This window comes from Colius striatus, chromosome 1, assembly GCF_028858725.1.
Source record: "Colius striatus isolate bColStr4 chromosome 1, bColStr4.1.hap1, whole genome shotgun sequence".
Taxonomy (NCBI): domain Eukaryota; kingdom Metazoa; phylum Chordata; class Aves; order Coliiformes; family Coliidae; genus Colius; species Colius striatus.
Window position 1 is genome coordinate 154,440,409 of NC_084759.1, and position 108,357 is coordinate 154,548,765.

General features: G+C 48.6%; 7 protein-coding genes across 24 annotated transcripts; 3 read left to right on the forward strand and 4 right to left on the reverse strand.

Moving 5' to 3' along the window:
• Positions 1 to 2,097: 2,097 nt before the first annotated feature.
• Positions 2,098 to 9,869, reverse strand: PHF5A (PHD finger protein 5A). Of its 4 annotated transcripts, none has more exons than XM_062013329.1 (5): positions 9,545 to 9,611; positions 7,410 to 7,433; positions 6,394 to 6,511; positions 5,860 to 6,026; positions 2,098 to 2,803 (listed from the first exon to the last, which is right to left on the reverse strand). In XM_062013329.1, the coding sequence occupies exons 3-5, from the start codon at positions 6,434 to 6,436 to the stop codon at positions 2,714 to 2,716; spliced, it is 300 nt and encodes a 99-aa protein (XP_061869313.1). In that variant the 5' UTR covers positions 6,437 to 6,511; positions 7,410 to 7,433; positions 9,545 to 9,611; the 3' UTR covers positions 2,098 to 2,713. The 4 variants fall into 4 exon arrangements, with proteins under 4 accessions (XP_061869313.1, XP_061869320.1, XP_061869330.1 ...); XM_062013336.1 differs by lacking the exon at positions 9,545 to 9,611 and adding an exon at positions 8,893 to 9,331; XM_062013346.1 differs by lacking the exon at positions 9,545 to 9,611 and adding an exon at positions 8,890 to 9,331.
• A 51-nt stretch (positions 9,870 to 9,920) lies between these two features.
• ACO2 (aconitase 2) lies at positions 9,921 to 32,617 on the forward strand. The gene is made up of 18 exons (XM_062013249.1): positions 9,921 to 9,987; positions 16,534 to 16,676; positions 17,748 to 18,006; positions 19,863 to 19,955; positions 21,886 to 22,044; positions 22,442 to 22,592; positions 23,804 to 23,908; positions 24,172 to 24,263; positions 24,548 to 24,653; positions 25,726 to 25,883; positions 27,179 to 27,252; positions 27,933 to 28,044; positions 28,250 to 28,372; positions 28,574 to 28,729; positions 29,870 to 30,061; positions 31,144 to 31,276; positions 31,591 to 31,712; positions 32,114 to 32,617. The coding sequence occupies exons 1-18, from the start codon at positions 9,952 to 9,954 to the stop codon at positions 32,255 to 32,257; spliced, it is 2,358 nt and encodes a 785-aa protein (XP_061869233.1). The 5' UTR covers positions 9,921 to 9,951; the 3' UTR covers positions 32,258 to 32,617.
• Positions 31,087 to 41,448, reverse strand: POLR3H (RNA polymerase III subunit H). 9 transcript variants are annotated; one of them, XR_009820251.1, is made up of 8 exons: positions 40,844 to 41,448; positions 39,441 to 39,537; positions 37,786 to 37,872; positions 36,672 to 36,736; positions 35,866 to 36,078; positions 34,134 to 34,646; positions 31,518 to 31,890; positions 31,087 to 31,299 (listed from the first exon to the last, which is right to left on the reverse strand). XR_009820251.1 is itself a non-coding variant. In XM_062013306.1 (7 exons), exons 2-7 carry the CDS (start codon positions 40,550 to 40,552, stop codon positions 34,593 to 34,595), a joined length of 534 nt encoding a protein of 177 aa, XP_061869290.1. In that variant the 5' UTR covers positions 40,553 to 40,650; positions 40,844 to 40,931; the 3' UTR covers positions 33,748 to 34,592. The 9 variants fall into 9 exon arrangements, 7 of the variants coding, with proteins under 7 accessions (XP_061869290.1, XP_010202778.1, XP_061869243.1 ...); XR_009820252.1 differs by lacking the exon at positions 31,518 to 31,890 and having other exon boundaries at positions 31,092 to 31,299; XM_062013306.1 differs by lacking the exons at positions 31,087 to 31,299; positions 31,518 to 31,890 and adding an exon at positions 40,535 to 40,650 and having other exon boundaries at positions 33,748 to 34,646; positions 40,844 to 40,931.
• CSDC2 (cold shock domain containing C2) lies at positions 41,177 to 56,527 on the forward strand. The gene is given in 8 exon segments (XM_062015074.1): positions 41,177 to 41,218; positions 47,529 to 47,767; positions 48,230 to 48,288; positions 48,410 to 48,504; positions 48,507 to 48,548; positions 54,539 to 54,804; positions 56,003 to 56,125; positions 56,365 to 56,527. Coding segments are annotated over 8 exon segments (1,029 nt in total).
• Positions 56,528 to 59,025: 2,498 nt separating this feature from the next.
• On the reverse strand, positions 59,026 to 72,122 carry PMM1 (phosphomannomutase 1). 3 transcript variants are annotated; one of them, XM_062020017.1, is made up of 9 exons: positions 72,036 to 72,122; positions 71,817 to 71,934; positions 70,866 to 70,942; positions 70,576 to 70,667; positions 66,381 to 66,480; positions 65,860 to 66,000; positions 65,420 to 65,495; positions 63,321 to 63,436; positions 59,026 to 62,126 (listed from the first exon to the last, which is right to left on the reverse strand). In XM_062020017.1, the coding sequence occupies exons 1-9, from the start codon at positions 72,108 to 72,110 to the stop codon at positions 62,004 to 62,006; spliced, it is 918 nt and encodes a 305-aa protein (XP_061876001.1). In that variant the 5' UTR covers positions 72,111 to 72,122; the 3' UTR covers positions 59,026 to 62,003. The 3 variants fall into 3 exon arrangements, with proteins under 3 accessions (XP_061876001.1, XP_061844790.1, XP_061845511.1); XM_061988806.1 differs by lacking the exon at positions 65,860 to 66,000; XM_061989527.1 differs by lacking the exon at positions 59,026 to 62,126 and having other exon boundaries at positions 63,347 to 63,436; positions 65,843 to 66,000.
• A 3,385-nt stretch (positions 72,123 to 75,507) lies between these two features.
• Positions 75,508 to 92,767, reverse strand: DESI1 (desumoylating isopeptidase 1). Of its 2 annotated transcripts, XM_062013366.1 has the most exons (7): positions 92,414 to 92,502; positions 91,348 to 91,787; positions 82,648 to 82,669; positions 81,672 to 81,741; positions 80,905 to 81,014; positions 79,786 to 79,908; positions 75,508 to 78,637 (listed from the first exon to the last, which is right to left on the reverse strand). In XM_062013366.1, exons 2-7 carry the CDS (start codon positions 91,388 to 91,390, stop codon positions 78,544 to 78,546), a joined length of 462 nt encoding a protein of 153 aa, XP_061869350.1. In that variant the 5' UTR covers positions 91,391 to 91,787; positions 92,414 to 92,502; the 3' UTR covers positions 75,508 to 78,543. The 2 variants fall into 2 exon arrangements, with proteins under 2 accessions (XP_061869350.1, XP_061869359.1); XM_062013375.1 differs by lacking the exon at positions 91,348 to 91,787 and having other exon boundaries at positions 92,414 to 92,767.
• Positions 92,768 to 93,052: 285 nt separating this feature from the next.
• On the forward strand, positions 93,053 to 107,289 carry XRCC6 (X-ray repair cross complementing 6). Of its 4 annotated transcripts, none has more exons than XM_061990699.1 (12): positions 93,053 to 93,212; positions 93,664 to 93,773; positions 94,257 to 94,395; positions 96,964 to 97,218; positions 98,145 to 98,328; positions 99,637 to 99,823; positions 101,397 to 101,565; positions 102,700 to 102,861; positions 103,847 to 103,976; positions 105,002 to 105,102; positions 106,026 to 106,139; positions 106,814 to 107,289. In XM_061990699.1, exons 1-12 carry the CDS (start codon positions 93,119 to 93,121, stop codon positions 107,008 to 107,010), a joined length of 1,842 nt encoding a protein of 613 aa, XP_061846683.1. In that variant the 5' UTR covers positions 93,053 to 93,118; the 3' UTR covers positions 107,011 to 107,289. The 4 variants fall into 4 exon arrangements, with proteins under 4 accessions (XP_061846683.1, XP_061847499.1, XP_061849187.1 ...); XM_061991515.1 differs by having other exon boundaries at positions 93,667 to 93,773; XM_061992358.1 differs by lacking the exon at positions 93,053 to 93,212 and adding an exon at positions 93,237 to 93,298.
• Positions 107,290 to 108,357: the final 1,068 nt, after the last annotated feature.

Here is a 108,357-nt window from a genome sequence, read left to right on the forward strand (position 1 = left end):
GTAATGCCAGGAAGATACATTTAGCTCTGTGCAATTAGGATTTGCAGGCAGCACACTCGGGGTTCAGCTGCCACAGAGAGGCAGCCCTCCCTCTCTTTGTCCCTCTCACCCTTCATTGCAGTTGTCATGCAAGTGCTTCACAACTGGCAGCCAGGGAGCCCCTGAATCAGGCAGCTTAAGTCTCCAAGGTCTGATGACACCATTCCAGAGCTCAGCAGGCACATCTTCTCACCCCCTCTACCACAGGGAAACTTGCCCTTGGAGCATGTGTTCTGGTCGCCAGTACTGCCAGGAAATCTCCCTCTACTAGACAAGTACTTTAAAATCTATTTAGGTAAGAAATATCATGGAGGGGCCCTGCCTGGGTTTCATTTGTTGCTGAACAGAAATCATTACCAGGCAAACAAGGCTGAGTTTTTCTGGGCTACCCAACTGTATCCATTACTCTTGTCTGAATTAGCAGCTTCAGGGCAACGTCCCGTCTGTGCTCTGAAAGTACCAGAATGTCAGCAGTGGCGCTGAACTGATCTGAGCCCCAGCAGCATTTGGCATTCTCCCCAGAGCCCTCTGAGCAAACAAGGCAAAGGGGGAAAAGCCCGTCCCTCCCTCTCTCCACCTGCCCAGTGACTCAGAACAGCCAGAAACGGCAGCTTAACTCTACTTGCTGCCAGAACGCAGACCGATGTACCCATCAGTCAGAGCGAGGGCAGCACGGGTGCCAAGAAAGTAAGTACACTCAGCCCTTTCTGGAGGTCGGGGCAGGGATGGGGACACTCCTATCTCTGTGGCCTGGTTGATCCTACTCAATGGTGAGGAACGTGGGCTGCTCTAAAATTAGATCTTCTTAGGGGTCCCTGCACCAGGGGCAATAACTCAGACAAAAGAAATAATTCAAACTTCATTTCCTTCTACTCTCAATGATCAACTTTTGTTGTCTTAGAAACAAACAAACAAAACGTATACACCTTCTGCATTCCTAGTGTGATACTTTGGACAGCCTGACTGAAAGTGAGCGATGAATTCTGGTTCCAAGTACAAAAAAATCTGCATGTCACGCTTTGCTTTTAAAGAAATACAGAATTTAACACGGCTGATAATGGCTCTGACATGGGCATCCCAGTCAGGAACAAGAGGCAGCTGCTTATTCAGCTAGAATTCATTTGAGTGGGTTTGCTGGAACCAAAGAAACCGGTTTGCTCCGAACATCTCGGCAAATGGGATCCACGTTAGTAAAAATTAACCAGAAGCTGTGCAAGGGAACCATGGTGCAGGGGAGAAGACATACAGATACTCTCAGGACTACAAAGAGCTTGGAAGAGAAACCTGAGAGAATTAATAGCTGGGGGGAGGAGAGGGAGGAGCAGCTGAGATAGCTGTAGGACCAGTCATAGCTAGAACCAGCTGCAGCAGGAGGAAGTGACTTTGAAGGGAAGTAAGATTACAACTTGTCTGCTTGTTTTCACTCTTATCTGGGACACCTATATGTCTGGAACAGGTTGAAGAGGGATTTAAGCCAGAGAGGAGTTAAGAGGAATCAATATGAGCCTCAGGGGGAAAAACAGAAATCCTGGAGGGGGTACAGATAAGGCTCTGCACCCCAAGAGAAGAGAATCCCTTTAGGGCAGCACACTCGGTACAGACTGCTTCTGGCCTGTACTGTGACTGGACAAACAAGCAGGCTCTGTTTTTCAGCAGGCCTGTGGCTGATGGCTGACAACACAATAGTTGGTTTCCAGTTACAGCAGGGGAGGCTTTAACTTATTCACAAGAACAGGAGAGCGAGTCAAATAGCTTAGTAGGTTTTAGAAAGGGATTGGATGTTTGCAGGGTGAAACAACACCCGCAGCCACATTAACCAGGGTAAGGGTTACAAGCTCAGCGATCCTCCCTCTACGGGACAAAATGATCAGTGGTTGGGATCACGGGCAGACAAAAGCGATAGCCGTTCCCTGTAGCTCCTTGCAGCAAGGTCACATGGCCATAGGCAGACACTGTCAGAAACCAGATAACGCATTGTGCAGCTCTAGCTGGGCTAATCCCACGTGTCCCCGGAAAGCTCCAGAGGGGCTATGCACAGAACAAACCAGAGAGGAATCCTTGTTATACAAAAAAACCCCAAAAGAAGCTTTATTGGTATGCATCCTACAGAAATGGTTACAAGAAAAGGCCTTGGATTAATCTGTCAAAGAAAACAGGGAACAGCTGTGCTCTCCCTAGGACGGCATGGGCTACAAGCAGGTTCCTTACTAAACAGGGCAGTGTGGAAATATACTGGAAGAAGGGAGAGAGGGGAGCGCACACAAGAGACTGGCACTCTGTTCCTCGATAATAAAGCGTGAGGCAGTTCTAAATCTTTGAGAGGAGGCCTGGTAAGAACAACTGCAAGGTGTTTCCCCACAAAAGGAATGCCATTTGCTTTCTACTGAGCTGGTCTCCTCCATAAGTAAATACTTGCCCATCAGGGCTTTTATAGGGAGCTGGGGCAGCTACTAGCAGAGGTTCTCAAAACGCAAGAGACAGTAATCCTTATTTGCTCTGCCTGGTTGTCAGTTCTGATCAAGTTTCAGTCCCTGCTCCAACCCCAGTTACACTACTGAATTTGTACTACTTTAGGAAAAAATAATGAACCAGTTTTTCAATAATAGTAAAGTCCAGAGATGTTCCAAGACCCTCTTGCCAACCCAACTGGAGGTGTAGCCACGTACAGATAGGATCACCTCTTCTTGAAGCCATACTTTTTCCTTTCGTAGAAGAGATCTGTCTTGGAACTGCCCAGGTTGACAATCTTGGGGCAACCATCTCTCTGTAAGAAGAGAAGAAGATTTAAGTTAGAAGATGGGCAAACAGACTAATATAATCACTTCCATAGTTCTAGTAGGTTCTCAGTTCCCATGCTCCTCACCCCATTCTCAACACGCATTTCGAACAGCCGTGCAGACAAACTGCCCCCTAATTCTGGTGACTACTAGCAAAAGTGGAAGAGTGAAGAGGAGGGATGCCTTCTTTTTAACACTAAGGCACTCTCTTCCTCAGGGTGAAGATGGAAACCAGCTTGTATAACATCAGCAATTTAATGAAAAAGATGCTCGGTGCCTCAAGACTGGATTCCTTCTAAATTAGAATACGGAGGATTTATGGGGTTGAGAAGAATTACCTTTCCTCTCCTTAGCCAAAAAGAATCTTATTGCTCTAGATGTCACCAAGCTATTCTCATGTTTTAGAGACCCCTCTCAGCTGTGACAGCAAAACTGTATCTCAGATTTCCTGCATCCTGGATTGATTACTGTAGAGGTTGTATGGTCATCTTGGGAGAGGACAGCTGTCTACAGCAGCTATAAGGATAATTTCTTGTACCTGAATTCCAGTAGACAGTGAGAAAAAAGCTACAAGAAAAGCAAGAAGGTGAGCAGGGGAGACTCACTTCAGAGGTGTGGTTCCAAAGACAAATGAGCGACCCATCTCTTGGCACCACAGAGCATTTGTCTGCAGGCCACCTAAGCCCAGCATCTGTGTAACTCTAGAGGGCAAAATGTTGTGTCTGGCAACAGCAGCTGTGAGCAGCCCAGCAGCCGGCAGAGGAACACATGTCCTTGGCTGTTGTGTAAGCACGAGCGGATTAGATTTAGGAAGCCTCTGGGCAGATGTCAGCTGCCGTAGAAACTGCACCCAAGCTGCCCCAACTGATACCTTGCTTCCATGCAGGAGATACAAGCCAGTGGTGAGGGCCTGCATGGTAGAAATAAAGGAGGGGATGTGTGGGGTGTGGTGGAAATCACCTCTCCCCATACACCTGCCACAAACAACCCATTTCCAGCTACCATCTCCTTACTTGATTTAGAATCTCAGTAGCAAGACTCTTCCGAGCCTTGCCTCCCACGAGCCAGGGAGTCTGTGACAACCTTGACAGCGTTATTGCAGGGCTCTGTTCATTCTTCCACCTCCTTCTAAGGAGGCAGCACATGAGCACACTCCTGTCCCCAAGGAAAGATTACTTTTTTACAACCTGGGTGACAAGGCAGGATTTTGGCCCTTACCCACAAACCGAGGTGGGTCAATACCTCATTCCTCCATCCCCCTGAACAAAGGAAACAAGAGTAACCAGGCCTTTTGCCTCAAGCCCAATGGCATTCCACCTCTTTTCTCTGCCTTACTGTTTCCTTTCTTGCTTCACTATCTTTTTCCAGTCTTTCTCTGAGGATGATGGAAATGCAGTGACTGAAATGCTGGTGTTAAGAGCTTCAGGTATAGAGCTCTGTCCATCTGCTTTTATTACTCACAGCAGCAGCAGCAGCTACCAGACAGGCAGCACACTCAACTTTTCTTGTTCTACCCACCTGTGCCACCACTTTTCAATCCTGCAAGTCAACCATGTCAGATCTGCTGTTTCAGATCTGCAACTTCACATCTGCAATAATCCCTAACCTTTGAGTTTTCTGGTACAGAGCAGCTGCTTTCACCTGCAGCAGCCTCCACCCAGCTGTCAAAATGCATCAGTTCTGAATTGCCATTCTCCTGCTCCTCCAGCTCTTAAGTTTTCGACAATCCTCCCTTTCAGAGCAGCTGGCTATTTCACACCTGAACCAGACATAATAAGCTACAGGTGAGCTTAGGTTATGAAAAACACTTATGGGGAATTGATATGAATTGGTAAAAATAAACCCAAGCCTATTTTACTTGTGCCTTATTAAGCCAGGTGTCTTGGTTCCAAAGGCAAGAGAACAAAACTACTGTTTCTCACAGCATTTCTGAAGTAGGAGGCAACACCCCCATCCCAGCACTTGCATCCATATTTAGATGCTAAGAAAGATTATGGTCCTGTCAGTCTAATGACTAAATTCAGACAAGGACCTGCCCCTGTCCTGAATTTAGCTGCAGGCCTCTAGAGAAAACGTAGGTACTGCAGAGAATTAAACCTGCAGCTCGCTCAGCTGAACATGTTCCTCCAAATCCAGCTGAACCATCCTCTCAGCGTGTTGTCCACCATCATTAGTGTGTGCTGGAGCTGGCAAAGCACCAAAACCCAAACATCCTTTAACAGATACTCTCACAGCTATCACATCCATATTCTGGGGACACTGCAACTGTAAGCATCACATTCTTGCTCTTTCTTAAGGTTTTTCTACTACCACTTCCTTTTCAGTTCTTCTCATGCTGCGCTCATCACATTGGTGCCTCACAGGTGCCTTGTTTCACACCACAGCAGCTATCTTTCAGCACAAGATTATAAAAAATGATTATAGCATTGACCACAGAAAAAGAGATGTCTATAAACAGGACATTCCAGAAAAGAATTAAAAAGGAAAATCTTATCCCACTAAAACGGTACAAGAAATTTTAAACTTGTGAAACAAAATCAGTAGTGGAGACGCTAGATATTTAGGGCTACCTTTTGTTGTAATCCAAAGGGAAACACAGGTCTTCAGTATCATTCATGACTTTGGTCAGTGCCTGATAATGGACTTCTAGTGAGGAGCTGCTCCTGTCGCTGCCCATGCTGTGTCTGGAATATCTCTGACCCTGATAAAACCTCATCTGAGAGCTCTTGTAAAGATAATGACTTCAGGTGACAACCTGCAGCACGTGCAGGAAGCAAACAGTGAGCGTGCAGTGCAAAGAGGTCAAAGATCCTTTGGGACAAAGAGAGTTACAATACCTCAAAATACTATGATACTTCAAAATGCTTTGGAACTGCCAATAAGGAAAGAAAAATGCCAGGTAACGAAAACCAGTGCCAATGTTGGTAGTGGAACCCAAGCGTCTCACGTCCCAACAGCACTTTCAGTAGCTCTATGCACCTTAAAAATAAACATGGCTACTAGATAAAAACATAATCAGTTTGACAGGAGACTCGATACATACATCTTTTTCCTGGATGGTACACTCCTTGCAGTAGTAGGCATCAGATACTCCTGGGCCCCCACAGATGACGCAGCGCCCTTGGTAGGAGCCGTAGTTACACTCGTCACAGATGCGCACAAGAGTGCAGGGCCGCACGTAGGAGTCACAGATCACACACTTGCCATCACCTGCAAGTACAGCAGAAGCCTTTGGTTGCAGAATGTCCTTCTCTCTCCCCTCACCTCCAAGACAAAAAGCTTCCTAGTAAAAAAATTTGCCTGTACGCTCAATAGAGTTGAACTGCAGAAATTTAACTTGCAGGCACAGGGTTCGAGTTAGTATTTGCACACAGATTTGGGAGGAACAAGGGCCAGTAGCCTACAATATTGGAGTTCTTTTAGTTATTCATGCATCTGCAATCAGAGAAGAAACTCAAAGTCACTTCTGTGATTAGCCAATGCCTGCTTAGATCATTGCATCGCTTTTACTATGGAACTTCTCCTGAATTTTTCACTTGTGAAAAAAATGCTGGACTGAGAGGACTAGTGTCCTTACCTACACAGAGACAGCAGTGTAAGCTTCTCCCACGGTGCCACATCAACAAAAGTCTGGAGTTACTATCCTCACAGAGATGAGATAAGAGATTATACTTGTGGTCCCTTTAATCCTTCATCTGTGAGAAGGCCAAAGAAAGGGCAAACTGGCATAAACAGCCATTTCACAAAAGTCGCTCTTGCTCTATCACAAGGAACTGCGTGAAATTCAAGAACTCATATCATACAGGCAAGCAGCCCTCAGATGCCATGGACAGTCTCTGCTATGCTGGACCTCTTCCAAAACACTGACCTAGGGATGAAAGGCTTCCTATCCTATTACCAGTTCCCAAAGCTTCTAATCCTGACTCCCACTAACCTGCTCTTAAATCTCCAGCATGACAATCCCTCAACTACTACCAATGGGAAACTGTTTCACTGCTGGGAGCTCTTGAAAACAATCTCATCCCTTCAGACTGTGCTACTTCATTTTAATACGATTTTTTTGAGTCGGAAACTAGTCATCCTGTTTGTTCTGTTCCCCTACAAGCATCTAATGACAGATCATACTCTTTCTTGCCTTCTACATTTGAGTAGTGGCATTTGATTCTGTCGGTTTTTTCTGCTCTAACTCTCGATCTTCTTCCCCTGCCTTCCATTTCTTACTTTCCTAGACGCTGAAGGGAATCTTTCTCAAGGTGTGAAGCAGTTGGATTCTAAAAATACTTTTTTTTTTTTCCCTGCTTTCAAATGGTCAGGCTGATCATTTTGTATTACAGATTATAAGGAAGTAGCCAGGAGGTCAGTGTAGCCTCCGTGCTGAAAATGCTGGCAGCATATACTCTAGAACAGTATGTGTTTGTGTGGCGATCTAGTCGAGCATGTCACTTTGCACGTATTCATTAATTTACACCTGCAACTGTTCCCATCTCAGAGAGCAACACCAAATTCGTGGTTAAAGCAAAACCAGAATCCAAACTCTGTGCTCCAAACACAACACCATGTTCTCAAGCAATTACATGTAGCAGCTATACTTACATTTTTCACAGAGTCTTCCGATTGCTGTGAGAAGAAAAAGAAGAAAAAAAATTACTTGAGGCAGAAGGAGGAGAAAAAAATACAAGTAGCTACAAGCTTGAAAGCCAAATAATGATCCTCTGCATTCAGCAGTCTTTAAAAAAATCCTGAAGCTAAACCATAGAAACAGTTTGAGCATAAATCCATATATATTTATGATAAACAATATACAACCTCCTGGAAACATTTACCAAGATCAAAGTTCAGATGGACTGTGAACATGCAATGTCACCCAGTGACAGAAAGAAAACATACATTCATTACTCCATTTCAAACACGGCCAATATACCTGACTGAAGGAAATCCCACACATCACATTTGGCATAGCGTTGCCACTCGTTTTAACGAGGGGAAAGAAAGAAATGAAATCAATTGTTGACTTGATTTAAGGCTGCCCAAATACCTTCTGAACTTCAGAACATTAAAGTAGTTAAATGTATCTGCGAATTCCTGTCACTCGTCTAGGAAACTCACAACAATGATGTTGCTGATTTGGGTAAACACCATAAAGTTCTAAAGACCAAATGTCCCCATTCACAAAGACTAAATCGTGATTCAGTTAAGTTTGAGGAACAAAGGATCCATCAGTCTGGAAATTAGTTTTCAACACAGACAGACTATTAGCTGCATTAAAAAGAAGTTTCTAAAAGTTTTCTTCTTTTTAGAAGTTTCCTGCAGACAGTGCATCTGTATATTTTATTTACAGTTCTTTCAGGAAATTGTATGTTACTATTTGCTTTTCCAATGACTGGAAAAAATCTGGAAGAGACTGCTTGACTTCTTGTCTTGTATAAGACGTTTCAGGTTTAGCAGGATGAATTCTGACCCAAATGACATGAGTAAAGCTCAATATCCGAATACAGATATAACCTGGACAGATTTACTCTTGCAGCCAGAAAGATGCTCCCAGTGGTGACTGAAGCCTTCATCTGGTTGTACTGCTTCAGTCAGCGTAAGAGGAATAAAGTACATTAAAATAGTATTTTTCTAATTGCAGCCATCAGCTTCATTTGCCTTTCCCCTGAGCTGAGGAAGAATCATTGGGCTGAGGCTACTTGTACGAGGTTCAACAAGGCCAAGTGCTGAGGCCTGCACCTAGGCCACACCAACCCCATGCAACGCTACAGGCCTGGGGATGAGTAGCTGTAGGAAAGTCTGGAGGAAAAGGACCAGGAGGTGTTGGGTCAACAGCCATCTGAATATGAGCCAGCAGCGTGCTCAGGTAGCCAAGCCTTCTGTACTTGGCACTGGTGAAGCTCCATCTCCAATACTGTGGTCAGTTTTGGGCCCCTCACTACATTGAGGGTGCTGGAGTGTGCCTAGAGACAGGCAATGAAGCTGGTGAAGGGTCTGGAGAACAAATCTCACAAGGAGTGGCTGAGGAAGCTGGGAATGTTTAGCCTGGAAGAGACTCACAGGAGACATGGCTGCTCTCTACAACTACCTGAATGGAGGTTGTGGCAAGGTGTGAGTCGGTCTCTTCTCCCAAGTAACAAATGACAGGACAAGACGCAATAGGTTCAAGTTGCTCCAGGGGAAGAACTTTTACACCAAGAGTGTTGTTAGACACTGTAACGGGCTGCCCAGGGAGGTGGTGGAGTCCCCATCCCTGGAGATATTGCAAAGCCGTGTAGGGACACGATTTAGTGGTGGGCTTGGCAATGTGAGGTGAGTGGTTGGACTCGATGTTGTTAAAGGCGTTTTCCAACAGAAGCGATTCTACGGCTCTAAAGCAGCTGCGGTTACGCAGACGTCAATGCCGTTCAGCGCTTCTGGCAGAGGCCAAGGAGCACTTTGCCCGTCAGGCCGGGCCCACGGGGTAAGCAGGGTAGGGTTAGGCCCAGGGGCCTTCCTTAGGGAGCCTTGTCTCCCAGCGCAGGGGAACAACCTGCAACGTCAACGCGGAATCAAACCGTGAGGGAGGAGCGCGGCGGGCCCCCCTCCCCCCCTTCCCTCCGCTCCCCGCCCGGCCTAGCGGCCACGCGCGCCCCTAACGGCCGCGAATGGCCCGCGCGCGCGCCTCCCCCTCGCCGCGCCGCGGGCAGAGGGCGCGGGGAGCGGGGCGGGGGCGCGGCACGGAGCGCTCCGGGACTCACCGACGCCCGCCTGCTTGCGGCAGAAGATGAGATCCGGGTGATGCTTGGCCATGGTGAAGCGACACCCGCCTAGACCCGCCGCTGCCCCGCGCGCTCACCACCGACCACGGTCCTGCCAGGGGTGAGGTGCGTCTGTCAAAAGCACAGCCCCGAACGCAAAGAGCTGGAGGGCGACCGCGGGGAGGCGTGGCCGAAAAAAATCCTCTCTGTGGAACCACTCCAGCCTTAGCCTTCCCCCTCCCAGGAGAAAGGCGCGTCGCTGCCAGCGCTCCTCTTCTCGGTGAGTGTACCTCCCTGCCAGGACCCGCGCGGCCCCGCCCCGAGGGCGCCCCCGCCTGCGCGCCGGAGCTGTTAAAGGCGCCGCGTGACGCCATCGGGTCGCGACTGCATCTTTGTCAGTGAACAAAATGGCGCCGTACTGTGTCCTGGCGGCTCGGCTGCGGGTGAGCGGCGCGGCGCGGGCGGGCGGCTCGGCGTCGGGACGGGCCTCGGACGGGGCGGGAGGGAGGGAGGAAGGGAGCCGCGGTGGGGTCGGAGTCGTTATCCGCCGTGCGGGAGGGCAGCCGCAACCTCCGGTCCGCTCCGTCCCCGCCTCCGCCTGTAGGTCAGCGTGTCCCCGGCGCGGCGCGGCGCGGCGCAGCGCTCGTTTCCATGGCGATGTCAGGGAGGCCGCGGCGGTAGCGGGGCTGCCGCCCGGGCCCCGGGGAAGGGTGTGTGCCGCCACCGGGCCCGGCCGGCCCTCAAGGTGAGCGCAAGGTGAACGGGACGGCGGAGACGCGGCCTCCCCTGCCCTGGCGCCGCCGCTGGGCCTGAGGGCGCGGGCCCTAACGGCCGCGGAAAAAGCCCTTCCCGAGGGGCTGGATTTTTTTCTCCCACTGTTTTTGTCTTCAGCGTCTCTCCCTTGCAGCAGCTCAAGGTGGCACCTCGTTGTGTGAGGGAGTGCAAAGGCTACCTTTTGGCTACTTTACTTCAAAAATCCCGCTTTTAACATAAAGAGGCACCTGAGTGGAAAAGATACCGGTGTCTATACATAAGCAAAACCTCGGAAGAGTGGAAAAGCAGTATGGACAGGCACATAAACTTCCTTTTTATACAATTCTTTTTTTCTCATGGCAATAATGGTAATTCTCGTGATCCTGCTTATCATGACCTCTAAAGATCACATCTGCCTGTAACATGAGCTCACCACAGAGATTCTCATACTCAAGACGTTGCTGTGTTTAATGTGTACTTAATTAATAAAGACTTTGTGATCTTTTAAAGCATGGAAAGCAGATATCAGGATGCACTTTGCTTTTTTTTAGGGCTACTAACAGGGATAAGGAAGCATGTACTCCCCACAATAAAGCATGTGATGGAGTCATGCAGTGTAACTTCTCAGTTTGCCATTTGTGACCTTGGCCAGTGTGTTCCTTTTTCTTAGGGAGCCAAAGGAAGAACTTGGCTTCTGGTGTCCTCAAAGTACTTTGTGACGTTCAATTCCCAGTTTGTATTACTACTTGACTTTAGAGATAGGTGTTTTAGTAAGGTTAGCGTTTTCTAATTTAAGCAAAAGTTACAGAGTAGCACCATTTCAATTAGCTTGGTATATTATTTCTTGGTTGTTAAAAAATTACTAATTTGTACTTTGAACGGAAATGACCACTCATAAAATGAAGGCATATCCTTTGTCACGATAACAAATTGGTTCTCCTTTTATACTGTGTCAGCACATGAGAACAATCATTTACTAAGGTGAATATTGTGCAGTGTAAAAGAAAGGCTGTGTACAGTGAATATGGGGAATTCACGAGGCTGTTTGCTATTACCAGGCTGAGAGTACACGTTTGTTTGTTTTCCCCCCTGTGAAGGACTAAATCTGTAATGGTAATCAGATGTACTTCTAGATGATATCTTTAGGAGGCGAATTTTCTTGGCCATGTGTAGCAGCCTAGAGATTAGTGAGAATCACCTTGGCCAATCACTGTGCCAGTGCCAGTGTTGACCATGGCACATGCTATTGACATGGATTCTCTTGATCGCCTGCCCTAGAACTGTTTTGGAATTGGATCTGCATAGGAAGCTTACTTCCGAGGAAAGACTGTGGGACCTGGGGCTGTTTAGTCTGAAGAAGAGGAGACTGAGGGGAGATCTCATTAACATTTACCAATATCTAAAGGGTGGGTGTCAGGAGGTTGGGATATCCCTTTTTTTGATGGTATCTAACAACAGGACAAGGGGTAATGGGATGAAGCTGGAACACAAAAAGTTCCATTTAAACATAAGAAAAAACTCTTTCACTGTTGAGGTGAGGGAGCCCTGGCACAGGCTGCCCAGGGAGGGTGTGGAGTCTCCTTCCTTGGAGGTCTTCAAAACCTTCCTCGACATGTTCCTATGTGACCTGATCTAGGTGAACCTGCTTTAGCAGAGGACTGGACTGGATGATCTCTAAAGGTCCCTTCCAACCCCTACCATTCTATGATTCTATGAAATAAATAGGACTTAGCCTGGTTTGGGCTGACTGGACTATTTAAAGTATGTTTGTTCTAATAGCCTCAAAGAATCTAGAGCTTCTTCTCACCTGAGAGATACTTTTAGTAGCATCTCATTTCTTGAGCCACGTTGGCTGAGGATTGGCAGAAAGAGTAGTACTGTAAGACTCAAAACTAACTGAAGTAATTGTTGAAAGCCTAGTAGGTAAGTACTGAAATTATGTATGGGAAGCTTTGTGTACACTGGCAGAAAGCAGAGTTAAGCAGAGCTAAACTGATCTTCAGAACTCTAATTTTGGTTGCTCTTTGGAAGTGGATCTAAACATTAGACTATATTTACAATTTGATTATACCACACTGCTTTGGTGGGGTTTTTTCAGGCTGAATCATGGTAAATGTTAGAAACTTGGCCAGTGTTCTATGTCAGGGAGGATGAGGAAAGATGGTATTTTGGGTTTCAGCTAGGATTTCTAGGATTGATTTGCAAGATAGGAGTGAGTGTGGCACAGTTGCTACTCTTTTCAACATGAGCTTTTGCTTACTGGACTTATCTATCACATCAGCTGCCAAAATGTAAGTTAGTTTCTGAATTAGGGCTCTCCTTGCATCTGGACCATTCACTATAGGCAAGACAGCTAGCTTTTCAAGATAAGCTTTTAAAATCTGTAAAGATAAGTGTTGACTTCTTTATAGAGATTCAAATGTAATGACTCATTTAATAGGCTGGCTTTTTGGTGTTTTTTAAGGATGTTTTTTATCTCCCAAGATATGGATAGGCTTAGGAGTTCTGTTATGATTATTGCCATTACTTTTACTGAAAGCTAAATAAGAGCACTTAGGTGCTGGGATAACAGTCAGTGCCAGAGGAGAGGAGATGAGTTGGCAGCTGTTTGCTGGGTGGTCAGTCTGGAAATGAACAATTCCTAGATAAAAGGGAAAATGTATAGATTGCTGGCTGCTTGCTTCCCTTGACTGTTGGTCTTAAGGTACTTCACACTACCCAGTGAAAAACCACAGAAGCCCCCTAAACCACTTTCTATTTTAGGGCAGAGGGAGTGAGAGGGAATGAAGCTGGAAACTGGTAAATTGGTGGCTTTTCCTTATCTTTGTAGCTCCGCCAGTCCGTTGCTGGGGATGCTGTGGAAAAAGGACAGGCACAGAGAATCAACAAGCATGATGAGCGGTCTATTGTAGATGAGGAGAGATCAGACTTTTTGACCCAGCCCATGTTCACTGGTGCTCATTATTGATGATAGATCCTGAGGCTTGCTGGGCACCACCACATTGAATCAAGTGAATTCCTGACAGAGTATAGGTGTGGGATGAGATTTAGGTCAGAGTAAAATGAAGATGCCACTTTTTAAACAGACATGTTTAAAGATCTTATGTAGACAAAAAATATTCTCCTGAAACTAGTTGGCCCAGGTGATTATTTTTCCCCAGTCTTACTGGCCATCACAGAAACAGACCTTCAGTTTTCCAGACTCCTCTTGCTGATCTGTATGTCCAGACTCAAACAGGCTTCCTTCTAGTTCTGGTAGGTGTGGTCAAGCAGGAGTCAACTACTTTGTGTTGCTACTTCTGAAATTATCAAGTGAATATTTGTATAGTATTTGAATAAATCATAGAATGCTTTGGAAGGGACCTTAACAATAATGGGCAGGGGCACCTTCGACTAGACTATGTTACTCAAAGCCCCAGCCAACATGACCTTCAACACTTGCAGTGATGGAGCACCCACCACCTCTCTGGCAACCTGTTCTTGTGCCTCACCACCCTCACAGTAAATGTATTAAACATCGCTTTTCATCGAGCCATTTCATGAAGTAGAAAGATGCAGACACACGTGTGTTCAAATGGAAATGTTTTATTCTGAATTTTACTGGAGAAGTTTCTTTGTGCCTTTCCTTGAAGAGCTCTGCTTCAGATTTTTATCCTGATCAGCTTTAGTCTCAGGCAAGGATAGAATGCTATAAAGCCTCTGCCATTACTTCACTTTTCAAATCTGTTCTTCTGTACACTGAATTAGGGTGAAATTCAGCTGTCAGTTTACTGGGTGGTTAGGAGGAACTCTGTTAATCAATTGTGTTACAAGGTTAGTTGGAGGAAGAGGAGTAAGAAGGAATTACAGCATTAAACCAGAATATCTTTCCTGCTCTGGGAAAGAGATTATTTTTTCCATCAACATTGATGAAATCTCTCAGTGATTTTTTTTTCCAGCCACTCCAGCAGCTGTAGACTTTCACAAGATGACAGATAAGCATTTCCCCAGAACAATTAATGCTGTGGAAATGTCTTTACGTCACAAGATATCCATCCTTTAAAAAAAAAAAGACAGAACAAAGCAAACACATGGCTACTAGGTGAAGAGCAGCTTATGTATGTTAAACAATGAGAAGCTGGGTGGTGTTTGGTTTGGTTGGGTTGGTTCTTTTGCTGGTGGAAGAAGGAAAGACCTCAATGACACCTGTGATACGTTCTGGAAGTTCTGATCTTGAAGCGTAGGACAATTAAATCTGATGACTGGATTTCATTTGCACTCCTGGAGGAGGAGTGCCCTCTTTTGTACTGCTATGTTCACTTACTTCAGATATTCTTTAACAAAAGTGATGTGCAATTGCTGTGGGTTTGCACTGCTCCTACAAAAGCTGCATCTCTCATAGCACAGGATTGTTTGGCAAACTACACCCTTATTGCTGTCGTGCTGGCGCTCTTGATCTCACCTAGATTTCCTGAACCTTTTCATAGAATGGAATTGAATTTCATAGAGTGGTAGGCATTGGAAGGGACCTTTAGAGATCATCTAGTCCAACCCCCCAATATAACATACTCACAAATGTTATCAAGAAGCCAATAAACAAAGAGATTTGGATAAAAATTAGTGGCGTCTTCATCGTGAGTATTTCAGGCAGTGTTTTCAATGCTGTAACGAGAGAACTGGAAAAATATTCACAAGGGAAAATTAGAACTCACTAGCATTTAAACCAGTGGTTAGGTGCTGTGATTGTGTTCTGCACAAAGAATATTTTCTGATTTACATTCATACATATACAGGGATATTTGGTGTAACGCTGCTGTGTTTATTAACCTGTGCTTATCCCAACCTTGTAACACAGAAGTAGAGGATGAATAGAGATAACAGGATTAAGATTGAAGTGTAATGGTGGAGGAGGAACTGAACTCTTGTCTCCAGTCTCTTTGCAGACATTTAGTGCCAATGGCCAAGACTTTCAAAGGGTGCAAGAAATGCGTGTGCTGAATTCTTGAGAGTTTTTATGAAGGTGCCCTCTGACTCAGTTTTCAAAGCTGCGTGGGAGCCTTTTAACCCTGGGCACTGACCTGTTTCCTTCAGGTCAGATGCTGTAAAGGTGCCTTGCCATAGTCTGCCCTTCTTCCATGTTGTAAGGAACTGTTTCACTATGGAGACTGCCAAGTGAAATTAGGGCTCTTTTCCAGGGCATTTTATGCTGGTGTGTTCAGCTCACAGTATAGTTCATCTGTCTTGCTGTTAATTCACCTGTAGGGCAAGTATAAGGCTTTTCTTGGAGGAAAGGTGAGGATGCCTTTGTGAGACTGAAGATAAATAGAATGTGGATCTTCTCTGCCTGGCTGGTGAAAATGATGTGCTTGTTCCACATTTTGCCTCTCTCCTGCTCTGCATTACATCGTTGACTAGGCACATGCCTCTAAGTCACTCTAGCTAGCACTGAAACAGCTCACCTTATCTGGAAATATGATCAGCTTTGTAAGGGTTTACAGGGACCTTGTGTAGGGGACTTAAGTGTGCCATGGTGGAACAGTCTGGTAGCTACTCTGTCCTATGCTGTGAATCTGCCAGTCCTTCAATGTGAATCATAGAATCATTACAGGTGGAAAAGATCTTTAAGATTGTGTCCAAGCACTCGGCTCACACTGCCAAGCCCATCCCCGAACCATGACCCTCAGCACCTCATCTATGTGTCTTTCAAACATCTCCAGGGATGGGGACTCCACCACCTCCCTGGGCAGCCTGTTCCAGTGACTAACCACTCTCCCAGAGAAAAAGTTCTTCCTAAATCTTTAATATAAACCTCCCCGGCGCAACTTGAGCCCATTTCCTCTTGTGCTAGATACAAACTCATAGTCAGTGAGCAAATGCAGACCTAGGGTTAGCTTGCTTTGGAAACTGTGTACACTTTCTACACTGTGGCTGTAATATGTCAGAAGTATAGCAGACAGGTGGTAGCTTAAGAATTCTTTCAGCATTGCCTGGAAGCAAATTTCTCACTGAAAGCGTAAGGCATCTGGTGCTATAAGTGGAAATGTAAAATAATTTGGTAAATGCTACCCATTGTGGGTAAGCTGTTGTCTCATTGTATGACATCAAATGTTTGTTGGGTGCCTTTTGAAACCTTTTCAAGTTTTCTGTTCCTCAGCCTGTAAAACTGCAGGAATAAGTACTGAAAAACAATTGGTTTATTGATATGTTATAGGAATTCACCCTGCAAGGTTCCAGTGCTAATACTCTCCTTTTTCCAGCATGCCTTGAATAGTGGGATACGACGCTACCATGTTGCTCCTGCCCTGTGCCAGCGGGCCAAGGTGGCCATGAGCCACTTTGAGCCTAATGAACACATCAATTATGAAAAGCTGGAGAAGAACATCAACATTGTCCGTAAGAGGTAAGAGTGGAGGAGGGGTCAGTGTGCAGAATTTGGGTCTGCAGTGATAGCAGAGGAGGAAAAAAATATCGTGGGGCTCTGGAATAGAGAATATTCACTAGAGAGAGCAGCTATGAGCAGTGGCAGCCCCAAATGTAGTGAAACATGAGCTTTAGTGTCCCCAGGTAGTGGTGGGGCACAGTGGGAAGAGTTGAAGGTTACAATGAAGCGCTGCAACATGTAGAGAACCAGGCCAGTGCAGAGGAGGTGCTAGGAAGGGCTCTGTCCTCTTTGTGTAATGCCCTCTTTGAGGAGACTTCATATTGGCCCTGGCTCCTTCCCGAGGAAGCAGCGCGTGGGCAGTGGTCATTACAGCCTAATGCTCCTTTGCACTGTGTTTCAGCAGTAAATGTTCTCCTGTGTTCCACTGTAGGCGGTAGGCATGGGAAGGAGGGCTAGGAATTCGTGGCATATGTAAACACAGTGACCTTAATCTGCTGATAGAGGCTTGAGTGCCTGCTAAATTGTCGTTCCTGCTCCACTTACCTCAGCAGTGGTTTGTATGACGTGCCCTTCAGTCTTTACCTCCTTTGTTAAATGCGGTAGCTCTTATTTCAAGTTATTTTATCTACTTATTTATTTCTCTGAAGCTCTCACCACAGACTTAAATAGGTTCCTCAGCTGATACATCTCCAGGATGAAAGGTTTGAGGTCATGAAACTCCGCTTAGTTGCACTCGCTGTGGGATCTGGTATTTGTGAATTGAGTCTGACCTCTGTCTCACCTCCACATTTGCCGTCCTGAGATATGACTCAAGAAATGAGCAGAGTTGATGTTTCTTCTGCTGTATAGGAAGATGTTAAAAGAAAGCATAAAATTACATCAATCCATGTACTTTTGAACTTTCTGGACTGAGCCCTCACTTTAGCCAGCAACTAGTTAGTGTTCTAGTGCTATAAGAAGACTGTGCAGTTTTCTGTGTGTTAATGGGTTTTAGCAGCCTGAATAATACAGGGAAGCATTCGATTACACCCTTAAAAGAGCAAATGTTGAAGTGCCACAAGATGCAGATCCTAAAATTCTCCTCCCCAGGCTTGACCGTCCCCTGACCTTGTCTGAGAAGATTGTCTACGGACACCTGGATGACCCAGCAAAGCAGGAGATCGAGCGGGGCAAGACCTACCTGCGCTTACGGCCAGACCGCGTGGCCATGCAGGACGCCACCGCTCAGATGGCCATGCTGCAGTTCATCAGCAGCGGGCTGCCAAAAGTGGCTGTGCCTTCCACCATCCACTGTGATCACCTCATCGAAGCCCAGGCTGGTGGTGAAAAGGATCTTCGAAGAGCCAAGGTTGCTATTGCAGAGACTTGCATTCTGTCTGTTTGAATTCTAGCCGAAGGGAGATTCTGTGGAATCATAGAATCATTTTGGTTGGAAAAGACCTTTAAGATCATTGAGTCCAACCTTTCCAACTGCCAAGCCCACCACTAAACCATGTCCCTCAGCACCTCATCTATGCATCTTTTAAATATCTCCAAGTGTGCATGTGCAGCTTTAAGGGCTGGTGAGGGCTGCTGTATATCTGTGTAGATGCATGGAGGTTGTTTGGTTTTATTTGGGAATTTCGGAGTAGTACTTGTTGAACTGCTGGTTCACTGCCTTATTTAAATATCCCACTTGCTGTTTTACTGCTTATTCCTCTGTAGAGGCTTCTGTTAAATACAAACATATTCACCTCTATGCTACATACCACCATACACCTGCCAAGGACAGACAATGCTCTTAGCTTAGCAGGGAGCTGGGGCACATCTTATTATTCCGAGTGAAGCTAGCCTAAGTCCACTGTCTGAGCCAGGAGGAATTGTTGCCAAAATCTAACAAACAATAAACAGTTTGTGGGGACTCAGATGCAATTTAAAATTTTTAATCCATACCTATTCTCAGAAACTCCTCATGTTGAAGTAACTGCTTCTGGCTTCATCTTTCAGGCCACAGTAAAGCAACTTATACCACTCAAGGGTGAATTTGAGGAGTTTTTGCTCTGCTTGTCTCAGTCTTGAGTTGTTGTGCCCAAGTTGTGCCATTAAGAATTTGGGACTTACTAAATAAGACAGTTTCTTTTCTTCCCTTTACCTCCTGTCTTCCCAATGTTCCTGCATTTGATCTCTGTAATGCAATTATATTTGCTGCAGATCTGAGCCGAGTCCCTCCTTTACCATCCGCTCTGAGCAGAGCAAGTAAAGGTCCTGCCTTCTTCTGACTGTGTTCTGCTGCTGCTGCCAGTTGGCACACAATGAATGCTGGCAGGCTAGAGGGTGGTTTGGATCTGCTCCTGGCACATCAGAGTGCTTTACTGGGGGAGGGATGCACAAACAGAGCAAAGTGACCCAACTCTCAGTGGAAAATGAGGCTTAAAGAACTGCTCCTTCCTCATGGGAAACTTCAGCAAATGTGTGCTGAGACAGTTCTTCCATTATCTCCAGTTTCCCCTTTCTTCTGAAGCATAGCTGCATGAGAACAGTCTTTAAGAAACTCCTCCTTGTGCTTATCTTATCTACCCTGCCACTCCTCTGCCAAGAACTATCAGGAGGTAACAGTGTCTAACCCTGTGATAGTTCTGTGGCAACCTCTGTTATTCTCATGAGCGGGTTTTTGCAGGGTGACCTCCACCAATAGTGACAGTGCAGCAAGAAAGGCAGCATTGTGTGAGTCTTAACCAGGGGACTTGGTAGAACGAGAAAGGACACACAGGAACTCCCCTGGCAGTCAGCAGCTTCCTAGTGAAATACCTGTAAAGCATAAGGAGTGGTTGGTATAGAAGGAAGGAGGAGGTAGAAGAAGAGAGGCAAACAGGTTAAAAAAACCCAACTGAGAATAAAAGAAATGAGCAGAGCAATTTTAAATGCCTTATTGACAGAGCTCTCCTTTAATTGTGCTGTTTCCTTTGTGCTGTTTGCAACTGGAAACATAAGAAGACGTTTTAGGAGAGCTACCAGTAAGATGAAATTAAACAGCCTGTTACAACTGACTGGCAAAGTCTCGATCCTTTTTGATTTTGAGAGTGATGCACACCTCCCTCTAGCTGCTACAAAACTCTGGAGCAAACTAGACAGGCATGGGAGGGAAAGGAATGTGTTTGAATCAGCTGTTGATGCATGGAAGATCAAAATGTGCTCCTAATGCTCTGCATTTCCCTATGTGAACAGGACATAAACCAGGAGGTGTACAACTTTCTAGCAACAGCCGGGGCTAAGTATGGAGTGGGATTCTGGAAACCTGGGTCAGGAATCATTCACCAGGTAAAGTGTGTGGTGTGTGTGTTTGCAGTCTTTGAATGTGCAGTGTCTATTTTACATTATGGTGAGGGAAGGCTTAATTGCAAACCCTTAGGGAGTTGCTTAGGGAAACAACTTGCTTTCCCTGAGGCGGCTGAGGTTTCTTCCTTGCTCTGTCTCAGTTATCTTGTCAACAGTGGGGTTTTTTTTAATAGGTTATTTTGGTCTAACTGTAACCTGATGCTTGGTTAGGTGGTGCCAACAGCATGCCATGTGAATCACAGAGGCTTGAAATATCTTATCTGCTTGTAGCCTGGCTCCTCTTCGTATGATTGAGGCAGTAAGGTGGTGCCATAAGGCTGGCTATATAGGACTAATGTGAATTGCTCTTGGTGATAAAGCAGCTTTGAGAATATACTTTATTTAGGGTTATTTTGTATGCATTTGGTTCCATAAAAACCAGGAGAGTATATGAGGACTTCAAACAGAGCAGCTTACTTGAGGCACTCAAATTGCAACACATAACAAGTTGCTGTGTGAACTGAATAAATGGCAAAACAGTTTCCAAGGATGAGATTGTCTTGTTATAGCACTTGCACCTTCAAAGAATCTGACTGTCCCAAGATAACTTACCACCTATTGAGTCTTTTTGGTTTTTAAAACCAACTCCTCTGGCAGGACCTCCCTAGCTTGCTCTTGGCTGATTTGCTTTGTGCCTCCAGTAGACATTTTTCATTGTTCTCTGAGTCACAGGTGGGAAAAACTGAAGTGCAGCACAAAGCAAAAGAAGCAGAGAGGAGAATGGATGACTGATAAGCATCCTGTTAGCAGGGAACTTTTGAGCAGGTTCAGTCATGAGCTCTCTGCTATGTTTTCTTAGCTGCAAAATGAGTTACTAAGGTTACTTTAACTTGATGTGACGCAACAGAGAAATGAAAGAACAACTGAACTCTCTGAAAGGTTATGGGAGTACCCCAGGTCCTTTGTGCTCTGAAGCCACTTGTAACATCTGTCATGTGGCAATACAGCTCCTTGATGTGGTTACCAGCTTTCTTGGGGCTGAGTTTCTCTGGCTGGAGAAAGTTGGTCATGTGGTATAGCTTCACAGTCCAACTCTGGCAAAGTGAGGCCTTGATAAGTGAACCTTCTCACGAAAGCATATTAATGTGAGCTGGAAGCATTAGGAGTAGAGCCTTGGCCTTAATAAAGGGCCACCTTGTTTCTGTGCAGGCTGTGCTGTGATGTGCACACTGAGAGTCCTGTTCTCCCTAGAAAGGCTGTCCATAATGTTGTTATGACAGATGTGTAGTGAGAGGCTCATTAGCTTTAGCTCTCTAGTGTGTCACCACCATAAAAAACTCATCATTTTTCATTAAACAACTGCTTTATGGGTGTGTTAATAGTTGAAGAGTCTTGTGTGGAACCAATAGGGACAGTAAGGGAAGGACAGCTTCTTGGTGTATTTGTGAGGGATTCTTCTGATTAGGTTTTGGCTGGCAGCAGGGATTGGAGGAGCCAGTTGGTGGTGTTCTGTGGGAGCATAAAGACAATGAAAGGTCTCACTAGCATTAGGTAGATAAACTGGCTTGCTTGGAAGTTGATTAAGGGTGTAGAGACTAAGGAACAGACTCAGCTGTAACAAAGGTGACACTTTAGCAAAAGCCTAAACTGGTAGGAAGTCTTCCAGTGGAGTCTTCCACTGAAAAAATTGAGATTGCTTTCTAAATTTTCTTGCTATCCTGGGATAGCAGGGATCCTGGGGCTGAGACTTGGTACCTTGTTCTGTCGTTACATCCTGAAACAGAAGTGAATTTCCCATCCAAAATCAGTTACTTTCTTGCTACTGAAATCTGCCAACACAAACTGATCTAAATTCTTATTCTTGTCTTCCCTTGCTGTCTTCCCCCTCTTTTCCCAACAAACAAGCAAGCAAAGAATCCATTTTTATTTTCAGATCATTCTGGAGAACTACTCCTACCCTGGGGTTATGCTGATCGGCACAGATTCACACACCCCCAACGGAGGCGGCTTGGGAGGAATCTGTATTGGTGTGGGGGGAGCTGATGCTGTAGATGTCATGGCAGGAATCCCTTGGGAGCTCAAATGCCCAAAGGTAGGAGCAAAAGGAATACTAATCCTTGACGTGAAGGGTGAGATGTTAAGATATGTGGGAAATGTTGATTTCCAGGTATTATGTATATAAGGCACTATGTGCCCTTACAGACTTGTTTGTAGTCACACACTGGCTTAAACAACCGCTCTAGGATTTGGTTTTGGCTTTGAGTTTCCATTTCCAGCCTTATTATTCAGGGACTGAGGGCGATAGGTGAGTGTTGGTGTCCTTTCAGCTGGCCCTATCAGTGGTTCCAGCCCTGGTGCACATGTTTTGATGCTTCAGGATTCTCTCCTTTTTGGTACTGCACCCACACAGGTTCTGAGGAATTGTTTTGGCTGCTGAAAGGAAACAGTGACAAGTGTTTTATTTTATTTTTTCCGTTAATGTTGCTCAGGTTATTGGTGTAAAACTGACTGGCAAGCTTTCAGGCTGGAGTTCTCCCAAAGATGTGATCCTGAAAGTGGCTGGCATCCTCACTGTCAAGGGTGGAACAGGAGCCATCATCGAATACCACGGGCCTGGTGTGGATTCAATCTCTTGCACTGGTAAGACAGCGCAAATCTCTTATCTGAGTTGTCTGTGTAGGCTGGGAAGGGAATGAGGCAAGAAGCACTAAATGTTCTCAGCCTGGCCAGGTGATTTGTGTGCAGCAAACTGGGAGAGTGGGTGCGAGTGGTGTAACACGATAACCCTTTCTCAGGGAGTGATCTCTCTCCATTAAACCTTCTTGTGCCTTTGAGAGCACTGAATGGTTAATTGTGAAGAATCCTGTCAGATGGTGTGTCAGGGTAAGATTTAGAGTGGAGGTATTCTAGTGTATGCTTAGAGGGTGGAGATGTCAGAGATAAAGGATGGCATTTTTATTTCAGCCTAAAATAGGCTGTGAATAGAGGAAAGAAACAAGTTGAAAGGGGTACATGTGTGACAGCTGCTAAAGAAGCAGCTTTTTAGCAAAGCAGGGCAGAGGAGAGACCAAAAAACAGTAGTTTGTAATGTGCAGTCTTAAAATACCCAACTGTGAGTCTTGGGTGCTGAATTTGAACCAGCAAAAACTGCAGTTGTCTGTAAGGATGCTAGTTAGGACTGAATTAGGAGAATCATCTCCTTTTGTCTTGAACTGCAGCTTTCAAGCTGGGCTTCTCTCTCAATTTGTATGGCTTGGCTACAACTTGGAATGTTTTATAAACTGAGAGTGATTTGAGAGTTTTCTTCTGTGAAATCTGAGGAACTTGACCTGTGATACCTGCTTCTAGCTCGTTAAATTTAAAGCAGCAGCTTCTACAGCTTCTTCACTGTGTCTTTGAAAGGCATGGGTGGTCCCAGTACCATGAGTGAAGGAGGATTTCTATGATACCCCGTCACTGGAAGCTTTTAATTCAACTCAAATTTCTGGCTCGTGCAGTAAAGATGAGTAAGGTGGTAGGGAGAGGCAGGACACTCATTGCAGGTAGCAGAGACACTGGTCAGTGCTCAGTGCAGACAGGGAGCTCTCTGTCATCCCTCCCAGTATCTGCTGTTCCTTTCAGCTCTCTCCTTGCAGAAAAGTCTGGTCACAGGCACCGTATCGCTAGGAAACGTTAGGGGCTGAGCCAACCATTGCACAGTGTGTCCTCCCTGCCCTGGAATTAGGTTTCTGTGCCTAATGCCCTGATCTGCCTTGGCTCTGCTGTCTTTTCCATAGGCTAACTTTTAAAGAACTGAACGGCCTTGGACTTTCTCACTCACCCCGTGGTCTCTTCTCTTGCTCCTTATCTAGGGATGGCAACGATCTGTAACATGGGAGCTGAAATCGGAGCCACCACGTCAGTCTTCCCTTACAACTCACGGATGAAGAAATACTTGGGCAAGACTGGGAGAGCTGGTAAGAGGATTTGGGGGGTCTGAAGTGGGTAGAAGTGTGGGTTCAAGTGAAAGTGTGTTCTGGGAATAGCATCCTTCTGCAGTAGCGTCTGATGTGAATTCTGACCTTGCATGGTCCCGTAGATCATCTGGTACCAGTGGAGAGTCTGTAGATGAAGTGCCTAGGGAAGTAGACAGTGGATCCTCTGTGTTTAGCCCTTCCAAGCTTCTTCTTTTCCCTCATCTTTGCTGTGCTTTTCAGATCTCCCTTCTTTCTTGTTCCAGACATAGCTGCGCTGGCGGATGAATTCCAGCAACACTTGGTGCCGGATTCTGGTTGTCAATACGACCAAGTGATAGAAGTCAACCTCAGTGAGGTAAGGCTTCCTTCTCACTTGCTACCTTGGGTGTTGTGATGTGACTCTGATTTGTGTGAGCATTGGCCAAGCTGAGAGTTTGATGTGACACCCCTAGTGCTGTGCTAGAACATGTAACAAACACTCAGGTCTGCTTCACTGACAGCTCCTGCTCTGGTGTTCCTGTAGGAGAATCCTATTTAACAGCTTCCAGATAAGAGCTATGAAAGGAATTGATTTGCTGCTGTGTTTTGGGGATTTTTCTTGGCTACTGTAATTTCTGACTTTGTCACTCTTTCTTAAAGCTGAAACCACATATCAATGGACCTTTCACTCCAGACCTGGCACACCCTGTGTCAGATATTGGTGCTGTGGCAGAAAAGGAGGGCTGGCCTGTTGACATCAGAGTTGGTGGGTAGCATTTACTCTTTCCTCTGCCTTCATCTTTGTGCCATGAATGTTGCTATCTTGGGATAAGCAGTTGGTCACATAGCTTGGGAGCTCATCCTTTAACCTACTGCCCTCTGTCCTTTGCCTTTGCAGCAGTGTCATCTCTTCATGGCCATGTGAATGGACTGGAAAGAGTAGTGGCCACCTGGGCCAGGTGTGTGAGATGAGATCTGGGCTAGTTGGAGGGGTTTTTATCTTGAGGCAGACGAGGTTTTTGGTTTGGTTTTTGTACTCCTTGGGAACTTTTGAATGATTGGGTTGACAGGAATGTTAGCTGTGGAAGAGTACCTTTGTTAAATGTCTGTTGTATGGATCTGTCTGTTACAAAAGTCTGTCAGGAGCATAATTGTCAGTCCTCTCAACAGCTGGCTACTGAGCTCCCAGGACATAGTAAAGATAGTACTTGATGCCCCAAAAAGCAGGCTTGGGTATTCATATTTATGGGACGCAAACCTCTTGGCTGTCTTCTCGAGTGTTCCCCCAGTGTAAATGCATTGTAAAGGCCACATCCCAGGTGGGAAATGGATTATTTGATAGTGTTACAAACAGGATCAAGAGCAGCTCTAACCAAAAGAGAATGTTTTACTATTTAGCACCAGAATGCTGTCAGGGTGGCACAGCATGTCTTTGTGTGGTCTTCATACTGTAACAAAGGACACTTTCTGTTCTTCATTTCCTCCATTTCTTGCCATCTTGATTTGAAACCTCTTCTGGTTTGATGGAACAATACCTCTCTGTGGTCATTTACTTAACCAAAGTGCAAACAGGTGGCACTTGTAAACCAACAGCCAGGTTACCAGGTAGCATGTTCTAACTGTGCAGCCTCCAAAGCTGGACAAGGGGTTGCTTGTGGCCGCAGTGTATTGCTGGGAGGCTTGGCAGTGTTAGTACCTGAAACCATTTCAGATCCCTTGTGAGCATAAAAGGTGATTGTCCCTTGTTGGGGTTTTTTTTTTGCTGAGAGGTGGGTCAGGGAGAAGCCTCCTAGAAGCAGGGCTGTGGTAACCACCTCCCTGTTTATGAACCACCACAGGCTTGATTGGCAGCTGCACCAACTCCAGCTATGAGGACATGGGACGCTCAGCAGCAGTGGCAAAGCAGGCCCTAGCGCATGGATTGAAGTGCAAGTCGAAGTTCACAATCACGCCAGGCTCGGAGCAGATCCGCGCCACCATCGAGAGAGACGGTTATGTGAGTATGGCTGCTCTTTACACTTCCAAACACTTCAGTGTTAAACTCTCTTCCAGAGAGAGTACTTGGGACTTAGGAAGTGACTAGAGGAAACCTCTTTGTCTTTACTTATTACGAGAGGTGCAGTTACTGATGTAGTAACCAGCCCTGTGTCACCATTCCTGTGAGTCCTGCCATCATCTTGACAGTATTTTGACCTGATGTCTTTACTCCCTGGGTGTGTAAGAATGGAATTAGAACTGGACAGAGCTGAGACAGTTATCAGGAACTGAGGTCTTGAGGAGATAAATGTGCGTAGCAAGGGATGCTTTAGCCTTCTGGGATTCTGTGGATGGCCATGGCTGACAAAGGGCTAGTATCCACCTGCAATCCAGTTTGTTCCTTTAAGTACAGGTTAGGATGTGAGCAAGCCCTTTGGTGGTGATTCCAATTTTAGACTAAACTTAAGGCAAAACTTATATTTGATTTAAAATGAGTGTTTCTGTAGATGAACCATCATTTACTTTCTCTCATTTTCTGTGCAGAAAATGGTGTTTTAATTAGTTCTAATATATAGTAAATGTCAGAATCATAGAATCATTTTAGTTTGAAAAGACCTTTAAGATCATTAAGTCCAACCACTCACCTCACACTGCCAAGCCCATCACTCAACCGTGTCCATCAGCACCTCAGCTATGCATCTTAAATATCTCCAGGGGTGGTGACTGTACCACCTCCCTGGGCAGCCCATTCCAGTGTCCATAACTCTCTCAGTGAAAAAGTTTTCCCTAAGAACTATGACAGTTCCTAAGACAATTAGGTGCTGTACAGCATGAGGACCAAGTCTTTCCATGTGGGTATGTCCCACCAGTGCTTAATGCCTCCTCCAGCCAAGGCCACGGTTGCACCTGTCCTTAACAGCCACCCTCATAACTGAGTCATTGGCTGAACGGGCTGAGCAGGGGCACACACTGTTACCAGTTCTCTCCTTACACAGACAAGTGTGTAGGATGTTAATCAAGCCAGATACTGCCCTTCAGCCAAATATCTGCAAGGAGCTGGGTTGCTCACTTTGAAGTAGGCAGAGAATGGGAACAGTGTGGCAAGTCATCCTGTGCTCTTCCCCAGTGTTCACTGGAATCAATCCTCATGTATTTATAACAGTGACTCAAAACTTGCAAGTGAAACAAGGAGGGGAATTTTCTCAATGTTGGTGCTTTCTGTTAGAAAACAGGTGTCTTCTTCCCCTTGAAAAAGCAACCCCAGAAACTTATTCCAGGCTTTCGAGCAGTAACAAAGTTGTTCTCTGCCCCCAGGCACAAGTCCTGCGTGATGTTGGAGGGCTGGTTCTTGCCAATGCGTGTGGGCCGTGCATTGGCCAGTGGGACAGGTAAAGTGAAAGATGGACCTCGCTCTAGATTTGTGTCTCTTATTTCTAAAAGTACTCTGTGAAGCCAAATTTGATTGTCGATAGAACACACTAGGAATTCAAAATCAGTGCTTAAAACCCCATTGGCTGTAGCTGTCTGATCTGCACTGGAGGAGGAGAAAAGAAAAGCTGCAGGTTTACATCGAGCCTTCAGATGAATGAAGCTGCAGAGTGGCCACAAGCCACACCCAGAGGCATCTTATAGTGGGCAGACAACTAGGGAGAGAGACTTGTTACCTGGGAGAGGGTGGGCTTGGAGTTTATACAGCCTTTTTAAAATAGGAACAGTGACTGGGTTCCACTTCAGTCACTGGAGTGGCAGGGAGGAAGATTCCCATGGAAGGGACGGGAGACACATTCTCTTGTGGCCTTGTTGTTGCTAATGGAGGGAAGCCCAAAGTGTACTTAGCTGATTATTGTTTAGACAGCTCAGCACTACACAACATGGGCTGTCAGAACTACTCCAGGAAGCAGAGTCTGACTTGGTTTTGCACTGTCCTTGGTTTTGAATCTGTGCTTAAGGGAGGGAAACATGGTCAGGCACCGCTTTGTGTTTGCCACCAAAACCAAGCTGGGGGATTTTAGCAGTGAAACATCCCCAAGCTGTTTGGATTTGATGAGCACGTTTGCTTCTTTCACAGGAAGGACATTAAGAAAGGAGAGAAAAACACAATAGTTACATCCTACAACCGGAATTTCACAGGTCGCAATGACGCCAACCCAGAGACTCACGCATTTGTGACCTCCCCAGAGGTAAGAAACAGCCAGAGGGGAGACATGCAGTAGCTCTGGATGTCTTGGGAGCAAATTCCTCTGCCCACAGAAGGGACCCAGTGCAGCCTGGTGTGTAGCTTGGCTGCTGGGTTAGGTCTAGGACTTTCAAATGAAGAGCTAGGGGGTAGAATATGCCTTTTAAATTTGCTTTTTATTTGATTATCCTTTGATTTTTATCTTTCAGATTGTCACAGCCTTGTCCATTGCTGGCACACTGAAATTTAACCCTGAGACAGATTACCTGACAGGAGCAGATGGGAAGAAGTTTAAACTAGAAGCACCTGATGCAGATGAGCTGCCCAAGCTGGTAACTGCTCAGTTTGGAGCTGGAGGGAGGGAAGGAAAGTCCCCCACTAGTAGTGTTTTACTTGTAGTTGGGGAACTGTCATGCACTGACCTCTGCCTTAGTGTTAAAGCTGGAACGAGAGCAGTTGCCTGTTATTGATTTGGTCTCTTTTTGTGCTGTTGGGGGTGGCTGAGACTGATGATTTTCCATTCTTTTTGGCAGGAGTTTGACCCAGGCCAGGACACCTATCAGTACCCTCCCAAGGATGGCAGTGGGCAGCATGTGGACGTGAGCCCCACCAGCCAGCGCCTCCAGCTTCTTGAGCCCTTTGATAAGTGGGATGGCAAGGACCTAGAAGACATGCTGATCCTTATCAAGGTCAGGAGCCCAGTGGGGGAACACCAGCTATGCCAAGGACTGTTCAAGGGGTTTGCACATCACTTGCTAGAAGCTGTGGATGTGCTTTTAAGCTATCTTGGTTCCCTCCCCTACAACCACATTGTTATGGAGAGTGAGGCAAGTGTCTTCCTTCCTCCCAGGTGTTTCCTTCTGAGACTTCTTTCTGTTATGAGTAAGAGACTTTTCTCCTTTGGGCTAGTGGTTAGCCAGTACCATGAAAAATACATCTTGTTATACCATGTAATGCAGTCCTATGCATGTGATGCAATATGCAGAATTTGTCCCAGTTCTAACCTCCAGCAGAAAGGTGAATGGGTTATTTAATTAGTGTCTCTAATGACTATGACTGTTCCAAGCAGCATTTTGTCTGAAATGAGGCCGTCAGGAACTTCTCATCCATCAGGATGTGTGTTCTCTTCCCATTTTACAGAAGGAGAAATTACTTCACAGGAGTTAAACACTGCATTTCAGTCTCTTAATGAAGACATGGGTTTCTCCTCACTGCCTGTGGTGAACTAACAGGATGAAAGGTTCAGTTAACACAGCAAAGGATTCTGAAATGCAGCCCCTTAGGAACTGACCTTCAGGGACATAACGGATTCTCAGTGGCAGAGAACTTCAGGTGCTCCCAAGGGCCGTACTGAGCTGTTCTTGAGTTTTTGACAGAGGTGATTCCTTTGCAAGCACTTTGGGACTTAAAAGCTGGAAGGCCATTATCTCTGCATTGGAATTCTGTTCTGACAAGCTGAGAAGGCTTATGTGCAGATTGGAAACTTGGAGGAACCACTTGGCATCTTGCAGAGCTCCCCCAGCAGGGAGGCTCAGCTGTAGCAAGAGAGGCTTGATTGTTTTTTGTAACCGAAGAACCTGCTGCTGAGGGAAGAGAGGACCCAGCAGGAGGTGTCATAACCAAGCTCATTTTTGCAATTTGGAGCAGGGGTGTTGTGCCTAACCAACACATGCAGAGTGACCGTTGTCTTCTGCCTTGATTATGTACCAGATGCAGTTCTCTTGGGTTTGTGCCCTTAAGATGTGAGGATCCTTCAGAATAACAAGTGTTGGGGAAGAGTCAAGTCACTGATCCATCCTAAGATGTTCTTCTTTTCTACTACCCTTTAGGTAAAAGGGAAATGCACCACTGACCATATTTCTGCAGCTGGACCGTGGCTCAAATTCCGTGGCCATCTGGACAACATCTCCAACAACCTGCTCATCGGTGCCATCAACGTTGAAAACGGCAAAGCCAACTCTGTGAGGAATGCACTAACCCAGGAGTTTGGGCCAGTCCCAGACACAGCCCGTTACTACAAGGTGAGGCTTTCCCCTGACACATCTATTTTAAGAGGATGTTTGCACTTGGGGCAGTCTGTGCCCAGACTGAGGATCTCACCCTCCTGCTCTCAAGTAACAGCAGCTGTGAGTTCATTCAGCATTGAGGCTTTTTCTTGGGACTTAATCTAACGATGTCAGTTCCTGTAGGAGATTCTCCCTACGTGCTATGGGGAAGAGGGAGGAGGATCATCTTGTGAAATCATAAACGAAGGGGGAAGAACTGCTTTAGGCACTGCACACCTTACAAGGCACGGGTGTCATCAGGCTGCAACTAGATCTCTCCTGGAGCATTTCACTTGTAACTAGTTTAATGTTTAAATAAATTCTACTCTTGTCCCATTTAAAAATTGGCTTAGAACCTCAAAAGATGCCCTTTCAACCTCGTGGACAGCTTGGCAGTGGTCTCACATTGCTTCTTCCAATAGAGAGAAGTTAAGATTTTTGCATTGCTTCCAGAAGTAGAGCTGGTGAGAATGCTGCTCTGGCACAGGACCAGGGAAGGAAAGGTGGCAGCAAGGGTCCCAAGGACAATCCTCTTCAGCCCTCCTTAGTCAATCACAGAATGGCAGGGGCTGGAAGAGACCTCTAGAGATCATCCAGTCCAACCCCCCTGCTAAAGCAGGTTCACCTCAATTAGGTCACACAGGAACACCTCCAGGCGGGTCTGGAAACCTCCACACCCTCCCTGGGCTGCCTGGGCCAGGGCTCCCTCACCTGAACAGCAAAGCAGCTTTTTCTTGGGTTCAAGTGGAACTTTTTGTGTTCCAGCTTGTGCCCGTTACCCCATGTCCTGTCACTGGACATTACAGAAGAAAGTGTCACCCACCCTTTAGGTACTTTTAAGTGTTGATGAGGTCCCCCTTAGAGAGGGATGGCAGTGCCTAACTGCTGTAAAGCACTTGATTCCTTGATGTCTGTCCTTCCTCAGAACCAAAGGAAGCATCTTGGGGGAAGGTGTCATAGTACAGCAATATCAGTAAGACAGCACTGAAATTAGGTATTTATTGTTAATTCCCCACTTGAGCTGCTGCAGAAATAGAAGTCTGTTTCTTTTGTCACAGAAAATGGGTGTCAAATGGGCAGTTATTGGAGATGAGAACTACGGCGAGGGATCAAGCCGGGAGCACGCAGCATTGGAACCACGTCACTTGGGGGGCAGGGTCATCATCACCAAGAGTTTTGCCAGGATCCACGGTGAGTCGGGTTACCCCTGCAACCTGTGTAAACAGGATGTCTTTGGTTTGGGTGGAAGCAGCGTGCACCTTGCCCCAGGGCTCAACACCTACGGGGAAGGAACCCTATCTGGAGCCCTATCTGCTGACTGACAGGTCCCATGGTCCCTTGCCAGGAATCCTGTTACTCAAGGAAATCCTGTTACGTATCTTTCCATACAGCCCAAGCAGCAGATATACTGATTTTGCTACAAAGATAGTACCTGTTGCTGGAAAGCACTCCTGGTCCCCTGCAGTGTGGTGTTACAAGTGTGCTTGGTGCTTTGCTCTCTGCAGAAACCAACCTGAAGAAGCAAGGGCTACTGCCCCTGACTTTTGCTGATCCAGCAGACTACAACAAGATTCATCCCGTGGACAAGCTGAGCATCGTGGGGCTGGCAGACTTCGCGCCCGGGAAGGTAACGCTCCGGGTGTCTGTCCTCGATTGGCCTCGCGGGGGCGGGGACGTGCCGCTGCGCTGCTCGCCACCGGCACGGGGCTGTGTGCTGCGGTCCCACAGCCAGACCAGGGCTTGGCAGCAGTGGGCCGGGGGGCTCGGGAGCAAGTCAGAACCAGGTGGGGTTATTCTGTCCAGTCCTGAGAAAACATTCCAACAACTGAATTCCTGGACTCGTTGCCTTCAGCACGAGTGCTACCTAGAAGGAACCTCACTCATGCTTCTATGTTAAGCTCCCTCCTGAGCTAGAACTTTTTCAAGCCTTTAAAAACATGTAGGAATTTTCCTGTGGGAAGCTTCAGTTAACTTTCTTCCTTGAAACAGAAGAGGTGGGGGGAAATAAAAACTGTCTTCCTCCTTTAGCCTCTGAAATGCATCATCAAGCACCCCAATGGAAGCCAAGAAACAATCATGCTGAACCACACCTTCAACGAGTCGCAGATAGAGTGGTTCCAGGCTGGCAGTGCCCTCAACAGAATGAAGGAGCTGCAGCAGAAATCAAGCTAAGTGCACACCGTGTCCCCGGGGCACTGGACTCGATTCAGCTTTGGCATTGTCATGAAAGTGCAATTCCATGCCTACCCTTGGAATAAATGTCTGATCAAATGTAACCATAGCTTCCTTTTTGTTATGGTACTTCCTCTTCACCAACACTATGAAAAGGGAGTCCAGCTAGGCTTACTTTTGTCTTTTAAATTCCCCAGCTTCCCTTTTTGTATTATGGCTCGATTTCAGTTGTCCCACAGTTATTTATATTTGGAAATAACCGGCTAAGCTGGGTTTGTCTGCTCAGCTGGTTGTTTTCTGCCCTTTCACATTACTGATGGCTACAAACTTCAAATGAAAATAAAGAATGTTACCATCTCTTTTGCCATGTCTTATTGCATTCATAATCTTGCTCTTCAGCCCCTGCTTCCTCGTGTCACTATTGCTGGGAGGGTGGGAAAGAACTTGGTGATATAAGATGGTAACTGCCCAGCTCTTGTTCAGGAAAGTGTTGCAAAAACACATGTAAAAAACCACCATGGTAAAAAAAATACCCCCTCACAGTCACCTTGCACCATCTATCCCTTGATCTTAACCTACTGCAGGCCACGCTCACAACTATCCCTATATTTCCAACTACATTGCTGTCTGGGGCAACAGTGTGGCTGCTGCAGCAAGGAGAAGCTCGCCAGGAGCCAAGGGATTTACTGCCTGATGCTCAAAGCATATACACTTGTTTCCTCAAGCACAGCTTGCCTTTCCCCCACCAAGAGACGGATGGTAGAGGCATATCTCATGTGAGCAGCACGCAGGGCCACGCAGCTGCTGCGCTCCTGCAAGCTCTGAGTCAGTGAAATGGGAGCTGAGCACAATAGCTGCCTCGAGGTACTGGGGCAGGTTTTTTCCTCCCCTCCCCAGGTACAACCCCAGAACAGTCAGTGGGGAAGCATCTCTGGCTTCACCCAAATTTCCACCCATATGAAGAGCTGGGGCTGTTCTGCAAACCGTCTCCCCCACAGCAAGGTGATGTGTGTGGCAGCAGTACTGCTCCCTAAGCCAACTGGCTGAACAGAGAGCCTCCAGTTACTCTGTCAACCTAAAGATTTCCTGACTCTCTTTTAATTAGGCACTGCACCAGGAATAGCAGTTCAGAATTAAGGGGTTCTAAGGGCACTGCAGGAGGGTGCTGGTGACTCAGGCTTTGTTTTCCCAGTTGGAGGTGAAGCAGACGCACTCTCCCAGGGAATGACAGCCCCCTCCTGCCAAACGTGGCTGGCTTAGTAATTATGTGCAACATCACGCTGTTGGCAATGGGCCCTGCATCGATTTTACTCACTGTTTTGTTCCCCCCTTTCACTGCTGTCAGGGAAGGGTGATGGCAATTGTGTGTTATTGGCTGTTAGAGCAAAGTGTCGGTCTCAATGCTGTCTGCCTTGAAATCCAAGTACCTAAACTGCAGGAGGCAACATTTTCCTGCCTGCTAGGCAGGCAACTAATAGTTTCCTCACAAATTGTACAGGAAGGCAGGCTGTGTGTTTATTCCATTTCTGGTACTGACACACCCCCAGAAACAAGCACTGAGCTCGCTCAATGTAGCCTTGGTCCGTTTCAGTTCATAATTATGTATCTTCAGTCATACCTCCCGCAAAGCTGAGCTCCCTCTACATAAATACAGCCCACCCAAGAAAGAACCTCTGTTCAGCACAATAAGCAGTCTGTAGCTTTCCACAGCAGTCATCTCCACAGAGCCTCAGTGGCTTTTGGGTAAACTCCTGTCATTCCAGTTCTCTTTGGCTGACTTCATCCCTGGGTTAAGTTCCCATTCTTAGCAGAACATCACCACCACCTCCCCTGCCCTCCCAGCAGCAGCGTTTTCCACGTCTCCAGAGTACCACACCTCTATTAACTCCTGTCTTTTGCTGGTTTTCCTCCATTTCCCATCAAAAGAAGGGCAGGTTTCTGCTCCTCTGAGATCAAGCTCTCAGCCTAAGGAAGCAATACATCTTGACAGGCGTTCTCTTCTGCTTTCACTCACTGAAGTCAACTCCCTTCTTAATCCAGGCAAGTGAAGACCTCCCCAGTTTTTCCTCCAGGGCAGGAGACCAAAGCTCCAGCTGAGTTTGTTGCTGCTGTGCTCAAGGCTTTTTGTGCCTGTAAATTCACTTCTACAGATCAGCGAAGACATTTCTTGAAAGCAACTGTCTCACTCTGGCAGGTTGGAAGCTGAAGGGGAAAACAGAGACTGGCAGGTCTAGCTTCTCATTCAGCTTCAGAGGAGCAACGAGCACCAGCGGGATCCCATTATCCCCCAAACATCCACCGGAAAGACTTTGTGCGGAGCGGGCTCCGATGGCAGCTAACTGTTTGTCCACCACGACAGGAGGCCTAAGCCTGGCTCGCTGATTGATCCCTGTCCACAGAGAGAAAAAGAGAGTGTGCAATTGTAAACTGCATGGACAATACAGGAGTAAATGCATAAAAATCTCTCCCCTCTGAGTCATGGATTAGGTGCTCGCTACTTTTTTCCTATCAAGCCTGCCCAAGCACTTGCCCAGACTCTTAAACCTTGTCTATGCTACACCAAACGTTTAACGCTAGAAACTGAAGCACTTGCCCGTTCCACTTCTTGACTGTCCCAACACACTCCAGCTGTGAGGAAACAGTTTTGACCGGTTTAGATCCATCTTTCTCTTGGTGGTGTACTCAGGTGGGTCTGTCACCAAAACACTGCCTGGGAAAGGTTGTGTAAGCCTTGAGGCGGTCCTCTCACTTCTCTGCTCCTTGTACGCTCACTCCTACCTTTAAATTTGCCTCTCAAAGGCAAACTCCACCAGCCACCACAAAAGCCTTCAGCTGAAAACACAGCAAACACAGAGTGACCACAAGAACAATCCTGTTTCTCCCCTTTTCCACTCCTTTCATTTTGTGACTGTCTTGGCTTCAGGGTCAACTTAAATCACAGAATCTTAAGGGTTGGAAGGGACTTTAAAAGATCATCTAGTCCAACCCTGCTGCCAGAGTAGGACCACCTAGAGTAGGTCACACAGGAACTCGTCAGGTGGGTTTTGAATGTCTCCAGAGGAGACTCCACAACCCATCCGGGCAGCCTGTGCCAGTGCTCCATAACCCTCACAGTGAAGTTTTTCCTTGTGTTTCTTTGGAACCTCTTATGCTCCAGCTTCCACCCATTGCCCCTTGTCCTGTCATTGGACATCTCTGAGAACAGCCTGGCTCCATCCTCCTGACACCCACCCTTTACATATTTGTAAACATTAACGAGGTCACCCCTCAGTCTCCTCTAAGCTATGAGCCCCAGCTCCCTCAGCCTTTCATCGGAAAGGAGATGCTCCACTCCATCATCTTTGTGGCCTTGCACTGAACTCTGTCCAGCAGCTCCCTGTCCTTCCTGAACTGAGAGGCCCAGAATTGCACACAATATTCCAGATGCACTCTCAGGAGGGCAGAGTAGAGGGGGAGGAGAACCTCTCTTGACCTACTAACACATCCCTTCTAATACACCCCAGGATGCCATTGGCCTTCTTGCCACCAGTTCCTCAGGAAGAGGCTGCTGCTTTAGACAGAAGAACCTGCAAGGTTCGCGCAGCTGTATGAATTATGCACACAGTTACCACAAGGGTGTAGGGAGCCTCTTTCTTCTGGCCTTCTTCTGGGGCACTGGAAGTGGAAGCCTCCGCAGAGCTCGGACCCGTCGGCGACGTATCGACAAATGTCTCATCCACAACTCGGAAGCGGATCTCCTCCCCAATGTCCATGTAAAGGTCGTGGGCCCCTTCTTCTGTCTCATATTCCCACACCCACACCTGCTCTGCCTCATCGCTGGCCATGCCAAGGGTTAAGGATTGCGAACAGCTCTATTCTGCCCGACGGAGCGCAAGAACAGACTCAGTTCAGAGCCCTTTCACGATCACTTCTCAAACAGCAACACGCTGTCCTGAGTCGTTGCCTGCGCAGCCCAGGACCCTCACCTTGTTGCTGATTTTCCTGCATCAAGGTGCATGCTGCTGGGAAGGGCTGGGGTTATCCTCACCCCCTCCAAAAAAAACCCCCCAGACCAACCCCCTCAAACCCAAGAAGACCTCACCTACCACAAGTAAGCACATTAGACACACCGTGTGTCCAGACATGGTGTGGTGAAACTGGCATTCCCTCTTCAGCAGCAGCCAAGACTAGAGGCAGGGATTACAATGTGGTGGCTTGAGGGCTACTGCCATTCATTTCTGCCAGCGGGCACAATGGTCCTGCAAAACCTGCTGAGCCCGAGGGCCTGTCTGGCTGTGATAACAGTCTGGGGGACTCGCGGCTTAGCTTCTGCCGCCCAGCACCTTCATTGTTGCAGCAGTGAATGCCCGTCGGGCCAGCACTGCACAATCCTTTGAAATGAAGTAGTGAAGTTATCAAAGGTGACCAAAGGATACAACTTAGCTGGCTGCTGGAGGGATTCTGGTGGGATGACAATATCGTCAAAGAATCCAATCGAAACTGTGGAGAAGAGAGTCTGATGAAGACCGAAGCGATTCTTTGCGGATGACGTACCGCGGCGATTCCTGAAACATGTGGCTGGGCTCATCCTCCTTCCTCTTTCAGGAAGGACGTCCCACACCACGCAGGACTCGCTCTTTGCACCACAACACACCATTTCAGTTGGCAGCAAAGCACCCACCCCCCTGAAAGCACACACAGCAACAGAGGGCACAGTCTTCGTGCCCAGTGGGAAAGGAAAAGGCTGTTTGGAGCGGGATTGGAAATGAAAGCGTTCCAAGGAATGAGTCAGATGCTATAGAGGTCTGTGACAGAAAAGAGCTTAGAAATCACAGATGTACCGTGTTAAATAAAGGCCACAATAACGTTAGCGCAGCCCTCACTTCCCCCCCACCCTCCTGAGCTTTCATGAGGTTGAAATTTATCAGAGAGCGGACACAGAAGTATAGAATCATAGAATGGCAGGGTTGGAAAGGACCTTTAGAGATCATCTAGTCCAACTAAATTCAGCAAGAAATGAACCCAAGACAATCTTCTTGTCCTAATTTAACAGCTGAGCAGAGGAGCTCGCTTGCATGGAAGACAAGAAAGGATAGCAACTCATCAATTATGAATTGTACCGTCTCTGACAGTACTTTGTGCTCACAAAGACACGTCCCTGCCGTGTTTTCAGCTGCAGGAAGCGAGCGTCAGTTTGCACAGAACCACTGAGAAGATCCATCACCACGAGCTGATGCTACCACTTTAAAAACAAAAACCCAACAAACCAACCACCAAGCTCTGTTAAGTGAGGCGAGAAAATGAATCCAGCCTATGCTCCAGATGGGCTTTTGCCTGTTCTTCTTGAGTACGCACACCAACGACAGAAGGGAAGGGGAGTGCAAACAAAGCTGCTAAAGGTAGAGGAAGCTGCCAGGCTCCAAGTGCCAACCCCCCTGAGGTGGGAGCAGTGCGAGGGGCCGGTGGGTCTCTCGTCAGCCCCACGGTACGTTAGAGGGCCCCAGAGCAATGCTGCTCACGTGTCCCCAACACCAGGAGCTGCAGGTTACCGTGAACGCCGTCCTGACTGCAGCTCTTGATCTGTCCAATCAGAATCTCATCCAGGAAGGGGTGGAAGACCACGTACCGGAAATGCACTTCAAAGCAAACAGATCATTCGTGTTACAGCCATGTGGGTGAACTGTGCTCCTTCCACGGGGTGGCAGCCATTAAACCAGAAACACACATCCCATATGCCCTCTAACACTCTCACCCTGTCCTCAACAGGCACAGATTAGATAGAAAAACAAGTAAAAGAGCTCTGACTCCTGATTGGTTTGTACTAATTTTGACAGCAGTTATCAGCAGCGTCCTGTTCTCTGCTCTTCAGGCTTGCAAGAGTTTAAGAACACGGAGCAGGGCCTCTGCTTAAGGCACGACATGAGCGCTCCACCAAGGCCAAGAATCCCAGTGAAATGATACTCTCTCGTAATACCAGTGCTCCTTTTATCTTTGTCAGCAAGGGCATATCTTCTCTGAATGAGATATTTGATATCAAATACTATGAGAGTAAATAAGATTCTCTCACATAACTGGATTTTTCACCCAGACTAAATAAAACGTCGCATTTATAAGAATGCTACACTAAGACCATCTTAGCCAAACAATGCTTATGAGGAACTGAAGATCATTGTAGCTGTCCACACTCAGTGCCTCCCCTCTTGTACGTAAAAACCAGGCAGCACGTTAAAGAGAGAGTTACTACCAGACACAACAGGATGTATCAAAAGTGCTACCCCAGATTCTGGAAGCAGACTTTCAACCAAGCTCAGAGAGAATATATTCCCTTGTTTCAGTTCAAGGAGCAATGCAAAGTTAGGAAGCTGAATGGAGATTAAAGCAAGCAGAAAGGCCAGCCATCCTCCTTCCATATTAGAGAAGCTTTTATTCACAGGGAGCAAGTTCTACTAGAGTTAAAACTGAGCCAAGGGGAGCTGCATACAGTCAGTCCAATTCCCTTCCAACAGGAAACATTTGATTTGCTCAAGCAACACTTCCACATTGGAAACTGAAACTAGAAAAATGCATCATTTTCCAGCTGAAACAAACTTGTTTAAACTTTAAAAAGAAGAAATTTGCTTTTATGCATTTAATTCCAGTTCTCACTCAGACTGATGTGCCAAAAGGCAAAATAAAATCAGTCATTTCTTAGCCACTAGAAATGTAGACTGAACCAGATCTGTCCAAGTCTCAAACAAAAATGTAGCAAAACTTCCAGCTAGGAAAACACCATCAAATGCTGCGCATGTGTTCTACCTACAATTATGTTCCAACCTTCTAACTAGGGAAGATAAGCTTCAATAAGAGAAAAGAAATACTAGAGGAACACAGAACAATGAATGCAACTTCTTTTCCACCTGCAGATTTCCAACCACTTTAAGTTAACCCCTTCCTTCCCCCACAGCTATGGCTCTAATTGCAGAGCAGAGCTGGACTGCTGGAGAAGGCAAACAGGATTGGCTATTTGAAGCTGTATTTGTACTTAAAAAAATGCAAAGAAAAGAAGCTTTTGCCATGTTCCTTTTGCCTTCCTAACAGGATCAGAATGAAGGCTAGGAACTTCAGGAAGTTCCTTTAAATTTACTTTCCCTAACAAGTGAACTCACTTTACATTTCCAGGTCACTAATCTTCTGCAAAACTACGTAAGTGAGGACAAGCATATACCTTTGGTATGTGATGCGCCATCTCCGGGGAAGATGTAGGAATCTTCCAGCTTTGTGATATCATACAGACAGATGCAGAGGCCAACGTTGTATACAACCTGCTCAAAGGAAAAAAAAAATCCAACCTCAAAATCTTAAAAAGCAATAAACTGAGCAACCAATCGGGCAAACCATCACAGAATCTTAAGGGTTGGAAGGGACCTCGAAAGATCATCTAGTCCAACTCCCCTGCCAGAGCAGGGCCACCTAGAGTAGGTCACACGGGAACTGGTCCAGGTGGGTTTTGAATGTCCATTTATACAATAAGTACAGCCCTTCAAAAGAAGGCAACAGAAGGGTGCCAAGATGAGAGGAAGGCTGTTTTGGTACACTCCCTTCAACAGTCCCAGCTCTAACCAGGGGCTCCCCTGTAATGCAGCCTAACTTATTCAAGTACTATAGGACCATGTGTTTTCATGGGCACTGGAACGAGAACTGCTACAAACAGAAACCTTTGGGTGAAGGAACTTGACTTGATAGCAAACAGTTGCTCTTATTGTTCAGCAGCCTCACAGTTTGTCCAAAGGCTAAACATACTTTTCACTAGAGTTACCCTCTCAGAAGCTTCTGGGCTTGCCTTAAATAATATTAGCTGTTGGGAGAGATGGGGATAACTTGTTTCTCTGCTAGTTCTACTTCACAGCCTACAAAAACTGAGGCATTAGTGGATGAGCCAAGAATTTTGCTCTTCATAATCTGTCTGCACAGTCTGCTGTTCACAGCCCTCCATCACTTCAGATTTGCTCTGTTGAGCTCCCTTCACATTCACAAGCTGCATTTTGAGTCTTGCATCTGCTTTGTGCTGAAAGCTTTATGCTAATCAGAGTCCCAGGGGCTGCACAGGGAAACTGACCTTCTGCTCTACCACAGAACAGTTTTTTTTATACTCTGCACCAAAGATCAACTTCTTACTGTCACACTGTATTTCAAGTAAAAAAGAAAACACACCATAGACCAAGTCAGTTATTAACCCTTTCATCTCTCTTCCAGTACTGCTGTTCTACATTAATTTACATCATCTTTTTTAAAGCTCTCCCACTGGGTGAATTAGTCTACCTGTTTTTCAGACTGCATTTTAGATTGGTACTCCACATGCAAAGCAGCAGTCACTCTCACTCCTCTTCCACGCTTCTCTGCCCCATCTGCTGTCTCAGCATCTTCCTGTTACAGCACTAGCCATAAGAAAAAAAAGTCCTCTTTGAGGTGGTATGTAGCTCTTTGGTTTACTGGATATTCCAGTGAAGGCTGAGGATGGCCTTCACATGTAAGCAACTCTGATCTCTCACCTGCACGTCTCATTAGGAACAAATAAAAGGAAGAAGTGTTATGATGCCAGAACCAACCTACACGTGACCCACGCTTTACCTTATTGGCCAACTTCTTGTTTAGCTCTTCAGCAATGGACTCGTTCAGTTTCCTTTCAAACTGCCAGGGAGGAATTCTTACTGTGTCAGTCATCTCTACTAGGACAAACATGGTGGCGGGGAGCGCCTCTGACGAGAGCGAGAAGACACCGACCGCCTCAGGAACCGCAGCACCGCAAAGACAACCAACACTCTCCCCAGTCCAGCCCCCGCAATTACTGACGCGGGACAGGCCCGGGAAACCGCTGCAGCGTCTGGCACGGAGCAGCACCGCGGCTATCCCCACACGATGGGGCCGGGGGAGGTTGGGAGGGGGCCCGGAGGCGGCCGCGCAATGGCCGCTGAGGTGGGGAGGGAGACGGCGGGGGCGGGATGGGTAAGAGCGGAGAGGAAGGAGCGGGGGCTGAAGGGGGCCGTTCGGAGACTGTGCAGCAGCAGCAGCAGCAGCAGCAGCAGCAGCAGCAGCAGCAGCAGCAGCAGCAGCCGCCCGAGCAGGTGGGAGCCCGGTGGGACAGGGCGGGTGGGCCCCGCGGCGGTGCCGGTGCCCCCTCACCCACCTGCCGCCACGCGGGGCCCCGCCGCGCGCACCGCCGCCGCCTCACGGCTCTTCCGGCGGAGCGGCCAATGACGTTCGGCGGGAGGGCGGGCCCAAGGCGCTGATTGGCGGGGGGGCGGGCACTGTGGCGCCGGGCGGGGCGGGGCGGGGCGCCTCGCGCCGTGGCGGCCATCTTGCCCGCGTGAGGGCGGGACTCAGCTCTGGTCCATTTCCGTCAGTATAAAGGTGGAAAGGTCTGCAGGGCTGTGCGCTGTTGTCTGCATACACCGCCGAGAGGCGGGTGTTTTCCCGGGTTACGGTTCCTGCGCTGCAGGTGTTCTTTCACCTGAAACGATGCTCCATTGCAGTCGCTGTTATTTCATTTACAGAGTCGTAGGATGACAGAATCACATCATAGTGCGGGTTGGAAAGGACTGCTACAGATTATCCAGTCAACTTTCCCCCACTAAGGCAGGTTCCCCTACATCAGGTCACACAGGAACGTGTCCACATGGATCTGGAAACCCCCAGAGCAGGAGACTCCACACCCTCCCTGGGCAGCCTGTGCCAGGGCTCCCTCACCTGAACAGCAAAGGGGCTTTTCCTTATGTTCAAGTGGAACTTTTTGTGTTCCAGCTTATGTCCATTACCCCTTGTCCTGTCACTGGACACAACAGAAAAAAAAGTGTTGCCCCATCCTCTTGACGTCCACCCTTTAGGTACTTGTAAGCATTAGTGAGGTCCTCCCTCAGTCTTCTCTTACCCAGATGAAATAGCCCCAGATCCCACAGCCTTTGCTCATAAGGAAGATGCTCCAGTCCCCTGATCATCTTGGTGGCCCTGCGCTGGGCTCTCTCCAGCAGTTCCCTGTCCCTCTTCAGCTGGGGAGCCCAGAACTGGACACAGGACTCCAGATGAGGCCTCAGCAGGGCAGAGTAGAGGCAGGAGAGAACCTCCCTCGACTTTATCATTTCCAGAAGCTTCAATCCCAACAGAGAGGACATGGTCAAAGTTTGCCACCAAGACCCAGTACTTCACTTGTTTCCCCACATATACAGCAAAACTGCAGGAGTTTATATCTCTCTTACACCTGGAAGGTATTCCTCCCAGTGGTGACCACCCAATACTTAGATCAAGCTTCTTATCAGCACCAAATTAGCATTGCTTAGAGCTGGAATAATTTATTCTGGAGAGAGCCCAGCATAGGGCCACCAAGATGATCAGGGAACCGGAGCATCTCTCTTATGAGGAAAGGCTGCGGGAACTGGGTAACTGTTCAGCCTGGAGGAGACTGAGGGGGGACCTCACTAATGCTTACAAGTACCTAAAGAGTGGATGTCAGGAGGATGGGGCAACACTTTTTTCTGTTGTGTCCAGCGACAGGACAAGGGGTAATGGACATAAGCTGGAACACAAAAAGTTCAACTTGAACATAAGGAAAATCTCCTTTGGTGTTCAGGTGAGGGAGCCCTGGCACAGGCTGCCCAAGGACGTCTCCTGCTCTGGAGGTTTCCAGATCCACGTGGACACGTTCCTGTGTGACCTGATCTAGGCTGATCTTTAGAGGATGATCTTTAGAGGTCGCTTCCAAACCTTACATTTCTATGAATCTACAATGCTATGAAAAAAAAGAAATCCCCATGGCAGGATTTCGCAGGCCTCGTTGCATGCTGCAGTGAGGCAAGCAGTGTGAGAGATGGTAGAAAACACAGGGGTGTACTAATGCCTGAAATTTCTGGGGGAAAAAAAAATGAAAGGAGGTTATTTGAAGTGTGTTTAAAAAAAGATTCGCCAGGAAAACCAAACGTCTCCAGTGACAGTCAAAACTGCACTGTCAGCATAATGGCTTTGATGCAAAGGCTGAGTATGTCATCCCTCACACCCCCAGCAGCGTGTAGTGGGACAATAATGAGTGTTTTAGATAAGAAATCATAAAGTGTTGAGCTGTCTTGGAATGGGAGGGAGAAAATGAGGTTGAAAATACTGTGGTTAGGGCTCATTAAGAAGGTAGCTGTCTTGGCCAGGGAGTTTCTGATCTCTTTGCAATTTCTCCCGTTTCACCAGGATCTGTCTGGTTGTATTTTGTTGTCTGGGACACGTCCAGCCTGCACGTGTTTGGCACGTCTGTGTTAAACGGGTGGCCCAGTGACGGGTTTTTTTCTCCTAACACCTGAGAAAAGCAGCATTTTTCTTGGAGCAGCATCTACTGTCTCAGCAAGGGGAGCTCTGCTGCCAACACAGCAGAGACACTGCTCTATCAGAACACCTCAACCCAAATCCACAGTGTTTCTTGCTCTTCTCGTCCTACTTCAGGGAGCCTTACAAAGGCTGCTTTCTCCTGCGCTAATCTCGGCGCGGCACAGTTCTGCTGGCACACGTGCCGCATCCCTTGCTGATCTGTCCTGGCCTCACACAGGCCTGGCAGGGAGAAGAGGTTTGACCTTTAGCTGGAGAACAGGTTTTGCAGGGTATCTGTAGCTACTTTTTCAGAAGAGAGACTAGTTCCTGACCCTGTCTCTCTTCTGATGCCCCGGGGAAGAAATAGCCTTAGTGTCACACGAGGAGATAGAGGTGGTTGATGTTATGTAACTATGCTTCTGTATTACAGTATTTAAGAACTGTGAGGTTAAATAGGGACAGAGGTTGAGAGGAATAGTAGGCTGAATATCTGGGATAAAGTGGGAGATGGAGAAAAGTGAATTTGGACAGGGTCACGTTTCCATTTCTACCCCATCCTTGGGCTAACATTTTTCACGCTTCCGATAGCCGTGTCCCACTGGGGGCTGTTGGGTTCACAACACAAAGCAGCTGCATCTCCCTTCAGCCTGATCATAGAATCACAGAATGGTAGGGGTTGGAAGGGACCTTTAGAGATCATCCAGTCTAACCCCTCTGCCAAAGCAGGTGCACCTAGATCAGGTCACATAGGAACACGTCCAGGAGGATCTTGAAGACCTCTGAGGAAGGAGACTCCACACCCTCCCCGGGCAGCCTGTGCCAGGGCTCCCTCACCTCAACAGTGAAAGAGTTTTGTCTTACATTTAAATGTAACTTTTTGTGTTCCAGCTTCATCCCATTGCCTCTCTCTCTCTCCTGTATCAGCTCTACAACCACCAGAAAGGGCTGGAGGCTGTGGATGACGGGATTCCTCTTCCCTACACAGATACGTGTTTTGCTGAAACTTGCAGGTACTTTGATACTTCTCTGGGGAAACTGATATGAAATGTGTGGAGAGAAAGCTGGCAATGGCAGTGTTGCATGAGCTTCATTGCCTTAGATACCAGGTTACAAACACCACCAGAGCTGAGCCTGCTGGCAGCTTCTCAGCCTCCACCAGTCAACATCACAAGCTGTGGGGAACAATTTCCAGTCTCACCCTCTGCAGGTAACCCCCCTGATCCCAAGCAGCACGTGCCTGGGCCTTTGTACACCTGATGGATGTTGCCCTGTTACCACCTAGGATTTCTCCCTGGAGGAGTTCTGTATTTCCTAAGCATGGTCTCCCACGTTAGAACATAAACGAAAGCCAAACTTCGCCCTGTGAAACAGAAGCATTGTCTCACCTCAGCTGCCGATGACATTCAGAGTTACACGATATTTAATGCTGCAGCTAAGATATCTTGATGCTGGAGATTGTATGAACAGCCTCATTTTGCTGAGTGGTCTCTTTTTTTTGGTCCCAATAGTACTGACATGATGAATACCCAACAAGTCCACAGCGCCTGTGCACACCTTTTCATACGTAACCATAAAGTCTCGAGGGTCTCTCTCTCAGTAGTATCAGGCATCTCCCAGCGTTTGAAGGACATAGTTCTCAGTTGCTGGTTTCTTTTTCTGAAGCTTCAGCTGCTGGAATCCAGGGATTACACAAAGGTCTTTCTGTCAATCCCAGATGTTCCCCATTCTCACAGTTGTACAGGAAAGCTGAGGAATACTGTTTGGAGTTACCTGAAGGCTCAGAAGACAAGGGGAAAATGTACCCCCATATTATTTTACTGAGCATCTCCCCTGCCCTCACGTCCCCGTGGCTGCTGGGAACTTTGGGGGAAGTGAGTGGCAATTTGCATCTAGGCTGTTTTGGCCCTCCTTTGATTGACTCCAAAGGAATTGTGTATCGTCTCACGTACAAAGTCCTCCACGCTCCTGCCTTTGCTTCCGTCTTTGCAGGCATCTCTGACACCCCTTACTCCCACTCCCTGTCTGATCAAAGCTTCCCCTCTTTTCCTTTTATCATTTTTGTGTGCTTTATACTCTCTGCCTCCTCTGCTGCAGCGCATGCCCACAGCTACCTTCCAATTAAACATTCCTCAGATTCCCTGTGTCTTGTCTTTTCTGCCAGGAGCCTTTGGTGACTACATGGGAGAGTCGGGTTCTGACGCTCGTCTCCTCTCTTCACTTTATATAAACATGTGCAGCTGGGCACATGGCTCACCCTGGTGTGCCACAAAGCAGGTGGGGAAGTACAGGTATTTGTGATATTCAACGTGGAAATGTTAAACATCTGTACATCTGTGCCACACATCCCCAGCACTCTTCTGGCCTCCAGCTGCTTCCAGCTCAGGACCCTCCTGGTCTGGATGTGTAGAGCTGTTTCCCAGGAGAGGATGCGCTGCCTCAGGAGAAACTGATAGCTGGTTGGGTTTCTCCTTCCCTGCTTTTGCAAGGTTTTGAAGGGTGAACTGGGGAGAGGAGCCCTGTGGTGTCTCAGGGGGTAAATGGGCCTCCTTTTTTTGTCGTGGAACGCTGCTTGAAAAGCCACAAGCGGAGTGTGATGGGCAATGGCAGAACGTACCGGCACTTGGGATTTGGGTCTTTCTTGGTGGTCTTACCATGTGCTGGTCTCTTCTGTGTATGGAGCCTTTTTCTGCTCTGTAAGTTCACTGACAGGAGACATACAACTGTTTTGAGACCAAATCCTTCTGCCAAAGCCCCTGGGACGGCCACAGATCAACAACCAGCTACCTGGAAGGACAGATACAGCCAGCCAGAGCAGTCATGACCCCGTCTCCTGACTCTGTGCCATGCCTCATGGCTTCCCACACAACTCATACTCCCCTCTGTGGCTGGTGGAACAGATCTGGTTGGCATCGTCATGTTCAGACACCGAGAAAATAAAGGAGCCACAGAAAGAGTCGTGTTTAAGAAATCAAAACCAACCCTGCATCACAAAACACCTGTGATGGCTCCTTGCAGCACTGCTGACACTGTTCCACGCTTGTTCAGGCTTCTTATACATGTTATTCAAGGATCACAAAGACCCGTGTGGTGAGGTGCTGGTGCAATCCACCCTTCTGCTCCAAAATGAGGCTGATAATCAGCTAAATTCCTCCAAAGGATGTTCTTAAAAACCTCCAGTGATGGGGACTCCGGCGCTTCCCCAGGCAATCTACTTGAGTAATTAACTGTCTGTTCTGGTAGAAAGTGTTTCCTAATGCCTAGCATCAATCTTGCTCCTTGCCATTTAAACCCCATTACTCCTCACCCCTCTCCCCAGTGGACACAGCAAATGGATGGTCCCTGTCCTCGTCTCATCGCCCTGCACCTCCCAGAGAGAAACTCTCAGGCTGGTTGACAGTGTTGCCTCTACCTGCAGGGATGGGTCTGCTGAGCACGGCCACGCCAGCCACAGGCCAAACTGGAAACATCCTTTGGGGTCAGGGGGTTGATGTGATGCACTGCTAGAAGTGAGACCCTTAGAAAGCATTTTGGCTTGCAGTGGCTCCGAGTCTGGAGCAGGGTGGAGGGATGGATTTGTGGCACGCATCCCCTGGCCTCTTCCACTCTGCTGGGGGTGGCTGCAGCACTTGTGGGTGCAGGGGGGCCACAGGCTCATGCAGGCAGGGAGAGTGGCTGCAATGGTACCAGCAGGACTCGGGGTGACCAGGGAGAGGTTTGATCCATTGTGAGGGGTGAGGAGAACCACCGCCCCCTTGGGTGCTTTCTCACCCACCATTCTCCATCTCACTATTGCCCAGCCGTGCCACCGCTGCACGTCACTTTGCGTAACCAGAGCGATGCAGCTCCCCTAGGGCCGACCCTCGGCCTCTCCAGCCGGCCCTGTACAGCTTTGCTCCTTTAAGCCTGGCTCAGAAATGACCAGAAACTGATCCCTCCCACCTGCCCGCTCCCCCTGGCCTGGCCCTGACGTCAGGGGAAGGCGTGCGGATGCGTGTGTGTGTGCGAGGCGCACATCATACACACATCAGATAGCGCAGATCCCTCGGCAGGCAGCCGGCAGGCAGCCAGCCAGCCGGAGAGAAGAAAAAAAAGCCTCGAGCCGGGCTGCGGGCGAGCCCGCTGCTCCTCCCGAGGCTGCCGAGGAGCCTCGGCCCCGCCGGGCACCGATGCGCTGCGGAGCGCGGCTGCAGGGAGCCCGTCGCTGCTGAGGAGGTAAGGGGAGGCACAATGGCCATCAGCTTGCCAGGGCTATTGTAGCTGTAGGGTAAACTTCACGCACAGCCTTTTTTTTTTTTCCCCCCCTTTCAAACCTGCTCCTTTTCTTTATCTTTGGCTTTTGTTGGCAGAGAGGTGCAAAGGTGAAGAGCGGTTTCTCCCCCACCCACTCCCACCCCTTCCCGCCCGGTCCGGTTGTTCCCCATCAGCCTCAGGAACAATAACTCCTCTGGGGGTGAGGGTGGCGGGATTGCACGCCTGCTTTGGCTGGAGGGCACATAGCCGGAGGCTTTGCCAGGGAGGGCTGAGGTCAGCTGGGACCCCGCTCTCCCATTGCCAGGTGAGAGGGAGGCGGTTTGTAAAAAATCCGTCTCCTTAAGGAGCTTTAAAGCGGGCTGACAATGATGGAGGCTGGAATTGGGGGTTCTTTGGGACTGGCTGCACTATTCATTCCTGCAGATGGCAAGTTAGATCCACAAAGGAGGAAGGAAGGACACAGCTGAGGACGTTTGTGCCAGGTCTTTAAGCAGACACTATTCTAATTAAAAGAAACCCCCTTTCACACACACACAACAAAACAACCATATCTCACAAACTTGGCATTTGGGAGTGACGATTATGCATAGATATGTCTAAAAGGTAAATCAAGCCTCCATGATGGCTTCTCCCTTTGCTTCCCCTTTGCATCTGGCAGCCTGCTCGCTCTTCCCCATGGTTTCCCCAAGAACTGGGCAGCCTGGCACCGACTAAGGGAGCTTTTTATAATCAATCCGTAAAGGTGACATTCATATTTTAGCGCTAAGCAGCCAGTATCGTAGGCGACACTATCTCAGCAAAGATCCCTGGAGTTGTGAGCGTGATTGGCTTAGGTGGGGAGGGCACGCTGTCAGTCTGTGTTCTCCCCCCCCCAAAAAAAAAAGCTCCTGGTTTATTTTTCCTATAGTAATTTGTCTCAGCAGAGGGGGTTTTAAACATGCAGGGTCGGCAAGGAAATTGCTTTGCTTGGTGTTTAACTCTTAACAGCACGATCTGGTAACCAAAATAAGGGGGGTGGGCTGGAAGGCTTTCATTAGCATCGGACAGAGACGGCATTTATAACAACCTGCCAGACGCCGAGGCCGTGAGCCTCCTCTGAGGAAGGGAGGGAGGATGGAGAAGCGAAGGGAGGGGATGGAGAAGCGTAGCCCAGCGAGCGCTGCGGTGGCCCTGCTCGTGGTAACCCCTGCCTGGAGCCATCCCAGTTCCCCAGCTGGTCCCTGCCCTTCACAGCAGCCCCCCCGCCCCGGGAGGTGCCGATTCGGGATCTCTGCTGGTTTCCTCATTGTTGAAGGGTCTCTCAGCACGTGAATGAGCCAAGCAGCCGAAAAAAGGGATTTTTGTTCTCGCATGGAGCTCTGGGGACACATGCTCCCGCGTCTGGAGGGGTGTAGCTCTGCTCTGCTCCAGCCTGTGTCTAGACAGGCTGGGTCTGGGGGGGCATCAGCCTCCCCGAGGATGGCAGCTGGCCAGAACATCGCTTTCCCTGTTCCGTGGGGTGAGGAGATGTCTGCCAGCAGCCGGCTGCCGAGACAGGGCTGTCTTTTTGACACACAGAGACCTTTTTGCTACTAAAGGTGCGGGGAGGTAAACCTGCCTCCTAAACTGTGGCTGCCGGCAGACGTGAGGGACGGAGAAAATGCGATGGCAAGCGGCAGGGAAGAGCCCGTGCGGGAGCTCGCTGGGAAAGGCAGCAGAGGGGAAAATAAGCCGCAGCTCCTGTGCTGAGGTGGGGGAGCGGAGGCAGGCGGGAGAGCCGAGCGTGGCGGCACACAGCACCCGAGCCAGGGGGGTCGCAAAGGGATGCGGGTGCAATGAAAGGAAACGGCCTGGCCCGTAAAGGCAACGGCCGGTCACGGCCGAAGGGTCACGGCCGGGGAAGGAGCACGATGGAGAGGCCACCCGTCTGTCCAGCCCTCCGTGCGTCAGTCCAGCCGGCCTGGGCAGCCCGGGGCTGGGGGCAGACGGGAAGGAGCACAAAGGAGCGCGGCCCGTGCGGGAGGGCTGGTTTGCGGAGGGTGATTAAGCCAATTAAATGTGTATTCCCCCTCCCGGCCGCGCGTGAGGGGCTTCTCTGCGCCGCCGCTAATGAACGGGGAGTGGCAGGCAGAGGTTTGGTGCTTCTTCAAAAGGCTCCTTCCCCTCTTCTGGGGAACCTTGGAAGGCTGTTTAGTTAAACAAGGTCACAGCCAGCACCCAAGCCGGTGCGTTTGGCTTTCAAGAGAGGGAGAGAGACAGTGATTTCATTTGATAAACCGCAGACCTTTCAGTCGCTGGTGATGAACTGCGTACTTGGATCTCGAGATAAAAGCCCATGTGTCTACTGCCTGTCTGCCTTAATTGGCCTGGGCTTCCAGCGCCCGCTCGTGCTCCTGACTGTCAGCTTGGCTTGGAAGCCTGCCCTCCAAAAAATGTAAAAGCAAAGCTGGCTGCCACTGCTGGAGGAAACTCACCAGAGAGCTCAGGGGTTTCAGTCTGAGGCAGTTTCTTTGGAGAAGGAGGAAGAGGGATGGGGTGGGGGTGTATTTTGAGAAGAGCATCCTTCCAGGGTGTGCTGCGCTCTGTGCTGCTTAAACACATCTTTGGCTCTGAGGACTGTCACCCTGGGGGAACCCCTCAGAGCAAAGCCACAGAGGGGAGACAGGGAGGAAGGAGGTGAAAGTCCAGCAGCGGCAGCAGAGAGGAGGTTACACTGGAGAGGCTTCCCGTGCCCCGCGGCAGAGCTGGGCTGCTGCAGCCTGTGCTCACCTCCTCAAGTGACCCGGATTTCATGCCTACACCATATACGTGTGTGGGGTGGGCACGGCGTCGTGAGTAGTGTCGGCCAGGCCAAGAGAGATGCAGGGTGGGGAGAGATGCTCTCAGCCACAGCAGAGGTTGTTGTGACCCCTGACAAGGGAGGAGAAGGGGGTAAATGCTTCCCATGCCCCAGGTGCCCTCTTTGTCACTTGCTGGCACTGCAGGGCTGGAGAAGGGCCTGGGGACAGATGGGTTGAAGCACAAGGAGGGAAGGAGAGGGACGGGAGAGGGTCTCCCTGCTCTCCCTTTGGGCTGGGAGGTGAGGACATGCTTGTATCTCCCTTCTTCTCTCAGCCCGCTTGTGCCATGAATGTAATTTCCTCGGTGCCTTTGTTTGCTGCAGGGATTTAGATGAGGTGGGAGGCAGGATACCCACCCTGGAGCCCCTTGTGGTGCCAAAGCTCCCACTCAGCCTCAGCTTCACCAACCCTGGCGAAATGAGGTGTTCAGCCGTGGGGCCCCAAGGCTGACCCACAGATCTGGGGTGCTCGAGGCAGGTGCTGGAGAGGGGCAGGGCGCTGCTGGCTGTGGGAGCCAGCCTCGGCATAGCTGCAAGGTGGGAGCCTGCTCCAGCCCTGGCTCCAAGCAGGGGTTAGGTGCAATGCCTCAGTTAGAGCAAGCTGCTCAGGGATGTGTCCAGTGGGGGTTACACACCCTTGAAGATGGGAACCATAGAATCATAGAGTCATTTTGGTTGGAAAAGATCATTGAGTCCAACCACTAATCTCACACTGCCAAGCCTACCACTGAACCATGTCCCTCAGCACCTCAGCTATGTGCCTTTTAAATATCTCCAGGGACAGAGACTCCATTGCCTCCCTGAGCAGCCTGTACCAGTGTTTAACAACCCTCTTGATGAAAATGCCCTGTCCCTGCGCTCACCCTGCGACATCCCTGTGGCACAGCCAGAGCCTCCCAGAGTACCTGCTGGTGATCACACTCAGCTTGTTCTCCTGTGTGAGGCAAGCTCAACTTCAGGGAGCAAATGGCAGCCCCACAGGGGCATCCACCGCTACTGCCCTTGGTGCTTAGGAGCAGACTGTCTGCCTTCTCTCCCCAGTGATGCTCAGCATGCTCCTGCCCCCCACCCCCCACTGCTCATTCCCTGAACCAAGGAGCCTTCCAGGGCACCCCAGCCTGGCCTGGTCCCACAGACAAACGTGGGACAGACCCACATTCAGTTGCCACTTCATCTGCCCGTGCCATTTTGTCCCTGCAAGGCTCCCCCCTCCCCCTTTTCCCCATCTTGTTTTTCTTTTGCCTCTGGGAAACTTCAGTTTTTCTGGGCCCTTGTGGACCCTCCGCAGGAGGAAGCTCTTTTTCTTGGCTCCAAACAACTCCCTCAGCATACTAATAGTTTGCTCCAAGCATCATTATTCAGTTTAAATACCCTCCATTGTCCCTAATCTGTTGGGGGAAACCAAAAGGCCTCGTCAGCGAAAGCGTGCAGGGAGGAGGCCGTGCCGAAGCCATTTTCATGGTGGTGGCTCTGTGATGCGGCACAGAACTAAGGGGCTGCTTCCCTCAAACCATCCTGGTCCTGTCTGGCCCTGACACCTCCTGGGAAGCCACCGGATCCTGTAGTGATGCTCAGGGGACCACACTGCTTTTTGCTCCAAAGCAGCCAGGCTGATAACAGGGAGAGTGGTTGGACGAGGCGGGATTGGAGCAGAGAAGCAGCTCAGTAGTTGCCTCAGCTTTTGAGTGTCCTGCTTGGGTGTTCCCTGAGCCTCTCGGAGCTCCTCAGACGTGGGGGGAAGGAGGTGGTGAGTCCGAGCCTGGGAATGGGAGGAGACACTGAGCCAGAGCAGGCAGAGCCCTGGCAGGGGAAGCAAGCAGAGGCGGGCAGGGGGAAGAGGAGTCGTCTGGTCCCTCCCTGAAACTTCAACTGCTCTAAAAATCTTTCCCCGTGTCCTTGGTGGCTGCTAATTTCGGAGCGGAGGTGACCCCCTTTCTCACATCCCCCCAGGGCCTCTGCTTCTCAAGGAGCTGCAGATGAGTCAGAAAGCAAATCGAATATTCTCCGGGTTTCCTGGCATGTGGATGTGTTGTCCCAAAAGATGCTGCACTCGCCAGGGGGGTGGGAACTGCTGGAAGGGCTGGTGGGGAAGGAGACTGTAACTCCATGCAATGACCGAGATCCTCAGCTCTGAGCGATGGGGAAGCCCCAGAGCCTGAGGGGTGATGGAGCTGGGTGAGCCCCTCCCACCACCAGCACCCTCAAAAAGCAGTGCCCCCAGGTAGCTGCTGGCATGGGGCACCCCGAGACAGAGGCACCCAGCATCAGATGCACTGCTTGATGGGGAGAGAAATTGGCAGACGAAAGGCTTTCTAAGCAAGCAGCTGTGGTGCTGGTCACATACCAGAGCATCTTCCTGGAAGGCTTAAAAATGCACAGCCCCACCCCCCTATTTCATTCTGGGTTGGTTTAACGAGGACAGCATAGTCTTGCACATCCCCCAGCAGCCAAAGGCTGTGAGTTTCTGCCCCTTGGGGCTTTAACTCCTTGCAAACTGCGTGATGCCAACCAAAAACTGAAGCCCAATGACTGATGATGTGGGGGTGATGAGGCACTGGAACAGCTTACCCAGAGAGGTTGTGGATGCCCCATCCCTGGAAATGTTCAAGACTAGGTGGGACGGGACTTGGAACAATGTGGTCTGGTGGAAGATGTCCCTGCCTATGGCTGGAGCGTGGGGACTGGATGATCTTTAAGGTCCCTTCCAACTTCCAACCCAAACCATTCTATGATTCTGTGACCACAGCAGCAGGAGCCTGTGCTTGTGTCACAGCTCATCTGAGGTGCCCATGTGTGCTGCTGGTGGTCTGCAAATAGCTTCCTTGTGTTCCCTCCTCTAGGGACATGCCCAGGTAGGCATTGAGTTGCTGTCTGGGACTGAGGTTGGGTCTTAAATCCCAAAGTGGTGAGTAAACCTCCATCATCGAGGAGACTTCAGGCCCCTGACCTCATTGTACCTATCGTCTCAGCCCTTTTCCTTCACTCTTTTGGCAGAAATCTCTTGCTGGTGGTTAATCTCAGAGGCCAGAGCTGGGGGCTCAGGAGCACTGGCACTGTGTAGGCATTTGTCCTGGTTTTGGCAGAGACAGAGTTAATTTTCTTCCTAGGAGCTGGTACAGGGCTGTGTTTTGGGTTTAGTGTAACAATAATGTTGATAATACATTGGTGTTCTAGCAGATGCTCAGGAGGCTTCTAAGTGAAGGGCTTTTCAGTTTCCCCTGCTCTGCCAGCAAGGGGGTGCACAAGAGGCTGGGAGGGAGCACGGCCAGGACAGCTGAGCTGAACCAGCCACAGGGCTACTCCATACCACAGACTGTCATACCCAGTCTATAAACTGGGGGGAGCTGGTGGGGCAGATCACTGCTCAGGCATCGGTCAGTGGGTGGTGAGCGACTGACATTGGGCAGCACCTGGTTTGCTGTTATAGGTGGGTTTTTTCCTCTCCCTTTTTGATATGTTTATTTTCATTACTACGATTCTGTATTTTATTACTCTTGCTGTTTCCATTATTGTATTTTTATTTCGGTTTCAGTGTTAGGCTGCTCTTACAGCCTCAACCCACAGGTCTGACCTTTTATTCCCTCCTCTCCTGCCCATCCCACTGCCGGGGAGTGGAGCAAGCGAGCAGCTGCACAGTGCTCAGTTGCCTACTGGGGTTAGACCACCACAGCATCCTTCCTGCAACAGTCCCTGCCCGTGGCAGCCCGTGCTCAGCTGCTCCTTTTTCCTGGGAGTGCTTCTTAGTGCTTTTGTCTCTCACATGTGGGACAATCCTGGGGGTTGGTGCCCAGTACCAAAGGCCAGCGCCATGCTGCCTGCTCCCATGGACGCAGGGTCCGTGGTTCCTGACAACAAACTCTCCCTGACAAACGCTGCCCCGGGGGGCCTCTGACTGCCCCCCATTCTCTCCCCAGGTCGCAGGCAGCAGACCCACGCGCCCAGCCACCCTTTCTCCTGCCTCCCGCCCGCCTGCTCCCAAAACGGAGGATCCGGCCGGTCCCGCCATGTCGTCGGACCCCAGTGCCCCGCCGGCGGTGCCGCCCCTGCACTCCCCCAAGTCGCCGGTGTGGCCCACCTTCCCCTTCCAGCGGGAGGGCAGCCGCATATGGGAGCGGGGCAACCTCCTGCTGCGGGACTTGCCCAGCCCCCTCCCCACCAAGAGGACCAGGACCTACTCAGCGTAAGTAGCCGGCACGCGGTGAGCAGGTTCCACACCGCCTGGCTGAGCCAAGCAGTGGCTCTGGCCACTGGCAGCACCTGCAGAACCTTTCGCATCTGGTGCCCATCGTCATCACGGTGCCTGGCAGTGCTGCGGCCACTTGGCTGGGGTGCCACGGGTGGGTGAATCACAGAATGGCAGGGGTTGGAAGGGAGCTCTAGAGATCATCCAGTCCCCTGCTAAAGCAGGTTCACCTCAATCAGGTCTCACAGGAACATGTACAGGCGGGTTTGGAAACATCCAGAGCAGGAGTCTCCACACCCTCCCTCGGCAGCCTGGGCCACGGCTCCCTCACCTGAACACCAAAGGAGTTTTCCCTTATGTTTAAGTGGAATTTTTTGTGTTCCAGCTTATGTCCATTACCCCTTGTCCTGTCGCTTAACACTACAGAAAAAGTGTTGCCCCATCCTCCTGACATCCACCCTTTAGGTATCCTTTAGGTAAGTATTAATGAGATCCCCCCTCAGTCTCCTCCAGGTTGAACATCCCCAGTTCCCACAGCCTTTCCTCATAAGGAAGATGTTCCAGTCTCCTGATGATCTTGGTAGCCCTGCGCTGGGCTCTCTCCAGCAATTCCCTGTCTCTCTTGAAATGGACACAGGACTCCAGATGAGGCCTCAGCAGGGCACAGCAGATTGGGAGCAGAACGTCTCTTGACCTGCTGGACACACTCTACTTAATACACCCCAGGATGCCATTGGCCTCCTTGGCCACGAGGGCACATTGCTGGCTCATGGTTAGCTTATTATCAATCAGGACTCCCAGGTGTCTCTCTGCAGAGCTGCTCTCCAGCAGGTCAATCCCCAGCCTGTACCGGTGCATGGGGTTGTACCTCCTCAGATGCAGGGCTCTGCACTTGTTGAACCGCATGAGGTTCCTCTCTGCCCAACTCTCAAGCCGGTCGAGATCCCGCTGAATGGCAGCACAGCCCTCCTGTGAATCAGCCAGTCCTCCCAGTTTGGTGTCATCAGCGAACTTGCTGAGGGTACACTCTGTCCCCTCATCCAGGTTGTTGGTGAAGATGTTGAATTAGACTGGGCCCTGTGTGCCAAGTGCACTCCCAGGGAACACCATGTTTTTGTAGTGAGCCTCTCCCCATGCTGCTTCCTCCGGGCGAGTGCCGCTGGTGAGAGGTTGTCCCGTCCCTTTCTTCCCGCAGGACAGCGCGTGCCTCCGCTGGCCCCATCTTCAAGGGCGTCTGCAAGCAGTTCTCGCGCTCCCAGGGCCACGGGTTCATCACCCCTGAGAATGGCACAGAGGACATTTTCGTCCACGTGTCTGAGTAAGTGCTGGGACGCCCTGGGGGAGCCGTGCCATCAGTGTGGGGCTGGAGGCCCATGGGCTGCGGCAGGGATGTCTGTGTGGGGTGAGGATGTGGCCCTGCATGTCCTCTCCCCCACATCTTTGGTGGGCTTTCTTTTCCAAGGCGCAGCTCGTGGGTCGGTTGGTTGCCTTCCTCAGTGCCGGGTGGTCCCAGCTGTTGGCCACAGCCCCGCCAACCTCTCCTTTCCTCTCCCGCAGCATCGAGGGGGAGTACGTCCCGGTGGAGGGGGATGAGGTGACGTACAAGGTCTGCCCCATCCCTCCCAAGAACCAGAAGTTCCAGGCGGTGGAGGTGGTCCTCACCAACCTGGCGCCCCACACGAAGCACGAGACGTGGTCTGGCCAGATCATCGGTTCCTAGGCAGCCGGGGGGGGCCGCCGGCTGCTCGGCCCCACGCAGCGGGCCTGCCCGGCCACTCGAGGAGGCGGCCGGGGCGGCGGCGGGGCCGGGGCTGCCCCCAAACACGCAGGCGTTCGCGTTCGGTGTCTTTTATAAGGTTATGGTTTCCTTTCTCTGTGTGTGTTTGTAAGTGTCTGTTGAGGGGGACAGAGCCCTCCCCTGCTGGCCCTCACCCTCAGCTGTAGGGGCAGCACTGAGCCCTATGTCCCTGTCCTCGCCCCCAAGTCCATGGGGAGGAGGGGAACCAGTCCTGCCCCCCATCCCTTTGGCTACCTGAGGCTGAAGAGCAGGAGGGGGCCATGGGGGAAGGCTGGGAGCACTCGACACATCCTCCTGAACCCTGCTCCGGCACGATGGGCACCCTGCCTGGTCCCATGCTGTGGGGCATGCCGTGGGGCTTGGGGTGAAAGGGAGTGGCATGGGGCTGCCTATCACTGTGCAGGGACTGGGTGGTGAGACCCATCCCCATCACTGGCAGCTCACAGCACCCACCTGAGCCACATCCCTCTATCAAGACATCTCAGGTCAGCAGTGCCACGGGGAGGCGAGTGGCTCACAGGAAGAAAAACTGTCGTCGTAAGGGGCAGACAGCTGCTGGCAGGGCACGGTGCTGTGCCCAGGGGGCTGTGCCTAGGCTGGACAGCTGATGCACTTTTCTTGGCTCGGTGCTGACATGGTTTTGGGGAGATGGCTGCCTTCTCCTCCTCTTCCTCCTCTCGTTCCCCCAACCCTCTGGGGACTCCCCCTTTCTCACGTGCGCGCGCGTGCGTGTGTGTGTGTGTGCGTGTGCACGTCCATAGCTTGCAAGGGAGCTGAGGGGTGTGAGCAGCCTTGGCCGTGGGGCGAGAGCAGCCACCTCCTCCCCAGCCCCTCGCTGTAGGCAGGGTCTTGTTACAAAGCACAAATTTTGGTTTTGGTCTTTTCTGCCATAGCCTGGCCAGGAGGGCTCCTGCAGCCCCAGGGAGGGATGGGGACAGCACACACAGGGCTGGGCCTGAGCTGACCCCAGGGAAATGGTGCCTGCACTGATGCCCTGGAGGTTATCAGCATCTTAAAAGGGATTTTTTGGAAGCAGGGTAAGAAGCCCCCCCCCACCAGGACGGGCAACAGCAGCCAACTCCCTTGGCAGGAGCCACCAGCATTGCCAATCCTCAGCGCTGACGGAGAGCAGCGTTTCCACCTTTCTTGCTGCCGTTGCTGCAGTGAGGACAGGGGGCTGCCATAAGCAGGAGAAGGGGTAGGGAGGACAAAGCTGTGACTCTGGGGGTTTGGGAGGACCACCACACACTGCCCCATCCCAGGCTGGCGTGGGGACTGCCCTGGGACCCCACAGCCCATCTCACTGCCAACCCAAAGTCTGGCTCCGCAGGGGCTATGACGACGTCGGCTCGGGCCCCGGGCATCCCTGGGACTCATGCTCAGTTTGGCCAAGGCAAACTTTGTTTGATTTTTTTTTTTTGTTCTCCTCTCTCTATCTCTCTTTTTTTGGAAATAAACTAAACTCCCTAGACTTGTTGGTGTTTTTACAACTCCAGTGTGGTTCCCACCTGTCTGACTATGTGTCGACCTTTGTAACATTGGCAATAAACCATTAAAAGTGACTTTCCCATGAGCTCTGCCTGTCTCGGCTCCTTGTCTCTGTGTGGGGCTGTCACAGTGGGGACACTTGGGATTTAGCCAGAGGGCAGGACAGGCTCACCCACCTCATAGAATCATAGAATGGCAGGGGTTGGAAGGGACCTTTAGAGATCATCTAGTCCAGGCCTCTGCTAAAGCAGGTTCACCTAAATCAGGTCGCATAGGAACGTGTTGAGGTGGGTTTTGAAGACCTCCAAGGAAGGTGCCTCCACACCCTCCCTGGGCAGCCTGTGCCGGGGCTCCCTCACCTCAACAGTGAAAGAGTTTTTTCTTATGTTTAAATGGAACTTATTGTGTTCCAGCTTCATCCCATTACCCCTTGTCCTGTTGCTAGATGCCATCGAAAAAAGTGATGCCCCAACCTCCTGACACCCATCATTTAGATACTTATAAATATTAATGAGATTCCCCCCTCAGTCTCCTCAAGACTAAACAACCCCAGTTCCTGCAGCCTTTTCTCAAAGAAGATGTCCCCTGATCATCTTGGTGGCCCCGTGCTGGACTCTCCAGAAGTTCTCTGTCCGTCTTGAGCTGGGGAGCCCAGAACTGGACACAGGACTCCAGATGAGGCTTCCCACAGCCTGTCCCAGACTGCTCCAGCTTTGCCTGGGGGTAGCAGCCCCTGAGCCTGAGCTGGGAGGCTGCTGCCCACCACGAGCAGGAGCCCCCACTGCTGTGGGGGTGGCTGCCTGCGTTCCACCGCAGCTGAGCCCGGCACAAAGCCCACACTGCCTCCAGCCGCTGCGTGTCACAGCTTCAATAGGATTGATTTTATTTTATTGTTTTAAATAGACACATATATGTATTTAAATATATCTCTTATTTAACAGTTGGCCTGGGGCAGACGGCAGCCGCCCGCCTCACCGAGCCATGGAGCCACACGGCCCCAGCGTGAGGCCCGCCATGGCCGCTCACTCACACTCTCCCACCAGACGAGAAGCAGGGTGCCAGAGAGGGGTCAGGGACAGGTACACACTGTTCCTTACCTGTAAGGCTCCCACCCCAGTGCTGTGCCTCAGCCCTGCCCACAAAACCACCACGCAGGTTGCCAGTGGCCCTGCTTGAACCGCGGGGCAGGACCAGCTGACCTGGTCTCATTGGCCTCGACCATCCTGGGCCTGTGATACTCCGGGGTTGCCCCAGTTACTTCTGCTGTCATCCTCCATCTCCTCAGCATTCTAACAGGACAGAGTCTCCTGGTGTGAGGTGCCCTCAGTTAGCCCAAGCTTGGTGTAAGACAGGCAGGACGGGGAAGGTTCCTGAACTTGACCTTACCCATGCACAGGTGAGCTCTTGAGCACAGAAAGCAACACCTGGTGCCTCACAGGTCATCCCTGCTACAGTGCTGCCCTTCCCACAACTGCCCTCACACCGAGCAAGGGACGTGCTGCCATCAGGGGCAGCCTTGGACAGAGCCTGCCCTTCCCTTCAACTATGCAAAGCAGCTCAGTCCCCAAGGCCACCACACTGTCTCGTGCCTTCAGGGACAGGCCCTGCCCTTCACCCACCACCAAGCTCTGCAGATCCTGCTGACTTTGAATGGACTTATTGAAAAATAAACCTCCAAAACCAAAACATAGCCTGATCCACAGTGAAACAGAGATGGAAGGACCACAAAACACACAATTCCTCCCGTCAAGGTTGCAGTGGAGGGCCAAAACCTGTGGCCCGTGAAAAGGACACTCTGCATTCAGGCTTCCCTGACAGGTCCTCGTTTCCCATGCAGAAATGTTGTCTGGGTAGACAGAGGAATCTGTGCACTTGTTGGGGATTTCTCAGTGCTGGGCAGACCACTGAGCTCATGCAAATGTGATGCATTGCAGACCTAATGTGTTGTAAAGTTAAGAGGTACAGTCAGGTGGAGGAGACGCTGCAATACTCCTGTGCGTGCAGTATGGCAGTGGGGCCAAGGTTCACCCAGGATTCTGCCTGTGGCAATGTGAGAGCTCTGCCCTGGGTCTAAAAGCACCAACATATCTCACCTGAAGAACTTGTCCCCTTGATCAAGTGGCAGAAGCCATCTGAGAAACTTCTCTTTGCAGTCTAGCTGCTAGGTGGGAGATGAAGAGCAATGGTGAGGAAAGCGGGAAAGGGGAAAAAAAAAGGGGAGAGAAAACAGACAAGAAAGAGATGGGGCAGTCCTATGCCAGCAGGGATGTTCCACTTGGAACACGAGGAAATACTTCCTTCCTGTGAGGATGAGGGAGCCCTGGCAACGGCTGCTTAGAGAGGTTGTGGAGTCTCCTGCTCTGGAGGTTTCCAAAACCCACCTGGACTCATTTCTATGTCACCTGATCGAGGGGAACCTGCTTTAGCAGGGGGCTGGACTGGATGATCTACCATTCTGTGATTCTGTGATGTGCTGAGAAAGGCTCCCAAGGAGTAATATGGGGAGGTTTTGAAGGAACATCTGGGACCCTCCAAGGTCTACAAACACCAGTCGTGTGCCTGGGGAGCTATAAGCAGGACATCTTATCCCTGAACTCCTCTTGAGCATCAAGTTGTGACTAGTATCACTCACGTGGTCTCATACCCCAGCACAGTGGCCAGGATTTAGGGGGCAATGTGAGGGAAGAGGTCAAGGGAGAAAGGAGAGATGTGGTTTGCAACCCACAAAGACCCAGAAGAGAGAAGCAGGAGGATACGTCAGCTGCACTGGAGAACTTGTGTCCCTGAAGGTGACCAGGTAAACCAAGCATGTGGGACGAGGTGGGGTGGAAAAACAAGCTTGGAGGCCACTGCTGAGTGTGGACCTCCACTGGCACTAGAACCTAGGTCCAGCCTGCGTTGGCCCTCCCTGAAAATGTCTCTGGCAGGAGGATGGAAAGCTGAGCACTGAGAAAGAAGCGGGGCTCAGTCCGTTGCAAGTGCCCTGTGGGAGGTTTTGCACTGGCACATCTGTGATGCCTAATGGACAGCTGACGGGGAAGACTGTTGGGAAGCCTTCTGCCTCCAAGTGATCTGCAGGGCACTCTGCAGAGACCAGGCACCCGGAGTCCTCCAGCCATGCCAGGCAAGGTCTGACTTGACAACCTCTGTAGAGCACAGAAAATAAACTCAAGGTAGCCATGCTGGGTTCTGTTTTTTTTGTAAGCTGAAGAAAGTTTCTCCATGTGCCTGAGCAAAGCTCAGAGCAGGAGCAGAGTAATTTCAAAGCTGTAGTTGCCGGGCCACCTGTAGGGACTGTTGTGGCATGGCACTGAGGTGAAGGACACGGGATCCTCTCTGTTTGGATGCACAACGCCACAATGAGCCGGGGCCACAGCTACTCCTCTCTCCCACGGGCCTGTAGCGAAGGGCCTTGCTGGTCCCTCACTTCACAGCAACTCTGGGGAGAGTGCCTGGGGCCTAAGCAGCCCCATCCTCCCCAGCCAAGGTGCGAGGGGCGGAGAAAGGTGAGATGCATCTTCCCTCATGCAGAAGCGTTAAGAGAAACAGAGGGAAAAAGGAGAGGGGAGGAGAGGGAGTGCAGGACGGACACGCACACACTCTCACGACTGGCCTTTTCCAATGCTTCCTGACCAAGAAAGCATCTGCAGCGCCTCCCACCACAGCCTCAACTGACAAGAAAGAAGTTTTTCTGGATGTGAGGAGGCTCTGGTTTGACAAGCCCCAGCCATAGCTAGGGGAGTGTCAAGGAGCCTGCACACCCACCCGCCTTCACGCGCTACATCCCCACCAGCTGTGGCAAGTGGCTTTGTTTGGGTCTACCCTGAGCTGATTCCTCAAACGAAGGTGCTTTTTTTTTCTGTCAGGGGGGAGAGGTTGGGGCCAGGGCAGGGCTGTGTGGCTGTGGCAATCAGCACTCGTTGGCTCGCTCGGGGAAGAAGATTTCACGGCAGCGCTGGACCGTGTCCTGTGGGGACTGCACGCTGTGTCCCACCGTGCGCGGGTCGTCGTAGATTTCATAGTCGTTCCCTCCCTGCAGGGGGAGAGAAAAGAGGGGAAAATCTCTTTAGTGCAGTCTTGCCACAGCATCCTTGTTCATGAATCCGCATCTTGCTCGGTCTGTGAGGAGCTGGACTAGGAGCCAGCAGCAGGGCAGGTGGGGACCTGCCAGGATGGGGCTGCCAGGGCTTTGCTGGACCAAGGAGGCACAAGAGGTTGGGCTAGGAGCCCTGCTCCCTCTTGCCTCCTTTCTTCTGAGGCAGGAGAGGAGCACAGAAAGGATCATAAGAATCATAGAATGGTAGGAGTTGGAAGGGACCTTTAGAGATCATCTAGTCCAATCCCCATGCAGAAGCAGGCTCACCTAGATCAGGTCACAAAGTAACGTGTCTAGGTGGGTCTTGAAGACCTCCACGGAAGGAGACTCCACACCCTCCCTGGGCAGCCTGTGCCAGGGCTCCCTCACCTCAACAGTGAAATAGTTTTTCCTATGCTTAAGTGGAACTTTTTGTGTTCCAGCTTCATCCCATTACCCCCTGTCCTGTTGCTACACACCATGGAAAAAAAGAGATGCCCCAACCTCCTGACACCCACCCTTTAGATACTTGTAAACATTAATGAGACCCTGCCCTCAGTCTCCTCTTTTCTAGACTAAACATCCCCAGGATGGGGAAGGTCCCAGACCAGCTAAGCTTATCCAGGAACCTGTGGGGTTAACCCCTGCCCTGCCTGTGGAGGGGCTAGCAGAAGGTGGAACAGGCACATCTGGGGAGCAGAGGTTACCATCATATGAAAAGAGTTGAGTGGATGGCCAAGCTGGTCTACAGCAGCAAGGAAGCATCGTTCTCCACCATTGTAAAGGGAAAAGTGAAGCCATTCCTGCTGTTGGAAAGCCCCCTCCTAAGTGCCAGGAGCTCATGTTTTGCATCCTGCAGCTTGCAGGGGTGGCTGCCCCCTTCCTGAGGGTGCCTTCTTGGGGGTGGGAGAGGAAAGCGATGCTGAGGTGGATCATATTGAATCCAAGGCGATTCCTCCATGAGTCTGCCACCATCATGAACCCAGCACAACCCCGCACGGGAGCCTCTCTCCCCTCCTCGCACAGCTACAGGCCCCCGGTGGCTGTTGGCAGGACGGAGGCCGCAGGGCCCACGCGTGGCTGGAGCAGCTCCACTCAGGACAGAAAGCAGCCAAGTGTGAGGTGGGGCAAGCAGGGTGTGCTGCTACTCACAGGGGTTGTCTCGTTCCCAAAGAAGTGGATGGTGTCAAATCTCTCGTCGTCGAGCACGTTGAGGCAGTAGCGCTTGTCCCAGCCCTCCGGGAAGACGTCAAAGCTGATCATGCCACCTGCCAGCAGAAGGGAGGGCAGTAGGTGGGAGCTGGCAGGGTGTTCCCCACACCCTGGGGTGGGCAGGAGGAGTGGGAGAATTCCCCTCCAGCCCAAAGAGCAGCCTGGCCCCAGCTCTGCCTCGGTGAGGCATGTGGCTCCATGGGCCGGGCATGGAGGAAGGAACCCATGGGCTGCAGGGGTGGGAGATGCATCTGTTGGGGGAGGTTTGGAGTCACGCCTTGCAGACTGCATCAGTGTCTTCTGTGTCCTAGCAGGGCCCTGAGGAGGTTCTGCACACTGACCAAGGACCAAGGACCCTGCCATGGAGCTCCCACAAACCCATCGACCTAATCAGGACACAGTCCTGGCCTGTCACCTCTCAAATGTGGGATGTCGACCTCTGGGGGGGCACCAAAGCAATAGGGGAGAACGTACAGAGTTGAGGGAGCTTTCCCACTAAGGGTTAATCCAGAGTGTACCCCAGCACTGCCAAGCTTTTTGGAGGTGCATGGAGGCAGCCCTTTGCCCATCCTCCTGAGCTGCCCTGCTGGAGGCACAGGCTGCAGAGCCAGTCCCTTGTGCTGTAACTGACACAGGCAACATGCTCCTTGCAGAACGAAGCCAGTAACTATGGGCCTCGCTTGAAGACCACAAGAATGGGAATTTGGGCTGGAACGTGCCTCTCCCTGTCAGATCAGGTCTCTGCTCCTCTTGGTCTCAATGGGGCCTCCCTGCTTCTCCAGGTGATGCAGTGGGCCTCCAGCAACCCTGGAGTTTTGCACTCTCTTTCTTCACAAATTATAACCCCAGCTCTCTTAGGAAGGGGGTGAGCAGATGAGTACCCTCAGGGGTTGGTCCTTGCTGCAGGAGAAGCACTGCTCCCTTGGGCTGCTCAATCATGTACGTCCTGATGCCACGCTCCTCTCCTCCCTGGCTGGCTGAGAAGGCTGTTGGTTTGGGATCCCCAAACCAACTCTCCTCAGAGCCTAAGCAGCCGAGGATGGAGCCTGTGTGTCCAGCTCGGAGAGAGGATTCAGTCCCAGACAGGATGTCCAGGACAGGGCACCATGATAAGGATAGGAGCACAGGGGTGGGGATGCCCTCAGGCTCATAGCAGGAGCCAGCATCACAGCAGGAGCTAAATTTGAGTGTCTTCACTAAAATCCTTTCTGCTTTTGCCTTCAAAGCCATTTACTTGTGAAAAGTGCTTCATTTTGCTGTGTTCTGGTTTTTCAGAGGTGCCCCACACACACCCACTGCTCTGCTTCAGCCCCACCACTCACACTCTCTCATTTTCCTCCCTGTCCTGGGCAGATCCCCAGGATTGCTCAAGCCCTTCCTTTGGTTCCTTGCCATCAGTAAGCTCCAACCCAAGAAGCGGCCCAGCAGAAGGCCATGGCATGGAGCTGCAAACTCCCAGTTTCTCAGCAGCTCTTCCTCCAGGAAGAAGAAATTCTCCCTTGTAGCCAACGCTCCCAACAAATCCCAAGAACTGAGACAACACATGAAGCTCCTGTCTCCCTTACACCAGGGTATTCCCAGAGAGGACTGCATGTGCCTGGAGCTCTGCTGGCCACCTCACTGCTGATGCCTGAGCCAGGACAGACCTCCTTGGCAGGGGTGTACTCCACAGAGATAACTGGGATTATGACAGGGATAATGCCATGGGACCTGCCTGTCTGGCTGATTCTCAGGGAGGCAAATCTGCAGTGTGGCCTTATCCTCTGATGTCCCTCTGCCACAAATTAACGTGATGCCTCTGTGGTAACTCTCCAGGTCTAGAGGCTCCTTGTGTGGGGTCTCTGGGCCTCCAGAGGGAACAGCTACAATTCCTGCTCCCCTTGATGCCTCTGTGGCAACTCTCCAAGTCTAGAGGCTCCTTGTATGGGGTCTCCGGGCCTCCAGAGGGAACAGCTACGATTCCTGCTCCCCTTCCCTTGATTTTATGGGAAACATGATGAAGGGGCCAAGGCAAAGCCAGGGAAGGCCCCTCTGCTCACCTCGAGAGAAGCGCAGGCCCTTGCCAGCAAACTCCCTCTGCAAGGCTGCCACAAACTTCTCCCGGATCCGCTCTTTCTGTGGGGGAGAAGGAGGAAAGGCAAGGCAAGAGGGTTTGAATAGTTACATGTTGATGGCCTACGAGAATCCACTGTCATCTGACCGCTGGGAAACTCTGGTTTGTTGTCCTGCTCCTTTCCCACCTGCCCCCAGCCCCAGCACAACACCCTTTAGCCAGCTTTCACCAATCCTGCCTAGCAACTGTGTAGAAAGCCACCAGCTCAGGGAGGCTCCTGGGAAAAGCAGATCCCAGCCCTTCCTTGGTAATTAAACCCAACTGCTTCGAATTCCCAGAAGCACAGTTCATAACCCAAACCCTCCAGCTTGGCTTAAAAAGTCTTGCAAAGCCTGGAAAAATCTCTCACCTCCAGGACTCCCCCACCTGAGGCAGAAACTGCTGTGGGCATGGGCCGAGCAGTCCAGAGATCTGCCCAGCAGATGCACCGTGGCCCTTCCAATCTGGAAGGCTCCCATTAGTTCCAGCTCCTGGGGCTGGGAGAGGGAAGACAGCTGCTGGGCCAGCCTGGAGGGATGGCGCAACCGGAGAAGTTTAGGTCTCTCTGAGGTTTTCAGTGCAATTCTACCTGTGGTTACTGTAAACGAGGAGACACCCTGTTAAATAAGTGCCTTATTCCCCGAGGCTCCCCTACAAGGGATCCTGCTGGCCAACCCCACTGCACTGGTGGTCCCCAATGAAGTCAAACGCTTCCATTCCTCTGTGTCTCTCCTTGGGTTTTCTGACCCCTGGTCCTGCCTCCACCTCACTGCACGTGTTGGCCTGGAACACAGCTTGGAGCTGGGCTTTGTTCTCCATGGGAAGCAGGGGGAAGTAGGTGAGCCCCAAGATGTATGGTGGTACAAAACCAGGAGAGGGGAGGGCTCGCCCAAGCCTGGCCCATGTACCTTGTCCAGCTCGGAGAACTCGATGCGCTCCTCTGGGGTGCAGCTCCGGCCGATGGGAGAGATGTTCAGCATCCCGTTGCGAAACTCAATGAAGGTTCCTCTGTGTGTGGGAGAGGGCACAAAGTTACTGGGGCAAGAGGAGAAGTACAGACCCTCCCAGGGCTGCTCAGTGAGGCATGCAAGAGGAGAGAAGAGGGAGGCATGTAGGAGGAGAGAAGCCATGGCCACTCATGGGCGCTTCATACCAGGCAGAGACCAGGCATCAACAGTTCTGCTTGAGGCCTCCAAGAGGCCCATAGTTTTATAATAGGAGACTGTAACATCAGAGGAACAAACAGTTCCTGTGTGCCTGGGGCACAGGCTGGAGGCAAAGAGCTTAGGTGAGGTGACAGGCAATGCCTTCTAATCATACAATTGTTTTGGTTGGAAAAGACCTTTAAGATCATCAAGTCCAACCACTCATCTCACACTGCCAAGCCCATCACTAAACCATGTCCCTCAGCAATGCATCTTTTAAATATCTCCAGGGGTGGTGACTCCACCACCTCCCTGGGCAGCCCATTCCAGTGTTTAACAAACCTCTAGGTTAAAAAATTCTTCCCAATCCCCAATCTAAATCTCCCCTGGTGCAACTTGAGCCCATTTCCTCTTGTTCTGTCGCTTGTAACTTGGGAGAAGAGACTGACCCCCACCCTTTCAGGTAGTTGTAGAGAGTGATCGTGTCTCCCCTCAGCCTCCTTTTCTCCAGGCTAAACACCCTGCCATTCCCTCAGCTGTTCCTCATTAGACTTGTGCTCCAGAATCTTGCCCAGCTTCATTGTTTTAACATCTGCAAGGACAGCTATTGCCTGGACTAGACCAATTGCTTGGTGAGACTGTGGCATCTCCACCCTTGGAGGCTTTTAAGAGGTGTCCTCTGTGGTGGGTTGGGAGAAGCAGGCAGTGCCTTGGGGCAGTGGGATGGAGCAGGTCAGTGACTTCATGGAGGACAGGCGAGGTACCTGAGGACTGGAGAAAGGCCAGTGTCACTCCAGTCTTCAAGAAGGGCAGGAAGGACAACCTGGGAAACTACAGGCCGGTCAGCCTCACCTTCATCCCCGCAAAGGTGATGGAACAACTCATCTTGAATGTCATCACCAAACATATGAAGGAAAAGGTGGTTATCAGGGGGAGTCAACATGGATTCACCAAGGGGAAATCCTGTTTGACCTACATGATGGCTTTCTATGAGGCCGAACTGGCTGTCTAGATGAGAGAAGGGCAGAGGGTGTCATCTACCTTGACTTCAGCAAGGCTTTTGACACTGTCTCCCATAACATCCTCATCAGAAAGCTCAGGCAGTGTGGCTTGGATGAGTGGACAGTGAGGTGGATCAAGAGCTGGCTGAATGACAGAGACCAGAGGGTGGTGATCAATGGCACAGAGTCGAGTTGGAGGCCTGTGGTAAGTGGAGTTCCACAGGGATGGGTTCTGGGGCCAGTCATGTTCAACACCTTCATCAACCACCTGGATGAGGGGACAGAGTGTACCCTCAGCAAGTTGGCTGATGACACCAAACTGGGAGGACTGGCTGATTCACAGGAGGGCTGTGCTGCCATTCAGCAGGATCTCGACTGGTTTGAGAGCTGGGCAGAGAGGAACCTCATGAGGTTCCACAAGGGCAAGTGCAGAGTCCTGAATCTGGGGAGGAACAACCCCACACACCAGCACAGGCTGGGGACTGACCTGCTGGAGAACAGCTCTGCAGAGAAAGACCTGGTTGATAATAAACTGAACATGAGCCAGCAATGTGCCCTCGTGGCCAAGAAGGCCAATGGCATCCCAGGGTGCATCAAGAAGAGTGTGGCCAGCACGTAAAGGGACGTTCTGCTCCCCCTCTACTCTGCCTGGATGAGGCCTCATCTGGAGTCCTGTGTCCAGTTCTGGGCTCCTCAGCTCAAGAGGGACAGGGAACTGCTGGAGAGAGTCCAGCGCAGGGCCACCAAGATGATCAGGGGACTGGAACATATGAGGAAAAGCTGCAGGACCTGGGGTTGTTTAGTCTGGAGAAGAGGAGACTGAGGGGGAATCTCATTAATATTTACAATTTATTACAATTAATATTAATATTTACAATTATCTAAATGGTGGGTGTCAGGAGGCTGAGGCATCACTTTTTTTCTAAGGTATCTAGCAACAGGACAAGGGGTGATGGAAAGAAGCTGGAACACACAAAGTTCCATTTAAACATCAGGAAAAACTCTTTCACTGTTGAGGTGAGGGAGCCCTGGCACAGGCTGCCCAGGGAGGGTGTGGAGTCTCCTTCCTTGGAGGTTTTCAAAACCCACCTGGATGCGTTTCTGTGTGACCTGATCTAGGTGGATCTGCTTCTGCAGAGGGGTTGAACTGGATGATCTCTAAAGGTCCCTTCCAACCCTACCACTCTGTGATTCTATGACCTGCTGCTGATGTCTGTTGGCAGGCTGATGAGCAATCAGAGCCTCCTCATGGGACATAAATTGGGTAGGAAAAACAGGACTTTTGCATCTCCCGTTTATCCCCTGCACCTTTGACTGCAACTCTTATCTCAGCTTGCACAGACAGGACCCAGTCCCTGCTCACCACCCTCACCTTGCACTGGGGCCTGCACTACTCTGTCGCTTCCTTGTCGGGCTAGTTCAAAGCACTAAGCTCCCTTCTCTTCTCTTTGCCATAAACCCAGCCAGTCCTGTTTGCTTATCACCTCAGAGTAGCTCCCTGAGGGGTCAGCACTGGCAGGGTAGAAACAAGAGGGGATGGCAGCACTGTCAATTTGAAAGCAGGCTGAAACTCTTGTTGAAACCTGTCTGGAGCAGGGAGATCTCCTTCCCCTTCCAGCTGAGGAGCCAGCCCTGACCTCACTAACCCTCTGATGTTCCTCCCAGCCCTGCTTGCTGTTTCTCTGTGATAAAGCACTTACAATTATGAATCTGGGGGAAAACTCTCCACCTCCTGTCTTGTAACACAGGGAAGAAGATCATGGGGAATGGACATGTGGTCAGCCCTGCCTGCAGCCTGGAAGTAGCATCTCTGCAGCACCAAGGGTTTGCTGGCTCATAACTCACTTGGAATCTGTGGGTTAAAGTGCTTGCTTTGCTAGAAATCCTATAAACCTAAATAGACAGAGGCACTTGAGAGATGAAACTTCACCAGGTGTTGGGCAACCAGACAGCAATGAGGCAACCAAATAGCTTTGAGGGTTCTGGGTCCCAGCCCACACTTTCAGGGCAAGTTCAGCCAGTGGTCCTGTCACAAGAAGCCACCCCGGCCCCCCTCACCGGTCCTCGTGTTGCATCACGTCAGGCAACTACCCTGGATCACAGTTTAGCAACTTTCAACACAACCAGACTGCTCACCTGCTTGGATTCAGGGTACAAACGAGGGCCCTGACACAAGGGGAGAGCAGGAACCAGGTAGCTGGGGTGAGGGGAGGGCCGAGCCGCTGCCCTCACAGCACCACTGCCTCACGTCAGCTTCAAGCGTTTGTCAATCTGAGGCTGCCTCTCAAAAGAGATCCTTCCTGCTCTTCCCTTCCACCTTTTCCCTCTCTCTCCTTTTTGTGTTAGCAGGGCAAGCTGATCCAACGGGAAACTATCCTTTTCCTTCCTGGCAGTGGCCTGGCCTTCCTTCAGAAGCGTGCCAACCCCACTCCCCGTGCGGCTGCTGGGGCTCGTGGTGGGGCACAGACAGGACCATGTGGCCAGGGACAGAGCAGGGCCAGCCCTGTCAACAGTGGCACAAGTAACACTGGGTTATGAGAAAGAGTGAGGCTGTGTGTGCTCAGGCTCTGCACCTCCCCATCTTAAGAGCCATTGTTTGCCTCTTTGGAAATTCATACGACCAGTGATGCCTGATGCCCTGACCAGTAACAAACTGGTACCATTGTCCCAAATGAGATGCATGCAGTGGCTGTATCCTGCTTCCCAGGAAAGAAAATCTGAGAGGCAAAAGAGCTGGCATTAAGCTAAAAAAATGGTACAGACTCTCCCAAACAAAGACCTTCCCACCATGCCCAGCTCAGTGTGACAGTGACCCTACACAGGGCCTCTAGATGCTACGATAAAATCTGAAGCAAGACAAGCTCAGCAGCTCAGCTGTTCCATCAGAGAGCTCTGGAACCCAGAGCTCTCTAGAAATCAGTGCTACGACTACCATTTGCTCAGGTTTGGGCTATTACCGTTTCTTGGGCAGCTTCAGCAGCGCCATGTAGTTGAGACAGAAGTTGATTAGATCCTGCAGCAGCTCTTCCCCCAAATGGTCCTGAATGGCCTGCAAGAGGAGATGGAGGAGTGAGGAAGAAGCTGGACCTCCTGAGAAACCCACCTGAGAACATGACCTGGAGGAGTGGGACATTTAGATCTAGTACTTGGGGAGAGAGGCTGCCATCTGTGCTGGTCCCCACAGCGTGCAGGGCACAGGGGATGGGGAGGGAAGCAGAGCCATGGCTCCAAGGGTACCTGGACCTACCTGCTTGGAGACCAGCTGCCCATTCTTGTATTGCACTGTGCCGTTCTCAGCAAAGACATAGTCAAACTTATCGATGACTGAGGCGGGGAGGAAACAGAAAAGGAGACATGAGTGATGCCTGAGACAAGGGGCCAAAAGGACTGGGCTGAGGACTGCGTGAGCCACCCTCCCAGTTCCTTAGTACTAGTACTGTGCTTTCCACATCTCCCACGCTCTGCAAAGGGCCACGGGCCCCCGCTCGCTCCCTGCAAAGCGGGCAATGAGATTATCTCCTGCTCACAGGTGGGGAGCTGACGCACGCGGCGGGGGGGAAACGACCTGACTGGGGTCACGGGCTCAATCAGCGGCAGGACAAAGATAAAAGCTCCAAAATGCCAGGCTTCCAACCACGTGGCGTGCTCCTCTGTGCTCTCCTCTCCCCTCCCCACTTGCCTGGGTGCTGGGGCCACGCAGTTACTGGTTATCTAACTCCAGCCCCTGCTGCCACCCGGGCACACGGCACTGCCGACTCAGCAGTCAGCAGCCTCAGCGCCAATTTCTGGGCCTTCCTCTGCTGAGGAGGCAGAGCTCGGATACCCAGCCGTGCTTGGTTGGCATCCACGCCGGTGAAGGCGGCTGCCTCCAGCCATCCCACTCCCTCGCCCCCCCCACGTCCCTGCTTGAACGCGATGAGGGACCCCGCGGAGCCCCCACCCTGGAGCAGCAGGGAGGAGACATTCGCACGGTGCTTCTGCCCGCTGAGCGTGGCGGGTGGAGAGGCGGGGGGCGAAGCTGTCGGAGCCCAGGCGCAGCTCGTACAAAGCCGTCGGCGGGGCCGGTGGCGTGGGCTGGAGCATCCCTGCGCAGGGGCAGCGGGGCCGGAGCGGGCACGGCCGGTCACCCCAAGGGCGGGCTCGGGGTCAGATTTAGGACACGAGTGACCCCCGGGAGACCTCGTGGGCCGCGTCTCACCTTCATCGCCGTCCCCCAGCTGCTCGGCTATCTTGGCATAGTCGGAGCCTCCCACCACACCGATGTGCACCCTCTCCCGCAGCTCCCGCAGGAACGCGTCCACCTCCGGCTCGATTTTCTGGCGGGGAAGCGGCGGGTGAGGCCGCAGCCGGCGGGACGAGCTCCGCCACGCTCACCTCGCCTCCCTCCCCGAAACCCAACGGCCCCGTGCCCTCCTACCTGCCGAGCCGGCGTCAGGGTGCCGTCCACGTCGAAGAGGCACAGCACCCGTCTCCTCGCCGCCGCTGCCGCCATCCCCGCCGCCGGCCCGGCCCCTGCCAGCGGGAGGGAGGGAGGCGGGACCGCGCGGAGGCCGCGATGGCGGCCGTGCCGCCCTCAGTGGGCAGCGGCCGCAGGGCGGCGGGAGCCCTGCACCGACCCAGCGCGCCTTCCCACACGCCTCCGAAGCCCACCCCAACGATGCCTGAACACACGTTCAGACTGCTGTGAACGGCTTCTCCGATTCGCCTCTCCTGAAAGCCTTTGCTTTACAGCCCTAACGAAGGACCCGGGAGGGGGGTGGGTGGGCAGCGTGTCTTCACATTTGCTGTTATCACTGCAGTGCCTCCCTGTATTTAGGGGCTGGGGGTCTGGATTGAGCTACCTGGTAAGCTCAGCTGCTCCGGGGAGTTCTGTGTCCTGAAGAAGGGGACAGGAGCAGCGTGCACTCACCCGGTCAGATCCTGTGCCTCGCCTTCTAACAGGGTGCTGTTAACAGAATCATAGAATGGCAGGGGTTGGAAGGGACCTTTAGAGATCATCCAGTCCAATCCCCCTGCAGAAGCAGGGTCACCTAGATCAGGTCACACAGAAACGCATCCAGGTGGGTCTTGAAAACCTCCAAGGAAGGAGACTCCACACCCTCCCTGGGCAGCCTGTGCCAGGGCTCCCTCACCTCAACAGTGAAAGAGTTTTTTCTTACGTTTAAATGGAACTTTTTGCGTTCCAGCTTCATCCCGTTATGCTTTGTCCTGTTGCTAGAAAATAGCTACTGTTTTCACCGGAAAAGTGCAATTTTCAGCCTCCAACCCTTTGCACAAAGCCAGACATGGGTTTTTTTTTTTTGCAGTAACTTTTTGACCCGCTTAGTTACCCCATGAGCCATTTAGGATTTACTCAGCCATCTGGTCAGATCATATTCATACAGCTCTGTATTATGCTGATCTGATAAGCAATGGTGGACAGCCTGCCCAGCTCTTATCTCCTAACAATCATTCCTGACTTATTTTCTGACATCAAAACGACCTACGTGGAACATTCCTTGTGTTTTTGCTCAGCAGCTATCTTGCCCTCTCTCCCCAGATAGTGCTCAGTGTGCTGAGCTAGGTTGGAACCGGGGAGAGATGATTTTTACAATCAGATTGTTTTTCTTCCTCGGTATTATTTCCTTCCAGGACATTGTGCAACTCCCTTTCCCAATTCTTCACTAGATTCCTCTCCAGATGAAGCATTGGGGTAGCTTCACAGCTCCCTCGGTTTGCTGACAGTTTTCCTGCTCCTAAACAGAAGGGGGATGTAAGGAGACAATGTTAATGATTTACCTCTGTGCCATTGCCTTGGACAAGGGTTACCAAAACATCCTCAGCTATTTGCTGGGTAAGGCATTCATTGGGTACACCAGTTAATCCCACCAGGATAGCTATTTCCACACTGTTTTTGTGAGTTGTCTCCATAATGCTGTGAATCAAGCAGCCTTGGATGGGTATTACAAGTGGCATTTGCCCTGGCATTGATGTTCCTGCGAAATCATGGCCTCCAGGGCCTTATGAATCACACCCTGGTCATAAGCTCCCACCTCTGGAAAGCTGGACTATTTTTTTCCTCAGATTGTATTTAGGCTCCCTGAATGGTTTCTCAGCCCTCAGCTGCTCCGTATGCAACTGGGTGATGAATTTTTACATCAGTTTAGGGTTATGTTCATTTATTAGGGCTTGTCTAGGTGTGATCACATATATCCCTCATTGGTTAATGTTTGGATGCTTACTCCAGAGTATGAGTACTTCAAAGTGTGTGTCCACCATGGCATGCCAAACAGTGATTAAAGACGACTTCGTGGATTTCAGTTACTGGATTATCGGAAGCCAAAGAGCTGCTCTCCCATGCAGCAGAGCTGTGAGCTAACACTCAGGACTCTCAAAAGACAGCCATGGGGTTAGATACCCGATGAACTCCTGGGGGTTCAGGAATGCAAGATTTTCTTTTTCATTAGCCACGACATGGACAAGGGCGAGGCCTGGGCAAGATCTTCCTCCTTGCCTCCTGCACTGACTTTAGTCCCAGACATCCTAAAAGCAGGAGCTGATCTCCCTACACTCAGGTGCAAAGCACCTGAACTGCAAAGCACCAGTGCCACCTCGGGGCACTTCCCAGAACTGGGAAATCCGCTAACATACAGGTCAGCGTTCATGTTTATGCTCCTACAAGGCCATCCACCAGGAGACCTTTACAGAAGGTGAGTTATCTGTTTTCTCCACCTTGTCACACTGCTTTAAAACCTCTTTTCAAGTCAAAACATGTCTCCCAGCACCGCTTTGGTATCAGCCAGCCAGGACTCGTGTCATCCTGGTTTCCCTGGGAGTATGAGCCTGTCTTTTGGAGAAGTGCACAGCTGCATACAGCAGTGCTTGCTCCTTCTTTGAGGTTAGCTCTGAGAACAGGGCCGCTGAAGTGCTTTATACTTTGCACTTCAATCACTTGCAGCTTTCCCCTGATTGCTGCTCAGAAAGGCAGCAGCTGTTTTCATATATAAAATCTCTGATGCTAGCAGCAAGGGCAAACATTTGAAGCCCAGACAGTAAGTGGCTGTGAGGGCTCAGTTACACTCTGTCTACGGCTGTCATTGATGTCAAGTTTTTCCATGTTTTCCTCAGGTATTTATGCACTGGTACTTGATAGCAGGCCAGCACCTCTGAATAACACAGCCCAAAATAACCACAATCACAAATCTTTGTTAAAGCCCCCTTCTGTCACAAGCCCTCTTCTGTATTACACTGATACACTGCTATACAAACAGCAAACTGCGTGCTTTATCATTTGGATGCCATCGATACGCATTCAGAAGGCTGATCCAAGTAGATTTCATTTCTTCCCCAGAGGCAAATATTTCTCTTGCTCTTCAACAGAGGCAAGATGGACCCTCATCAATATCCCTTCTGCATCTCCAGAGCAACTCAGGCATGAAGTCTGCTTCCTAAAGCTGCTTTTTTTCCTTTGGAAAGCAGCAACGTGAAGACAATCAGGAAAAGCTTAGAGCCTTTGAAGCTGTTTGGCCTCTTCTTCAACAGTAGAGATCAGACATTTCATTCTTGCACACTCAGATGAGCAAGGGCAGCACAAAACCCACACTGTCAGAACATGTACCATCCAGACTTCATTCACCTCATCCAAGCTGTATCAAGACCCAGGAGTGTGGCCTGAACAAGATACCACAGTGCTCACAGAAGGAAAACATTCCCAAATTGAGATAATAATATTGCCTGGGACCCGTTCTAGCAAAGGACAGCAGCCACCACTACTTCCAGGAGCAGTATCTGGCCCAATTTGCTCAGCCAGTTTCTCCTCACACTTTCCAGCTGGGACCACAGTGAAGATGGTGACTTCTGGGCAGCTGCATTTGCTGGGCAGCTGTGTGGGCACAGATATTCAAACAGGAAACCTTGCTGGATTTCTTTTTATTGTAATAGAAAACAACTCCAACCAACCCTTAACCAACAAATAAATCAAACCATCACTTCCTGCCTGATGATGGTATTAACAGCTTTTTTTGAAATGGCACAAGGGAACCCCAGCAATACATGACAGAATATTAAGTGTGGGCAGAAGTGTTCTGTTCCTTTTCAGGAGCTCAGTTTCCCTGCCCCTTTGTTGATCGGCCAGCTGAAGTTCATCACCTATATGTACTTATAAGCCTACTTTATACTCCTGTGAGTAGGTATGGCTGGGTGGAATGTTGGGGACACAGTCCTGCAATTAATACTTGGCCATCTTTGGAGAAAATGGGTTTCCTAAGAGGTCTACAGGGTACTGGGCTCTTGTTACTCAGTATGACCCAGCAAACAGGATTCCCTCCTACACTTCTTTTGCCACAAAACACACTAGATCTTCAGTCCAGGAAACCCTTCAGGAGCTCCTTGGCTATTGCAAACAGTATATGGCCAAGTGACATTTTATCCAGTGACTTTCAAGTAGCAGCATTAGCTCTGCAAAGGAGCTGCTCGGGAAGCAAAAAGGCAAATCACAAAACACAGGGGGTAAACATTTCTCCTTCCTGCCTCCTGAGAGGATGTAAAAAGTGCTGAAGCAGGCAGCCAAGCAGAAACCAGGCTCAGGACCTCTGAAGTGGTGGACATATAGGACATATATCCTCATTGTATAAGAGTGTGGGGCAGTGGTTTCACCATAGGCAGGTGTGCCTGAAGTGGTAGTTTACAGAAAGACAAACCACCACAGCTGTGCTGCTTCCAGGTCCCAAACTAGTGTACCTAGATGCTGGGCTGCACTGTATCAGCTTGAGCATACCTGTCCAACTGAGGAAGCTCCAAATCTCTAACACGCTACAGTGTTTTGTGGCACAGTCGTGTGTGTTAAGATGAGAGACTGGTTACTCTTCACAGAATAAGTAAGGGAAAAGACTGGAGAGGATAGACATGCTAAAGAGGAAAACTAAGCTATGGCTTAGCAGGAAGCAAACATTCACCCATCCCTCCTCCAGGAGCACCAAAAGGCATTCATAAGTGATTTAGCATTATAATGCTTTCTGCAAACAGGACATTTTGACAGGGAAAGGTTGAAAGCTTTTGTATGAACTGATCTGTGCTAACAGCTACAGTTGTCTCCAAGTCCAGTCCATCAAATGAAAAGGTGAAACCGATGGCACAAGCAGAGAATGGCAAGGAAAAAACCAATCTGGGCTTCCAGTGCCACTGCTGTGCACTCAGAGTAGCTTCACACAAAACTGCAAAGTGGAGAGTACCCCATTTCTGCTTGTGTAGTGACTCCACAATGTGCAGGGCAACACTGTGTTTGACAGAATGACTCAAGTGCAGTTTTCCTCCATTTTATCCCCTCAAAAAACACGAACCATTATAGTTCACAGTGTGAGAAACTTATCAAACTGTATTATTCTGTGAGGAAAGGCCCAGCAGAGGAAAGACATCTCCTTTAGTCATGCAAGAAATTTCCAGTGCAGGAAGTCTGAGATGCAAGACTGAACTTGCAGCCATACTTTTCATAACAAAGCACTGGACAAAGGGCTATACATCTGCCCAGATGCTTTTTCAACAGCATCTGTGATGCACAATCTCCATTTACGGAGCATCAGCAATGTTTAGGGGTTTGTCCAATGCCTGTCTTATCTTCCTTCCTAAATGTAACTACTACAAAATGATTCAGGAAAGTAGTGTCTATTCATGCACGAAAAGAAATCAGTGTGCCTGTTCTTTCATTCCCCTGATCTGTTTTCCACTGCAACTAATTGCAAAGCTGAAAGGATCTTAAACTAGAAGATGCACTATTGATGCAATCTAATGTCAATCTAAGGACACGACTGCTTCTGCATGTCTCCCAATAAACTCAGTTGTTCCATAGGAAAGCTTCATTTTAATCTCATTTTCTTTACATTTGAGGAGATCTACCACCTATTTCTCTTGTACTTGGGAAAAGCCCTCCCTGTGATGAGCTTGTCTGCTTTGGAAAGAACAGTGATATCAAACAATGCTGGAACCTCTACTGTGTCTGCAACTAGGTACTGAAGGCAGAATTGGTCCACCTTGTACTATTGTGCAGTTGCCACACTGTTCCTGCTTTACTGTGCTCTAACTCTGGCTGGTAAGAAAAAAAACCCAAACCAACCCAAACTAGCGCTTATGCAAAGGTAAATAGTAAACAAGGTTTTGTCTGCTGATAAGCTCACATGTGCAAAAAGGAAACATTTCACCCCATTTCACTTTCACCTGAAATTTGTTCCCACCACTTTTCCTCTTGAGATTCTGCTCTTTCAGCTGGTTCTTTCCCATAACTCCTGGACCTAGCATTGTGAGGCTCTTGGCAACCTTCAGTTCCAGCCTCCCTCCTACACGCAGCTAGTCCCACTGAAAGTTTCAGCTTCCGAGTATGATGCTGACACACAGTTCAGCTTGATCACCTTTCCCATACAGCTGTGCCACTGCAAGTATTCTAATCAGATGAGTTCAGCTTTTCTCCTGAGCAGGTAACATAATGTCAATTATCCAGAAGAGTAATTGTGGGCCACCTTTGCTTTCTCTGTTACCAATACTTTGTCTTTTTGCTACAGTCTTCAGGAAATACTCCCACAATATAGGCAGTGACAGGAGAAAGAGATGCAAGCCTGTAAGGGATGGCTAGGACATCCTCTCATTTACTCCAAATTGTGTAATGGGCCCTTGAATACTCATCTTACCCACTTACCAGCATAGGAGTTACTTAGAAAGTGTCAGCCTGCTCGGACAAGACAGCCTTTATAAATTAGTATAATACTATTAGAAATAATGGCAATCTTTTTGGTAGCATCATCTTACATGCACCCTGATAAATCTTCTCCCTAGGATATTTTGAAATTTGTAGCTTCTGTAGAATTAATTCAGATGGGAAATTATAAAATAGAGATCTGGTAGATTCACGTTTAAAAAGGAAGAGGCCTGGCGAGGCTGGGCACGCTGGGTCGCTCCTGTTAGCTCTGTCCATTATGTCTGCTGAAGGTATTTCCTCCGAGTGGCTGCATGTGGATGATGTCCAGGAAGGGCCTTAAAGCTTGTCCAAAAGGTCTGAGAAGGTAAAGAGAAAAGCATCTCAAATAGCTTACTTGATGAACAACTTGATGAACATTTACTACTGAGGAGCACTCAATTCTTAGAGTGCAATCAAACCAACACTGTAGAAGCAAGTTTGAAGAACAGACTTCCACTACAGACCAAAGCAAACTAATTTAACCTATTACAGAGAGTTTACTGTTCAATAAGTAAGAATCTTAAACATGATTTTACATAAGCTAGTCCTGAGTCCTAACATGCCCAGATTGCTAATGTGGCAATACTGAAACTGGCTTTTGGTAATTCATTCTATTTAAGTCTGAGATGAAATCCCAGTTATGCAACTGCAGTGCTCCATTAACAATAGTAAAGACTGTTGGAAGACTAAGCCTCTATCTTCCTTCTGAGACAATGGTTCAACACCCATAGAATAATTTCTGTTGTAATCTGTAGCACCTGGTTTATCTTTCAATACACCTCGCTCTGTTTAGACTTTATCTGATCTTGAGAGATCCGAAGTGCTAAAAGCCCAAGGTAGAAGACATGTGTCTCCCAAACAATGTAGTATACTATTCTTATGAGAAACAAGACCTAAATGATGGAGTATAAATCATCCCACTGGGATTCTCGTTAGCTGAGAGCTTAGAGAAAAAAAAAAAAGTTTGAGCTGAACTACCAGACAGGAATTCTTCATTTTCTCCTTTTGCATCCAGTCCTGGCTCTAAAATTGCAGTGTGGATTTTAAAATTACATCAGCCTTTGCCTCTTCACAAGCAAAGCTGACACCTGCACTGCAACTATGGTGCTCAGAGTAAGAGAAGTGACCTTTAAGAGACATTGGTTTTCCTACACTAAAAAGCTTTCACCAGTTTCTGCAACTTTCTGTGTTTGTCTGGTCCCGCCTGAGTCATCATCACAAAAAAAAACTAGTTTAAGTTAAAGGCAGAACCACCACCTTCTCCTGTCTTCTCAGTAACACCAGTGCCAGTCAGCACATGTCTTACAGTGTTGTAAGCATTGAAGTAAAACAAATAGCATCCTCTCATTAATCTTAGGCTGGTTCTCACAGAGAGCCAGCAGAAACTGGCACCACTCGCTCTGTCAAGTGTTTAAGCGTGAGCATGAAGCAATAGACTGCAGAAGGGAGCAATACGCATACTCACGTGGCAAGAACTTCAGCTGGAAGGTCAGTGATGTAGGAAGGGATTTTTTTTCCTGTCAGGAACTGTGCCACTTCATTACTGAAGGTGTTGCAGTTACATTCAAAAAGGTTGTAACACTCTCGTCTGTGCCACAAGAAGTGAAAACATTGAAAGACAGACTCAGCAATAAATCCAACAAACAAAAAGATTAGGCCCCTAATGAGGAACATCTCACATTAGCACTTTTTTTTCCCCACAAAGGATTCTAAGGCGAGTAGGTAAAAAATACAGACATCAATTCACCTTCAAATTCAGCTGAATCGGGGTGGAAAATGACATTTCTCTGCACCGCTGGCTTTATACAATGGGGGTTTTTTTGGAGGGTAAGTGAGGTCAGGCTTTTTTTCAATTAAAACCACAGAAAGAATGATGAGAAATCACAGGAATTATTGACATTGAAATACAGCCAGAACAGTAAATGCTACTGTTTCCTGTTCTGGTGAGAAGCAGACTAGACTGTTGCTTTTTTACTCATCTGAAAGTTGGCAGCTTTACCAGAATGCTTCATCTACGACTCATGGGGCAAAGCACTATCTACTGAAATACTTCATATAGTGCCTTCATCTTCTTTGGTGATTCTCTCAAAGGCATTTCAGGCATCATTCCATTTTGTGAAAAAGAGTGTAAAAGACTTCCTGAAGAATGCTTTCCCAGCCTAGCTCCATGGCTGGCACATCAGAGGGTTGGACGAGGGGTAATGGGATGAAGCTGGAACACACAAAGTTCCATTTAAACATAAGAAAAAACTCTTTCACTGTTGAGGTGAGGGAGCCCTGGCACAGGCTGCCCAGGGAGAGTGTGGAGTCTCCTTCCTTGGAGGTCTTCAAGACCCGCCTGGACACGATCCTGTGTGACCTGATCTAGATGAACCTGCTTCTGCAGGGGGGTTGGACTAGATGATCTCTAAAGGTCCCTTCCAAGCCTACCATTCTGTGATTCTGTGAGTTCCAGTCTCATATTCAGAGAGGACCAAAGATCTGTGAGCAGGACTGGTTTCATAATACTTGTTTCCATTCTGCACTCTTTCCCCTAAAGGCTTTTTCTGTTATAAGAGGTTTTATAGCACAAGCTGCTACTTACCGGAACGTAGATTCCCCCAAAGAGGAAAGATATTCCAGAAAAATTTCTTCTGTGACTTCAGTGTTCCCCAGGTCAATAACTGAGTCTGGGGGCCCAAGAATTGTCCCTCCCTGTAATAATTAACAGCCAAAAGATGATGTTAAATGGACAGACTGAATGATTTTGGAGGACTCTAATGAACAGAGCTACTGCGGCTTGCCCAGTCACAAAGAAGGAACTTTCGGGGTGTTTGTCAAGCAAAAAGCCCTACTGGCCTCCCCTGTTCTGCACTTGGAAAATGAGAAGTAGCATGCAACTTATATTTCAGCTTGTATGCTTGGCTCTTTGTGCTGAAAGATCTAAGCCATAGCAAAATTGGGCTTTAGAAGAATGGCCCATAGGTTTTGCTTCTCCAAGGACAGAGAAGTCAGACAAAGTACCACAATCTTTATTATTATTTTTTTAATCTTAAAAAGGATGCCTTGAGTTGCCAAGTATGTATGTAAAACCATACCAAGACAGAGTTAGAGTGTCACTCTGGCAATGCAGCTGCAAAATAGTAGACGGACTCTACCAGCAGAAGCAATCCCTAACCTGTATTTATTTGGGCTTAAATACACTGTCCACGTTCCCTTTTCCTCAGATACCCTGGGCAACCACAGCAAGCAGCCACATCTGGCTGAATTCAGAAGCCTTTTCCTGCTTCTCTAAAAAGACAGTGACACAAGCAATTCCAACAAGTAACTCTATGACAACATTATCTTATCAGAAAGGCAAGTTTAACTTACTGGTGCACAGCTGGAGATTCCCGCGCTGCCAAAGAAGAACTCATCCTTATGGACTATTATGGACGTGTGCCTGCCACAGAGAACAAAAACCAGGTGAAACAAAGGAAATAACTGATGTAGGTAAAGTTATGTGCTCAAGGTCATCATGAAATGAATGACAAAAAGAAAAGCTGTGTTTCTGTAAGTAGGAACAAGATCTGCTGGGACATTAATGGATATGGAAGTACTGATTATCGAGCCTACTGTAACTCCATCAGCAGTTGGGAAAAGAACAGGCTTAACTGGGAAGGAACAGAGAAAAAGAGGGACTTTCTAAACCAGTGTGACATCTCCAGCAGCCTCTTTCAGCTAGAGGGTTGAGGGTGAAGTAATAGAGAGAGGGAGACGGAGCCAGCCCTGCTCCCACACTGATAGATGTGCATGTCTGTTAGACACTGAGAAGGTCAGGCAACCAAAAAAAAAGGGATGGACAAGGGTTTGGTTGGTTTCCTTTTCATTTTCTGTTTTATAAAAGAAATCTTCATATCAATTATAGCAAATTGGGGGGTGTTTTGTAACCTAATGTAGTCACTGCTCTTGTGTGCCAGCAGGCCTGATGCTGTAATACCTTCTTCCCACCCACTATTTTTATTCTCCTGTTTAGTCATGCCTGAAATTAATTAGAAGACAAAGTACTTGGGACAAGGATAACATCCTACCCTTGAAAAAGTGGGCAAGGGTAAGAAGATGCAACAACTACCACCAGTGCTTTTTTCTTTTCATGGTGTCCACTGAGCTTTGAATGGAGAGATGTAACCAGCACCTGGCTGTACATCATTTTACTGTCAATCTGTATTCAGGAACCAAAAGTGCCTTGGTCCCTCCTCAGCGGCAAAATGCTCTAAACGCCTGAAGCATGTACCATCTCATATTGAAAATACCTCCTGCGCCACACAGTGCTTAACACACATTATGCAGTTTAAATCCAGTCACTTACCAGATGCCATCCAGCTGTTTCCCTGTATGCAGAGAAAAAAAACAAAGAGAAGAGTTATAAGCAACATATTTTCCAGATTTCAGCCTACTTTCTGTCAAGCACTTTGGAACCGAGCTTATTATTTCACCGTGACAGTAATACCAAATATTTCATTCCAGAGTTGCCTCTACAGAAACAGAATGTCCTTCATTCAAATGAACCTCTCCATCCACACTGCTGCTGTAATTTTATTCTCCTCCCATGTGCAGAGGTGGCAATGCCATCCTATCCTGCCAGTGCTTACCTTCCTCGGGGTATTTGTCTACAAAGAAAAGAAACCTTTTCCTAAAATCAGAGCCTTCAGTCAGGAACAGAAGACTTGAATTTGACAACAATTTCATAATTGCAGGCAGTAAGCCAGCACAGAGCATTGAGTTTTCAGTTTCAGTAACTGACGAGACCTGATATGAATGTATGATCTGTGGTGATAGTCTCTATCAGCTGTTCCATGGCTTCCTCCGTTCCCTGTGCTGTTAAAAGGGAGGGAGGAGGTGGAGATATTGGGAGCATTGAGTTGAGCCCAGGAAGAAGGGAGAAGTCGGGGAAGGAGATCTTAAAGTGCTGGTTGTGTTTTTCTCATCATCTTGCTCTGTTTTTGCTTTCTGTTTCGTTTCTTCTAGTTAGTAAAAGAAACATTACTTATTTTCCTAAGTGGAGTAGTGGAGTCTGTTTTGCCTGGAACTGTAACTGGGAGCGAGCCCTCCCTGCCCTTGTCTCGATCCACAAGGTCCTTGGTTATCTTTTTTCCTCCCATCTCGCTGGGGCCTCCAACTGCCCTAAGGAGGGTGTGGGGTGGATGGGGGGCACCGTGCAAGAGACTGTTGTGCATCATTGTGAATTGTGTGTTTTGTAGAACACTGTAGCAAAGATTTGCTCCAGGCACCACTAAACTGATACTACCATTGTGTCTTAGAGAAAAAGTCCTTTCTGAAATGCTTTTCTAGTTCCCTTGAAGTTGGAAACCTAACTCACTATGTTCATAGTAGGGTCTCAAGATCAAAGAGTCACTGGCTGTTACTCCTCCAGGCTCAATTATTTTATCTTAGTCTAAAGGCTTTGAACCCTGTTATCATACCCCTTTGCAAACTTGTAGGCAGCAACAGCATGCTATGACAGACAACGCTGTAACTTTATTTGGCCAAACAAGGTGTGCAACACTCAGAAAAGACCAGAAAAACTGTGTGCATAACAACATTTGGTATTCTCCTGAATCCAAACAGTAGATTGTGTGCTCCTCTGCATTCGCTTCTACTTGCTTGCAGCAGAGTCCTGATCCTTTTAGTCAGCTTCCACATATAAGCACTGTCCCCTAGCTGACCCCTTTCCACATCACTATCCTATATATCCAAGCAGCATTTCTTCCAAGATATTTTGTTGTTACTGTTCAACTTTTAGATACCAGAATGTGATGTGACAATCTGCCAAAATAATCTGCAAGATTCCCTGAGTTAGATAAAAACCACTGTAGACATGATTAAAGAAAAGCCACCTGCATATGAGAGCCATCCTTCTAGTAAAAAAAATTTAGTTCAGACAGCCCTGATGGGTTCACTTTTGGCCAACAGGCTTTACTCTGGTTTGGACACCATCTGTTTATATCATACCAGCCTCAGGCCTCCCAAAGCTAGCCACAGACTTTCTTGCTTCCTGAATTCTGGGGTAGAATGGTAGGGGTTAGAAGGGACCTTTAGAGATCATCCAGTCCAACCCCCCTGCAGAAGCAGGTCCAATCTTGATCAGGTCACACAGGAACATGTCCAGGCAAGTTTTGAAGACCTCCAAGGAAGGAGACTCCACACCCTCCCTGGGCAGCCTCCCTCACCTGAATAGTCAAAGAGTTCTTTCTTATGTTTAAATGGAACTTTTTGTGTTCCAGCTTCATCCCATTACCCCTTGTCCTGTTGCTAGATACTATAGAAAAAAAAAGGGATGTCCCAACCTCCTGACACCCACCCTTTAGATATTTGTAAATGTTAATAAGATCACCCCTCAGTCTCCTCTTCTCCAGACTAAACAGCCCCAGTTCCCACAGCCTTTCCTCATAAGGGAGATGCTCCAGATATTAACCTCCTGCTTTAAACACAGCCTCAGAGCTGTGGTCTTTTTCTTTTAAGTGTTTTATCATGCTTGTGATATTCAGGCTCAGCTATCTTGAAGGCCACTGCCTTAACTGACCTTAATTTGGGATTTGGCTGCAACCCTCATCACACTGTCAGCTTTGCCTCTTCCTAGCAAATATTCCACTAGACACCTTGCTTGTATTTCCACAGCTGACAATGCTGAAAGTACACTGTAACTGCTTTTCTGAGGCTGGAATCAGATGCTCAGGGTAACAATAAATCATCCCACTCATTAGAAAGAAGTTTGGTAAAAATGAAGCTCAGCTCAGTTGCATTCCTCTACAACTCCCAAAGAGGGGGCAGAATGTTACATGCTGGGCCCCAGTTTGTCTATCAGGGCCCTAGAGCAAAACAGTAGTTTGATAGAGCAGTATTTGATCCCTCAGCCTCCAGCATGCTGCCTTCTCTCCTGAAAATTCAGAGGTCACTCTTCATCACTTGGTGCCCTGCTTCTAAAATATCTTGTGGGGTAGCAGTGATAGAGTACACTGCCCCAGTTCCATCCATCCTGTAGAATTGTCCTTATCTAAGTGCCACAGCATAAATGGCCTACAGGGAGGCAGAGGTATTGTCTTTCTCTTTCTATAGGCAGAGGGTCTCGAGACATTTATCTGTTCCTACTCCTTGTCAGGGCTGCTTTGGTCTGTGAGTGCAGGACTCAATACGCCACTTGAAACAGCAGTAGCCCTTCACAAGTTCTTTCTCTTGGGCAAAACAAACTTTCTGTCATCATACAGAACGGGTAAAACAGGAACAAAACTGATGAGGAAGATCCTTCAAGAGTTCTGAGAAAAGGGTGTTTATGTGTCCAAGTAAGGACTAAACAATCACTATCACATGTTTTACACTCATGTCTGAAGCAAAACTGGCACAGAGGTAGCTACTTGCTTCAGATGAAGGTCGGGTAAGAGTGAAAGCAGGGAAAAGGCTGTTGTGGCAGTACAGGCATCAGTCAAAGAGAGCACACACAGTTCTTAAGTAGGTGGACTGATCTGTCAGTACCATGGATCACAGCCAGACAGTGAGCATATTCACTGTCATCCCATCGCACAGAAACGTAAGCGTGGAGTGGGATGAAGGCCAAAAGGCAGTATTAACAATGAGAAGAGCAGAGAAGTTTTCTGCACCATCTTAGGAGCATTTTCTGTGTCCCACACAGTGTGCTCTTCTATTCTCTGGCCCTCGTTCCACACCTTCCTTGTCAGACTTTTTGCCTCACGCTCTAGAGCTGCCATAAACGAAGGCCACTGCAGGTTCAGCAATGTGCAAGGCTGGGTATGGTACAGTGCACTGCCCTAATCTGAGCAGCTGGCCTATGACAGGCTCTACAGTTTGGCCTTGCATAGTTACTGTCTGCATAGCTGTTAATGAACTATGACACATTTGTTCACAATAAATCACTGTTTTCCACTAGGAACTTGAACTTAATGGTTTCTCTGCCCCAAAGGATAAAGGCAGCACATATTGGAATTGCTTCTGCTCTTTTGCATGCTAAATGGAAAAAGAACATCTTAATGTTTACTTTCATACTCGTTTTCAGTAAGTATGATGGCTGGAAGAGCCTTCCACAACGTTGCCACTTTGCACTTACATTCTGTATGCTGGTGAAAGAGTTATAGTAGATGCTGATGTCACAGGTGCTGCTGCAATTACAACACATACTTGAAAACATCACTACAGCAAAAGCTACCAAACATTGAGCTGCTCTAGCAAGACTGCAGCCAGCAGTTCAATGGAGGTGACTCTCTCTGCCCCTATTCAACACTTGTGAGACTCCATCTGAAGTACCGTGTCCACCTTCAGATTCCTCTCCAGTACAAAAGGCACTGACACACTGTGCTAGAGCACTTGCTGTATTGAAGAGCAACTGAGAGAATTAGTCTGTTTAGCCTTAAGAAGAAAAGGCCAAGAGTCCTTACTGCTCCTACAACTACAATGGGTATGGAGGAAAGGGAGTCTTGTTCTACTCAGAGGTGCATAGTGGAAGGCTTGTTGGAAAACGGGAAATCACCAGTTTAGTGAGAAGAGGAAAAAAAACCAGTGGCCAGACACTGGAGCAGAGGTCCAGAAAGCATGTGGGATTTCCATCCTTGGAGATACTCAGAATTCAGTCATCTAGTGCCCTGAAGAACTGCTCTTGTTGGAACTACCTTCAGCAGGACCTCCAGTGGTCACTAATGCAATTCTCTGTTTGTGTGACAAAACCCAAATGGAGTTCAAGACAGACTTTTTATTAGACTGCAGTCCAGTCCTGGGGGGCTCCTCTCTGGCTAACAACATAGCTAGCAACAGGCAGCAACTGCCAGGACAATAACAGAATAGCTCTTGGCAAGTGAAGCTGCCTGCCTTCACAAGTCTAAGGCTGCTCAGCTAGGTCAGTTTATGCCAAGCACTGGTTTGATGATCTTAATGAAGCTGCTGCAGATGTCCTAGTTTTCCTTGGCTCCTGTAAGACATTAACCAGGCTGGCACTGTGGAAAACACATGCCAGATCTGTTGCACTGGTGACAATAAGGCATCCATGGTAGCTCTCCAGCCTGCTGCAGACATAATAAAATCCCTTCCTACCACTGGCAGACTAGACTGTACTTGGTCAGGTAGTGAAAACCTCTCCAATGACAACACCTTTGGGAATCTCATTCCTGAGAAACCTGCTGTTACTGGCCACACATGCACGACCCAGAGACGTCCAAGACCAAGTACTTTTGGTGTGCTGTTGCAGCTTCCTGTGGTGCACAGTTGACTGTTGCCATCTCCAAACTGACAGATGAATAAGTCAACAGCTTCTGAGAAACTTGGGCAGCTGCCTTTCCTGCTGCTTAGCAAGAATCTCCATCCTGTTTATTTGTTTCATCACAGAACAGGCTCTATATAGACCTTCATGGATATGATCATCTTCCTCCTGAAGTTTTGTCTCTCTTGGCAGTGATCTCATATAGCTCTTCTTGCCCTTCTCTCAAACACAGACATTGCAGAGAGCAAGTGACAGCTCACAGCCACTGCCACTCCTGATAAAGCAATCAGGGCAGCCTGCACTAAGGAGATAATGTCTTGCCTTCTGCTGGACATTGCCCACTACATACAAAACACACTGCTTTGCAGCCTCTGAAGGCTTGATACATACACCAGCCCCAACAGCATGGCCAAGCAAGGACCAGCACTGCTCTGTTTCCACAGCCAGCTGCCTAAATGAGAGCAGGAGCTGCGCAAGTGACAGCACTGGTGTAGCAGTGCCAAGGAAGAAGTTGTATCTAGGCTTTGCAGCAACATTTTCCAATAAAGCTGCTGTCCAGCTTGAAAAAATTGCCAGGGAGCCTCCCCAGACAATGTTCCAGTGCAACAGAGCTTACATTCTGCAGTCAAGGAGAAGGGATTGCAAATACTATTTGGGATACTGGTAGACATGATCACATTTCACTTTCTTCCCTTCTTTTCCACAACACTCCAAACCCGTGGCATGCCACAATGTGGGTGGAATTATATGCTGGTACTGCCACCAAATCCAACACATTTACTCATAACCCGAGGCTGTCGGTGACTACATAGAAAAGTCTGATTCCTCAGTAACTGTTATTTGAGTGCAAAAGCCTTTGAATTGCAGGTGTTAACCCTTCACTCCATACCTACAGCAAAGCTAACCCAAACATGCACATGCATATAACACAGTAAAGGAATGTCCTGATGAGATGATACTCTTTTGAGTACCTGCTGTTCATCTAGGTAAAATGGAGAAGCTGCAGGGTGCCTAAATAGTTTAAATATTTTGAGGGACAGAGGGGGAAAGGAATGTTGCAAATTTAGATGTACACAATCAATTAGTGCACACGGTCAAATTACCATGTATCCGCTGTCCCACAGTAATCCCCTACATGCAAGCTCAGCCTGAAGCAAAAGTGAAGCAATTCAGCCTAACTTCATCTGACTTCATTACGAGCTAACCTAAGTCATAGAACCACAGAATCTTAAGGGTTGGAAGGGATCCTGAAAGACCATCTAGTCCAACCACCCTGCCAGAGCAGGGCCGACTAGAGTAGGTAGCACTTGTGTTTGCCACAGACCACAAACATGGACATGAAAGTTACTGTGTTGTATCTGTGAGAGTTTTGGGTGATAGTAAATCAGTCTTGGGAAACCTGAACACATCATTGATCTTTAAGACTTTGCTTGGGTTCGGGTTTTTTGTTTACTTGCCAAGGTGCTTATATGGATCTTTCCTGAAAATGCTTACTGGAACGCAGGAGGAGATGCCAATTCAGCATAGATCTGTGTCCTTAAGCATCTCAGAGATTCAAATGGTTTCAACGAGGCAGAGCACCATCTGGGAAGTAAACAAGCTTTTTTATTTGCTGTTATTTTTCTTTATAATATTCCCAGCTCAAATACTTTCATGCTACTCACATGAGCCAGGAACCTATGAGAAAAATGCAACATTCAAATGCATTAAAGAGTTCCAGGACCCGCAGCTTAGTTTCAAGAATGTGCAGAATGAAGTACAGATTTGCTTGTGGTACAACTGATTCAGGAGACTGACATTCTTAGGATAAGAAGGCATTTTGAAAGAAGCAAGGAATCCTGTATAATTTTAGAATACAATCAAATGGGATTACTTCCATGCTTGGATTTATCTGGAAGCCCAAGCAGAAGGGAGATTAGACACTCACCAATCTGTTTTACTGGGATAGTTAATTTCTTAATCTTGAAGGGCACATAATGCATTTTTTTCCTGTGCATTTTAAATAACAAATGAAAGTGGTGTTTGCGTATTAAACTGTTAGACTGAAAGACAGAAGTTCTGAGACATGAAGGAATTATATAAGGAGAGAGGCATTTAGTTTACTCCATTCAGAGCTCAGGCTATGCATCCCTCAGCAAAAGAACAACCCCTGTTCCTGAGCTGTAAAGAAATAGTAGGAAGCTTACTATTTTTAACTAGATATCTATGCTCTGCAATGGATATGCAAGTCCTAGAAGGTCCTAAACAAGTAATGAACTGGTCTCCTGTGGAGCTAGAAGCAATAAAATTTGGTCAGCTAGCATGGGTATTCTTAGTAGTGCACTGCTTTGCACATTGTTGCAATTTCCTTAGGCCAATCCCTGAAGACTCCCACCCTTCTTGAATTGAAAATTATCTTAATTAGGCAAGCTCTTTCTCCTATGTGCTGCCCAGGGTGCTCAACCGAAGCAGAAAACCCTCAAACCCTAATGAAGAGGGAGTAGCCTGTGTCAGTTCACTTCTCCTTGAGGTGCCTGGAGAGATCAAGAAGTAGGTTAGATTGGGGGAGGGTAACACACTTGATTTTCATGACATCCCTAGCAAATGCTCTGGAGCAAGGCTGATGGAACAGCTGGAACACTAGAACAACTAAAAACTCTTCAGAATGGGTGGAGAAGAGGCAGAGTAATGTGCTGGGTCTGGAAAAGAGAAGCAAAAGCAGAAGGTACCTCCTTTTCGTGGGTACCTTATGCTCCAATACCTTCTGGGCTGTTAGGTCCCTAGAGCTGAATACACTACTTAATTTTAACAGATACCCACTCCTGGACAACTCACTGTTAATTTATGCCCCACTGAGCCACAGCTGCTGTGATAAACTAAGCTCCTGCCCATTCTGAGAGTCACATTAGCAATAACCTCAGTTACAGGAAAAGAGAATTGGAGAGCTGCAAGACATTTTTCTTTAAGCCCACAATGCAACAGGATTTTAACCTTCCTTAAAGGTTTCTCTGCCTTGGGACATCTACTTGAAAATCAGCACTGCAGGCTGAACTATTCTGTTTCTCATGTGTACATGAAGCAAGAGCAGTATTCATCATTTTGCTCTTGGGGAGCTTTCTAAAATAATCTGGAGCTGAGTGTAAATGCACAGAAGATGTTTTACTTGAAGGAAACAAAGGTACAACAAGGCATTGTTTGGCAGTCAGTCACTGGATTCACATAGGCCCAAACATTCTGCAGTCTGCGTTGTCACCGTGACCATACAGGCCTAGTTGGCCCCGTTCCACAAACACGTCTGAACTCAGCTAGCTACAGGGCAGCACCAGCCAGCAACGCTTCCCACACTACCCAGAGACATGCATATTTTTAAGTCTGTCTTGTCATTACTCAGGCTCCTGGAAATTTAGCAAACCGTAACACAAGCAGAAAGCTCATCACACACTAAGTGTTTTTACGTGGAAATGCAGAAAGCTACAAGTTCCCAAGACTGACTTGGTGGGTGAGAGCTAAAAAGCCTTCACTTGATCAATATGAAAACTGGTGTGGAGACACATATAGTATTCCTCTACAAGTCTTTGCTTGGACCAAGGCTTTGAAATAAGTCTGGTTAAAATCCGCTCACCTCAAACACAAGAAAACCCTTGCACACGAATATCTGCATCTTAAGACTTATAACTCTTTGTATCTTAAGATTTATAACTCCTTGCACAAGATAAAACGTGGCTGTTACGAACTAACAGGTGAAAAGTTACTTCCCTGAGGGCTACAACAGAAGTGATTCTGACCACACAAGAAGTTTTGAGGTTACCCAGTATGGGAAATACACACCTCTCAGAGCTGCCGTTGCTGTCTGGACAACGGAGCACACCATATACAATCTCTATAATATTTTCTTCTTGGCTTTGTAAGCTTGTTGTTGATGTGCATGAAGCCTCATGCTAAGAATTCTCTGGTCTTTCATTTTAAGCTTGCAGGAAAACACAGAATCTCCTCGTGGGACAGATGAGGGAAGTGAATGCCAACAAGTTGTAAAACAAGATTACACGAAGCCATCTGTTTAGACACCGAGTCTGTTCAGCAGCCTCATCTCACACAGACTGCTGGTCTAACACGGGCCAGAATCTACACGTAGCAGGTATAAACCACTCTCTTGTTGCATTTCTAATTCATGCTTCCAAATCTTTAATCAAAACATGAGCTTCCTTTATATCTGTAGCCCGAAGAGCAGTTGGAAACGCACACATTCTCGACCAGACTTTTACAAACCTCTGGAAAGAGAAGGTGGCCAGTTACACATTACAAGCTGTGCAGCCCCAAGTACGACATCACCACAATGGTGATGGAGCCACTGAAACTCAACAACCTTGTAAACAACAGGCTGATTTTTTTCTAGTTCAGCCTTCCTGCCAGCAGTCAGGGTGCCGGGCACTAAGCCTTCCCTCACTCTGGGGGCTACATAATACTTCTAATTACCTTCTGTAAACAATACCAATGAAGCAGCAAAGGACAGATGGAGGGAAAGAGGCTGGACGGACCCTGTTCACCTGGAGTTGCCTCGCTGCCAAAGCTCATCCCACTGACCGCGGGGACGGGGATGCTGCAGCTAAAACCCTCTTTGTCCCCACAGCCGGGGCCCCCAAACCAGGCCCTCACACTCCCACGTCATCCTTTAGCCACCGGCCGCCAGGTGCTGCCCGAGTCCTCCGAGAGCCCTTCGCCGTTCCTTCGGGAGGGCGACACGGGGCGAGGGAAAAGCCACTCCCGGGGCTGAAGTGGGAGGATCTCGGTGCGAGGCCGGGCCGCGGCGGGCGGTGTGCGAACACGAGCCCCCGGGGCCGGGAGGCGGCGGCAGGGCCGGGCCGGGGCAGCGCCGGCGCCCTCGCCGTGCTCTTACCCAGCATGAGGGGGCTGAGGCGCCGGGCCATGCCCTTGGACACGTCATACACATACAGCTTCACGGGGTGCAGGGCCAGCGGCTCCTCCATGGACGTGCGGGCGCGGCCGCCGGGCGGCACCCGGAGCCCGAGCAGACGGCAGCCGCCCGGCCGGGCGCCGAGAAGCGGCGGGAAAGGAAGGGAAAGGACAGACCAGGTGCCGGTACCACCGCTGCCCCCGGGTGCGGCAGCGCCAGCCGTGAGGTGACAGACGGAAGGGAAAGGAAGGAAGGGAAGGGGGCGAAGCAGCCGCTGCGCACGCGTGGCGGGCGACTGCGCGGCCTCGTCACTGCGGCGCTGAGGGACGGCTCCGGCCTGCGCCGGGGGCGGAGCCACAGGAGGCGGGGCGGGGACACGGCAACTCCCCCTGCCATTGGCCGAAGCTTGGCGCCTCTTCCGGCCGCCGAGTTCCTCTTCGCGGGAAAACGCGCGGGTTCCTCCTTCTTCCCCCCGCCCCATTCCCGCAACCAATCCCAAAGGAGGGAGGCGTGGCTTCCCGCGGGAGGGGCGGGGCGAGGCGCCAGTGCTCTCTCGCCATTGGTCAGTGTTTCCATGGGAGGCGGGTCCCCTGGTGATTGGCAGGGCGCAGCCGTCGGCGGGGCGCTGAGGGCTTGGCTGGCGCGCGCCGTCCTGCCGCCGTCGGGATCGGTGCATCGCCGGGAGCTATGTCGGAGTGGGTGTCCTACTACCGCGGCGACGGCCCGGGGGACGAGGAGGAGGACGAGGACGAGCAGCAGGAGGAGGGGGCCGAGGTGGTCGGTAAGGGCCCGCCGTCCCCTCACGGAGAGCAGCCCGGGGCCTACTGCCCTCGGCGGTCGTCGGGCAGAAGGGGGCCGATGCGGTCGGTAAGGGCCCACTGTCCCCTCATGGAGGGCAGCCCGGGGCCTGCAGCCCTCAGGGGTCAGCAGGCAGAGGGGGGCCGATGCAGTCGGTAAGGGCCCACAGTCCCCTCACGGAGAGCAGCCCGGGGCCTGCAGCCCTCAGGGGTCAGCAGGCAGAGGGGGGCCGATGCGGTCGGTAAGGGCCCACTGTCCCCTCACGGAGGGCAGCCCGGGGCCTGCAGCCCTCAGGGGTCAGCAGGCAGAGAGGGGCCAATGCGATCGGTAAGGGCCCGCTGTCCCCTCATGGAGGGCAGCCCGGGGCCAGCTGCTCTCGGGGGTCAGTGGGCAGAAGGGGGCCGCTGCTAAAACCATTTCCCCCCGTTTTGTAGCAGACTACAAGTTCTCAGGTCGAGACAGCCTCATTTTCTTAGTCGATGCCTCCAAGGCCATGTTTGAGTCCAACGGGGAGGGAGTGACGCCATTCGACATGACCATGCAGGTACGGCTGCTTGGGGAGCCTCGGGCCGCTCTGCAGACCCTCCAGCCTTCGGGAGGTTTTGGCACCCTCATGAGTATGGCCGCTCTGCCTGGTCTGTTGGGTTGCCAGGTGTCCGAGGGGAAATCTGTTGTCTGATGGGCTGCGTCCAGAGTGTTTGGTGTGGGAAGTGTTTATGGAACGAGTGATCAATCCACCTTCAGGGTAGTTGGTGTATTTAAGAAGTGACCATTGATTTTGCTTATAGAAGGGGAGTGCTAATTATGAAAAGAAAATCTAAGGCTGTATACTGATAAGGATCTCCCAAACCCCAAGATCTCAATTTCTTTCCCCAGGTGAAATTTAGCTTAAAGCATCTGTTGCAGTTCATCTGTTTGCTAGAGTCTACTTGTATAAACTGCTAACAGCTAAAGACAAAACTTTTTCACCCTTATTGCAACTAATAATCTCCTTATTTTGACCTGTGGGCATTTTCTTTTTCCTCAGTGTATCCGGAATGTGTTTACCAGCAAAATTATTAGTAGTGACAGGGACCTGTTAAGTGTCGTGTTCTATGGTACAGAAAAGAACAAGAACTTGGCAGATTTCAAGCACATCTATGTTCTCCAGGATCTCGAAAATCCAGGTAAAGGCAGTAAAAGTGATGTGAACGTTATGTAGAAAGATGGAGTAGGGAAATCTGTGTAGTAGCATTGTCAGCAACTGGTCTCTCTGAAAACACAGTGCTATCAGATTAGAAGGTTCCTGTTATAGAGACGTATTGAGGGAGATTTAGAAATGTATTGAAAGCTTAGAAATCAGTGTGAGCATAGCTTTCTCTGTTATAGTTGGTACAGTTCCCTTTCCTGTATATTTTCTTTCTATTTTAACGTGGTAGTTCACTTGCTGTCTGCTGAACCTAAGGGAATCTCAACAGAACTCTGGAAGGCACTTGGTGTATCTGCCACAATTCAGCCACATGTGTGTATGTGCTGAGGCACCAGGGATTCCAGCTGGTGGGGAAGGTCACACACAGAATGGCTGGGGTTGGGTGAGATTAGTGGGGGTTTCTGGAGGTGCAGAGTCCTGCATGTGGGAAAGAGCAACCCCATGCACCAGTACAGGCTGGGGATTGACCTGCTGGAGAGCAGCTCTGCAGAGAGAGACCTGCGAGTCCTGGTTGACAGTAAACTAACCATGAGCCAGCAATGTGCCCTCCTGGCCAAGAAGGCCAATGGCATCCTGGGATGCATCAAGAAGAGTGTGTCCAGTAGGTCGAGGGAGGTTCTGCTTCCCTTCTATTCTGCCCAGATGAGGCCTCATCTAGAGTCCTGTGTCCATTTCTGGGCTCCCCAGCTGAAGAGGAACAGAGAGCCCAGCACAGGACTACCAAGATGATCATGGGACTGGAACATCTTTCATATGAGGAAAGGCTGCGGGAACTGGGGCTGTTCAGTCTGGAGAAGAGGAGACTGAGGGGAGATCTCATTAATATTTACAAATATCTAAATGGTGGGTGTCAGGAGGTTGGGGCATCTCTTTTTTTAATTGTATCTATCAACGGGACAAGGGGCAATGGGATGAAGCTGGAACACAAAAAGCTCCATGTAAATGTAAGAAAAAACTATTTTACTGTTGAGGTGAGGGAGCCCTGGCACAGGCTGCCCAGGGAGGGTGTGGAGTCTCCTTCTTTGGAAGTCTTCAAGACCTGCCTGGATGCATTCTGATGTGACCTGATCTAGGTGAACCTGCTTCTGCAGGGGGGTTGGACTGGATGATCTCTAGAGGTCCCTTCCAACCCTTGCCATTCTATGACTCTATGATCTTATCTAACCCTCATGCTTAAGATAGAACAGGTTGTCCAATGTGTTAAGCTGTTTGAGGTGTTCCATCTCTTAGTTTCCTCGTGAAGTTTTACAAATTTTGAGTTTAACTTTTTCCATTTTCTCATAATTTCTGAGATTTACCCAGCATCTCTTTGATAAGGAGTGCCAGTTGTTGAGTTTGAGGAGTGCAACGAATGCATGCTAGTGCTGACAAATTCTCTGACAGCAGAGAGTCTTGGGGATATTTTGTCTGCTAGCTTTTAATAGCAGTCTTTGTCTCTGAGGAGGTTTAGATTTAATTTTCTCAACTAGGAGGTGCAGTTTTAATAACACGTGGGATTCTCCTGAAAGAGCTGTGTCTTGTCCTAGTTTCAGAATTAATTATGACAGGGACCTGAGAAGACTGCCATAGGTTCTTCTGCCTTTTCTGGCAGCAGATGCCTTCTCTTCTTGCCCTTTTCCCTGCATTATAGACAGTAGCTTTGGCATACTGATAAGGGCAGTGCAGGTGAAAGGTGAGTGGTGTTAAAAAGGAAAAGAATTGTATATTTGCTTTCTCTGGAGTGCTCTGGAGAAGGAAGAAATACTATAGTTGGTTATTATATAGTATGTAATTATAAACATCTATGCTATTAATGAAATGACAGCTGAGGAGATGGAAAATCTTTTCTCCCCCTTTACTATTTTCAAAAGTGCTATTTCAAAAGTCAAAAAGCTTTTAGTAAAAGAAAGAAGCTCTGCAGAATGCAGTAGCTGAAAAATGAAAGCTTGTCTGTCTTTGTAGAATTACAGGAGAGAAGAGAGAATCTGTTGTTAGACAGGGGGGAAGTCACATTTGGGCTGGAGTAATCTGCAAAACATTAAATAGTCTTTTGATGCCTGCCCTGAATGTTGCTGTGCTCCACGAGGTGATCTATGGGCTGCATCTGACCCCTAGGTTGATTCTATCTGACGTGAGGGACAAGGGAGCTGGAGGAATCCTCCAGTTTCCAATATGGCATGGAGAGGCAGGAGGCATTTCAGGCTCCTCTCCTTTGTCTGGTGGTGCAGCAGACTTTGGTGCCTCTGCAGTGGGTGTAATTGCTGCCTTTGCTGCTGAGAACTTGTCATTTCATTTGGGAGGGTTGGTGATCCTTGCCCGTGTCCCTCCCCCAACAGGAAAAGCTCTGCATTGGTACCGGGGCACTTTATGTCCTCTTGGCCCTAGTAGGTGATTTCAAATGGCAACTGGCTGTGCCAAACAATTTTCTCAGACAGATTTTGGAAAGGCACTGCCACAGAGTTGCTAGAGGCTATTACTACCAGGGACCCTCAGTACACATTTAGAAGAGTTTGTGGTACTTCTTGCAGTATTACTAATGCTTGTGAATGCTGTGAATCCCCCTTAGGTGCGAAGCGTGTTCTAGAACTGGACCAATACAGGGGAGACGATGGACGAGTTCTTTTCCGTGAGACCTTTGGCCACAACGCTGACTATTCACTGGGTGAAGCCCTCTGGGCCTGCTCTAACCTCTTCAGTGATGTCAGAGTCAAACTGAGCCACAAAAGGATCATGCTCTTCACCAACGAGGATGACCCTCATGCCAATGACAGTGCGAAAGCCAAGCTGGCCAGGACCAGAGCTGGCGATCTGAGAGACACAGGTCATTATTTTCTCCTTCAGTTTCAGGCCGAATAAAAGTGATGTATCCTTGCAGCAGATGTTAGCTGCATTGCAAGCCTGTGATGGAAAAAGAATGTGAAAGGATCAGAATGAGGAATCTTGCTGAAGCTTTCTAAATTTGAAATTTGGCATCTAATCTAAATTAGAAAATCTGTTATCCAATCTGATATCCAACAGGCTTGCTTTCTAGGATCTCATTTTCTGCTCTGATAGCATAAATCACAGAATCTTAAGGGTTGGAAGGGACCTTGAAAGATCATCTCGTCCAACGCCCCTGCCGGAGCAGACTTGAGATCGCTATGGAAAAAACCCTCTTATTTCGTTGCTGCACCGTGTTCCAGGAAAACAAACTATTTAATTGTTTCACCATTTTCCAGGAAGAGAATAACAACACAAAGTTAACACAAAAAGAAAGTTACTTTAATGGCTCCATTTCAAATTAGCTGAAGAAGAGCAACTTGAGCTCAGAGACTAGAGAACAAAATCTTTATTAGTTCAGCTGTGTATCTGAGATAACCAGTGTTCTTGGAGTTCAGCAGATGTGCCGGATCTAGAAGCTGTGAGGCTTCCTTAATCCATTAGCCTTTATCTATGGGAAAGAGGCGTTTCTGAACTCATTACTTCTTCCCTCTGTGCCTGAGGTAAGATTAAGGCCCAAAGGAGCTTGTTTCATACAAAACATTGCCCAGATTAGAGAGGAAACATTTTCTATTTTGACAGAAGTTACAAAATGCCTTTTGCTTCTTTCCCTAAAAACTTTCACATCTGGTGCAGACAACAATTTGGAGCTTATTCTTGCTTAAATTCTTTGCTTGCCTAGAGAAACCTGAGAGTGCTGAGAAACACGCCAATGTAAGAGAAAAGCAGTTTCTGTGATCCTCCTCCTACGTCTTACTTCATTTCTAGGTATCATCCTGGACTTGATGCACTTGAAGAAGCCTGGAGGGTTCGATATCTCTCTGTTCTACAGGGATATCATAAACATAGCAGAGGATGAGGACCTTGGGATCCAGCCTGAGGCATCAGAGAAACTGGAACATCTTATGAAGAAAGTACGAGCAAAGGAGACAAACAAACGGGCATTAGTCAGGTTTGTACCAAGTTATAGTGATACTCCATTCCATGGAGGCACCTGATGTTGTTTTTAGAATGCATCTCCCCTCCTTCTTCTGGAATGATTGGTCTATGAAAGCATTGGGGCTTATATTCCCCAGTCTTAATTCCTCAGTCTAAGATTGATGTTTCTTCCGTGGCTTCTAAGGATAATTTGTCCTTGGTGGATAGGAAGAGTGGAGAGTTGAGCTAGGCCTCCTATTTCCTCTGACATTCCTGTAGTGAGCTTGGTCAGAAATGATGATTTTTCAAAAAAAAAATACATCATTGCCGAGTAAAATCCTTACCAAAAAAACCTCCAACATACACAATGGTCAGGTTATAGTGACACCTGATTGAAACGAGGCTTTTCTTACTAGTGACTAGTGGGTATTTTGGCCTGTTCTTACGCAGCCAGTCTGCCTAGGCACTTGATCTGGATTCACACAGCCTTAATATTTCTGATCTCTTATCGAGAGATTAGAGGTACTTACAGAGACATTAAAGGGATCTTGACAAAGCAGATAAAAAGTATTTTGGGAACCAATGTACTCCAGAACGGTTGTTTCTTTTCTTTTTAATGAGTTCATAGCAGAACGATGTAGAAGCACAGTAAGGGAAAGAACTTCACAGCCTGGCTTCTTAATATATATTAAAAAAACCAATCCCAACCTGAGCTGTTGTCACTGGCATTCTTGCTCCTGCTCACAGTTTTATTTTCTTCTTCTGGGAATGTTCTTTCTAATAACTGAGAAGGAAGAATCCCATACCAGCGATATCTTTTAAAGGAGAGAAAGTAACATTCCTAGTAATTCACTTGTTCTGCTCCCAGAACTTGAAGATTACCTCCAGTTGTAAACTTTTACTTCTGAATTATTCTCTAACCTCTGATTTTTTTTCCTTTCTTAAGTCATGGTATTGTTTGTCTTGATGGAGTTCTTTAGGGTAATTTTGCCTTTTTTTGTGTGAATTCAGAAGTCACATTACATTAAGCACAAGTAGGGTGCCCAAATATGAACTTGTCCTGTGCTCTGCTGTGTTTCAGAGTGGAAAAAAAAGGTGAAAGAGATGTGGTAAATTGTTTGTGTTTAAATCCTTTTTAGGAACAGAAGTGGCAACATTGCAAGAATGTTTCTATACAAGTGAGATTATGACTCAAGTAGTAGTATGTTTCCAGAGATACATGTGACTTTGGGGGAAGAGAAGAGGAAGAGAAAATACGTTTATCTGATGAGATAACTTTGTTTTGCAAAACCGATCTTTCAGAAGTCTCAAGTCTATATCTGCTTCTATTTCTTTTACACAGGTTAAACCTGTATCTGAGCAAAGATCTGTCACTCTCTGTTGGTGTTTACAACCTTGTTCAAAAAGCTTATAAGCCTTATCCTGTGAGGCTTTATCGGGAAACTAATGAACCAGTTAAAACGAAAACAAGGATGTTTAATGGAAAAACAGGCAGCTTGCTCCTGCCCAGTGACACAAAAAGGGCTCAGGTAATGTACTGATTATGTGCCTGCTTTTTCCTGCCTCTGTGGTTTAGCGGGGGCGAAGGTGCTGATTCTCTTGTTTGTATTTCGCTTTCAAGATCAGACACAGAAATATTTCTGTCTGTACGTCCCTGGGGATGGTTTGGTCACTTTATAAGCTCTGCAGAGTGAAAGTGAGTGGTTTCTCAGGCATGACTGTCAAGGGAAAGCATAGCCAAGCCACAGCTGGAACTGCACACAGGAACACGGGTCATTTCTTTCTGTAAGGCAGAACCAGGTTATCCGAGCCTGACCTTATGTGGCCTTGTGCTGTTGCTGCTGGTATTATCTTTTGACTTATAAGGAACAGATTTGTTCATTTTATTAAACCTACAGCTGTAAATCACAGGGCAGGGGTGAAAGGTTGGAGCTCTTTTTCCAAACAACAACAACAAAAAGGCATATTACCTTTGCTTTTTGTTATTTTGTTCTTTGCTTTGCCTTCCTGCTTGATGGTTTGGCTCATGTAGATTGAACATCACATTCTTTTCAGGCATAGCTTTATTTCAAAGCAGGGTGTGCAGTTGCTAGGTACCTTGTCACAAACACAGTCTCCCGTGCCAAAGGCTCCTTAAGTTGTTGTCTTATAATTAAATATTAATTTTATTTATACTGGGCATTAGTTTCTTGAAAAAGAAGTACAGGAGATGAACAGAAAGCTGAGCCCTGATGTGTAACTTCAGCAGCTGGACTACAATATGTTTTTGTGATATATGAGTGATGTTTTGAAAACGTTTCTTCTTGGTCACCGTTTCTGCCAGGAGCAGGCGGCTGACGTGCATCTGCTGAAGCAAGTTTAGAAGCAGATAGGATCTCTGAACATGTGTGGTACAACCAGCCCACAGCAAGACTCACAAAACCTGATCAGGTTGCTCAGGGTTGGTTTGGGACAGCTCTGAAGAACTCTGAGGTTGAGATGTGACAGCATGTCTGTGCCAGGGCTTAACCACTGGCTTTTAGGGAAATGTCCAAGTGGAGTTTCACTTGGGATAATGGTCACAGATTGTGACTTGCTATTTCAGTGGGTACTGATGATGAGTTTGCTCTGTCTTGCCTATAACACTGTTTTTAGTAGTAGAAGGGCCACCAAGATAATCAGGGGACTGGAACATCTTTCATACAAGGAAAGGCTGTGGGAACTGGGGCTGTTTAGTCTGGAGAAGAGGAGACTGAGGGGAGAACTTACTAACATTTATAAATATCATAAAGGTGGGTGTCAGGAGGTTGGGACATCCCTTTTTTCTATAGTAGCTAGCAACAGGACAAGGGGTAACGTGATGAAGTTGGAACAAAAAAAAGTTTCACTTAAACATAAGAAAAAACTATTTCTCCTTGGAGGTCTTCAAGACCGGCCTGGACATGTTCCTATGCAACCTGATCTAGGTGAACCTGCTTCTGCAGGGGGTTGGACTAGATGATCTCTAAAGGTCCCTTCCAACTCCTACCATTCTATGATTCTATGAATTACATCCTCTTCCTGACCACCCCCTGCAATCTTCTGAATACTGGCAGCACTACTATCTGCTCTTCCCTGGTTTAGATATATGGAAACCGCCAGATTGTGCTGGAGAAAGAGGAAACAGAAGAACTGAAACGCTTTGATTCTCCGGGATTGTTTCTGGTGGGCTTCAAACCACTTTCAATGCTAAAGAAACACCACCATATCAAGCCCTCCCAGTTCATCTATCCTGAGGAGAGCATAGTAAGTGGTAAGTAAAGATGGCAAGAGAAAATTCACTTCCTTTTGTTGGGATAACCAGCTGATTCATAGTGTATTTGAGTGGGGATCACTGAATGTAAAATCTGTGTTAATGTTAAAAAATAGAGAATTGACTGTTACTGCCCCTCTTGGCTACAGTTAATTCTTGTTTTCTTAGATAGCAGGAAAGCCAATTGGACTTCATGTTTTATCCATCGTGACCAGCAGCTAATCAGACTGTGCAGACCTAGTCCCAAACATTTCTGATTTTGTCATTTATGAAAGTGAAGGATTCTAGTACCTGTCAAGAAGGCAACCGTGGTTGTTTAAAAAAACCCCAACCAAATAAAAACCAAGGCTCACACCAGGGAAGACAATTGTCATTTTCAAGTCCATATCAGTTAGGAGTGGAAACACAATACTCAGTACGTACAGCTGAGTTTATGCACTTTATGAGCTTGTAAAGAGAGAAGAGGATGCCTAGGACTGAATTTTCTCTCCTTTTTGTGTGTGTATGTAAGTCTACTTATCTAGAAATATACGATGAATCCATCTCAAGCTGCAGTGCTAAAGAAACAACTAGCTCCTCAACCTACTGATGAATCAAGATGGCTGAGCTATGACCAGATGCTTTGCAGCGTCTGACTAAAGAAGAACCTTTACCGTAGCTTCTCCAGCTTAGCAGTTTTCTGAATCAAACACTTTACTTAGATGTCAGTCTTTTCCTGACCCCTGTATCTGTTAGAATACAAATATTGTAAAATACAATAGTGGGCCTCAAAAGGAGTACTGCAGTCTGAATTCTTAGTGTGTTAGTTCTGCAAAAGATCTTCTTGATGGGCTGCTACTGTGATGTCTCACCAGACCAGGAAGAGGCTTTGTAAATACCTTTTTCCCATTTTCAACCGTAATTCATTGCTCAAATGCTAATGATTTCATGTCTTTCACCAGATCTCTCACCTGCTCTGGTCAGAAGACAGTAACCTGGTAATTTTTGCAGGCTTCCCTTTCTAAAAGTTGCCCTTTACCTCTGCAATATTGCAAGCACCTTTAAGAAGTCACTGGTTTTGAAACCCTTTTCATATCTAGGGTTCCATTCCTGAACAAAGCTGTCCATCTGACCCACACAGTCTTGACTTTGCAGGGAGTACAACACTGTTCAATGCCTTATTGATGAAATGCTTGGAGAGGGAGGTGATGGCCCTGTGCAGATACACCCCCCGCCGGAACATCCCTCCCCGCTTCGTGGCCCTGGTGCCCCAGGAGGAAGAGGTGGATGAGCAGAAAGTGCAGACAGCCCCTCCAGGTATGTTGAAGAGATGCTGCCTTTCCCTTCCCCATTGGGAATGTTTTTACCTCTTGTTGGGTAAAAACTTTCTTAGTGCAGCCCCAGTTCCCGCAGCCTCTTCTCATAAGGAAGATGCTCCAATCCCCTGATCATCTTGGTGGCCCTGTCCTTGACTCTCTCCAGCAGTTCTCTGTCCCTCTTGAGCTGAGGAGCCCAGAACTGGACACAGGACTCCAGATGAGGCTTTAGCAGGGCAGAGTAGAGGGGGAGCAGAACCTCCCCTGATCTGCTGGCCACACTCATCTTGATGCATGCCAAGATGTCATTGGCCTTCTTGGCCACAAGGGCATATTGCTGGCTCATGTTCAGTTTGTTATCAACCAGGACTCCCAGGTCTCTCTCTGCAGAGCTTCTCTCCAGCAGGTCAATCCCCAGCCTATGCTGGTGCGTGGGGTTGTTCCTTCCCAGATGCAGGACTCTGCACTTGTCCTTGTTGAACCTCATGAGGTTCCTCTCTGCCCAGCTCTCAAGCTGGTTGAGATCTCACTGAATGACAGCTCATCCTGGAGACTGTAAAGTAGGGAGATAATGGTGCTTGTGTACAAAGTAAAGCATTTCAGAAATAGCACATGGGCATTCATTTAAAATTCAAACCAGCCTTTTTCAAGCTCATATGCAGTGAGAGATGGGGGAAGTCGACAAGTTGATCTCCTGCATTAAAAGCAAGGCATGTGTATCCGGCTCTTAGCTACATGTTGGGTTCAAATCTCTTTCAAAGAGCTGTTAGTGATGTTAGTGATACACACTCGGATTGGGATTGAGTGTTGTGCTGCGGGTACTAAGATTATTATATTATTATGGTATTATTATGGATTACTATTGTTGACAACAAAATAGCTAGTTTGGAGTCATCAGGCCTAGATAATAAGCATCTTGGTCTTTCCCATGAGTTATTGTTTTCAGGCCATGCTTCTGTATAACTGTTTTCCTCTCTTCTGTATAGGTTTCCACATCATTTTCCTGCCATATGCAGATGACAAACGGAATGTTGATTTTACAGAAAAGGTGCCAGCCAGTCCAGAGCAGGTGGACAAAATGAAGGAAATCATCCAAAAGCTCCGGTTCAAATACAGGTACATGGAGATACATAGTGTGTGGGGAGTGGCACAGGGAAGAAAGCACAGCACTCTTGCTTGCTCTATTGCACAAGTTCATCTGGGGTGTCCATGAGATGAGATCTTGATGTATTTTGATGCAAATTGCTTTCCTTTACAGTAGCTTTGTCTGAAGTTAATTATTAAATCATTCTGGATACCCAGGCACCACATGCTTTATGTAGCACTTTCTGGACTTCTCTGTAGATTTGCTCTTGTTCTCTGGGCTGTTGTCTTTTGTTGCAGAGGTATCACATTTTATTGTGGTTCTGCCAATCTATTGCAGACCAGGTCTGGATCATTTAAATTAGAGCACTTTGGAGAGAATAGTTAGGCCTTTTTCATCATAGCTAGGCTGAATTTCAGGAAGTGCTTTTCACAGAATCACAGAATCTCAAGGGCTGGAAGGGACCTCAAAAGATCATCTAGTCCAACCCCCCTGCCAGAGCAGGGCCACCTAGAGTAGGTCACACAGGAACTCATCCAGGTGGGTTTTGAATGTCTCCAGAGAAGGAGACTTCACAACCCATCTGGGCAGCCTGTGTCAGTGCTCCCTCACCTGAACAGTGAAGAAGCTTTTCCTTGTATTTCTTCAGAGCCTCTTGTGTTCCAGCTTATAACCATTGCCCCTTGTCCTGTCATTGAACATCACTGACAACAGCCTGGCTCCATCCTCCTGACACCCACCCTTTACATATTTGTAAACATTAATGAGGTCACCCCTCAGTCTCCTCCAAGATTTTTCCCTAGATGTGTGGAAAGTAGCATAACTGTTCTTAAAGCAGAAGCTTTCTAAGTCTCACAGAGCTTTCTAATGTGGTTGATGCACAGCAGGAGAGGGATTCAGCAAGTAAACTGAAAAGAGAAAAAGCAGTTCTTCCAACGAGATGGATTGTTGTGTGGGAGAGAGGGAAGTTTTACTTTGAAATAGTTGGTGGTAGTTCTTATGTGTCTTGTCCGTCTTCTTGACAGCGTGCATTGACATTTGGGGGGATTCTTGACAGGACTGACAGCTTTGAGAACCCAGTTTTGCAGCAGCACTTCAGGAATCTGGAGGCTTTGGCGCTGGATATGATGGAACCAGAACAGGCCGAGGATCTTACAAGTGAGAATTAGTGGTGGGTGCAAAGGGAGGTGGGGTAGAGGACTCTTGACTTTGTTCTAAAGCAGAGATGTGCTACTACAAACTCTAATGTCTTTTAAAAAATATTTCAGTTGGGTGCAGTTCCAAGATCCAGAGTTCTGGATGTGTCCAGTCTGACATACTGAAGCCTTACTTTCTAATGCTGTCACTTTAAGGGAAAAGTTGTTCATTTTACCCTCCAAAATGAAAACAGAATCACCTTTTTTTCTATGGTGACAAGTGATTTCCCTGAAATTTCTCTCTTCAACAGTCCAATTAATATTTCAGTCTGATAAATGTGCAGAATTACTTGGAGAATTACTCTGCTAGGAAGCAATGATGCCACCTCGTGGCTGAGTTTCTATGTAAGAATGTCTTCACAAAGGATAGAAACCTGCTCCTGAAGAGGAAGTTCCTTTTTGACAATGGTGGTGTACTCTAGGAATAGCGTTAGAGTGACTACTTGTCTCTTCTGAAGTGATACCTAAGAAATAGCCTCGGTCTCTGTGCTACTAGATGTCATGCAAATAATGTAACAGAAACAAGCTCCTCTGCCTCAAGCCATTGGCAACCTTAGATAGTAACCTGTTGTATTTTAAATGTCTGAGATTAGACCTGGGTAACAGTGCAACCAGGTAGGAAGCCTTCTACATCACTTCCACTGTGTCAGTTTTGCTCTGCATATACGTTTCTTTTTCAGAGATATGCGCGAGTCCATTCCATGTGGATAATACAAACTCTTGCTATTACCACGAGCTGGAAGTTTCTCATTTGTGAATATCATAAGTCTTGGCATTTTGCATGCTAATTGTTACAGAAGCACAATTGTACCTGGTGTTGGCCTCATTTAGACTTTCCTGTGATGACTCTGCTTCAAAAAGGGGTAAATCTTTCTCTTTTGCCAGTGCCAAAGGTTGAAGAGATGGACCGCAGGCTGGGCAACCTGGTGGAGGAGTTTAAGCAGCTGGTTTATCCCCCTGACTACAACCCCAATGGGAAGGCTGTAAAGCGAAAACAAGGTAAGTAATGACAGTGCAGACACACAACCTGGTGTCTGCATTCTGTTTAGAAGCTTCTGTGTTTTCAGTTTGTCTCCCAACAACTCTCTTTACTCACCTCCATATCAAAGTGCGTTTATATCCAGGGGTGATTCTTAGGGAGTAGAGATTATTGTGGTATCCAGTTGGAGAACTGCTGGAATGAGAAACTGCGGAGTGAAGTACAGGAAGCAATGGGGATAAATGATTGCAAAGTATATATTAAATATATATTAAAAAAAGTTAATGAAATCCTTCACCCTTTCCGTTTGTGTTGGTGAGAAAGCACACTTTTATGCCTGGGCTCTTTAAACAAGTCCAAGATAGGTATCTTTAGGGCTAAATGTCTGAGTAATGCTGAAGTATGTGTGGCATTTGGGAGTCTATGAAACTCTGCATAAAGTGGAAATGCCAATTAGCTGGGCTCCCTGTGCAATCCTTGCATTCTGCTGTCCCAGTGAGAATCCCTTAAAGGTTTCGTTTGGGGGTGATCTTTCCATCAGAACACAAAGTTTCATACTTGAGTTTCAGATCATTCCTATCAATGAAATAGTACATGACTTATGTAGTGAGCGGCACCTACTTCTTAAAACAAGAAACATCTTTCTGTTAAGAAACTTTAAAAAATCTTGGTGATCTAAAATTTCTCTTTCTAGCTTCTGATGGTCAAACTGAGAAGAGGCCCAAGGTAGAAGTCTCAAAGGAAGAGCTGTGCAGTCACGTGCAGAAGGGCACTCTGGGCAAGCTCACCGTGTCTGTTCTGAAGGAAGCCTGCAGGCTTTACAGGCTGAAGGGAGGGGCAAAGAAGCAGGAGCTCATGGATGCACTGACTGAATACTTCAGTGGGCACTAAGCTGGAGCAGAAGGCCCTGGCTGACTTCTATCTGCTTGAAATTTTGGTTGTCTTATGTGCATGCTGTGTCTGTTTACCCTTTCTGTGGGGAGAAGGTGACTAAATGTTGCTGAATCTACCAGCAGAGAAATTTTTTGTTTGTTCTAAGTTCTGAAACTTCTCTGCAAAAGTGGATTCTAGTCACAGTAGCCAAAAGCAGAGTTAAACTCCCTGCTAACTCAGGTCACCCACTGAAGGTTAACACAGTTGTGCCTTCCTGGTTTCTTAATAAAAGTTATTTTGGACTTCTTACTTTGCAACACGGGCAATACCATCTTTGTGCCACAGAGACAGCAAAACTCACTTCAGCATGAGTTGGAAAACAGAATCATCTGTGTTCACAGCACCATGTGAATTCAAGCAGCAGGTCAAATCTGTGTGCTATTAGATGGTACCAACATGGTGTATTACTTTCCTACTCTCTAAAATAGTGTCGGTACTGGTAATCAAATCATGTTCTTTTCCACCATTGGTGTTGTAAAGATTGACAGATTATAAAGGAGAAAAATCAGTACTGGAAAGCAGTGGCCAATCCTCTGGGTAAAAAGCCAACACTTCACAAAGCTGCACATCCAGCTCCTCCAATTTTAAGTGGCAATAGAAAAAGCTGGCTTAAAAGTGGGAAGAAAAAGTCACGTTCCCCAGAAGGCTGCAAGCATTTGCCCCAGATAAATCACTGAGATGGCACAGAGCTTTTCTACTTCTGTAGTGAGTATGAGTCAGACTATTGTGAAGGCTTCTGTACTCAAATCTGTGCTTCAAAAATAGAAAACTAGTAAGTTGTGGAGAGGGGCCCTTGTTTTTCAATCATGCTTCTGGAAGCTGCACCTGGGGCTATGTTTTGTTTTTTAAGCTTCCACCCCTGGCCTGTCTTGCAGTGCAAAATGATTAAAACCAATTAACAGTCATCATCCTTGCTCAAGGAAACAGTACTGATTAGTGGATCTGTAAATTTCTACGGGGTGCAAACATGGGATCCACGAAGTATCTGTTTTGGTCTGCATGGTGTTTTTAGCATTAAGGGATGTTTGGCACTAACTATTAGGCAACTTATGGAAGAACCAAGTCCCAAATTAAGGTTGTGCTGATGCTAAAGTGTGGCACACGTATAGGAGCTAGCTGTGACCACCTTAGCTGTGCCAGCACGCTGTCCACTCCTACCTCCACAGCTCCCTTTGAAAGAGCAGCTAGCCCACCTTGAGCTCTGCAGTACTGGTACACGGTCTGTGGTACTTTGTCAGCCTGCACTACAGTAGTTATTTTTCGTAAAGACTTGTCTTACCCTTTGGCAAAGAAACAACTGTAAAT

Bases quoted from the DNA above. Each gene is read 5' to 3' on its own strand.
- PHF5A (XM_062013318.1), bottom strand. From the start codon at position 9,596: ATGGCCAAGCATCACCCGGATCTCATCTTCTGCCGCAAGCAGGCGGGC. The intron at 7,434-9,544 runs GTGAGTCCCGGA...TTCTTCTCACAG, and splicing joins CCGCAAGCAGGCGGGCGTCG to CAATCGGAAGACTCTGTGAA. The intron at 6,027-7,409 runs GTAAGTATAGCT...CTGTACTTGCAG, and splicing joins CGGAAGACTCTGTGAAAAAT to GTGATGGCAAGTGTGTGATC.
- ACO2 (XM_062013249.1), top strand. From the start codon at position 9,952: ATGGCGCCGTACTGTGTCCTGGCGGCTCGGCTGCGG. The intron at 22,045-22,441 runs GTAGGAGCAAAA...AATGTTGCTCAG, and splicing joins GGGAGCTCAAATGCCCAAAG to GTTATTGGTGTAAAACTGAC. The intron at 25,884-27,178 runs GTGAGTATGGCT...CTCTGCCCCCAG, and splicing joins CCATCGAGAGAGACGGTTAT to GCACAAGTCCTGCGTGATGT.
- POLR3H (XM_062013259.1), bottom strand. From the start codon at position 40,954: ATGTTTGTCCTAGTAGAGATGACTGACACAGTAAGAATTCCTCCCTGG. The intron at 36,737-37,785 runs GTAACCTGCAGC...TCTTCTCCACAG, and splicing joins CAGTCAGGACGGCGTTCACG to TTTCGATTGGATTCTTTGAC. The intron at 34,647-35,865 runs GTAACTGTGTGC...CTCTGTGGACAG, and splicing joins AGGCTCCCTACACCCTTGTG to GGATCAATCAGCGAGCCAGG.
- PMM1 (XM_062020017.1), bottom strand. From the start codon at position 72,110: ATGGCGGCAGCGGCGGCGAGGAGACGGGTGCTGTGCCTCTTCGACGTG. The intron at 71,935-72,035 runs GTAGGAGGGCAC...CTTCCCCGCCAG, and splicing joins CCCTGACGCCGGCTCGGCAG to AAAATCGAGCCGGAGGTGGA. The intron at 63,437-65,419 runs GTGAGCAGAGGG...TTCTGCTGGCAG, and splicing joins GGGCCTGCGCTTCTCTCGAG to GTGGCATGATCAGCTTTGAC.
- DESI1 (XM_062013375.1), bottom strand. From the start codon at position 92,504: ATGGAGGAGCCGCTGGCCCTGCACCCCGTGAAGCTGTATGTGTATGAC. The intron at 81,742-82,647 runs GTAAGTGACTGG...TCTCTGTGGCAG, and splicing joins AAACAGCTGGATGGCATCTG to GCACACGTCCATAATAGTCC. The intron at 78,638-79,785 runs GTGAGTATGCGT...TTACCTTCTCAG, and splicing joins CCAGCTGAAGTTCTTGCCAC to ACCTTTTGGACAAGCTTTAA.
- XRCC6 (XM_061990699.1), top strand. From the start codon at position 93,119: ATGTCGGAGTGGGTGTCCTACTACCGCGGCGACGGCCCGGGGGACGAG. The intron at 94,396-96,963 runs GTAAAGGCAGTA...AATCCCCCTTAG, and splicing joins CCAGGATCTCGAAAATCCAG to GTGCGAAGCGTGTTCTAGAA. The intron at 99,824-101,396 runs GTAATGTACTGA...TCCCTGGTTTAG, and splicing joins GTGACACAAAAAGGGCTCAG to ATATATGGAAACCGCCAGAT.